Below are 121,896 nucleotides of genomic sequence, written 5' to 3'. Positions count from 1 at the left end.
AAAGATCAGATTGCATGTTTGTGGTGTCCACAAACAGAAAAGTAAATATTGGCCACTGCAGTCTGTACGTAGCACTCTCTCCATAAATAGCTGTGGGAAGTTTGATACATGTTCTCAAGGTTTAACAAAAGATGTTACTTGAGTCAGCGTTATTTAGGTCTGAAGTAAGAAAAGTCAAAAGATGTATGGTTGTGGAGGTAGAAAGACGACAGCTTTCAGATCTTTGTAGCCCACTACTCCTCTCTGCTGCAGGCTAACGACTCCAGCTAGCATAAGCAGCTACTACCCAAACCTACATGAAAGCTGTGTCTCAGTTGGTGCTCTTTTGTACTGAAATTTGCTGTTCTGTGCATGGGCGCGGGAAGGGGGGTGCTGAGGGCGCTGCAGCACCCCCTAGCGGCAGGCAGGGGGTGCGGAGCTCCCCTGTCTGAATTATTATTTGACGGTTATTGCTACTCCCGCTGTGCATAATCTGTGTAATATGTAGCCAATAAATTCCACATTGTTGGTAAAATGATATTTTGGCCTGCCCCGAATGTTTTTTCTGTAGCCCCGGACAATTCTACCTCAATAATATAATACATTAACCGTGCTTTACGTGAACCTCATCAAGACACTAGAAAGGACGGCAGGACTGTAATTTCCCGTGTTCAGTGAATGCAACAGAGGCAAGACACCAGACCAATCAGAGAGTTGGATGGAAATAAAAGTGTGCTTGTGTCATTCAAGCTCGCGGCTCTGTGTGTGTGCGGAAATAGCGCATTTAGTGTGTGTGAGAGAGGGGGAGAGAGAGAGGGACCGGTGCCAGCAGCAGGGACCGTGTTGTTAGCATCTGGTTAGCTAGCTGCACTAACGGACATACAGAGCTGTTTGTTCCACAACAAGCTGGAGGAGAGCTCTCCTCTCAGACTGAAAGGCTCAGGTGAGCTAAAGGACTCTCTGAGTGTTTAGATAGTTAACTTTCGTCTAAGTTATCTCAGTGGGTCTCAAACGGTTTGGTCAAAAATTATTCATAAGATTATTTCCGCGGCACACCTTCATATGATCATTATAGTTATAAAAAAAATAAGAGAATAAAGGAAAAACAATTATGAAATACTATATGGCAGTAAAACAAGAATACAGTTTGAAAGGGGAGTGATTTGTAAAATATCCATAAAGAAAAAGAACATCTGCTTACAGTTGTGTTTCATCTGGGTGTTCAGAGATGTATCCATAGATCTCTTAATGTTGCTCTCAAAGTGCATCAGATTGATGCTTTTAACTTCAATATTTAAAAAAAATCTTCCCGGGTGAGCATCCCCCCGGACCCCCCTAGAGGAGGTGAGGTCCGCTCCCCACTCGTAAAAAAATAGCACTTTACCCCTGCCTATATGCCGTGAGCTGATTATCGAGCCTTCATTGTAACAGTCGCGGGTTTACTGTGTGTTTGCGTGTGGGGAGTTTTTTTGTGCGTGCTCTATAGTGCCCGTAATAGTGTTCACTGGAGTCCAGCACCTCAGCACCCCCACTCAAAATACCTTCCCGCGCCTCTGGTTCTGTGTGTCCCAAGGGCAAAAAATGCTCTCAATACCCAGGTGTGCTGGACCCTTTTGGCACTCAACGACTGCCATATTGGCTACGTAACGGAAGCTACACTATTAGCCACGATAATGGTTGCTTTGGTAAACACAGCACCACATAAAATACATTTATAAGTTTGTTTTTGTCTCACTATTTAGTAGGGATGTAACGATACCAAAAACTCACGGTACGATAATATCGCGATAAAAAGTCCACGGTACGATATTTATCGCGATATTGAAAAATAAAGTGGAAAAAATGTGAATCTTTTTTTAACTTTTAATTTTTTTACTTGATTTTTTATTTATTTATTAAATAATAAATCAGATTTGTACAGCATTTTAGTTGGATAGTAGTATTTTAAAGTGTCAACAACATAATAATCAGACCCTGCAATAGAATAAATCAAGTTTCATTTTAGTTTTTCAAGTAACTCAACTCTAACTCACTACCTCACTCACTCAGCATCATCAAGGTTATCTTTTAGAAATATGAGCATATCCACATTTCCAGGTAAAAGCTGGGATGTTTGGGCATTTACAATATCCCCTGCTGTGGAAAAAACTATTTTGCTTGTTACTAATGTTGCTGGGACAGAGAGATATGCTTTGGCCATGGGTGACAGCCAGGGGCGGACTGGGGGGAAAAAGTGGCCCGGGGATTAATTGACAGACAGGCCCACTTAATGCGCGGCATGTATCGGCCGGCCGGCGACGAAAGTATGTCACTTAACAAAAAACCCTATGCATTTTATATTATTTTGGACCATTATTCATATAGTAATCACATTACCTGAGCCCTTGAGTTGCCTAGAGCAAAATAGTTACAGCATAGGCCTATATTTAGTGATTTTAATGTTAACAGATCATTGATGCAATAACATTTTGACCCAATTTGCCTGACTTGACACATGGAATAAAACATGGGCGTAGGAAGTATCCTCAATGTGGGTGAGACCATTAAACAGGGGGTGTGGGCAGGTGGTGGACCTCACCTCCTCTAGCGGGGGTCCGGGGGTAAGCTCCCCCGGGAAGATTTTTTTTTAAATGTTGAAGTTAAATGCATCAATCTGGTGCACTTTTAGAGCAAAATTAGGGACTAAATCTATGGCAGTCAGTAGGGGCTTGGACTGTGAGCCGTAGGGTCGCCGGTTCAAGTCCCCGACCAGACCTACATTTGGAGAGTGGACTTCCACTTGGATGTTCACCTCCTGCCCTGCCGTGGTGCCCTTGAGCAAGGCACCGGACATCCCCTTTCCCCCCTCACTCCCATTGCTCCCCGGGCGCTGTACAATAGCTGCCCACTGCTCCTAGTACTAGACTCCTGGTACTAGGATGGGTTAAAATTAGAGAACACATTTCACTGTGTGTGCTGTGTGCTCTGCATGTGTGACCATTAAAGAGGGTTTCATCCCTCCCAATTCTCCTTCTTCAACACCCATATAAAACAGAACTGTAAACAGATTTACTTTTTCTTTCAACATTTATTTGAACAGCAAGTGGAGGCAAAAGTGACTGCACCCAAAACAATAAACCTGCTAGCTAACTAGCCTAAACTCATTAACAGAATGTGGGCAACACGTTCCCGCCGTACAGCCACTCCCCCTGAACCCCGTTTCCCTGCCAACCCCCTCCTCTATGCAAGCCCCTCCCTCTGAACCCAGGGCTCGCTACAATACTGTATATACAAACTATACAAAAGCGCCTTTACGCTTTGGAGCTTGCTTATCCATCTGTAAGCAACTGCCAGCTAGGTTTCTCAGTCACTCACTCCGGATCGTTCACTGCGCAGTGACAGCTGCTACGGGCCTGATGTTTGAAATTGAAACTGATAGATAGAACAAAGGTAGCCTATCAAAACGAACCAGCCCAGCCCAGCGGGCCACACCCCACCGCGCTGGGCTGGGCTGGGCTGGGCTGGGCCGGAACACTTACTAATGTGGGCCGGTAGAATTTAGGTAAGCAAAAAAAAGAAAAAGGGAGTGGCCGGAACACTTACAAATGTGGGCCGGTAGTATTTAGGCCAAAAAAAAAAGATTTTTAATTTTTTTAATCTTTTTAATTTTTACTTTTCTTTTTGGCCCTCCGGCCCACACACAGCACCGGCCCACCGGGGAAACTCCCGGTATTCCCAATGGCCAGTCCACCCCTGGTGACAGCAGTGGGTAAAACTGTGCATTGTCTCTCCACCACTTCAAAAACAATACCGTTTGGCCAAGAGGGTGAGGCTTTTTGACAGGGCGAGATATAAATATACTGTTGGTACTTGTCAATCTCTACCTTGTCTCTAGGTATGTACATGTAGCCCTGTAAATATGATGTCCTTTTGTGTTATCTGTTGTTTTATGTTCATGTTGTAACCTACTTGCCGCCATGTTGGACAGGTCTCCCTTGAAAAAGAGATTGATGATCTCAATGGGACCATCTGGTTAAATAAAGGTTTAAAAAAGAAAAATTATTTAAAAAATATATATATATATTAAAACATTTTTTTTAAATCGCAGTATATTTTGTCAGTCTCACGAGGGTATTGAGACATTTATTTATCGCGATATTCGATATATCGTTACATCCAGGGCCGGCCCTGACTAATTTGCTGCCCTAGGCAAGATTTTAGCTGGCACCCCCCCCCCCCCAAAATGCAGACACTCACTATGACTCGTGCACGCATGCACGTGCACGGTTGTGGCATGACCACCAAAACAGAAAGATATGGACACAAGATGTGTGCAAACGTATTAAGTATCCTATCCATGTGGACATGATTTAAGTGGGGGGTGGACCTAACATACTCTAGGCTAGGGGGGTCCGGGGGCATGCTTAATATTGAAGTTAAAAGCATCAATCTGGTGCACTTTGAGAGCAACATGAAGAGATCTATGGATACATCTCTCAACACCCATATGAAACAGAACTGTAAGCAGATTTATTTTTCTTTATGGATATTTTACAAATCACTCCCCTTTTAAATTGTATTCTTGTTTATTAATAACAACTTTACTGTCATATAGTGTTTTATACTATAAGAGAATAGAAGAAAATCTATTATCTTATTTTTTTATAATTATAATGATCATATGGTGTGCCTTTATCTCACTGAGCTGAGGTTATCAGAGCCTCTCAGTCTTTCAGGAGAGAGCTCTCTAAAGCTCTCCCCCCCGCGACCGCTTACACAGTAAATTCCAATGATAATAAAAGCTGTATACGTTTTTTGGGAGTTTGATTTATTTTTTAATTAACACAAATACAAAATTAAAACCAATAATTGCACACTAAAACCATTATTTCAAAAAAAGAACTATTTCACATAAACCTCTGGTTTTTACCGGGGCTGGGGCAGTTCAACTTGATTTTTTTTGGGGGGGTGCACCATAGTTTATGGGCGCTGTATGCAATATAGGCGTAGTTCTGTTAGTATAAGATAATAATATGTACTTTGTTGATCCAAAATTGGGAAATTGTGTTATGAAATTCAAAATCCAAATGAATTTTTTTTTCTTTCTAACTTTTCTTTTTTTCTTTTTTAATTTCCGGCACCCCCCCGTAGATTGATGCTTCCTTAGCATTCGCCTATACTGCCTATGTCAAGGGCCGGCCCTGGTTACATCCCTATTTAGATAACTCAGCACTACACTGGTGTAGAAAAGCAGCCACCATTAATTTACGGGGTTATTTGAGAAGTCGGTAATTATTTGGTAAACCCACTGATTTTTGCGAGCTAAGGGAAATATCAATTTGAGACACAGCATCATACTCAGAGTTTCAAGGACAAAGTCCGCCTGTAAGCATAAGGTCTGGGGCTTGACAAGTCAAACAAACACATGACTTTCATCCAGGAGGGTGCTTATATCCTGTCTGATTCCAACAGTAAAAGTTGACTTTTTTTAATTGATGTAACCAATGTACTTATTTGTAGTCAAACCGTCATCTTTCACTAAACCTAACAAGGTACTTTTGTTGCGTTTTTGTTTTGTCTCAAATTACAATGATACCATGTTTTTAAAGCCGTGACCTTAATCCAGGGGTCTGCAACCTTTTTGATCAAAAGAGCCATTTTGCTCCTTTTTCCAAAACATTTTTTTGTCTGGAGCTGCAAAACATATTTCATAGCTTGGTAGCTAATACATTTGTATTTATTGTTATATCAGACAAAAACTACAGTTTTTTTGCATTTATTACGCTATTTATTACATTATATAAAACTGTTAACCTCTAATAAGAAACAAAGAACTCTATAAGGAGAATTAAAAATAATACACAGGCCTACTTTAAAATAAATTAAACACAGCACTTGGGGAGTCCTCTGCACATTTGGTAAAGGTAAAAGGTAAAAAAATATTATTAAAATGGGCCACTTTGAAATAAATAAAACCTATAGCTGCACCCTAAAAAGAGTTAAAGGTAGGGTAGGTAAGAATGGAGAAACCAGCTCGAGTGCGCTAGAATTTGAAAATACACAGCCGGAAAAAATCTGCCTCTTCCTTCAGATTTCCTTACAGAGCCCCTCCTCCAACACACACGAACGCGCATCATCAATGAGGGCACGAGATACATTTGTGCACAGATGGAAGGCTGACAGGCAGGTAGGCCATCCAGTTACTTTAGCCGGGCCGGTGTCGGTACCAGATGTGTTCGGGGTACCATATGTGTTCGGGGTCCGTCTCTTACCAGTGACGTCACGACGTCACGACGTAATGACGTCACGCATTGTGATTGGCTCTACGGTAATTTACCCACGCTGTCTAGAGTATAGAGGGTTTTTTTTATCATTACATTACATTGTATTTAGCTGATGCTTAAGTGCATTCGACCAACAAGATAAAAACTTGAAGAAATACAATAAAACTTGAAAAAAAACAAAGACGAATGAGGAGAAGAACAAGAGAAATCGAAGGTAAGAAGTATAAAACGTAATATGGTAGGTAATATGTAATATGTTCAGTGCCGTTGGTACGTTAGTTCAAACAGTAACAACGGACTATTTTTCTTAGCGTATGCATGTCAATTTAAATCAATACATACAACTATTTCACATGTACAATATTTTCTTAGCCCTAATACTTAATACTACTTATTTCGTTTTGATTGTTATATTTGATTATATTATATATTATCAATAAATTATATATTATATATCAATATGATATACTTTCTATAATAGATTATCAAAAAAAGTATTTATTAAGTAAGGGATAATGTGCAGCAATCACAATCAAGTCCACAATCGAATCCATAAAGACAAAGTAAATCTGTTTACAGTTGTTTCATATGTATGTTGAGAGGTATCCATATATCTCTTCATTTTGCTCTCAAAGTGCACCAGATTGATGCATTTAACTTCAATATTTAAAAAAAATCACTCCAAAGGGAGTGCTTGTTCTTCCTTCTGTCTGTCTGAATCTGTGTATTCTCATGTTCCGATTAACCCAGCCAAATTTTTCTTCTTTTGTGTCTTGATGTGATCTTGAGTCGAGGCTGATCCTCTTGCTGTGGTCCCGCATCCTGGATCCTCTATCCTGAGTTCTGGATTAAGTCGTGGACTTCGGGTCGTGGCTGAACCTGTCTCTGCGGTCCTGCCTGGGTCTCGTCGTGCTGCCTCCCTGAAGGCTCCCACAGGATTGTTGACATCTTCGTGGATTCATCCTATTATTATAGACGCATGCATTTCCTAACATTTGGTCTACCTATGTTGCAAATGTATTATCTCCTCGATTTACACACGGCATCTATTGCACGTCTGTCCGTCCTGGGAGAGGGATCCCTCTTCTGTTGCTCTCCCTGAGGTTTCTCCCATTTTTTCCTTTAAACTGTGGGTTTTCTCTTGAAGTTTTTCCTTGTACGATGTGAGGGTCTAAGGACAAAGGGTGTCGTTTTCTTCTCATTCTGATATTCTGAACAAACTGCTGTTGTATTAGCTGTAAAATGTCTTTACTGTAGGGTATTTTTTATTATTTGTAAGTGCCAGTGCCTAAAGAGTTTGGATACTGTGTACCATTGTGCATTATGTTTTATTACATATACATATACATATATATATATATATATATATATATTGTGAGATTGGAATAAATACTCACTTCATGAAAATTATTAGTTGGTTACTGTTAGTAAAAAAACAGTAAGGTTAATACTGGATGTTTGTTACACTTGAATATGTTTTCTGTAACACTTGTAACATAATTATTCTCCAGTTTATGCATTTGAGTGACTTGCAGTTAATGCTCGACATTCAATTCAAAACCTTTATTTATCCAGGTAAAATCCTATTGAGATCAATGATCTATTTTTCAAGGGAGACCTGCAGTAGTAGGTTCCACATGAAGACATAAAAACATAAACAACAGAACAACAAAAGGACATCATACAGCAAAAAATACAGGGATTACAATTTACATATCTATCCACATGTACAGGTACCAACAGCATCTGACTGTGAAGCATCCAACCGAGCTTTAAAAACATGTAGTGGTACCAGCTTGGTAATTTTACATTCTTTTTGCAGACTGTTACAAGTTAGTGGAGCTGCACATCTAAAAGCTTTCTTCCCTAAGACAGTCCTAGCACTTGGCACATTTAATAAAACCACAGCATGAGATCTCAGGCAATAAGTACTTTCAATTTGCCGAGAGATCAGGGAGCAGATATAAGATGGTACTTTATCCAACATGGCTTTTCTAAATGAAAATGTACCAGTGACTGAGCCTCAGTACAGTAAGTGATGGCAGAACCTCCTTGGTTTACAGTGTACAGTGATGCGTAGGTGCTTTACAGTTTGTCACAAATCTCAGTGCACTGTGATAGTAAAACCTTATTGTGGTGTAATTATATATCCAAAGCAGTCAGAAGTCAGAAAATCTTTAGTGATGTTTAACCACTCAGAAGACAGCCCATCAAAATGAACACATTGGGACCTTTCAGAAAGGTAGTTCATCTTCTACATATAATAACGGACAAAAGTAAAGAATGAAGTGTAGGCTATGTTTAAATGTTCGGAATTTGACCGTGTATGATGGTCCTCTTGAGTTGCCGTACAGCCAATGGCGTACAGCCATTGCTCCGTTTTCATGTTTTTTAACATGTTTTTCACAAACATTTTCACACGCTAGGAGCATAGGAGTAATTCAATTCGGTTCGTCATGATCTATAGATGGGATTTGCCCCCGAGCACCCCTGGGTAAATTACCGTACAGCCAATCACAATGCGTACAATGCGTGACGTCATTGGTAAGAGACGGCCCCCGAACACATATGGTACCCCGAACACATCTGGTACCGACACCGGCTCAGATGATTGGTCGTGCTTTTTACAGCGCTACGGCTTCCAGAGATTAATTTTTGTATGTATTTATTGTCAAAGCATTTAATATATTCATTGCTATCAGGATGTTAAGAGCATTCCATGGAATATAACAAAAAGTGTTTTCTGAAATAAATTACATACCCCATTGAATTATGACTGAAGATTGTCAGCTGTCTTCCTCTCCCTTGTTGTTCCTCGATACGTAAAGGCTGCAGCACCGTTGACAACTTCTCTCTACACATCAAACATACCGGTAAACCAGCATCGTTTGCTGTGAAAGCATATAACTCTGTCCACACAGAATTAAATCCTGTGTTCCTCCGGTACTTTTCTTTGATTTATCCATAGTTCGCTCATCGAGCCGGGGGTCAGGTTATTCACCTGCAGGAAAAGGCGCTCGCGCGGGATCGTAGCAGGATGTGACGCATATTTTAGTTGACCTAATTAAAACAGTTTTGTTTTTTATTTATGTGTCACAGTATCACCTTAAAATACAAGATACGAAACATTTTCAACCATGCAACAAAATATAAATAGTCCTACAAATACTTTTATTTTATTTCCTTCTTATTTTTGTCTAAGCTCAAGGGAGCCAGAGCGGAGGGCTTAAAGGGTCGCATGCGGCCCGTGGGCCGCGGGTTGCCGACCCCTGCCTTAATCCAAGAGAAAATACATTACCCTCGAAACGTAATTGACTATGCAGTTCATCTTTATAGAAATATAGTTTGTATGAGACAGAGCTGTTTTCACATGTAGGGTAGAAACTTAATTGTGGGAGTTCTTTTAACGATTTGTTAACAGAAAATGTAGATAATCTGTTTTTGCCAACCAGTGGGACTTCCTTGCTCGAGGAACACTTTCCAAGGCTATTTTCTCATAACATCATGCTGAAAACAACACAATGGTCTGCTGGAAGTTTTATGGTTGTTATAAACCAGAGGGAACAGTTTGTCTTTTCCTGAATAAAAAGTATTTTATAGAGGCCTGCGAGCTGGCCTCTACCTCACAGTTTTAGCATGTTAGTTTTTTTGTTTCTGACATCTTACTACCATATCCCAGCTTTCAGATGAAAAACACATCAACTGACGGAAGGACTATTCTGAGTATCCAAGTCCCTCTTCAGTTTTGTCCAAGAAGTAGTTATGTGAAGTTTGGGATGAAGCGATGAAAGATTAAACAGGTGATACACAAGAAAACAAAATATCTTATGAAACACAGCCCATGTAATATGCATTAAAACATAAAGATAATTATTCATATAATTGCTGTTTTTGCAGCTACTTAGTTGTTGTCATGGTTGATAGAAGGTCAAATTAGTGCATTACCTAATTTAAATTAAAATATTGTTAGAGTGAAATCAAATTATAATCCGTATAACAACAAATTAAGTAAATCTGTGTGGACATTTCCATCCGATAATGTGAGAAGAACAGAGGTTTCCAAAAACACTACGGTACATTTTTCTGAACATAACAAAAATAAATCTCATGTTATCTGGACAGTATGCCGCGAATGGATCTGGCCCTTCCTACATCCAGGACATGGTTAAATCATACACCGCACTCCGCTCTGCATCAGCCAAACGGCTCACTGCACCCGCTCTGCGAGGGGAACCCAAGTTCCCATCAGCAAAAAGACGTGGCTTTACTATCCTGGCTCCAAAATGGTGGAATGAGCTCCCCATTGAAATCAGGACAGCAGAAAGCCTACACACCTTACTAACAAAGCACTTATATACTAATAAAGGACTGGCTTATCTAAAGCCAGTTGAGTAGCACTTGAAATGTTTTAGCTCTATGAAACCTGATGTACTTATATGATTCTGTTTTCTTCAAGTTTGTATCTTCTTGGTCGAATGCACTTATTGTAAGTCGCTTTGGATAAAAGCGTCAGCTAAATGCAATGTAATGTAATGTAATGTAAAACTCACCTTGCCTAAATTAAAATAATATATTGGCCATACCGTCTATCAGTCAAGTCAGATTCCAACCTCAAGTGATGACAGCTGGCGGCTTTCCTTCTGCCAGCAGCAACAGTGGGATCAGTCAAAACAAATGAGAACTTCCCCATGTTGGCCGTATAATTTGTTCTCTCCCTTTATGGCTTTTTGCAGTTCATGTGTAGAAGGAGGGAAAATGATCTATCTCATCTGAGTACAGGAAACACCAGAAATGGCTTCTAATGCACCATCCAAAGGTTATGAATCACCGTTTTTTTCTCTCCTTCCTGACCGTGCATTTAGTCCATGTCCCAACATAGTTGCATGACAGCAGCCAACTGGAACTTGGATTTTGGATTTTTTAAAGGGCCCCGATATGCTTTTGGGGGTTTTCCCATTCCTGTAGGTTTTTGTGCATGTAAATGGTCTGCAAAGGCTAAAATCCCTGTGTTCCCTCCGGGGAAGTCTTTATTTACTTCCGTAAAATTGTGACATCGCTTGCACTCAAACACATTGTACGTGATAGCCTATTACCCCTTTCACACCAAGGCTCCCGTTCTAGCTCCGTGCTAGAGCTTTTCTGGCTCAGAACCGGTTCTTCGGTTCAGCTCCCGCTCTGTTCACACCGCTCAGAGCCCGACTGGTGCTGCCGCTGCTGCGTCATGACGTCACTGCTTACGTCGCTGATTTTCTCCCCAATGGCGCTGACTACAACAACAATGGGGGACTGCGTCGGGTCGATGATCATGTTGCTTTTAATCATACAAAGCCAGATTAAATAAAATAATGACTTCTCCAACCTTATACTTTTCTCCAGAGTGCCGTGGTTCATTGTTTATTAATGTGTTTCAGCGGCATTTACCAACCGCTGCAGTTCTGGCTGCTCTTCCACAGGAGTGTATTCTCCCATTAGCTCACAGCAGCGGCCGCTGTAAAGTATTCACTGTCTGACTGTCACACAAGCAGCTGACACATATCCCCAGTTCCCCTTAAGTGAATGTGTGTCAGTCTGAATTGACGCTGTTTGGCATCACAACGCTGTTATGAAATTTTCTCTGGTATAAAATGGGTGATGTTAGCATAGCAACCGAAGCTAAACTGACTATAACTTGACTACTTGTTGCTGTCCTATTGTGGCATAAGCCGTTTTCTACAGGGACATTTTACCGGCATATTTTTCATTATGATTCTACTTGTGATAGTTGGACATGGCAACCTGTGCAGCCCATGTATTGATTCCATCCGATAGCTGCTATAATACAAAACAAAACGTCTGCCTGCTCTCCACAATGATCAACAACAGTGGATGTCAAAGTAAGGCACAAATAAACAGAATCACAAGAAGCCTGGTTAGTGTTGCCTGACTTTATAAAGTGTGTTTTTTTTTTACAAGTGTGTGGTTGCGTTATAGTCACTTTGCTCAGCACTACTGCTTGTTACAACTTTTATTTGCCGTACTCGCCTTTAACTGTTAGCTCAGGTTAATCTTGCCCCCATCCGGCGTAAGAGTGACGTATGCGGTGCTTGCTTTCTAGACGGACAACTTTTGGTGCTCAAAATGAACCGGATTCCGGAGCTTAGAGGCGGCTCCGCTGCGGTGTGAACAGGAAAAACCGGTGCTTTTCAAGCTCCAGCTTCGAACCGGCCCTGGAACCACGTTGGTGTGAAAGGGGTATATGGGGCGGGGTATCTCTTAGTGGTTGACCAATCACAACAGAGCCAGCCACCAAACAATCAGAGCGGACTGTGCTCTGATTTCGGACAGAGGGTGAAAAGAGGTGCTGCAGCACAGGCAGTATGAGAAAAATAATGAGCTTTTTGAACCATAGGGGCAGATTTATGTTACTGCTGGTGGGTGCTCTAAAAGGTTGAATGTCCTACACTCGACTCCCAAGATAAACCTTACGCAAAAACCATAGCCTACATGACTTGTTGCTAGGGCTGTACCCGAATATTCGGCTATTCTACTATTCGTTTGTTGGCCAACTATTCGGGTTTCAATTTCATTATTCGGATATTCGTTTTTTTATTTATTTATTTATTTATTTATTTATTTTCCTAAATGTATGCTATCAATAAAGGCGAATTGCCATATTCTTATACTATATTTATACTACTGAATTGCACTGTTAAAATGCGGAAATATATACAATCTCAGCCTGTGCTCCTTCACCTCGTTTCACACACCTGAACACAAAATGCCGAAGACTTCAGCTGTGTGGGACCATTTTAAATTGGACGACGGTAAGAAGAAGGCAGAGTGGGTCCGTGTACGTTTGGTCAGTTTGATTTTTCGTTTAAATCAAAAGCCAAAAATCGGAAATACCAGCCTTTTTTCGTTTTTTCGTTTTTGATTTAAAACGGAAAAACGGAAAACCAAAGCCGTTTTTCCGTTTTTGTTGTCTGAACCCAAAGACGGATAACGAGAAAACATAATAAAAAAAATTCTGTACGTTTTGTTAGTTTGATTTTTCGTAACATAACAAAAAAACGAAAATACTAGCCTTTTTTCGTTTTAAATCAAAAACGAAAAAAGGCTGGTATTTTCGTTTTTTGGCTTTTGGTTTAAACGAAAAATCAAACTAACAAAACGTACACGGACCCTAATAAAAAAAACTGTCCGATTTTGGTTTTTGATAACAACTTCATTCAAGTTTCCGTTTTGTAATTAAGAATGAAGAAAAGCAGTCCGGTGGACCGGAAGTTAAAGAACATATTTAAAAATAAAAGACACAAGAATATGCTGTAAATGTTCAATCCTGGAACCCAGAAGTCTGAAGAGGATACATTTATTAACGATATATCATACAGTCGACCCCTAAAACAGTTCACACTGTAAATGGAACAGTTGTTAAGCATTATTTTGTCCAACTAGTCTACATTATGAATTTGATGTTTTTCTAAACTGCTAAGAAGCTGACAGCTGAGTTAGAACAGAAAGACATGCAGGCCATACTCACTGCTAGACGATCAAAAGAAGAATGTGTGTGTAAGGCTTACATGAACTGAATTGAATCACTGTCCATTAGTTGATTAATAAACAAGACATCCAAGTCAAAGTTGTAGGCATTTTCATTTGTAGCACGCTGTAAATATGGAATATGAATCAATGAACACATGCAATGTGGAAACACACAAATAGGTTTATTCTCAATACTCATAACAGTATCAGACAAAATTACTTTACTAAGAGTGAAGATGACATGAACATAGTTACTGTATGGTACTGAAGACAACATTCAGTATATTGCATTTACCTCTTCCTCCAACTCTCTCTCCAAAAGTGGCCTCCATTGTTGTGCACAACAAAGTGTTCAAGCTCAGTTTTCTAAGTGATTTAATTGGTTACATGGCTTTTAACATGTGCATTCTGGGGGCAGGAGTTTGATAATTGAGTGTGGTATTTCAATGGCAGTGTTTAGCAAACATGGAGGATAAAATAAATGTTGCTTCTGCCCACGTCCTCAGCAGTACATGGCTCTGCGGTGCCGGGGCTCCTGTATTTTTCTCTACACGACTACTGTAGGTAGTACACTGATTATGGATATATACCACATACTACCCCACTTCAAAAGACCAGAACTATCCCCTGAAGGGCAGCTGTTGATGTTCACAACAACAAAAACACATGCAGATGGTTGTAGCCTGTAGAAGCCAGTGGTAGATCTGGCCGTGGTGGGCAGCGGTGTGAATTCTAGCTGTCATGGTGATGTTCATATGACAATCGACTGCCAGCTTGAACTTTACAGAGAACAGAGTCCACTAGTAGCACCTCACAGGTGATACCTATGGTGCAGAAGCAGCGGTGAAGCCTTGTAGATCTCTGGCACTTTGAGGGCAGACAGATCCAGCAGCTCTCCACTGTGTGCTTCTCCTATTTGAAGCAAATTCAGAGACATCAAGACAAGCTATTCTGTGTGCATAGCTTACCTACACATAACTACTTATCTCTCACCTTACCTTCTCTGACATTGTTCTCTACTTTGGATTTGTGGACATCCCAGCCATGTTCTCTACCGGGCCTGGTTTTACACACTGTGGGTCTAAGCAAGATATAGAAATGATGAGATGATGAGTGTATGAGACATGATGAGTGTGTAGTTTTCGTATTTGAATTACTATGACATTATTCTCAGAATTGCCATAGTTCTTGGTTTGTACCGCTGCTCTGCTCTGCACAGCTGAGTACTGGGGACCCACTGGGAGTCATGTGGAGAGACACACATCACACCTGCAGCCATGATGCTCCAGGCTCCAGCTCAACAGGGGTCGAGTCTTTCAGCCCCACCTGTAAGAAGAGGAACCAAATAAATACGTATTCAGTTTGCTTTGTATTATTTATTTTAGGGTAAGATGTTGGTTTAATAACATTGTGCTATTTTAAGGAGTAAATACAAAGTCATATATTTTTTCCTTGATGTTTTCTATACTTACAACTTCTTATACAGACTAATATGAATTGATTCACTTTCATGCTATGAACGAAGAAAAATAACTCTTTAACAACAGAACAGGAACAAAACACAACTGTGACCTCTGTGCAGCACACACAGACCAGTCAGTCCATTTCTGGGGAGTATCTACTTTGTGCTAGTTATATTAAAGTTGATGTTTTACTACTGGCTGTGTCTAACATGTCTAAAATGAGCCAAATCCCCAGGAACATGTTTAACCAGACGGTAACTAAGACAGTAACAACTTCATCCTGAACTTACTGTGGGGCCTGTCTTCATGGACCTGTAGCATAACACCCTGACACATACACAAATACAAAGTATGTTCATTAAGAATGCACATACTGTATTTCAATGTAGCCAAACTTGTTGAAGAAAAACAATAAGCTGGACACTGGATTTACAGACACAGTACAAACCGGAAGTCAACGAAATAAAGTTATGCACAGTGCTTGCATACTATATTGATCTCTATAAACGCATATCTGCATGTGAATGCAGAGATAAACGTATTCTCATCAGAATTCTGGGTTCCAGGATTTAACTTTTACAGCATATCCTTGTGTCTTTTATTTTGAAATATGTTCTTTAACCTCCGGTCCACCGGACTGCTTTTCTTCATTCTTCAAGACAAAACGGAAAATTGAGTGAAGTTGTTATCAAAAAACTAAAATAATCTGTGTATCTACCGTCCAATTGTTTTTCTTTATTAAACACGTAAACGGAAGAGCGTCTGAGGGGCGTTTTTGCTTTTTGCTTTTTACCTTACTAAATGGTCTAATGGTCCTTGGAGCGAGGGGCTGGGCGAAACTCACGGAAGGGATTTTTTTTTAAAAGCACTCGTTTGTAAAAATCACACTTTGAATCACTACAATATCCTGCTGAAGGACCGGTGATTATTATAAACAAGGGGAATTTAGCGATCACAACGAAAACGGCCAAGACACTTATTGACAGTTATTAAGGGCTGTAGTGTACATATAATAAGCCTATGTCTAAAATGGACAACATTGTTAGGAGATTTAAACTATACAGCGATTCTGCACTGCGGTCAACTCCGCCATCTCTCGTGTTTTTTTCTTCAAATCAGCTGCTCTTCATTATTCCTGCTATATTTGACGTAGGTGTCATTTGACTTGGTAGTTTCACTTGTATTAAGTCCAACAGGATCAATCTCACGAAGAACTAATGGCAACAAAAAAGAATTCCCTCATCAAACTTAGCAGAAGTGGCTTGATTTTGTTCTCAGCAGGGGACTTTGACAGAGTATTTCTCAAAAGATACACAGTAAAAGTACTGAAATGTATTGTTAGTAGTAGGCTAACTAATACAAAGTCCAACAGTATCAATTTCATTAAGAACTAATGGTAAAATTATTTTTATCATTCATCAAAGATAGCAGAAAAACATGCATTATGTAGGCTACTATGGAGGGGACGTTGACAGAGGATTACTCACAAAGTAGCCTACATAGTAAAAGTACTTAAGTACTTCATTTTATTTCTGGTACAGATGTAGCACTTAATTTCAGACTCCAGTTTACAGCTTCCTGCCTACGACCTGCCTAAAACCAGTATAGAGGAATGTTAAGCCCTCCCACTATTTTCCAAGAGGGCGTTGCCAGATTTTCAATTTCAGGTTTTAACCAGGAGATGGCGCTTCATTCACAAATACAGAAAGACAAGTTTCATGGACTTTCAGTTGTGTTTTGAAGAGCATTTGAACACATCAATATTTTAGATCAACTAAAGTATATCTAGTCTTGTAATTCAATAATATATAGTCTTTATATATTAAATAATCATAATAATAATGTAAATGTTTACATTACACTTCTTTATTTGTTATGCTCATACTTTTACCTTTACAATCGTTTGCTATAATATGCAGTATATTTTTTGTATATTTTTGTGTTTGCTTCCTCCTGCTCCCTTTCGGACACATACTGTCTGATTTATTATTATTATTAATATGAAGGTATTATTAAGATAAGATAAGATGTTACTTTATTGATTGAACATTTTAGTGTAGAATGTGCTGTCCCACGGTAATTCAGAAGGCTCACAGGTCACATTCCGACCATTATTTAAAACAATAGGTGCTTTCACACCGTCTACAGCTCGATTTGTATAGAGGGAGCTCTGTGGCTGAATGGCCAGCGATTAGGTGTGGCGCATTTATCATAGGTGATCAGAGCTAACTGACTGCCGTCAGATTTCATTTAAAAAACAGATCTGATTTTAAGACTATTTCTGCGCTCATAAAGAATGATAACAATAAGAATAATGCGTATTGAACTGGTTTCATTAATTAGTGAGTTTATTTAACACTAGAACTGCCAATCGGGTCAATTTGTGTGATGTGTGTTGTGTGTGTGCAATGTAATTTTTTCTCAGTAAAATATTAAAGTCTCCCAGTCCGTGACTTTTCCTGAAAGTGTGTTATGTAGCACCCTATGTTGTTAAAAATTGCATTCTAATAGCGGGATTTAACGGGTTTAGGTAGGCCTATACAAAAACCTCTGGCGGTTCTAGTGTTAAGGTAATTAGGTACAGTAGAAGCCCTTTTTTTTATCAGTAACGAATTTAGCAGTTGAACATAAAAGTCAACTAACTGAGGGTCACTTGCAATGACAGTGTTGTGTCTAACTGTAAGCTTGTCACTCAGAGTAACCTACAGTTAATTTAGCTGCTGGAGAAGAAAGATCAGGGGGGAGGGGGAGAGAGCTGTGGTTGATGGGCCATTAGTTGTGTAAATACACAGCTGAGAGCTGCCGTTTCATTCAGACTGTTTAAAAAACGGTTACAACGGACTATTTTTCAAGATCAAGACCCCTCCGCTACGCTTTGGGATCCTGATCTGCCGACGAGGCTCCATTAAAATATAAATATTTTTAGTGAATTACTAATTTTAGGCACGTTAATAACGTTTTAATGAAGTTGAATACAGTATATTCATATTTGTCAGTGATTTCATGTCAATTGTGTGTGTGTGTGTGTGTGTGTGTGTGTGTGTGTGTGTGTGTGTGTGTGTGTGTGTGTGTGTGTGTGTGTGTGTGTGTGTGTGTGTGTGTGTGTGTGTGTGTGTGTGTGTGTGTGTGTGTGTGTGTGTGTGTGTGTGTGTGTGTGTGTGTGTGTGTGAAGTGAAGGAGGTTTTCCTTCTATAAAACAGCTGTGGGCAGCAGTGAGTATCACGGACATGAATTCATAGATCAAGGCAGACTGGTGCACACACTCTCCTGTCCTGCCAGGCGACACGCCCGTTCTAAGCCGTGTCCCTCACTCCTCACATCCTTAGCTGCATCCTCACAAAGTGTATTATGTTGTTACATCGTTTCAGATGTTATGTGCAAACTTGTCACCTTTCGGCGAAATTCGCCGTTTTGAATCCAAAATAGGTTGTTTGTGTGATTCATGTAGATCTGCAATACAAATATTTTTGGGGTATGGGGGGGTCTGGGACCCGGAGTAATCTGCGGCCGTGAGCTGTTATGTGCCATCATGACACGCATGGTGTTCTTTTTATATATATTATAATGAAGTGCGAGCTGTGTGCTCGAGTCTTCCTGCCTGTTGGCTCTGCTCTCATGGATGTATAATAAGGCTCTGCTGCTCCGAGATGATGGTCTAGCTTCAGCAGCTACATTACCTACGGGTGCGTTCGTTAATATTAACTGCGCGTCTGGAGTCACTGTGGCACAGACTGGACCGCTGGTGAACAGCTGTTAGATCGGGCCGTACAGAGCAGAGCTCCCTGTCGGAGCGGCAGAGCGTGATGTGAACGGAAAAGTTTTTCTGTGGCAATATTATTTAAGGAATCGTTGAGCTAGCTAGCTAGCATACATTGTCACTATCTGCTAACGTTAGCTTTAGCCTAGTTTTTTTCCTAGGCTATAAACAGAGGTGGTATAAGTATATATATATATATATATATATATATATATATATATATATATATATATATATATATATATAAGATAAGACCGGGGGAAACAGGAAGTCCGGTCAACTCACTAATGTCCGTGCGGAACAATACCCCAACCCATAGTTCCGTGGGTGAATAATGTCAATCACCACACAAGCCCCCCCAGAATTCACCCATAGTCAAAACCCTCGCGCCTGGGAGGAAGTACCGCCCGACCCCGGCGCGTACGGACCACAGGGGCTGAGGAGGGCGGGGCCGCAGGCGAGGGCAGGGGCAGGGGCGCCAACGAGGGCGAGGGCATCCCCACAAGGGGTGGGGGGCGGGACATGGGAGGGCGGCCCCGACGTGGGGGCAGAGCCAACTCCAACGGCCTGGAAACGTCCACGTGAGCAGGCTTAATCCGATCAACGGACACAGTCTCAGGCCTGCCACCAACGTCCACCACCAGGCTCTTGTCCCCGTGACGTATAACCCTGAACGGACCGTCGTAAGGGGGGCGCAGGGGACCGCGGTGAGCGTCGTGGCGAATAAAAACGAAATCCGCCGACCATAATCCGGGGGACACCCGGAAAGCTGGGTTGCTGTGCTGCGACGTGGGGACGGGCGTGAATGTCCCGGCGGTCTCCAGCAGGGAGGAGCGCTGCCCGGCTGCAGACCAGGGCACAGTGGCGGTGGGAATGAATTCCCCGGGGACCCGTAGCGTCTGGCCATAGACGAGCTCCGCCGACGAGGACTGCAGGTTTTCCTTGGGGGCACACCTGAGGCCGAGCATAACCCACGGGAGCTTATCCACCCAGTTGCCGTCTGTCAATCCGGCACGCAGTGACGCCTTCATGGATCGGTGAAACCGCTCACACAATCCGTTAGCCTGGGGGTGATATGCGGTGGTGCGGTGCAGCTTGACCCCCAAACCCACAGCAACAGCGTTCCACAGCTCCGAGGTGAACTGAGAACCGCGGTCAGAGGAGAGGTCAGACGGGGTCCCGAAGCGCGCCACCCACGTGCCGATGAAAGCGCGGGCGACGTCGGAAGCTGACGTCGAGGTGAGGGGAACGGCCTCGGGCCAGCGGGTCGTCCTGTCCACCATCGTAAACAGGTAGGTGAAACCGTGAGAGGGGGGAAGCGGACCTACGAGGTCGACATTGACATGGTCAAACCTCCTCTCAGGAACCGCAAACAGTTCAAAAGGGGCCCTAGTATGGCGGTGGACTTTAGCCCGTTGACAAGCCACGCATGCGTCGACCCAGGACTTCACGTCCTTCTTAAGCCCCTGCCACACCAACTTCTGCGACACCAACTTCACGGACGGTTTCCTACCGGGGTGGGAAAGATTGTGAACCGCCTCAAAAACGGGTCGGCGCCAGTCCGTAGGGACTAGCGGTCGAGGCTGGCCCGTGGAGATGTCACACCACAGCTTCGCGCCTGAGTCACCGACCGTGACCTCCTCCAGTCGCAATCCCGTGACCGAGGCCTTGAGGGTCTGGACCCCGTGGTCAGAGGCCTGGTCAGCGCCCATGCGGAGGTAATCGAGGCCCAGCTGCACAGCTCCGATGACCGCTCTGGAGAGGCAGTCCGCGACCACGTTAGCCTTGCCAGCGATGTGTCGTATGTCCGTGGTGTACTCGGAGATGTACGAAAGCTGGCGTTGCTGTCGGGCGGACCACGGCTCGGCCACCTTGGACATGCAGAAAGTAAGTGGCTTGTGATCCACGAACGCCGCAAACTCCCGGCCTTCCAGCAGGAAACGGAAGTGGCGAACAGCCAAATAGAGACCAAGGAGTTCCCTGTCGAAAGCGCTGTACTTGCGCTCCCTGGGAGTCAACTGGCGGCTGAAAATGGCAAGCGGTTGCCAGGCGCCGTCGACCCATTGTTCATGCACCGCGCCCACAGCGTAGTCAGACGCGTCGGTGGTGATAGCGATGGGGGCCCTGTGTGACGGGTGAGCCAACATGGCGGCTTCGCTCAGGGCGGCTTTGGTTGCATCGAAAGCGGCTTCCCTTTCAGCCGTCCAGTCTATGGCCTGGCCGGGGGACTTGTCCTTGAGGGCCTCGTACAGCGGGCGCATGGTGTGGGCCGCCCGGCGGATGAACCGGTGATAAAACGTCACCATCCCGAGGAACTCTCGGAGCGCCCGAGCTGTAGACGGTCGTGGAAAGGCGGACACGGCCTCCACTTTCGATGGGAGGGGGGCGGCTCCATCTTTGCTGATGAGATGCCCGAGGAAGTGGATGGAGGACAACCCGAACTGACACTTTGCCGGGTTGATACTCAGGCCGTGTTGGCTGAGCCTCGCAAAAAGGACACGGAGATGTGCCTGGTGCTCTTCAGAGGAGGAGCTGGCGACAAGGATGTCGTCTAAATAGACGAAAATGAATGGCATGTCTCTGAGCGCCGAATCCATCAGCCGCTGAAAGGACTGAGCTGCGTTCTTAAGTCCAAACGGCATACGCAGGAACTCGAAAAGCCTGAACGGCGTAATCACCGCAGTTTTGGGGACGTCTGAGGGGTGCACCGGAACCTGATGGTAGCCCCGCACCAGATCCACCTTGGAGAAAACCAGCTTGCCCGCCAGGTGTGAAGAGAAGTCCTGGATGTGAGGGACCGGGTAGCGGTCTGGCGTAGTGGCGTCGTTAAGGCGGCGGTAGTCACCACACGGTCGCCAGCCACCGGCTGATTTAGGGACCATGTGGAGTGGCGAAGCCCAAGGGCTGTCCGAGCGGCGGATGATGCCCAGACGCTCCATGCTGTCGAACTCCGACTTGGCGACCGACAGCATGTCAGGGTTGAGCCGCCGGGCCCTAGCATAGACTGGGGGGCCTTCAGTGTCAATGTGGTGCTCTACCCTGTGTTTGGTAGTGGCAGCGGAAAAGGTGGGCTGCGTCAAGTCGGGAAACTCACTGAGAAGGTGCTGGAACTTGTCACCCTGTGAGAGTGAGCTGGAGAGCCCGCTGAATGACGCCTCGCCGCGGGTACATGCGAACGAGGCAAACGTCAGTGCGTCCACGAGGCGGCTGTTCTTGACGTCCACCAGCAGTCCGTGAGCGCACAGGAAGTCTGCGCCAAGGAGGGCGAAGGAGATGTCAGCCGTGATGAAATCCCACTTAAACCGCTGACCCTCGAAACACAGGTCCACTGTCTTTGTGCCATAGGTGCGGATAGGGGTGTCGTTAGCGGACGTCAAAGGTGGGCCGTGGCCCCCACCGGCGGCGTCCTCCACCGTAGCCGGCAGGACGCTCCACTGGGCTCCTGTGTCACAAAGGAGTCTGCGACCAGAGAGGGTGTCCCTGATGAACAGGAGCCGGTTGGATGTGCCCACGCTCGCGGCCACTACCGAGCGCAGGCCTTGGCGTTTCCCGTTTCCTTGTAGGTGCAGGGGGGACGGCACATCCTCGCTTTCGCCCCATAGCGTGCATGGTACTGACACAGGCCAGGGCTGGAGTCGCTGACGTCGGCCCTGGAGCTTCTGCTAGGTGGCATGCCTCTACCAGGGAAGGAGCCGCTGCGTGTCGGGGCCAGCACCTCAGGGGTAAAACGCTGGGTGGCCAGGAAGAACCGGTCAGCTTCTTCGGCTAAAGCGCGTGGCTCAGTAATAGCCGTGTTAGCGAGCGCTGTCTGAACATGCGGCGGCATGTGCCGAAGAAACAGTTCTATGAACGAAAAATTGGGTTCTTCCGTACCTAGCAGGTTGAGCATCATTTCCATGTGGTCAGAAGGCTTGCTGTCTCCCAGGCTATGAATAGCGAGCAGGCGTCGGGCCCGTTCCGACCGAGACAGCTCGAAAGTCTTTAGCAGGAAAGCCTTGAACGCTGCATATTTATCCTGGGCAGGGGGAGATGTAATAAAGCCCACCGTCCGGGTCGCAGTGGAGCTTCCCAGTGCCGAAACGACGTGGAAATAGCGTGATGCATCATCAGTTACTCCGCGGAGGGCGAACTGAGCCTCCGCCTGTGCGAACCATGCAGCCGCAGATGTATCCCAAAACTCCGGCAGTTTGAAAAAAACGGCGTTATTTGCCATGCTCGGTTCAGTCTCGGATCCTTCTACGAGACTTATGTCGGGGTCACCAATGTAGTGCCGAGAGACGGGAGTCGGAGGCGGGGTATCGAAGGTACAAGCTAGACTTTTATTTAACATCAGAACAACATGTAAACAGCTTTCAGCCCGGGAAGATAAGACCGGGGGAAACAGGAAGTCCGGTCAACTCACTAATGTCCGTGCGGAACAATACCCCAACCCATAGTTCCGTGGGTGAATAATGTCAATCACCACAATATATATATATTGTATTTGATTAAAGGTAGAAGCACTCAGATCTTGTACTAGAATACAAGTAGAAGTACTCAGATCTTGTACTTGAGTAAGAGTAATAGTACCAGAGTGTAGGAATACTCTGTTACAGTAAAAGTCCTGCATTCAAAATGTTCCTCAAGTAAAAGTAGAAAAGTATTATCATCAAAATATAGTTAAAGTAGCGACAGTAAAAGTAGTCATTGTGCAGATTGGTCCATTTCAGAATAATAGATATGATATGTTTTATAATGATTGATCATGAAAGTGTTCTCAAAGCTGGTGAAGATGCAGCTAGTCTGAATGACTTTGTATACTGCAGGGTAGCTTGTGGATTTACTCCAGGTGGAACTAAAGTCTGATTTAACGCTTGATTATATTTCACATCATTCATTCACATCTGTAAAGTAACTAAAGGTATTAAATACATAGGGAGTAGAAGTACACCATGTACCTCTGAACTGTAGTGGAGTAGAAGAAGAAAGTAGCAAAACATTGAAATACTTAAATAAAGTACAAGTATCTCAAAATTGTGCCCAAGTAGAGTACTTGTTGAGTTTATGAACTTAGTTACTTAGTTTACACCATGTTGCTATAAAGATAGAAAGACTAAGCCTTGCACAGAGGCATGAAAATACATTTTCAAAATGCTCAACAGTGCTGCCAAAATTATAAACTGATTGTTACGTCACTAACTGTAAGCTTGTCACATACAGTCTATGGTCACTCAGAGTAACCTATAGTTAATTTAGCTGCTGGAGAAGAAAGATCAGGGGGGGAGGGGGGAGAGAGCTGCCGTTTCATTCACACTGTTTAAAAAACGGTAACAACGGACTATTTTTCTTAGCGGATGCATGTCAATTTAAATCAATACAACTATTTTTTAAATCAATAAAAACATTTTCTAAATCCATAAAAGCATTTAAATTAATATTGGGAGTCATGTCGTTACTTTGTTGAGAATGTGGCCATGTAATAAGCGAGATAATTTGCAGCGACTTGTTCCTTATGGGGAAAATAACACCCGTCATCCAGATCAGGATCCCTATGCTACGCTTTGGGATCCTGATCTGCCGACGAGGCTCCATTAAAATATAAATATTTTTAGTGAATTACTGAGTTTAGGCATGTTAATAACGTTTTAATGAATGAATACAGTATATTCATAAGTGTCAGTGATTTTATGTCAATTCGGCGAACATAAACATAAATGATCCTGGTGAAGATGATGATTAAATTAGGATTACAAATCGAGAGCGGGGCATTTCCTCCCGTTCGTTTTTTTCGACAAACCACATTATTTTGTTAAATAACAACATGGTGATGTTTTGTAAATGATTACATGTCTCTTATTTAGCACAGAGTATGATATCCGTGACATATGGATCTTAACAAAGTTCCGCTGTACATCCAGCGTACTGTATCTGACTTTATTTCACATGAGCTCCAGTGTGGAACCCCACTGCACCCCCTGGTGGATCAATGATCCAATACAGCTGGCTTCATTATAATTACATTTATCTATCACGGGGGCGGTCTCAAGTCAAGCTGGAGGTTTTCCCTTGAGCGAGGGCAGATCACGTACCAATCACGGCCCTCGCGTTTCAAACTGTCTGAAATGAATCGCTACATCTGTAGCAGTCAAACTAGAACCGAGTCCAACAGTGTCAGTTTCCTTATGAACTTGTGGTAACAAATATTTGTATCACTCGTCAAATATAGCAGCAATAATAAAAAGCAGCTGATTTGAAAAAACGAACTCGAGAGACGGCTGAGTGACCGCAGTGCAGAATCGCTGTATAGTTGAAATCTCCTAACAACAACCATTTTAGACATAGGCTTATTATATTTACAGCCCTTAATAACATTCGTTTTCTGGGCTCAATATGTGTCTTGGCCGTTTTCGCTGTGATCGCTAAATTCACCTTGTTTCCCCTTGTGTATAATATTATCACCGTTCCAAGCAAACGAGGGCTTTTGTTTTCAAATCACTTCCGTGAGTTTCTCCCCGCCCCTCGCTCCAATGACAATTAGACCATTTAGTAAGGTAAAAAGCAAAAACGCCTCTCAGACGCTCTTCCGTTTACGTGTTTAATAAAGAAAAACGATTGGACGGTAGATACACGGATTCAAAATCAGACCGTTTTTTGTATTAGGTCTTCTTGTTATCCGTTTTTTGATTTACACAACAACAACAACAACAACAACAACAACAACAACAACAACAACAACAACTGGGAAACGGCTTTGGTTTTTCGTTTTAAATCAAAAACAAAAAAACGAAAAAGGCTGGTATTTGCGTTTTTTGGCAGTTGGTTTAAACGAAAAATCAAACTGACAAAAGGTACACAGACCCAGTGTGCCAAATATCCGACAATAAACTGGCCTAGCACAGTGGCACAACAACTCTGAAAAGTAATCTGGATGCTGTAAATCAGGGGTCGGCAACCCCTGGCACGCGTGCCAGCATTGGCACGCGGCACCGTAACCAGTGGCACACTAGGAATAAGTGGAATAAGTGTGCAATAATATTTAAATTGTATTTTCGGATCCTGAACGAGACCGGCGCCAGAGCGCGTCTACCTGCAGAAGGAAGCCATGCACGCAACGCAGCCCCGCTCTCTTTAACTCCAGGTGACTTTCTGCCGCTTTCCTCCGTGGTGCAGTGCTGATCGTTTCACCACAGAGGAAAGCAATTCACAAATTGCAGTAGGCCTACCCATAAGGAGCTGTACAAATGCCGCAGTTTTTGCGTGGCTGTGTCTTTAGTTGAAAGCCCAGTGGCGATCTGCTCATCGAAATAATATGCTACAAAGGGGCGGACTGGCCATCTGTGTGTTGAACTTTCCTGTCGGCTCCCAGACCGTAGTCGAGGAGGGCAGCAGCAACAAGCTTCAGGTTCAATAACCCACTTTAGCTTAAATGACTGGAGAGAGGCGAGCTCTTCTTGGGAGGCCATTGCATTTATTTAGCTGTTCTTCTGTTTCACAAAATACATCAGAGACAGACCTCTGTTTTTCTGCTGCTTCGTTTCACTTCCAGAAACATACACACCCTCACTGTCGCTCTGCCATCCACACACACATGCACAAGCCACACCCCTCTCTCTCTCTCTTAAAAGGGACATTGATCTCATCTCACTCTGCATGACCCTTAAGTTATATCATAACATGTGTGTTCTGGAGAATCACAGAACGGACGATTGTCCTTATTATTATGCCGTTTAAACCAATTATTTAAATGTGGTAAATGTTTAAGTTTCGTTGACAGGTCCACACACTGCTTCCCCGCAGCGTGGCTCCCCCCGTCCTCCGGCTGATAGATCACGAGCGTCAAGCTCCTCAACCCCCCCCCCCCCCCCCCGTTGATAATTCTCGATCGTTGGCACGCTGATAACAATTTTATTTTTAAATGGCACTTATATCACACATATCAAAAAGGTTGCCGACCCCTGCTGTAAGTAGTAGCCTAGCTTAGCTTAGCTGTTGTCAAGTTGCCATGATGAAGATTCTTTATCCGCCGTTTAAACAGTAACGTCACACATGATAAAATCGTGCTCTTACTTTGCTTGGAAAATAGTTGCAAGCAAGCAACCAAATTGTTTTGTTATATTAGTTTTTCAATTTTATCTGAAAAGTGAAAATAATAGGAGCAATGTGGGAACATCTGGGGCTAAGGCAATTATTGGCATACAGTTCGTTCTTTTATTTTTCGTTCTTCATTTATTTAAATACTGTTTACTGTATCGGTAACAAGTATTACACTGTTAGGCTATGTTATTAAAAGTATTGTTGTTATAACAGAAATATGTGTTTTGTATCTTTGTTTGACTCTTCAGGTTGTAAAAAACATTATAGACTGAATTTGGAACCAGATTTGGTCCCCGGGCGCTGCACTGCGGCTGGGTTAAATGCAGAGGACACATTTAGTTTTAATGTATGCGAGTACTGAGACAATAAATAAATATAAATCGTAATAGTATGCTCTTTCTGCGCTTCTGCTTAACAGCGTGTTGTCAGGTGTCTCGGATTCGGAGCATGTTATGAAACACTTATTAAAAAAATCTAAAAATCTCTCCGCACCGAATATTCCCTGCTGATTACTACCGAATATCCGGAGCCCGAAAAATGGTATTCGGGACAGCCATACTTGTTGCCATGTGAATTTAGAAAAAGTAGTGAAACGCATGCATTTCAGCGCCATAGGAAATGAACAGCGAACACGACACACACACACACACACACACACACACACACACACACACACACACACACACACACACACACACACACACACACACACACACACACACACACACACACACACACACACACACACCCACACCCACACCCACACCCACACACCCACAGGCGCACCCGTGGCACTTAAAGCCAAGCAGTGGACAGTCCCGCTCATTCATTGATCATTACAAGGCCATTAGTAATACAAAAATATAATTGGAGATCAAAAGTTTAACTAACGAAACACACCATGAAATGCACGGAAAGTAATAATCAATGCCACCAAGATTATTTTGTGAAAAGGCTCACGTGAACATAGGCCAAGTGCACAATCCATTGCTGCAACAAACAGAAGCTCATTAGGCTAACTATTATGTAGGATAACAGTGAAGGCACCCTAACCCCAACCCACTAACCCTAACCCACTAACCCTAATATTCTTACCCTGACCAGTCCAACAACCCATCCTTTAACCTAGAAACCCAGCCAATCAGAGGCAGAGTGGGGCGGGACATGCCTCTGCCATAGTTGGGAAAAATAAGTTGCTGTCAATCTGCATTATTTGTATGCAGGTTGACCCCTGTGCTTGTGTTTATTGCAGGGAGGGTTCAGGCCTTCACAAGTTATGTTCTGGATAATGGGGCTTTCGCAGAAAAATGCTTTTGGTCATTAGGAAAACATTTTGGACAATTGGGATTTCGGAATAAGGCCTTTGGAAAAGGAACTGTCCTCATTTGTGTTATATGTGCTTTGGAAGGTTCATTTATTTGAATATTTCAATTAGGGAAACTAGGAGCTGACCGGGTGTATACACATGTTCACGTCCTCTGCATAAAAACACGTTTGCTTTGGTTTATTTGTGGTTTAATGACTGATTAGCAATATGCAATATTGTTTATTTGGCCAGGAGAGACACTTATTTATAAAGGTAATGAGTCCTACAATGAGTCAGAATTTTTCACTTATATTGAACATGTTTTTAGAATATTTTGTATTCATAAAGTAAGGTCTAATCAAATAATTTGAGCTAAAGATTTTTGTTTTTATTCTAAAACATAAAAATGTAAGTGAATACCCCTAATTCTGAAGTACTTACTTGACTCAAAATGCTACCAAGTGTCTAAAAAGAGGCTGTCAGGGACATCATACTTTAACACTACTGCAGTGTTGTGTTTGTATTGCAAACTATTTTAACACAAACTTTCCAACTTGTAGATGAATAATTTTATAGTATTTTCCAATTGTAGTATTCTTAAAATCTTGGCGCAAAATCAATTTACAAGTCGTATAACTCAGTGGTAGTAGCGTTAAAGTCATTCAACAGTGGTGTCGTTTTTTTTTATGGCCCAACGTTAGCTTTTTACTACCGGTAAATGCATTTATGCTTCCAAATGGAAAAATCTCATTAGCTTTAAGTCGAAGCAACCTGGGTGATGCTATCTTCCCAGTTTGGCCCACAAAAATAAGCCACCCTGCAGCAAAGGACAGTATATGCTATAATCATTTAATGCCTTAAGTCATACTGCAGAACCCAACCTGCCGATAAGTGAGTTTCCTCGCAGCGTGACACTAACAGGGACAGTTTGATCCTTGATCCTGGATCTGGATCTCGTCAAAGCTGCTGACGATGTGACCTTTCCTCTGACCTGGAAATAAACGCATGACACCAAATTCTAGCAGCAGTTAAAACATCATGCTGATTCATGGGGTGGAAACCTTTGTGACTCTATCCACAACAGGCAGGTGTCTGCTGCTGTATGAAAAAGATAAAGATTGTCGTCACAGCACTGAAAAAAAACTGAGGAAAATAAAGAATGGGGGGGAGAGAGTCAGAGGGAAAGAAAGCAGTGACTGTCTGGCAGCAAAAGCGTGTAAATCAGTGCTAATCGCTTCCTCAGGCTTTATAAAGGAAATTAAGTCAGATTTTTCCTGCCCTGTAGACAAAATAATCAAAGTGTATTGGACTTGGAGCCAACTCCAAACTACTCAGTAATTCTAAGCAGGTTTGAGTCTGTATCTTGCGCTAAGACACTTTTTTTTTTGTGGATTGTTGTGTTGCAACTGCCAAAACTAACTGGGGTGTTTCTCTAAAATTTAGATTCAATAAAAAAAACACAGTTTGGGTAGTAAAACATTCAAAAAAACTGTCTTTTACAACAACAACAACAACAACAGTGACATGCAATCAGGATGAAAACAGTTGCACCTGTTGTCGATTGCAAAGCTATGCACAGCCTCAGGAATATTTTTAAACTGCACATAGTGATGAAAAAACAAACACTTTATGCCTTGTTTTTCTGAGATTTTATCGGAAGTGAGTTGAAACGTGGTAAATTGTCTTTGGCTTCACCACAATCAACAAGAATTACAAATAAGACAATAATCCATATTTCATTGGTTCCTCATGGTAGAAAAACCAGTTCATTTTACATTTAGGTGTGTATAAAATGACAATTCTTGCTTGAACCACAAAATGTGCAATTTGTGTGAAAACCCATTTTGTTTTGTATGCCTAAGACTTTACATTGGTTTGATGTTTCTGTTAAAAATCTTGGCTGGATTAAGATAAGGTCTTCATTAATGTCTAAGAGCATTGTGTCAAACTAATTCACATGAAACTTCAAAAATATCAACTTTACATTTCTCTGTTGTGGTTTTGTGTTGCTGTAGCAGACTAGACAGTGAAACATATCTGTTGATAGTCATATTGGCATTATTCCAGCAACATAACATCTAATCTTAAAATCCTATGAATATATTGAAAAATGCTGTTATTGCCAGCCTGTTACTCTGTATTAAGGCTGTTGTGGCTGGTTGCCCCCGGCGACCAGATGAGCCCTCTGTGGTGACCTCATCTAACCCATTTCCTGGGTCAAAGACGTCCTCCAACTCCCACAATCCAACATTCCTCAAGCTGTTGTCAGGTCGCTGCGCAACTGAACTCTCACAGTTTAGTGAGGAAACTGCCTCACTGGGATTCTGACATGTGGAGGTTGACAAATGTGAAAAATATTTTCTTTATCTCAGTTGAATTGTTTAGAAAAAAACTATTTGTGTGTGAACACAAATAAGAATCAGAGAGTTCTTTTTATGAATGAACAAAAATTTACATTTAAATAGATTAAATTAAGACATTGCTATCAATATGTGAATTACAATCATAGAGCCTCTTGCCTTTCAGTCAGGTTGACAATGTTAGAGATGATAATGATAACCCATGATAGCCCGCAGACTGTATCCATATGAGTATAAATTCCATTAGAACACATTGTCCATAGCTAACGTTATGAGCTAAAGAAAATGTAAACTAGTAAGCAAGCTAAACACTTGTTTTTTCAAACTGAATAAAACAAATAAGATTCCCTTTTCTTAGCAAGCTTTTCATTGTGATTTAATTCAGAAAAATTGGTTCATTTTTATGTATTACAGTAAACTGTAATTTAGATTTTCTCCTATAGGTTTATTTAGTTGGTAGTAGTGGCGAAGTGCAATAAATCACATTTCCTGACTTTAAAGTGATTATAAGACCTTATTATCTCAGTTTGATCTTAAATAGGTCACAAAAATGCATAATGTCGGTGTATACTGTGTTAATTTTTAAAAAGGTGGTCTTACTAATAAATCTGTGGTGAGTTCAGACCAATTTGCGTAACAGCTTCTTTAAAGCTAAGGCATTTGCATCATTTTTGTTACCTTTTTGCTTTGACTTTACATTGAATTGCACCACGCACAAAGTTAGCTGTTTATCCCTGCTCGTCATTCAGGAAAAACGTACTGCTTAACATCAGCTTTAAAAAAGAAATAGTTTGGACGATTGAAGCGGTAGCCCTTTTTCTAATTCCTTCACGAGGGAACAATCCTCTTTATTTCATAACTAATGGATCCACCCCATTAAGATAAAGTTTAAAAGCTCATACCCTACATTTCAACTGCTTTTATCATGTCTATCTAGTCACCGGCAATCCTTCCAAATCTCATGCATCATTACTAGAATGAGGAGCACTTTTCCAAACTGTCTAACATACAGCTCTGCACATTACTGTCATCACATACAGATCCACACGTCCTTTATTTTCCACTGCAGCTCCAACTACCGTGACCCCTTCAATGTTCCCCTGAAAAAAACATTTATTGTCATCACAGAGCTGCTCCATTATATTTCATTGTTATCTGGAAACCACATCTGCTGTATTTTTATATTATGACATATAAACATTTGCTCATGTTACCTCAACATTGATTAAAAGTAATGATGCGAAGTGTTTCATATGTCAGAATGAAGCCTTCAAATGAAAATGTACCAGAGGTGATTTTTCTTTTTCAGAAATCTATAGAAAGACAGAATAACTTCCTTCACATGACAATGGATTGTAGTCAGACTTGGGATCTGAGAACCCCAGACCTATTTGCGGTTAACAGTAGCAGTACAAAGTGCAATACGTGCAAGTAGAACATGTGCAATTTAACCAAATGTAGACATGAAGGTTATAAATAAGTTCCAAAGAACACATGCCAACGAATCAAGACATTTAACAAGTTAACAGCAAATTGAATCAATTTAAACTAGTTTACCATTCAAAACAGTCAAGAAACAGGTTTATGGTGCGGTGCAGCGGTTTGGACTTAGGTCACATTTTGAACAGGGTGTCAAACTCAATTTCATCGCGGGCCACATCAGCATTATGGTTGAACTCAAAGGGCCGGTTGCAACTTTAAGACTATATAAATATATAAGATATATAAGATAATGTATTATATTACATAATTGCAAATAATTGCAAGTCTCCTCGGTGCGCATGTCAAAAAATGAGACGCATTGTGGAACATGTTGTTTATAGGCAACGTGCTTCTGTAAAGCAGCATGTAACCGTATAATAAACTTATTATCTTCTTTGCAAGCTCTGGCGGGCCACATAAAATGAACTTGTGGGCCTGATTTGGCCCCCGGGCCTTGAGTTTAACGCCACTGCATTATACTGTAAATGTGCTGTCCTGAAGTCTTGTCTGGTGTCAATAAAGACTAGGTGATATGTTTAAAGATTGAGCTGCCTGGGGGTGTGGGGGTGTGGCCAGCAGGCCAACAGAGCAGATCTCAGATCTCCTTTTCAGCTGCTCTGGCAAAAACAAACATCAGGTTGCAGTTGGATACCTTCCTGAGACGTTTCACTGGTTTTTCAACTCTGACGTTGATAGGTTGACTTCTGCCTGCTTTAAATAGCTATGTAATTTTAATCCGTCAAGAAAAAACATAGTCCCTGCTCACTTTTGTCCCCCTTTAAACTTCTAAATGTCTGTTTTGGTTGTGTTTTCTTCATGGCTGAATTGTATTTATATGTTGCATGTTGCCTTCCCTTCTTATTCCCCATGTATAAACCTCTTTACTGAATTCAGGAAAAAAGGTAAACAGAGAAACGGGGGAAACCTTTCCACCTTGGAGCCTTTAACCTGACAGATGTGTTTCAAGAGGGAGTGGTGGGGGGGGGGTGGGGGTGATGCATTCATGTGTCCCCAACAGATCCTCCCCCCTCACCCAGATGTTGAGGTTTGCACTTATAGTTTTAACAGCTGCTAGTGAAATATGCATCTCTAATGTAACACAGGAGCAGGGAACACCAACCTGATGGAGTCCAATCAGGACAAGACCAGGTCCAGTCGAGTCCATGTCCAATCCAAGACTAAAAGCAGCTGAGACCAGAGCAAAAGGAGTTTTGTTCTGGATATTGTGCGTCTCTTTGTGTCTATTTCAGTATATATTGTGTTTCTTTGTGGTCATTTTTGTTGGCGTAGTTATTTTGGTCACTTTGTAGTAATTTTTTTGTCACATTGTTCTTATTTTGTGTCTCTTTATGGAAATATGTGTCTCTTTATGGTCATGTTATGTCTCTGTAATTGTTTTGAGGACATTTGTCTCTTTTTGTAAAGGTTTTGTGTGTCTTTTTGGACATTTTGTTACCCTCTGTAGCCAGTTTGTCTCTCTTTGTTATCAAGTCTGTAATGTGTGCCTCTGTGGTCAGTTTGTAGATATTTGCTATCTCTATTTGTTCACTGTGTGTCACTGTAGTCCTTCATTTCATCTTTCTTTTGAGTCATTACGAGTCTAATGTAAGGAGGGTTACAGTCCGCTCATTGCTTCTCGTGTTTTCATCTCTTCACTTTAGTGACAGGGTTCATGTACTGTATGTCATCATTTATACAGTCCGGCTGTTTCCATTGCACTTTCTTTCACATTTTGTTTTCACCTATTCATTTGCCAAGTGTTAACCCTTTTTTGAAAATGAAAAAATTGAAAATGTGTAGCACAACAGTTGAACGGTTTTGGTTACCTGGCCTGATCCTCAGTCCGTCCTCACTGTGGAGTATTTTCTACTTTCTATCAAAATAATTTCCAGTGAAAATTACCCAAACCAAATATTACTAACAGGATTCTATTGGTGTGAATGCAACATCTAAGATCCACATAGCCAGCACATTAGTTGATCAACAAAACATGGTAACAACCATTTCATTGTAGTTGCTTTTATTTTTATTTTCTTGTTCTAAACTTGGGATTTTTCAGTTTTTATTATGGCATCATGAATGTAGAAATGTGGAAATCAAATGTCCTAAATCCCTCCACCTCAGCTACGTTTAAAATGCAACTTTCATTACAAGTACATGTGACATGGAGGTTTGGCTCCTTCTTTGAAAAATGATCTTCTTCCAGTCTTTTTGTGCAAAACTGATCACTGAATACTCTGCCCATCATTGACCGTTGACCTGAACCTTTGATAGAAAACAGCAGAATATCTTCCAGAGAGTAAAGGCCCTGGCTCTGAGGACAGAGTGTGTAGGCGTGTGTATCCCCCGAACAGCAACCTGATGATGAAGGTGATGAAGCCTCTGGAACGCCGCCTGCTGGACCTGCATGACATCACTGTTACTCTTAGTCCTTCCAGCAGCACTCAAAATCAAATCTTCAGTTACCGTTTCCCCCAACGATAAAATAAACTCACATTACAGATGTGACTTCAGGATCTGTTGATCTGTAGCGGCTCCTCAGTTAACTCCTGTGTTCTAATGGGTTCAGTCTCAGGTGACAGAGTGTGTTTCACCTTGGATCTCTGAATGGAAACATTCAGGAAGTCCAGATCCTGAATGTCACTCAGACTCGACAACGTTTCTCATTTGTATCCTTTTTTCCTACATTTCTATTTCTACTACATTTAAAAGAGTACATATTAAGCTAAATGTGGGATCATATTAGTATTTAGTGCCTCTATGGTAATCTAATGTTCAAAAAGCTCTTTATTGTTCTCATGCTGTCTGTGCTGCAGCACCTCTTTTCACCCTCTGTCTGAAACCAGAGCCCAGTCTGCTCTGATTGGTTAGCTGGCCGGCTCTGTTGTGATTGGTCAATCGCTTAGAGATGTCCCGCCGTTAGAATATCATGTACAATGTGTTGGAGCGCTAGCCAATAGAATCGCGATTGAAACATAGTGATGTCACTATGATACGGCGGTAAACAAAGGAGCCCAATGGAGGCTTTTAATCGAAACATTTCATAACCATTTGACCTGCCTCCTCTTTGGTTATGTATAGTGTTAGGTGCATAGAAGACTTGTTAAAGCTTTGACAAGGTACATGGTTGAAAAGAACCATTCATTTTTTGCCACAGCAACAGATATTTGTGCAACATCTTCCATTCCTCTGATTCCCACTCTTTTTGTCACTTCGCATAAATCACATTCTTCTGCTCCATTTATGAGTGAACAGATTGAATTCCACAGAGGAGAATCCTCCTCCTCCTCCTCACCACTGTCACAATGGCAGCTTTCAGCCAACCCCTCCTTTACTGGACCACTTCAAGACCTTCATGTTGCTGTCTCATTTCTCCTCTTTAACTTATACCAACTAAAAGGTCATTTAATTGTGTACAAAGCTGAGGGACACAAATACAATCCGCAAAAGAACAAAGGGTGTATTACATGTAGTTAAGCAAGACACTAAGATACAATTGGAGTTTTAAGAGGGACTCCTCTTCTTATTCTTCTGGTTCCTCTTCAGTGTGTTTCTTCTCCTTTCTGCTTGTACGTTGCCTTGTTTGAAGTAAAAGTACTTGCAGGTGTTCCGAGTTTGTATTTTCATAGTTGATTGTAGGTCGCTTTGGATAAAAGAGTCAGCTATATGTAGATGTAATGTAATGTAAACATGTTTTGACTCAGAAATGTAGTTTTATGTGTTCAGATGGTGGATAATTAGCCTTTACCGGTCACTACATTCATCTCAAAGCTTTAGATTAAGATCTGTGTTCAGAATAGTTTATTTAAAGTGTACACAGACAGGAACACCAGTATAAATACTATGTTCTTGCCTGCAGGCCGACTGCAAACCTGCAGAAATGCTGAAAATCACGCGGGGGCTGCAAAGCACTTCACACTGCTGACTTCCAACAAACGTCTGTGTCTCAGTGACAGATGAGGACATTTTACAAGCATCCCCCCCGACCCACAGGAAGCCCTCTCCCCGAGCGCGACTCAGCAGAAAGAAAGGCTGCCCCCGTAGCTGGCGTACGTCCAACGGTGACATCACTGAGAAACAATGATGCTTTATATGTCAGGGAAATAATTCATTTGCACTGTCAGACATCTGGGACAGTTGTTACTCTGCTAGGGTCATATCTTATCCTGTCGTCTGAGAAATACAAGGGATACTAAAATGTATTCTTTGCATCAATGCATTCATAATAACTGACGATAATCCAGTAATGTCAATCTTCTAAGGATCATTCATTTTGTTCAGCTTTAGAAATCTAAAATGTATTAAAAATGCCTCTAATTACGTATACAAATATTCATCCAAAACCAGAAGAATGCACACAAAAAATCCTATCTCTGTAGTGTGAGAACTTCCTATTTCCTACATATAACGTAATTCATTTTAAGTCTTTATTTAAACTGAGGAAAGTGTTGTCAGATAATTTATTATAAGCTGATAAAAACCAGTCCTTTGTGGTTTTTAAATGGCAGTTTACTGTGACTTTGGGAAGTTAGACTTGTGACGCTTCAGTGACATCGTGTTGGATGTATTGCTTTGAATTGGACGGATTAAAAACACGACTAAAGTCTGAACTAGCTTACAGGATGAAGACGTTTATCAGACTTTACAGCTGTAATCAGATCAGTCACTCATGTGAAACTAGCTATAGTGAGATTAAGGCAGAATTTGACACAATAATTCAGAATCAGAATACCTTTATTCAACATTTACAAAAGGCACTGCTGAGATTTGAACTCAGGATCTACCGTTTACTAGACAGGCGCTTTAACCAACTGAGCCACAGCACCTTATGACCAGATCTTAATTTACTTAAAAAACAAGCGCAGCCCAATGCTAGGAGCTCATTAGCTAGTAAGTTGTTCAATCATGAACTTGTATTCCAACTGTGTAGTAAATAAAACAACTGAACAATGAGCCTGTGTTTAAAATGGACGTATTCGCTCTGCTACATGAATACATGATTAAATCCGTTTTGTATCTTATTTTATGTTTCCGTATATTTCCTTCCTCAGGCTTCTCCCTCTCTCAGAGGTCATGTCTTCCACCTCTGATTGCTCCAGGGTTCTGTCCCCCAGCCTTTTATGAGATGAGGGGTAAGGAGCCCCATATGGGGAAGGAATAATAGTGAGGAGGAAGAAAATAAAAGGTAGGCAGCCATTATTTGTCCGACCTTGTAAAATCCGCCCCCACATCCCTCTCCTTACCTGCGCCCCTCTCAGAGGAGTGATATCTTTGTTTCTTGATGTTCTTCCAGTCTGAGTTGTCTCTCTCTGTGAGATGGATAATCCAGAGTATCAAGGACGCCTGTTGGCCACCGTGCGAGGTAACTACAAAAACAAAGAAGCCACAACAGCTCCAACAAAATGACTGTCGAATGCAGGTTGTCCCCACTGTGATTATGTTAAAGAAAGTTACTGTTTTTCACACAAAGCAGTAACAAATTCAGGAAAACGAATCACTGATGAACATGCTGTTAATGTGGAACACATGTCAACAGGCGTATGTGTATAACCGTTTTGGATGTTATACCATGTCTTACATCCAGAAATGGTTACACCATCCCCCCCAGCACCATAGACAACTGGATACAGTGTTGGAGGCGGGCCCCATTCATTCCTACTACACTCTAAAAACAAATGCCTTGGCTCAACAAAGAAAATCAACGCAACAGTTTGCATCGATGTTTATTGAGTTAAGACAACTTCTAATGAAATTGTCTTAAAGCAACAAACTTATTTGAGTTAGGGGAGAAGGCTTTTCCTCTACAATCAGAGGTGTTTTTAATTACCACTTACTTAATAATTGGTAGCATAAACATAAGTTTTGAAGTTGATTACTCAAAAGTTGTTCCGACTAGTTTTACCACATGATTTAAAAGGAATTTTAAGTTGTATGTACTTAATTACCATCATTGTGAACACACGTTTTTAAGTTGACAACCATTTATAAATTAAGTTTCTCCAAATATATTGTATTCAATCGTTTTTTTTCTTAGCTTTTTCATGTTGTTGCCTCTAAAGAAAGAAATTAATTGATTCCACAAGAAAAATATTAGGCAATTCACTTTTTATTTTGAACTGCAGTTGTTTATTTCAACACATGATGTTTCAATCAGGAGAGAATTCATTTAGTTTGAACATTTATTGACACATGCCATATGATAAGGTGCGTGAACACCTGAAATCACAGCTGACTGCAGGAGAGAGGAGAACCATTTTATAGTTTGGCTGCAGCACGTTGATTGGCTGCTGGAGAATGAGGTGAAATGTAATAGGTTAAAGTGAACGCCTGTGATGAGCTGATTATATGCAGCTGCGGAGTGAATGCACATACACCCAGTCTTCCTGAAAGAACTTGCGCTGAGCTTCATTTAAATCTTGAAAAAAAAGATAAATAACACAAATTTAAATTGCACCACAAATAATAAATAAACACATTAGCCATATTATCATGGGAAATGGGGACACAGCAAATAAATGCTGCCATCACATCGAAGTTAGAGGCCTTTGCATATTTAAAACCAGTACCAAATATGTAAAATCTGTAAAGTCTTTGTAAAACTACAAAAAAAGAACTCTCAATGGCCACCAACCTGCAGATCACACAAACACATTTTACAAAAGATGTGACAAAGATGTTTACATTGCCGACAGTCGTTATTTCAAACAGTATGAACACATTTAACGCAGAATGCTTGCTCATTCATTTGTTTCCCTAGTTGCCATCGTATGGACAGATCCTGGGGTGGACCGGTCACTGATGATGGCGATATTCATGTCCTTTTGAAGCACTTATTAAGCATTATTGATTGGGGTGTGGTCAAAAGTGCAATATGCTTCAAAATGTAACTGACAGAGAGCAGTGCTTTTGTCCTGTGTTTTTACACTCTGCCCATGGATTTTATTTTATTTCCAGATTTTTAATTACGTCGCTAAACTCCTTGAAAAGGTCCTCTTCCTTTTCTCCAAAGTACACGACAAGGCAGCGGATGGCTATAGTTCTCTGCGTACTTCACTTGTATTGTGCTATTTTTGAAAAAGGAAAAAAAGAGAAAAGCCGCTAAATTTGTTTCAACAGCAATTTGCCTATACAGTGCAACTACAAGGCTACTGTATTTGAATGACAAAACATGACACTCACCTTAAAATGTTTGCAACTTAAAATGTTTATCTAAATCAATTAACTCACATTTTTATCTTGCAACCATGCATTTAATTAAGTGGAGGTGAAAGGTCGCCTGAATTCGTTTTTAGAGTGTGAGATCAAACACGTCAGCTTTTAGAAACTACAATCCTACACATGAACATACCCCAGATTCACATTCTGCAGTGTGTGACTTTAATGCAGGCCATCACACACTCGGAGTGAGATGGGCACATGTTGGCCACACAGAGTGTCTGACCACTGACTCACAGTTTCCAATGACACACAACCAGCTTCCTCATTTTGCTCCTGCCGGCAGATGTGTACGTACAACACACGCACGCGCACACACACACACACACACACACACACACACACACACACACACACACACACACACACACACACACACACACACACACACACACACACACACACACACACACACACACACACACACACACACACACACACACACACACACACACACACACACACACACACACACACACACACACACACACACACACACACACAGAGACATATAAAACCCATGCAGAGCACTGCCTGCCAGACTGGGCAGATGTGGACACACAGGTCCCTTTCACATTCATTCCAGCATTAGGCAGCTAGACCTGTTTTTGAACCAAAAATATGGATTTATTAAAGCTATTTTAGTACAAAATGTACCTGTTTGGAACGGGCTGGTTGCATGGCCTCTGTATGACAGTTTTCAGCTTTCTCAAGAACCGCTGAGGACCGCTTCAACAATCAGATCATTTGTCAAGAAACTGACTAATACAGTGTGTCCAATAGATCAGCTATCTCAATCATCTTATCATTAGGTAGACTTACAAACAAATGTGTTTTACCACTGTTGGCTAACTTACCTCAGTTCTGGTGACATGAAATGGATCCGTTTTGTAAACGAAGAAGTGACATGGGAAACAATCCAACAAGACTAACCGCTCCAAAGCATGACTGACAAAATGAAAGGGAGTGTTGGTAGATTTGACCTTTTCTGTTACACACACAGCAAGCCCCAAGTAATGAGACGGGCCTTGAAGCACATTTACCTAGTGGCCAAACTGTGGTTCTACAACTTCTAAGTCGCCCCCTAAAGTTATTAAGCCGAATAACGCTTTTTCCCACTGACCGGAAGAGACATGTGTAAAACAGCATATATTTTTATTTGACATAAATCAACTTCCTAGGAGGGACATTGGAATAGCCCCTCTTTAGTTCAATAGGGTCCTAAGTTGTGAAATGCGGTTAAGGCCGAATCTAGGGTTATTTACCATCTCCATTCATTTGAGTCGAGACCGGATGTGACGTAGCAGCTGGGAGGCGGGGCTTAAGGAAACCGATGAAATCTCTACCCTGAGTAGGGACTAGGGAATGATTCCTTAGCCCAATTTAAGTAGTGCAAGTATCTCAGGCATGGGCATAAAGCATCCTCAATGTGGGTGGGACAATTTGACAGGGGGTGTGGGAGCGTCTGGTGGACCTCACCTCCTCTAGGGGGGGAAGATTTTTTTTTAAATATTGAAGTTAAAAGGATCAATCTGGTGCACTTTGAGAGCAACATTAAGAGATCTATGGATACATCTCTCAACACCCATATGAAACAGAACTGTAAACAGATTTTCTTTTTCTTTATGGATATTTTACAAATCACTCCCCTTTTAAACTGTATTCTTGTGTTACTGTCCTATAGTTTGAGTTGGAATGATATGATACCTGTTATTTTCTTATTTTTTATAACCATAATGATCATATAAAGGTGTGCCTTGGAAATACTTGTTTACATAAATGATTACCAAACCGTTTGAGACTCACTACTTAGACTAAAGTGAACTATCTAAACCCAGAGAGTCCTGAGCTGTAGTTATCAGCCTCTCAGTCTGACAGGAGAGGACTCTTTAATAGCAGCGCCTTATATCCGGGTGCTAGTGGAGCACGTGCATCATTTTACAACTAAAGACACAGCTACACAAAAAACGCAGCATGTGTACACTCTAAAAACGAATTCAGGCGACCTTTCACCTCCACTTAATTAAATGCATGGTTGCAAGATAAAATGTGAGTTAATTGATTTAGATAAACATTTTAAGTTGCAAACATTAATTTATAAGTTGTGTTGACGTAATAATGTTGGTAATTACATCAACTTAATATTGTGTGTAATTTGAACTCTGATTTCTGCGTTAATTGACTTAAAACTAAATTGAGTTGTAGTAAGTAATACAATTGGCTTGATAACTTCATTCTTCTATACCTTGAGTTAAGGATTTCAAGTCCACTCCTATTTAACATGCCTGGACAAGTTCTGACAGTAAAGACAAATAGAAATATACAAAGGACATTTTAAGGTGAGTGTCATCTTTTGTCATTCAAATACAGATAGCCTAGTTGCACTGTATAGGCAAATTGCTGTTTGACCAAAATTGGCAGCCTTTGAACTGTGAATAGTTCTGTGAGAGGGTACAAAGTAGTAGAGGCTACTGTGAGTGTAAAAATACTTTGGTTACTATTGTGATATCGATTTTTATTAAAAATGAATCTCGGTGAAGCAGATCAAGGACATGCTTCTTGAGGTAGGATCGTTATTTAGAGTTGTCATTGAAATGCAAGTTGTTGGCAGTCACCCATTCAGAATATATTAATTTAGGTAATTTCTCTTTTTTTCCTTTTTCAAAAATAGCACAATACAATTGAAGTATGCAGAGAACTATAGCCATCCGCTGCCTTGTCGTGTACCTTGGAGAAAAGGAAGAGGACCTTTTCAAGGAGTTTAGCGACGTAATTAAACATCTTGAAATAAAATTAAATCCATGGGCAGAGTGTAAAAACACAGGACAAAAGCACTGCTCTCTGTCAGTTACATTTTGAAGCATATTGCACTTTTGACCACACCCCAATCAATAATACTTAATAAGTGCTTCAAAAGGACATGAATATCGCCATCATCAGTGACCGATCCATACGATGGCAACCATCGTGGTCGAGGGAAACAAATGAATGAGCAAGCATTCTGCGTTAAATGTGTTCATACTGTTTGAAATAATGACTGTCGTTAGTGTAAACATCTTTGTTACATCTTTTGTAAAATTGATGTGTGTGATCTGCAGGTTGGTGGCCATTGAGAGTTTGTTTCTGTAGTTTTACAAAAACTTCACAGATTTTATATATTTGGCACTGGTTTTAAATATGCAAAGGCCTCTAACTTCGATGTGATGGCAGCATGTATTTGCTGTGTCCCCATTTCCCATGGTAGTATGGCTAATGTGTTTATTTATTATTTGTGGGGCAATTTAAATTTGTGTTATTTATCTTTTTTTTCAAGATTTAAATGAAGCTCAGCGCAAGTTCTTTCAGGAAGACTGGGTGTATGTGCATTCACTCCGCAGCTGCATATAATCAGCTCATCACAGGCGTTCTCTTTAACCTATTACATTTCACCTCATTCTCCAGCAGCCAATCAACGTGCTGCAGCCAAACTATAAAATGGTTCTCCTCTCTCCTGCAGTCAGCTGTGATTTCAGGTGTTCATACACCTTATAATATGGCATGTGTCAATAAATGTTCAAACAAAAATGAATTCTCTCCTGATTGAAACATCATGTGTTGAAATAAACAACTGCAGTTCAAAATAAAAAGTGAATTGCCTAATATTTTTCTTGTGGAATCAATTAATTTCTTTCTTTAGAGGCAGGCAACAACATGAAAAAGCTAAGAAAAAAACGATTGAATACAATATATTTGGAGCAACTTAATTTATAAATGGTTGTCAACTTAAAAACGTGTGTTCACAATGATGGTAATTAAGTACATACAACTTAAAATCCCTTTTAAATCATGTGGTAAAACTAATCGGAAAAACAACTTAATCTTTTGAGTAATCAACTTCAAAACTTGTGTTTATAATATCAATTATTAAGTAAGTAAACACCTCTGATTGTAGAGGAAAAGCCTTCTCCCCTAACTCAAATAACTTTGTTGCTTTAAGACAATTTCATTAGAAGTTGTCTTAACTCAATAAACATCGATGCAAACTGTTGCGTTGATTTTCTTTGTTGAGCCAAGGCATTTGTTTTTAGAGTGCAGGGTTCCCTCTACATTCCTGAGGCTTTCTTTCAAATAAAGTTGAGGAATATTTGGTTACAAGTAAAAGTCCTGGATTCAAAATGTTACTCAAGTATTATCATCAAAATATAGTTAAAGTACCAAAAGTCAAATTACAGATTGTGCAGATTGGTCCATTTCAGATTAATATATATTATATATTTTATAATTATTGATGCATTAATGTGTCCGGCAGTGGCTCGCTGATTCAAGCCCCCGAACCGACCTAAATATGAAGTCTGGACCCCACATCCTGGGCCCTGCTGTGGTGCCCTTGAGCAAGGCACTGGACAACCCCCATGGGCGCTGTGCAATGTGTGACCACTAAATAGGGTTTCACCACTCTAATTATATTCTATCAAAGCTGGTAAATATATTATATAAAGGCAATATTTGTTTTTCTAAATATTCTTAACTCACGGTGGACTTTTATTTAGTTTTTACAAAGTTTTCAAACATATCACACATTCTTTATCAGCATAATTGGATACATTTTCAAACAGGTCCATTGTCACTGATTTAAATGTATGTTATAACCTGCACCCGACTCTTCATATACCACAACATAACCAATGATGTCACATTTTAGACCGAATAAAGAAATTGGTCAAGCCACAGTTAGGATTTATTTTAAACATGCAAACTGTTTTGTGAAATGTATTTTCTGCAGCAGCTGTAGTTTTGGTTCAGTGTGTTTGTACGAATAGCTAAGCCTCCCTGTGTCTGTTGTGATAGCTTCTGCAACATGTTGGCTGTGTTTATTTTGGAAAGGTGTTAAAGTGCTACAGTGCATGTCCCATAAAGCCGACACATGACTCCTCGCATCGTTGTCAGACGGACAGGTTTACGGTCAGACGACAGTCGACCCGTTACAGCGCCACTAAAGCTTCACACCGCCAGCACCTGGAAGACCTTTCAGATCCAACCTGTTCACACAAAACATTACAATAATAATAATAATAATAATACATAATATTTATATAGCGCCTTTCACGAAACCCAAGGTCGCTTCACAAGTCGGGCAGGGGGGGGGGAGTAGGGGAAAAGAGGCAGACAGGTCAGGGGGGGGGGGGCAAGCAAGTAGCGGAAAAATAAACCTATCAAACTAACTATATAGTGGGGAAAGCCTTGGTGAAAAGGTGCGTTTTGAGGGCTTTTTTGAAAGTGTCCAAGGTTGGGGCGCTGCGGATTTCGGGGGGGAGAGAGTTCCAGAGGGTGGGGGATGCTACACTGAAAGCTCTGTCACCGAAAGTCCGCAACCTGGTGCGGGGGGTAGAGAGGAGATCCTGTCCAGACGATCTGAGCTTCCGGGATGGAGTGTGGTGGCGGAGAAGGTCAGACAGGTATTGGGGGGCGAGGGCATGGAGGGATTTGTAGGTCAGAAGAAGGAGTTTATATGTGATACGATGCTTGACTGGGAGCCAGTGGAGGTGGATGAGGGTGGGGGTGATGTGCTGCCAGGGCTTGGTGTGAGTGAGCACCCTGGCAGCCGAGTTCTGCACATACTGGAGCCTGTCCAGGGCTTTACTGGGAACCCCGAACAGGACTCCGTTGCAGTAGTCCAACCGAGAGGAGACGAATGCATGGATGAGGGTCTCGGCCGCGGAATCGGAGAGTGATGGTCGTAGACGGGAGATGTTCCTGAGGTGATAGAAGGCAGACTTGGTGATGGATTTGATATGTGACTGAAATGAGAGAGTTGAGTCAAGGATGACACCCAGGTTACGGACTTCGGGAGACGGGGAGATGGAACAGCCGTCAATGTGGAGGAGGAGATCCCCAACCTTCCGGAGCAGTGCCTTGGGGGCCACAACCATGAGCTCAGTGTTCTTACTGTTGAGTTTGAGTAGATTTGCTGTCATCCAGGTTTTTATGGCATGGAGACAATTGACCAGAGACTGTGGAGGGAGCTGGGCAGATGGTGAGGTGCTGAGATAGAGCTGAGTGTCATCAGTGGAAATTGAGACCGAAGTGACGTATGATTTGGCCAAGGGGGAGCATGTAAATGGTGAAAAGTAGGGGACCAAGCACGGAGCCTTGGGGGACACCATGGTTGACTGGGGCCGGGGAGGAGGATGAGCCGCTGATGCTGACAAACTGAGACCTGGTTGAGAGATAGGACTGAAACCATGACAGAGCTGTGCCAGTGATGCCAAGGTTGTCGGAGAGGCATTTCAGGAGGACTGTATGAGAAACGGTGTCAAAGGCCGCAGAGAGGTCGAGGAGGATGAGAATACTGATTTGTCCGGAGTCAGCAGCGAGAAGGAGGTCATTAGTGATCTTGAGGAGGGCGGTCTCTGTGCTGTGATGTGCTCTGTAGGCTGACTGTAGGGGTTCGTAGAGCTCATGGTTGGACAGATGTTGATGAAGCTGGGCGGCGACTGCTCTTTCCAAGGTTTTACTAAGGAAAGGAAGGTTGGAGATCGGTCGGTAGTTGTTCGGCTCCTCAGGGTCAAGACCAGGCTTCTTGAGGATGGGAGTGATGGAGGTGGTTTTGAAGCAGGAGGGAACTATTCCAGATGACAGAGAGGAGTTGATGATGTCTGTTATGATGGGGCAGAGGGTGGGAAGGCAGGCCTTGACCAGCACCGTGGGCATGGGGTCAAGGGAGCAGGTGGAGGCCTTAGCATTGGTCACCAGCTTCAAGACCAGTGGAACATCCACTGGGGAGAAGGAGGAGAGAGAGCATTGGGGATTGAGGGGTTGAGCTGGGAGTGTGCATTTCTGTGTCAGGGGCCAGTGCAGAGAGGGGGAGGGGGCAGGCACCAGGAGTTGTTGATGAATGGAGATCACCTTAGCCTGAAAAAAGTTGAGGAATTTGGAGCAGAGGTCAGGAGCTTCAGCAGTGTACGTGGCAGGGAGGGGGCGGAGCAGTCGGTTGATGGTGGAGAACAAGGATCTGGGGTGATTTTGTTGTGAGGTGATGAGGGAGGAGTAGTACGCGGTCTTGGTCTTGGAGAGAGCCTCCTTGTAGGACCTCACATGGTCCACCAAGGCCATACGATGGACGGTGAGGCCAGTTCGTCTGGAAAGCCGCTCCAGCCGACGACCAGTTTGCTTCATTGTGCGAAGATCAGAGGTGAACCATGGTGCCGGGCGGAGAAAAGACACCGTCCGGCTTCTGAGGGGAGCCAGAGAGTCCAGGCTGAGAGAGAGGGCAGTGTTATAGCGGGCCACCAACACGTCCGGCGAAGTGTCGGAGAGAGCCGGGGCCATGTGGGTTATGAGGAGGTCTGATAGGGCTGATGCACTCACTGATTTGGTGTCTCTGAAGGTGATTGTGCGCCTGGGGCGCTGCCTAGGCAGGGGGATGGGGATGGTGAAGATGATGGCATGGTGGTCTGATACTGCCAGGTCTAGGCGCTGCAGGTGAGAGGGGGGGGGCACCAGTGGAGCAGACTAGATCCAGCGTGTGACCTTTGGAGTGGGTGGGGCCCTGGACATGCTGTGTTATGTTGAGGCAGTCCAGAAGTGACAGAAATTCTGCGGCAAAGCTACAGCTGGTGGAGTCGACGTGGATGTTAAAATCTCCCAGCAGATAGGTGGAAGGTGATTTAGAGCAGAGAGAGGACAGAAGCTCACTCAGCTCGGACATGAAGGTGGTGGAAGCTTTGGGGGGGCGTTAAATCAGGGCAACCTGGAGTAGAGGTGATCCGGAGAGCGAGAATGTAATACACTCAAATGATGTGATATGTGGAGAGGGAATCTCCCTGACCCGGATACCTGCTCGGTGGATGACAGCCAGCCCGCCGCCGCGGCCCGTTTCATATGAAAGCACATCTGGGGACGGACTTAGCATATTCACTTCAGACCCATGATGACCATCTATACATACGTTTCTCACCCTGTGTTACCTTTAACCCTTGGAAGAAAACCTTTAATTTTTTTATTTCAGTAAGGTACATGAAAATAGTTCCCAATCCATTATATTGTTATTGGTCAAAGGAGAACAAACTACAAACTTTATGATAAATAAGTTTCAATATGCATTAAATGAAAATAAATCTAAGGATGAATTGAAGTAAATGGGGACATATATCAACAGCAGAACTTTATCAAATGAATGCATTCAATTCCAAGTTTCACTTTTTTACGCCTTCCCAAACTCAAGTATTGTTTCTAAAAAGCACACTACTAACTTCAATTCAACAAGAATGCTATCTATTTGGGATTCCTCACAACAAAGTTTTCCTTGTGGATCCAAGATGGGGCGAGGTATTTCTTTACTATGTTGATGTTTTGGTTATACAAGTGTTTCTCGGACCAGTGTTTTTGGCTCAACCACTACCTAAAGCCTGTAAATAAGGGTTAAATGAAGATATACTTGTAAATCAAAAGCCTTGCCAATTGGCTTAGCCACTTCTTCCACCATAACTTTCGGGTACAGCGGCCAAATTACTGCTGATACTGCACCTATCAGCCTGCAGACTTGCCCGTTTACACTAACTCGTAAGAGATACTAGCAAAGAACCATATCTTCAAATATATGGTGATGGGTTTTCCCCCGCTGTCCGTCATTTAGTACGGTAAGTTCGAGATCATAAGCGATTATCAGACGTAGGGTTTTTCAACACATTCTCACTCCCAACTCGGTTTATGTTGACGTTATGTCAGGGTCCCTGTCGTCACTTTCCAACGCAAGGGGGGCCCTTTAGCGTCGTAACTATCAGGGAGTCCCATTGACTTGCATAGAGCTCCCTGAACGTTGGTAATAGACGAGTTGGGATCGCGGCGAAATACTCTCCGAAGATCCATTCTCACAGCGTTTATCAACCTTTTTCTAACTCAATATCAAGCCACACTTATTGTGTTTACTTCTTTATTTCAATTGAATAATGTCTGACTTTTGTTGCCGTCAGTTATGGGGAGAGTAGGGGCTCAGAATACTGACATCTGTATTGTTTCATTGTTTTTTCCTTCTAATTTTGTATTATTTTCTAAACCACACACTGTTATTTACTCAACAATAAGACACAATTATCCTTGTGTTTATTTATTTGTTTGATTAATAAACACAAGTTGGATTCTGTCAGGACCGAGGGTCGGAGCAGCTCATAGTATTTGCTTTAGAAAATTGTACACCCGGAAGTAAGTATTCTCTCCGCTCTGCTTGACAAGTCCTCAAGCTCTGTGATTGGACTTTTGAGGGTGCGCCGAGGGTTACGCCGAGCGCCGAACAGCACTTTGAAATGGGATGGAACCACGGCAGACTATCCAAAACTGGATTTGAATGGGTCCACCACCCCTCTCGCCCTCCCCCACCCCGTCCCCAGAACTACACATGCTGGCTATTGTGTGTTTCGCAACATATTCTATGACACGTCTGTACTGGGAATTGTAGTTTTAAAAGACATTTTCGTATTTCCCATAATAAGAAGTTGCCAGTATTAAACTGTGTACACCCCCGGAGGTTTAGGGGATAGGAAACACTCACATTTAAAACATATAATTAATAAATGGGTGAAAATAGCTTGTGTCCATAAGGTCAGAAGAGCTTTATTTAACAGCTGGTCTTATGTCTGCGACCCCTCCTGTTGTTCATTGATAAGCCTGAAACATGCACTTGTCAAGGTTCAGAGGCAGATTTTGAAAATATGGCACCATCGATCATCTTAAGATACAATATACTTTATTGATCCAGAGGCGGAATTTTTTTCGTATAATCACACAAATTCTGTGTTTTATTTTGTATTTTGTATTTATTGAATGTTCAATACCTGACAAGGTCGGAGATGAAAAACTTGGGTCGCAGGTTCCTCAACAGTGCATTAGAAGACATCTATCAATATGTGTGTATACTCCACCATTAAACTGTCAAATTCTGCACATTTCTTATACTATCTACATACTTATAAGAGTATAATTCATATGTATAATATCAGTTCAAATAAGTGCTTCCACATAGTTAACATTGCAGGAAAGTTGACTGTGAAGTCCCAAAACAAACTATGCAATATATTAGACATTATACTTTGTCAGGCTTAATATTTATCTGTAGATACCCCCAAGGGTTTTTTTCTTATTCAAAAGAAGACCTTAACCTAAAGTATTCTTTAATGTTTCAATAAAGCCTAATTAGTTTGTCTGTTTTAATGATATTAATATCTTTGGACGTCCTGCACTAAACTGTTTTATTGTAGAGATCACTTACAGTATCTTCTTGATATTTGATATTCTATATTTCTATCATTGATCTTCTACTTTCCCCCTATGAAAGTATGTACTCTTAATATTTGTATGTTTTCATCAAATATAACGTATCAACAAAAACATTCAATAACGTGCTTTAACCACTAGGCGGTTAAAGCACTCCAGTTTCTAGTTTAGTTTATGATGGATGTATTTTTTTATCCACATATATATTGTTTTTATATTTGAAACACCAAACCGACAGAAAATATGGTCTTAACATGACCCAGTGGTCTAGTTAATAAAAAATATATGATCAAACATAATATTAAAATGAACTCTTATTTTGAAAATACAGCTTTCTGTGTTCGAATGACCCTCGATCCCATACTTGTCAACCCTCCCGATTTTTACGGAGACTCCCGATTTCATTGCCCTCTCCCGGTTTCCTCCCGGGTTCATATTTCTCCCGCATTTCTCCGGATTTCTGACAAAATCAGATTTACTCAGGACTGTTTCCACTCTGACTTTAATAAAGCTACACCATTGTTTGGTTTCCATGGTAACACGTCTCTTTCGTAGCGCGCGCAACCGAAAGTCTGAGAGGGTGAGGCAGATAGTCACAGAAAACAGAACAAAAATCGACAACTACTCTACTCTCTGCTCACTCCTTTCCTGCCCACACATATGCCTCCATCAAGGATGGTGCTACAGGCCGCAAGGCATTGCACTTAGAAAGTCCGACATTATACAATCAAACAAATAAATAAACACAAGGATAATTGTGTCTTATTGTTGAGTAAATAACAGTGTGTGGTTTAGGAAAGAATACAAAATTAGAAGGAAAAAACAATGAAACAAAACAGATTTCAGTTTTCTGAGCCCCTACCCTCCCCATAACTGACGGCAACAAAAGTCAGACGTTATACAATTAAAATAAAGAAGTAAAAACACTAAGTTTGGCTTGATATTGAGTTAGAAAAAGGTTGATAAACGCTGTGAGAATGGATCTGCGGAGAGCATTTCGCTGCAATCCCAACTCGTCTATTACCAACGTTCAGGGAACTCTATGCAATTCAATGGGACTCCCTGATAGTTGAAACTCGACGCTAAAGGGCCCCCCTTGCGTTGGAAAGTGACGACAGGGACCCTGACATAACGTCAACATAGGCCGAGTTGGGAGTGAGAATGTGTTGGGTTTTTCAACCTTTGCAAATTAATGCTGACTTATCTGAAATACATTCCGTTATATAAGTGTTTCTTGGAGAAGTCTTCTTCGGCCAGATCAATACCGAAAGGTAATAAATAAGGATCAAATTAAGATATACTTGTAAATCTTCTCACCTATCAGCCTGCAGATTTATCCTTTTACACTAACTCTTGAACAAGACCAAGTGTTACTAGCAGTGAATTATAGCTTCAAATATGTGGTGATGGGTTACTCTTAAGGCCAACTTTGTTGTACATTTGTCAAATACATTCAGTTTAGGGATGTTAACGGTTAATCGACTATCGATTAATTGTCGAAAAGAATTTACTCGATTAAATTAAATTAATTGTGACTAATTGAACATTGTAATCTAAGACCGTTTCCCACAGGACGTACTTGAACGTGACCCGAGATTCTCGCGAGCCGCTAGAGCTAGACCTGTCACAAACTTGAGGCGGCAAAAAAACTAAAACAAACAATGATGAGGCGGTCAAAACGGAGTGGAGTGTGGGAGCATTTTAGATTAATTAACGATGAAAAAGACGCACAATGCAAACTTTGCGGTGCTACATTTAAATACAACAGCTCTACAAGTTCGTTAAGATACCACCTGAACAACTTGCATGTAACGTTAGCCATTCCGTCGCCTTCACAACCTACAATTGCTGCTGTGCTGGGAAGGCGAGTATGCGACCAAAGAAAAGCAGACGGCATTACTCAGAGAATTTGCGGGATGATTGAAAGAGATATAATGCCAATTAGCACCACCGAGGCCGAGGGATTTCGGGAGCTGATACAATTCATGGAGCCAGGATATAACATCCCTTCGCGAGCGACCGTGACTTCCAACTTGGAAGCACGCTACGAAATTAAGAAGGCTAAGCTAAAAACATGTTTGTCCGCGGCTAATGTGGCTCTGACGACGGATTGTTGGACAGCACTGACTACAGAAAGCTACATCACGATTACTTGCCACTATATTGAAAACGACTGGCAGGTAAAGTCGGCAGTCCTTCTTACGGAGAGCTTATCCGAGAGACATACAGCTGATAATTTAGCTGCCAAACTGAACCAGGCTGTGGAGTCATGGGGACTCACCGGCCGTGTAGTAGCCTGTGTGCACGACAACGCTCGGAACATTGTTTCAGCAAACAACCCCGCACGAGTCAGTTGGAAATCAGTGTGTTGCTTTGCTCATACTTTAAATCTGGCCGTCAATGACGGATTCGCTGCTGCTGGTGTCAACCGAGTAATTGGAGCTGCTGGCAGGCTGGTCAAGCACTTCAATCACAGCACACCAGCAACGAAAGCGCTAGAAGCAAAACAAAGACAAATGCAGCTACCAGCTCATCGGCTCATTCAGTCCTGTAAGACCAGGTGGAACTCTGTACATGCGATGTTTGGCAGACTCGTAGAACAGCGATGGGCCGTGTGTGCTGTGCTAACAGACCGCTCAGAGACCAAGCTTTCAGATGCGAGGACGCTGGAATTGAGAGACGACTTCTGGCAGCTTATGGAGGACATAGCGCCAGCACTAGAGGCTCTCCAAAGTGCAACTACTGTAATGTCAGCAGAGACGGAGGTATCCATATCCAACACGTACCCCATCACATTTAGTCTGATTAACACGCATCTCAAGATGGCAAATGGAGACAGCAACAGAGTGGCGGAATTCAAATCTAAAGTGCGCACTTCGTTGGGGGAACGGATGAAGGTAAGCTATGGCCATTAATTAATTAAACTCTTCGATCACATTTGAGCTATATAACAGATTATGGGGTGAATCACTTATCACCAACACATTGTCACAGTGTAAACTGCGTTTTTATGCAGTTGTACCCTTGTCATGTCAAACCTTATTAAATAAAACTCTAATGCTAGCTTTCTCCTTTATTTAATTTTAACAGGTTGAGTCTGAAGACCTCACATCAACAACACCAATGATAGCAACGATGCTGGACCCACGGCATAAGCACCTGGGATTTCTAAGGCCAGCAAGCAGGATCTCAGCTAATACCAAACTGCTTGAACTGGCTATGGAAGAACATGTGGACTCCACATCAACAAATGAAGCCACCACTGGAGATGATGTGCCAGTCCAGGGAGCTACACTTCAGAGACACACTTCTGCTATGACTCTTCTACTGGGTGAAAACTATACCACCAGCAGCAACGATGACATTAAAGAGGAAGTGGACATGTTTCTGAAGGATGCCTCACCACTCCTTGATTCCAGTCCCACAGAATGGTGGAAAGTCAATGAAGGAAGATTTCCGAGGCTGGCAAATGTGGCACGACGATATCTGTGCATACCGGGCACGTCTGTCCCATCAGAACGTGTATTCTCAGCAGCTGGCCTGACTGTAAACAGGCTGCGCACACGACTTACTCCTGACCACGTTAATATGCTTATTTTCTTGAACAAAAATAGAGGGGTCTAGGTCAGGAGCCTATTCAAAACACATTGAGACAGGAATGTTTTTGTTTCAGGAGAGGTAGCCTATATCTTCATTTGACTGTTCTAAGGGTCGCCCTCTAATGTTACTGTCACCTTCCTCAGGGATGATTTAAGTTGTGTTCAGAATATATTTGAAGTTTCCAGGGCTAGTTATCTTACTGTTACCTTTCTCAGACCAAAGGGGATTATAAATGCTGCTGCTAATGTTTCAAGTTTTACATATGTAGTTAACCAGATTATAATGTGTAGGCTTAATATTGTGTAGGCTAGGCCTACCCATATTGTTTAGATTTCTATTTAAAATAAATTTTATTTTGCTTAATGTTTCACATGCGACAGGTGAGCCAGTGCACAATTATTTTTTTATGTATTTGAATTTTCTGTGCTTAATTTATTTTGTTAAACTACATAAATGCCATTATCTGCACATTATCCTAACTGGTACAATAAAACATCAATTGTGCAATATAGCATGCATTTTTATTCAGTAAATAAGCAATATTTAGCTTTTTATGTTAAAGACACTATCGATACAGTGAGAAATTTACATTCTCAGGAAAAAAGCCGTTTATATCAGTTAATCGTTAATCGATCGATAAGGTCAATCAACTAATGATTAATGAATTAATCGATAATTTGCATCCCTAATTCAGTTATAGAAGTGTTTCCTGGCTCAATTAGCCTGAAGCTAATAAATAAGGGTTGGCATGAAGATCAAGATGTAAATCAAACGTTTGGCCAATTAGCTCAGCTTCACCATTCATGTTGGGTACACTAATTTGTGAAGACCCAGAGACAGGGCCACCCTTCCCTACTGGCCGATCACGCAGACTGCGTGGGGCCTCACCTCGCGGAGGGGGCCTCATCTTTGCGGAGGGTTCTTCATTTTGCGGTGGGAGCCTCATCTGAAGCACAAATGCGGCGCACCTACAGTGTAAGCACGCCACAGTGTCGCCGCATCGACGCTCGCGACACTGTGGGGCCACAAATTGGCCAGGTGCGGCCCTGCCCAGAGATATTCCCACAGAACCATGGCTTCCGACATGGAGGTACAAACTTTCATGCCAACCTTTACATTTAACTAATATGCATCTCAACTGTTCTGAAGGACACGGTTTACAGTCGTATTTAACACAGTGTAGAAAAAGGCAGTATTCTTCACATATTCCTATACCGCAGTTTTCTTTCTGGAGCAGCATCAGCAGGATCAGTGTTTTCAGGAACAGCTAGGAAACTTGGCCATCTGATTCCACGCAATGGAGATTAACATATATCGTCTCGAGTCCTTTAAAATGACAGAGTGGGACGCCAGCAGTATCAGTCCACAGCGTAATGCACCATTAGGTCAAAGAGGCTTGGCAGGTAGGACCCATGAGTTATATGTGTTTCTGTGGGCTGAGTTTCCCTTTGCGTGTCTTATTTTGCGTTACGTTCGGCAGAGGAGAGCGCCGGCGTGAGGCCATCGCGGGTGTACTGTGTGTTTGCGTGTGGGGAGTTTTTTTGTGCGTGCTCTATAGTGCCCGTAATAGTGTTCACTGGAGTCCAGCACATCAGCACCCCCACTCAAAATACCTTCCCGCGCCTCTGGGCCAGACAGACAGACGGTCCGGACGGGCCTGTTGGACATGAGCTACTTGCACTAAAGAAAACTTGATCCCTCCTGAGGTAATGCTGCAGTCACTTTTTGTTGGAGTCGTACGGAGAACGGGGAGCGAGCTGGATCCCCTCGTTGCTAATAGATTCTCCGTCTGGACCGTAGTATTTCACAGCATCTGGCAGTTTGGGGAATACAACAAGCACCCTTGTATACACACACACACACTGACAGATGTATGTCTGTATAAGTGTGAACAGTTAATATTTATGTGTGTTACATGTGGGAGGTCTTTCAACATATTGCTGCATCAGCTCCGTTTACCTTAGAATTACGATCATATTGGATCATTTAGAACAATGCTCAGTTTACTTCAAGTGCAGGAAAACAGACTTTGCTTGTTTTTGTCCGTGTTGGGATTCCAGTACGAGCACGTACTGTTTATTTACATGTATTATCATAAATAATCAATTAAACTAATCATTAATAATTATGAAATCTAAATAGAGGTTCATATTAACAGCACTTCTGTAAAGTAGGGGCATTAGCATGAAAAAACATTAAAAATGTAAATCACGGCAATTTCTAATTATAAATGATTATGAAAGATATACACCAAGTCACCTATGGCGCAATATGTGTAAAATGCCAGTTAATTTAGTGTCATAAAGTTTATGGGGTTTATACAAAACCAACAACTGGCGAATAACCTCAAGTTAGCCGTTAGCTCAATACAACAGATCACACTATAAAGCTTAATTAATTAAACCAAACAACATGTTTAATTTTTTTTTACAACAGTTCAGCAGTTCTATACTTAGTTGTGTAAAGCTAGTGTACAAACTATGCTCAGGCTGTAAATTTAGTTTAACAGAAAGCTTGTTAGCTTAGCTGGTGTATCCTTTGTTAAAGTTGGAGAACAGAGGAGACCTGTCACTCTGTCTGTTAGCTTGCGTGCAGGTAGATCTTTGTTAACTTGTTGGAAGCTATAGTGAAGTTAGTCGTATGTAGCTCACTTTGTTCCTGTGGTAATCAGTGGCGGCACCAGATTATTTTTGTTGGGTAATCTATGGTAGGGCTAACCCATACAGTGGTGGGGCTCAAATCCGTATTTGTAATGTAATTACATACACACTATATCACAATTAATCCTAGAAGTTCTGCTGTATGTCTGCAATTTACTCGGCGCGAGTTTGGGGACTTTTCACTGTGAACGTGACGTATCAGTAATGCATGACGCAGCAAACCCAACGTCTCGTTGCTCTGATCGGCTGTAGGTCTATTCAAATTGCATTCGGAGGCATTTTGATCTGACCGCGGCCGCGCTGATATTATAACGCGAGAGAATTTCCACACCTTTAGTGTATAAAACTCCCTCACTATGTAGACTATTCCTTGCACCCCTCTAGCATAAGCCCGAATGGTATCAACCATATTGCGTCAGTAACGTACACTTGTTGTTACAGCAGGATCCGTTTGTGTGTTGTGGACACGACCGGTAGATTTTCGCAATCCGTGTTAACAACATGCTTACTTTAACATACTTTTTCATGGTCGGGCTAAGGTAGGGTTAAGCCATTTCTTGGTATGGCTGTAGCCTACCCCAGCCATACCCTGGCGCCGCCACTGTTGGTAAGCAGTGCTGGCAACTTACAGATGCCAGCAGGCCATGGAGCTGCTTTACAGGACTGCCAACAGGAAACAAAGAGAAGAGACTGCAACAGTAGTCTGCAACAGTTTTTAATTGGGGATTTTTGTACATCTCTGAGTGAAACTCTCAAGAACGCCTGTGTTGAATGCTCTGAAAATATTCTAGTTTCTTCATTAGGTGCATGTACTAGCTATCATTTGTAAGGGAGCTACGATTTTCAGATAAATCAGAAATTCAAACACTCTTGCATGTTTCATATTTGCATAATAATATCAATCTTGTATTCATTGCTGACAGAAACTTGGTCACGGAATAGGAAAAAAGACAGAGAAAGGAAAGAAGGTGTCACTACAGTCAGTGGAAAAGGACAGAATGAGGGGTTTCATTAATGAGTACCAGGAGATGGGTGAGAGAGTTTGTTCGCTTTTTAGAAAGGGCTGGGAACAATTCAAATACCACTTTGCAAAGATATATTAGCCCAACGTTGCTGGCTGTGCATCTGGGAGTAATACAAGCCAGAGAAATCAAAAAAAGAACAGGTCAGTCTTATCAAACGCCTCTCTAAAAAAAAGTTCCCCCATTATCAGAACAAATGTCCAGATAGTTGTCTTAAATGGAAAAGCCTATATCAAACATTTAAAGGGCCCCTAACGCTCATCTCCAGGTTCAAATGTATATGTTGTGTCTCTACTGTGATATTTTTCCATGCTTTAATGTTCCAAAAGCTCTTTATCTTTCTCATACTGCCTGTGCTGCAGCACCTCTTTTCACCCTGTCTCAAACCAGAGCCCAGTCGGCTCTGATTGGTTCAACACAGTCTCACTCCCTGATCATCCAAGAACGACGCTTGGTCAGGGTCCTTTGGCTTGCAGTTGTGACGCACTGAGTCTCCTTCAGCTTTGTCACTACCCGATCTGCAGCCCTGCCCTATCTGCAGTGCGCATGTGCGAGATGGTCCGCTATATTGGACAACTCCATACGGCAACACAAATAGGACATTTGACGTCTAGACGGCTGCCTGATTTGCATCGTGCATGCGCGAGTCATAAACGTCTGAAATATCTATACAAAAATATTTTATTATTTTGTTTGAAATAAAATGAAGGACTTTCACAGTTAATGTAATTAGATATAAATGATTAATGCCATACATTTTGCATACATTCACAGTCAATATTTCTTCAGTACGTATGATAGCTGTCTAACAGAAGTTAAATCCATTTCTCACTTATTCTGAAAATGTACTTAAAGGTGGGGTAGATACGTTTGAGAAACCGGCTCGAGATACACTTTTTTTTAATATTCCATGGAATGTTCTTAACATCCCGATAGCAATGAATATCTTAAGTGCTTTGAAAAAAAAATCTATTACAAAATGTCATCTGTGGAAGCCGTAGTACTGTAAAAAGCACGACCAATCATTTTAGCCGGCCCGGCTAAAATAACTGGATGGCCGACCTGCCTGTCAGCCTTCCATCTGTGCACAAACTTATTTCGTGCCCTCATTGGCCATGTGCGTTGGAGGAGGGGCTCTGTAAGGAAGTAGCAGATTTCTTCCGGCTGTTTATTTTCAAATTCTAGCGCACTCGAGCTGGTTTCTCCAAAATTACCTACCCCACCTTTAACCCAATAAAATGACCCAATAAAAGGAGTTGTTAAATAATAGTGAAGTCACGTTGTAATAACAATAACTCATCTCTCTCGTTCAGATTAATATTGTCCGGTTTTTTGTGTGTTCTTTTTCTGCTTTGCCAAACTCCACTGTGTGTCCTATTAGAGTTGCCGTATGTAGTTGTCAAATATGGCAGACCATCTCGCAAATGCGCAGTGCAGATCGGGCAGGGGTGCAGATCGGGTAGTGACAAGCTTCATAAACGAACGCAAAGAGCTTTCAACTGACTGCAATGTATTCCCATCGGCGGCGGTATTTGACGCTCAGGGAAGCACCGCATTGGTCCATGTCAGCGGCAGTTAAAGGCAATGTGAGCGTCCATTCCCATTGGATAACGGAGAATTTTACACCCGGAAGTAAGTATTGTCCTTACTGTCGATTGATTTTTACAGTGATATCTGCACTACTCATCAGCTAAAAAACACCAGCTTATCCTTGTTAATTACACAACATTGATTGGTTTAAATTGTGTACAGTGCTTTCGTGTATTCCCCTTCGATTCTGAGAAACAATTTTTTTTTCGGAGTTTAGGATTGCCGAAGACACTACACTACCCATAATCCTCAGCTATCGTTTGGGACAACGCCAGTCAGCTTTGCTCAACAAACCTTGTGATTAGTCCTCAAGCTCTGTGATTGGTTGACCAACAACTGTATTCCATATGAAAAAAAACGTTTCGTAAAATATAAAATCATACTTTATTCAGCAGTGCTTGCTTTACTCTTTGAAAGTCAGCACATAAATGCATTCTAATAAATGGTTTGGCTGCATTAAATATCTGTCGTAGTTCTTTATTTATCTACAGAGATTGGGCATCAGAATAGACCGGAAACTATTCTTTTACCGTTCTGTTTTAATTCCACAATAAAGTTAGTAGTAATATTTTGTTTTGATATTATTATCTTTTATCAACTTAACCCCCGGGTGTCGTGTTAAGACCATCTTTTCTGTGTTGCTGTGGGTTTTTCCATCGCTTTTGTATTACAAATATCAAAATAATATATGTGTGGATAACAAAATATATCTGTCGTAAACTAAACCGGAAACAGCAGTATATTTTACTGTGTTAACACTGTAAACTTGACCGTTTTTTTTTTACCCAAACCACCTACTGGTTAAAGCACGCTATTACACTTTTAGAGTAATTGCAGTGCAGGTAGATTGTGTTGCTTTTTAATGACTGTTTTTAAATGCCTTTTTCTTAACGTCTTTCATTTTGGTAAAGCACTTTCAATTGCCTTGTGTTGAAAGGTGCAATATAAATAAACTTGCCTTGCCTTGCCTAAGCTCTGCTGCATGTTTTGTTGAATGTGTTATATTTTATGAAAACATTTAAATATTAAGAGATACAAAATAGTGGGAAAGTAGAAGGTCTGATAGAAATATAGAATAGAAAATATCAAGAATATAATGTAAGTGATCTTCTCTAGAATAAAAAAGTGTAGTGCACGATGTACAAAGATATTAATAGGAGCATGTGCAAAACAGACAAAGTAATGAACCTTTATTAAAACATTAAATAATACTTTAGGTTTAGATATAAGTATTGTAATGCACTGTTGAGGAACCTGCGACCCAAGTATTTCAGTCATTGCATAACTGCACCATAGTTGTGTATATGATATGTCAATAAACCTTTGAAAATCTTGAAATCTTGAAAGGGATGTGCAAAATAGCCATTATAGCTTTTAATTAACGATTAGAGAATAACGAGCAATGAATATGCTTTATAGGGATCTGCAGATACATTTTTTGTCTTCTCAAGCATCAACTATCAAATATCTCTCCTGATTGTTGGCACTTGACAATCAGCTTCACTGAATTTTACTCAGGTGTAACTAAAGTCTGATTTAAGGGTTGTTTATATTTCACATCATTAATCCAAATATGTAAAGTAACTAAAATAAATGTATGATCACCTTTTTTTGCTCCCGATCCGATTCCGATCATTTGATTTGGACAATCTGCCGATACCGATTTTCCCGATCCGATCTTTGATTTTGACAATCTGCCGATACCGATTTTTCCCGATCCGATGCATTAAAAAATAAAAAGCATTCAAGTTGTCCCTTAAGGTATTTTTTTATTTAAATGAAGTACCCAACTACCCATTCTATCCAACATGGATATAGGATATTCTTTTTTCACAGCAGCATTGGATAAAGCTTATCAGTGGTCCACTACAAAATAACAATGTAAACAAATTGAGTGCAGATAGTGCAGTAACAAAATTAAAATAACTCTACTGGAAAGAGGTAGCTTGACTAGCTTCACAAGTTCACATTCAATCACAAATAAATAATAAAATAAAATAAAAATGTGGCTTAGTGCAGAATTCTAGCCTTAAGACTAACTAGTCTAGTATTAGTGCAATGAACAATAGCAGCTTAACATAACATGAATAAACAAAGTATTATATTTCCATCTTACTGGAGTAACACAGTAATTCAAATATAAAATGTAAACAAAAATGGATGTAAAATTGCAAGGCACCGTTTGTTTTTTTAAATCAAGGGACGGTCAGCTCTTGAATGTAAGCTGCACTCTTACTTCTTACTCACTCTCAGGCTTCACAATAAAGTGGAGGTTTTTCTTAAGGAAAATCAGCATCTCTACCCTGTCAGGTGAGAGCCGGTTCCTTTTCTCATCAAGGACGTTGGACACTGCACTAAAGAGTCTCTCACTGTCCACAGAGGTGCAGGGGGCACAGAGAAACCTGGTTGCAACAGTAGCCAGTGAGGGGAACCGTGAAGCATTATCTTTCCAGTAGTGTAGAGGATTGCTTTTCCTAGGGCTGGTTTGCTCTGAGAGATAGGTCTGTACCTGGACATCAGCTGATGTACTCACGGACCGGGCCTCTGGCTGATTCTCTTCCAAGATCTCGTCCAAGACGCTGCCCAGGCTGCTGCTTGCTTCTTGGCGTGGTGTCTTGCGCATAGGCTCTGCTGCCTCTGGCTCTTCACTGGCAGCCCTTTCTATCTTTGCCACCTCCAGGATGAGGTTATCCGTGGCAAGCCTCAGATTGTCTGACTTTGTGAAGAATCTAAAAATAGATAAATGTAACAATTACCCACAACAAAGAAAAACATAAGACAAGAAGACACCACACAGCACAACAGTTAAGTCAGGCAACTGCCTTACTTCTATACAAATCTAATCATTAACAGACCTACATTTAAAAAGGAAAGAAAAATTGAAATTGGCTTGAATAATGAATACTGGTTGGTTGTATATACATAATTCATAACGTAATAGATACGATTATAATAGCATTCAAATGGTACATTAATTTACTGTACTTGCCTGTCTTTGTATCTTGGATCCACTAGAGTGGCGATGCTGTACAATGGCTTCTCCTCTACCTCAGCAAAGCGGGTCTCCACTGCCTCTAGGAGCGTGCTCTTCATTGCTCTGACCCCCTGGTCAGTGGTCTTCTCCCGAGAGAGTACACGTTTGAGGGCTGTTATTGCAGGGATGACATCAGCTGCAGATGCAGTGGGATTGCTCACATCCCTGGTGAGTTCCTCAAATGGAGCTAACACCTCAGCTGTCTTCTCCATCAGGGTCCACTGGTTGGCTGTCAGTGTGGCTGGCAGGCTGTAGTCAGCTGCGTACACAGAGAGAGCCCGCTTTTGCTCCAGGATGCTCTGCATGTAGAGGCTGCTGTTCCATCTCACTTGCACGTCCTGCTGTAGACGCTTGACGTCCATCTTCAGATCCTTCTGGATATTTTCCAGCCGGGAATAGGCCAACGGGGAATGTTTGAAATGGCCAACAATTTTCCTCGTGGTGGCCAGTGCGTCTATGACGCTGCGCTGAGACAGCAGACCCTCATGCACAGCAAGTTGGAGCGTGTGTGCAACACAGCCCACACTCGTTATTTCCATATCATCCATGGCTTTCACCATATTTCGCGCGTTGTCCCGCAAAATGACATGGACCCGAGGCTTATCTATTCCCCAACTGTTAAGCATCCCCTCGATGGCCTCTCTCACACGATCTGCTGTGTGAGATCCGCGAAAGTTCTGAGCGTGCAAGGTCGCATGTCGTAAATTAAACTGCGAGTCGATCCACTGTGCAGTGAAGCTAAGGAGTGACATTGGACACACAGAAGAACTCCATATGTCTGTGGTAAACCCGAAAGCAGACACGTCTGTTAACAGGGCTTGCAGGTGGCCACGAAGCTTGTTATGAAGGGCAGGCAGAGCTTTCTCTGTAAAGAAATGACGAGAAGGCAACTCGTAACGTGGCTCCAAGTGCTCCATGAGACGGCGAAACCCCACGTTCTCCACCACAGATAACGGCTGGTCATCCAACGCGATGAATTCAGCTATCTTGGCTGTTATTTGTTTGGCCTTGTCACTGTTCTGGGACAGTTTCTCTTTCCTTTTCAAAGTCTCAGAAAGTGTCGGTTGTTTTAGTGCCTTTGCCCGAGTGGTCGATGTGTACTCCTCGTGTTCCTCTTGGTGTTTGTTTCTCAGGTGGCGAATAAGATTGGTCGTGTTGAACGAAGCTCTGTTCTTTCCACCACGCGGAACCTCCGCCTCGCAAACATTGCATTTGGCTGTTACACTGCCTTCGCTTTCAATTTTAAAATAGTTCCAAACTCCTGACATTTTCTGTGTCCCGAGTCACCAGCTGAACGTAGCCTCTCGTTAGCTTACTGCTACTATTAGACACTGCGCCCTGCCCACTCGGTTGCCAGATTTGAGACCAGGTATATGAAAACAAGCCCAAAAGAAGCAACACATACATGATGTTGTGTAATTTTAAACCAAAACTAAGGCCTCAGGATGACTTTAAGATGTGAACATGGTCATTTTTGTTTTGTAACATTAAATAAAATTATAAAAATATTTTATAAAAAAACATTTTTTTTTCCCGATCCCCGATCTCCTTGCTCTCGATTCCGATCGATTCCGATCTTTGGAAAATCACGTGATCGGCCCCGATCCCCGATCACGTGATCGGATCGGGACATCTCCAGTAATAGAGTAAAAATACCAGGTTAACCTTTGAATTGTGTTGGAGTAGAATTACAAATTAACAATAAATTGCATGTTTTACATGCTGCTGTAACAAAAACATTTCCCAACTTGAGATCAATAAAGTATATCTTATCTTAAGATGATCGATGGCTACTGCCATATTTGCAAAATTTGCCTCTGAACCTTGACAAGTGCATGTTTCAAGGCTTATTCAGTAACAACAGGAGGGGTCACAGACATAAGACCAGCTGTTAAATAAATATCTTCTGACCTGAGCTGTCATGTGGGTATATATTAATGCTGTCCATGTCAATTTTCACCCATTTATAAATGATATGAAAAATAAAATGTGATAACACCAATGTGTTTCCCATCCCCTAAACCTCCAGGTATGTACACAGTTTAATACTGGCAACTTGTAATTACGATAAAGTACGAAAACGTATTTTAAAACTACAATTCCCAGTAGAGACGTGCCATAGGGCATGTTACGAAACACACATATAGCCAGCATGTGTAGTTCTGGGTGGTGGTCTTGTTCGAATCATGTTTTGGATAGTGTGCCGTCGTTGGGCTTCATTCCCTTTCAAAGTGCTGTTTGACGCCCGGCGTAACCTTGGCGCACTGCCACTCCAACATCCAATCACAGAGCTTGAGGACTAATCACAGGGTTTGACAAACAAAGCGTACTGGTGTCGTCCCAAACGATATCTGAGGAGTATGGGTAGTGTAGTGTCTTCGGCCATCCTAAACTCCGGTAAAACTATTTGTTTCAGAATCGAAGGGGAAAAACACAAAAGCATTGTACTGTAGAGCCGATGAATGGGAGTCGGAGGCGGTGTGTTTAGTATGGAACTCCACACTTTATTTTCCATTAGGTTTACAGAGGAAAGAATAACTTGATAACAACAACCAGGTACACTCTCTAACAGGTCCGTGGTGCAACACACACTATATACAACGGTGAATTATGTCCCATAATGTTTCACCACTGTACACAATTCAAACCAATTACTGTTGTGTAATTAACAGGTATAATCTGGTGTTTTTGAGGTGATGAGTAATGCAGATATCACTGTAAAATCAATCGACAGTAAGGAGAATACTTACTTCCAGGTGTAAAATTCTCCGTTACCCAATGGGAATGGACGCTCGCTTTGCCTTTAGCTGCCGTCGACATGGACGGATGCGGTGCTTCCCTGAGCGTCAAATACCGCCGCCGATGGGAATACATTGCAATCAGTTGAAAGCTCTTTGCGTCCGTTTATGAAGCTGAAGGAGACTCGGTGCGTCACAACTGCACGATAAGGACCCTGACCAAGCGTCGCTCTGTTGTGATTGCGAGTGATCACAACAGAGTTACAGTTACATAGTAACTGTAAGGGAATACAATCTCGTTACATGTTATCCGTTACCCCCAGAGTCTGGTCAAATTAGAATCTTATTCAAAAAAATGCTGTTCACAAAAATGACTGAACATTGCATAAAAGAGGTACATTTAGACAATTCTGAATACCAATAAAGACCATGATTTGGATACTGACATAAAGTAAAGAGTTCTGGAACCTGGCCCATGTTGGTACATCTCAACAAAAATACTGTAGGACCATGCTTTAAACCCAAAGAACGTATATTTGTTGCACAAGAAGGAGAAAGAAAGAAACCTTAAATAAGTGATATTGCTTCTGCAGACCAGCTGCTCTCTGGTTGGACACTCATTGGAACTCTGTGCCAAAGAGCTAAGCACGTTAACCAGCTTCAGCCAAAAGCACAAAGACTTTACAAGCCTTTACTTTCCTCTTCTAATGGCTTTTTTCCCTCTCCTCTATTTTATTTTGGGTCCTCTCAGCTCTTCGATTAACTTCTCTCCTACAGGAATCTCTTTTATTCTTCTTCCTCTAATGACTTGGCTGTTGTAACGACCTCTCCTCACTCATAATGACCAATTCTCTCTGTTGCCGCATGACTTCACCTCTGTGGTTTCCACACTCATTCCTTCATCTTAACTTCAAATGAACTTCAGATTGGTGTGATGATTTTTTAGAGTACTGGAGCCAAGTTACATACGTAGCTGTAGTCTGTATTTAGTTTACATTTAGATAATTGAAATAAATTAAGGATTTAATCCAACAAGTTAATAGAAAGTAAGTTGTTAAAAACCACTAGTGATAATTGTATTTAAGTCATGTTGATGGGAGTTTCTGATTCAAAATGGTAACACATGTGTACAATATGTATCCTTATTAAATGAGGAAACTGTAATTGTAAGGTTTCATAGTCATATAAATAACCTTTCCTGGTTGTGTCATTACAACTATGATATTGTCTTATTAGTAGTGTGTAAAGTAACTAAATACATTTACTCAAGTACTGGACTTTAGTACAATTTGGAGGTATAAACAGTACTTGAGTATTTCCGTTTTATGCTACTTTGTAACTCTACTCCACAATTCAGAGGTAAATGGTGTACTTCTACTCCACTACATGTTTTTAATACCTTTAGTTGCCTTACAGAGGTGGATTAATGATGTGAAATGTAATCAACTCTTAAATCAGACTTTAGTTCCACCTGGAGTAAATTCACAAGCTACCCTGCAGTATACAAAGTCATTCAAACTAGCTGCACCTTTACCAGCTTTGAGAACGCTTTAATAATCAACAATTATAATCAAAACACAACTGACAGCAAAATTGCTACAAATAATTTAAATATACAAATAATATTGATAATGAAGAACGCTTATACCTAATTGACCAACTTATTAGCCTTAGCTACCACCATTTTTCTATCATAAAAGAGATAAAAGTCAAATATTTGACAGCTGTACACATTTCTGAAAAGTGGTCATGCAGATACCCTTCAAAAACTGAAGTTTCTTGGACGTTAATAGTCGTTTTAAACCTAAACCTATTTGTTTTAGCATATGGAGAGTAAACTTTACATATTCATAGCAACCCACTCTCTTCAGTCTGCGTACAAATTACACGACTTTACACATTGGAAATGCGTGCAATAGATACGCAGAAGTCCGATTTTGCGTGCATATGATACGCTAACCATTCCCATTGGGATCTGAGGCAGAGTTTTGCGTGCATATGATACGCCACGTTTCGTGCCTGCACCACTTATTTTTGTCCGGTCGGGTCTTGGTAGACTGGAAGCTGTGGGGTTCATAAAAACATGTTCTTTCTCAATACAAAGCCACGATTATTGTTTTTATTTTAAATCGTATAATGTCTGACTTTTTTTGCCATCTGTGAGGAAAAGAAATAGGGCTCAGAGCTTCAGAATAATGAAATCTGTATTTTTTTAAATCTTGTTTTACTTCTAATTTCTTATTCTTTCTAAATAACACACTGTTATTTACTCAACAATAACACACAATTATTCTTGTTTTTATTTATTCGTTTGATTCTATAATCTTGGGCTTTTTAGCATGCTTTTTAACCGTAATTAAAGTCACTGGAAACAGACGTAGGCCTATAAGGGACATTTCAAGCATCATTGCGATAAACACGACAACCACAACCCACTGAACTGATTACCCAAGATCCTCAGCTTGAAGGTCGATGATTTGGATATTTTAGCCGCAATGCACGTTGGGATATGGTGTTAATGCGATATGATATCCGAAAAACATTTCGGAGTTTAGGATGGCCGAAGACACTACACTATCCATAATTCTCAGCTATCGTTTGGGACTACAGTCCCGTTGCTTGACAAACCCTGTGATTAATCTTCAAGCTCTGGGATTTGGATGTTGGAGTGGCAGTGCGCCAAGGTTACGCCGAGCGTCAAGCTCTTTGAAATGGAACGAAACCACGGCAGACTATCCAAAACTGGACTCGAATGCCCCCCCAGAAATACACATGCTGGCTATTGTGTTTCGCACATGGGTTTCGCAACATGTTCAATGGCACGCCTCTACTGGGAATTGTAGTTTTAAAAGACGTTTTAGTTTTTCCCACAATTAGAAGTTGCCAGTATTAAACTGTGTACACCCCTGGAGGTTTAGGCGAGAGGAAACACATTGGTGTTATCAAATTTAAAACATGTAATTAATAAATGGGTGAAAATCGCTTGTATCCATAATGGGCAGCATTAATATATACCCACATGACAGCTCATTGTTACTTTGTAATTCTACTCCACTACAATTCAGAGGTTAACCTGGTATTTTTACTCCACTACATTTATTTTAGTTACTTTGCAGATTCTGATTAATGATATGAAATATAAACAACCCTAAAGCAGACTTTAGTTACACCTGAACTATGTTGAAGTTATGCAATGAATGATAAACTTGGGTCACAGGTTCCTCAACAGAGCATTACAAGACATCTATCAATATGTGTGTATACCTCCACCATTAAACTGTCAAATTCTGCACATTTCTTATACTATCTACATACATAAGAGTATAATTAATGTGTATAATATCAGTTAAAATAAGTGCTTCAACATAGGCAGGAAAGCAATATATTAGACGTTAAGTACTTTGTCAGGCTTAATATTTAGATACCCCAAAAGCTTTTTTCTTATTTAAAATAAGACCTCAACCTAAAGTATTCTTTAATGTGTTAATAAAGGTTAATTCGTTTGTTTGTTTTGCACATCCTCATATTAATATCTTTGTACATCTGGCACTAAACAGTTTTATTGTAGAGATCACTTACAGTATCTGTTGTGACTCGACAGATATGTTAGGTTTAGTTATGTTTTTACTCTAGTTTTGTGTTTTGATCTTGTCACTTCCTGTTTTTATTTTGAAAGTAATCTTTCCTCTCATTCCAGATCCCACATTTCCTGCCTTTGTGTGTTTCCCGCCCTTGAGATTGCTTGGCCCTGCCCTGATTGTTTTCACCTGTGCCCATCCCCCTCACCTATATATAGCCCTGGTGTTTCTTTGTTCCTTTGTCAGTTCGTTATGTTTCATGTCGTGAGAACCTGGGCCTTTTTTACTCCTGATACCCACCTTGAGATTTAGACCTTTTGCCAAGTAAGTTTTTGTGTTGCTGTACAACTTAGCTTTGGCTATTTAACTGCTTTCTATTTTTTGAAAGTCCGATTTAGTTTTTGTTATTATAGAACATTGTATTTTTGGACAACTGTCTTCGAGTGCTGCTTTTGGGTCCTGCGTCCTGTGTCTCGGTTCATAACTCCTCCTGAGAGAAGAGTGCTCCCTAGTGTCTCAGAGGAGACCATGCAGTTGGGTCGGGCAAAGTTGACTCCGGAGGAACGTCTTCGGCGCATTCAGGAGGGCAGGTGTTTTTACTGTGGGGAGCAGGGGCACCTCCTGGCTTCTTGTACAGTAAGAGGTCGAGCTCATCAGGGACGAGGAGGACTCTGGTGAGCCGACTGTCATCTGGATTCCCTCCTCGTACATTGACACAGGTACAAGTAAAAGTAGACAGACATGTTTTAACTCAGGGGGTTCTCATAGACTCTGGTGCAGATGAAAGTTTAAAAGACTGGGGGTTGGCCAAGAAGTGGAACTGTGTGGTAATTCCTTTGAAGCAACCGTTAAAGGCCTCTGCTCTGGATGGTCGGTTATTGTTTACCGTTACCCATTGTACTATGCCCATTGAAATAACCGTAAATGCAACACATACTGAACACATGACTTTCCATTTATTTGACTCTGCTCAGCATCCACTTATTCTTGGTTACCCATGGTTAGTAAAGCACAACCCACACATAGACTGGAGATCTGGGAGAGTTAAGGGATGGGGAGAGGACTGCAAACATTTCTGTTTGAGAGACAATAAGACTGGCGACAACACTCCCCATGCTAGAAGGATTGAGACCCAAGATGTTGTCCAGATTGCATGTACAGAAATGACTGAGGCTATCCAAGTACAGGAGCAAGATTTCCCTGACAAGTCCAAGGTGCCCAGTTGCTATTGGGACCTGAAGTAACTTTTTAGTAAAGCCACTGCCCTGCCACCACATAGGCCTAATGACTGTGCTATAAACTTAGTACCTGGCCCCCCCCATACCCAAGGGTCGCCTTTACTCTCTTTCCGGACCTGAAAGGGAGGCCATGAACAATTATATTGAGACCTCCTTGCAGACCGGACTCATTCGCCCTTCCTCGTCACCGGCGGGAGCGGGCTTCTTTTCCGTCGACAAAAAGGATGGATCACTCCGGTCCTTTATAGACTACAGCCCTCTGAACGAAATCACCATCAAAAACAGGTACCCTCTCCCACTCATCTCCTCCGCCTTTGAACTTTTGCAAGACGCCAACATTTTCACCAAACTGGATTTAAGGAATGCTTATCATTTGGTGAGAATCAGGGAGGGGGACGAATGGAAGACTGGATTTAACACACCTAGTGGACACTATGAGTACCTAGTGATGCCTTTTGGCTTGACAAACGCACCGGCAGTGTTTCAGTCCCTCATAAATGAGGTGTTGGGGAACTTCCTGAATAAGTTTGTGTTTGTATATCTTGATGAAATTTTGATTTTTTTCTCCTGACAACATAACCAACCAGCAGCATGTCCGTCAAGTCCTCGACCGCCTGCTACAGAACCAACTTTATGTCAAAGCAGAGAAGTGTGAGTTCCATGTCCAAACCACATCGTTCCTGGGTTTCATCATTGCCCCCGGTCAAATAAAGATGGACCCTGCCAAGATCAGTGCTGTGGCCGAGTGGCCAGTTCCTGTTAACAGGAAAAAACCACAGCAGTTCCTGGGGTTTGCACATTTTTATAGACGTTTCATCAGGAATTTCAGTTCTATTGCTTCCCTGCTACATGTACTTACCTCTCCTCATGTCCCTTTTGAATGGAACTCCAAAGCTGCTAATGCTTTTCAAGGCCTAAAGGAGATGTTCACCTCTGCTCCCATCCTCACCATCCCAGATCCACTTCGACAGTTCGTGGTAGAGGTGGATGCCTCTAACCTTGGTGTGGGGGCAGTTCTCTCTCAGCAGGCTGCAAAGGATAATAAGCTCCATCCCTGCGCTTATCTCTCCCGTAAGTTGTCCCCAGCGGAAAGGAAATACGACGTGTGCAATCGTGAACTACTGGCAGTGAAACAAGCCTTGGAGGAGTGGAGACATTGGCTAGAGGGGGCCGCTCAGCCGTTCCTGGTATGGACAGACCACAAAAACTTCGAATACATAAAAAAGGCTAAGAGACTGAATTCACGTCAGGCTAGATGGACGCTTTTTTTCAGTCGTTTTGATTTTACCTTCTCATTTAGACCTGGCTCCCAGAACACCAAGCCAGATGCCTTATCCCGTCTGTTTGACCCTGAGCCTGCTGCCAAGAAACCAGAACCCATCCTACCACTGAACCGTGTGGTAGGAGCGGTAACTTGGCAGATAGAAAAAGAGGTGCAGCAAGCAAATGTTGAGAGCCCAGCACCTAGTGAGTGTCCGTCTCATAGGCTAGGTTTGTTACAGTGCCCTTGCGCTCCAAGATCATTCACTGGGCTCACACGTCCTTGCTCACTTGTCATCCTGGGGTTAGAGGAACCATGTTCGCACTTAAGCAGCATTTCTGCTGGCCGTCCATGGCTAAATATGTTGTTAAATATGTGAATGCCTGTCCTGTTTGTGCTCGCAGCAAAACTTCTTCCAGGTCTCAGGCGGGGATGCTGCAGCCGTTACCCATTCCTCAACGGCCCTGGTCTGACATATCCATGGACTTTGTTACTGGACTCCCGATGTCTCAAGGTAATACCACTGTGCTAACAGTGTTAGATTGTTTTTCTAAAATGACTCATTTTATTCCTTTGACCAAGCTACCCTCGGCCAAGGAAACGGCAGAGATTATGATGATCAATGTGTTCCAGATACATGGATTTCCCAGGGATATTGTGTCAGACCGGGGCCCACAGTTTGTTTCCAAGTTCTGGAAAGAGTTCTGCAGTCTTATTGGAGCCACCGCTAGCCTCTCCTCTGGGTATCACCCCCAGTCCAACGGACAAACGGAGTGATTAAATCAAGTGTAGGAGACATGTCTGAGGTGCTTGGTGGCTCAGAATCCCTCATCGTGGAGCAAGCATCTAATCTGGGTGGAATATGCCCACAATTCTCTTCCTACCTCTGCCACAGGTCTGACTCCCTTCCAGTGCGTCTTTGGCTATCAACCACCCGTGTTTGCTGAGACTGAAAAGGAGGTCTTGGTCCCTTCTGCACATGCCCTGGTCAGACGTTGCCACCGCATCTGGGCGGCTGCCCGTCAAACCCTTCTAAGGAGTTCTTCTTCAATGAAAAGGGGGGCTGACCGACACCGCCGGCCAGCTCCAGTGTACCAGCCTGGGCAGAAGGTTTGGTTGTCCACGAAAGATCTACCTCTCCATGTTGCTTCAAGAAAATTAGCCCCCAGGTTTGTTGGTCCCTTTCCAATAATGAAGATTCTGAACCCTGTTTCTGTGCGCCTGCGACTCCCCAGGTCCCTGAGGGTCCACCTTACATTCCACGTTGGGAAGATCAAGCCTGTCAAGGAAAGCAGTTTGGTGCCCGCAACCAAACCTCCGCCATCCCCCAGAGTTGTTGATGGTGGCCTTGTTTATACGGTCAAGAAACTGCTGGCAGTCCGAAGAAGGGGACGTGGCAGGCAGTTCCTCGTTGACTGGAAAGGCTATGGAGGATAGGATGTGGATTCCTTCTTGCTACGTTGTGGATCAGGAGTTGATCAGGGATTTCTACAGGCAACATCCTAATCTGCCTGGGCCATCAGGAGACGTCCCTAGAGGGGGGGGGGGGGGGGGGGTAATGTTGTGACTCGACAGATATGTTAGGTTTAGTTATGTTTTTACTCTAGTTTTGTGTTTTGAACTTGTCACTTCCTGTTTTTATTTTGAAAGTAATCTTTCCTCTCATTCCAGATCCCACATTTCCTGCCTTTGTGTGTTTCCCGCCCTTGAGATTGCTTGGCCCTGCCATGATTGTTTTCACCTGTGCCCATCCCCCTCACCTATAAATAGCCCTGGTGTTTCTTTGTTCCTTTGTCAGTTCATTATGTTTCATGTCGTGAGAACCTGTGCCTTTTTTTACTCCTGATACCTACCTTGAGATTTAGACCTTTTGCCAAGTGAGTTTTTGTGTTGCTGTACAACTTAGCTTTGGCTATATAACTGCTTTCTATTTTTTTAAAGTACGATTTAGTTTTTGTTATTAAAGAACATTCTATTTTTTGACAACTATCTTCGAGTCCTGCTTTTGGGTCCTGCGTCCTTTGTCTCGGTTCATAACAGTATCTTCTTGATTTGTTATATTCTATATTTATATCATTGACCTTCTACTTTCCCCCTATTTTGTATGTACTCTTAATATATTTTTCATCAAATAACATTCAACAAAAATAACATTATTCAACAAAAATAATTAAATAACGTGCTTTAACGACTAAGCCAGGGGTCGGCAACCCCTGGTGGCACGCGGCACCGTAACCAGTGGCACACTAGGAATAACTGTGCAAAATATTAAAATTTTATTTTTGGATCCTGAACGAGACCGCCGCCAGAGCGCGTCTCCCTGTTACCTGCAGAAAGAAGCCATGCAAGCAACGCAGCCCCGCTCTCTTTAACTCCAGGCAACCTTCTGCCGCTTTCCTCCGTGGTGCAGTGCTGATCGTGTCACCATAGAGGAAAGCACTTCACAAATTGCAGTACCCATAAGGGGCTGTACAAATGCCGCAGTTTTTGCGTGGCTGTGTCTTTAGTTGAAAGCCCACTGGCTATCTGCTCATCTCTCATCGAAATAACATGCTACACAGGGGCGGACTGGCCATGTGTGTTCTGGAGAATCACAGAACAGACGATCGTCCTTATTATGCTGTTCAAACCAGTTATTTAAATGTGTTTGTTAAATTCGGCATCATGTAAGTTAGGGATGCTCCGATCAATCGGCCGCCGATCGATATCGGTCAATACGCACTCTCTGCCGATCGATTGGTGCTCTCTAAAAATGCAGATCGCGAGAGCCGACAGCATGACGCAAAATACATGACACTTTTCTCTGTGTGCGGCATAACAAGCTCTCCAAAAGGGCTTCACCAGTCTGGCAGTATTTTAAGGTGTCCGAAAATGACAAATAGCGGTATGCAACGTGTGTGAAGCAGAAATCCTGCAGCTCCGCCCGCTGTGACGTACCGGTGAGCGGAGCGAAACACACAAGAGTTAAACCTAACACACTTAGCTATTTTATCTACCTCTGGAACAAGCTAAACTAGTTATAAATATATTTATTCTTCACTGTTGGGTCATTACTGGATCAGTGAGCTGCAGGAGATACTGACAGGCTGTCGGAAGAGAGAGAGGGAGAGAGAGCGCTTCCGCTAATTTCTCCTGTTATTATCCAAAGTGAATGTAAACTTGAATAATGTACTTCATTTGAATGTAGTAATTTTGGTTGTTGTGGAAGCGCCAGTGAATGAGCCCCATTTACTGAGTTTTAAACATCACTTTAAATGGAAGATCCCCATAGGCCCCGCCCACTCGATCGGATCGGCGATCGGAGCATCCCTAATGTAAGTTGCGTTGACAGGTCCACACAGTGCTTCCCTGCAGCGAGGCTCCCCCCGCCCTCTTATGCTGCGTTCAGACCGGACGCGATGCGATGTTTGGGGGTTGTGCGATTACATGTAAAGTCAATGCAGAGACGCGGACAGACGCAAATTCGCTCCGACGGCGAGCATAAAGCGGTGGACGTGGCGCGAATCACGCGATTGAGGCGATTGAACTGTGCCGCGTCAAACGCGAGAGTTCGATTTTTTCAACTCGAGCTTCAAACTCACGTGACGCGTTCTCGCGGAAGCCAATCAGCGGTGAGGATCTCAGCCTGCCGTTACTGACGTTCAACCAGAAAACATCAGCCATTAGCTGTTAGCAGTTAGCACACAGAGATCAAGAGCAAGTCAAATTTCAGACTTGATCTGACAAATAAATAAATAAATATAATAAATGGTGGCTGGTGGAAAATATTTTAGGTGGGGTTGTGGAAATGGTGACCAAATAATACTAGGGGGGACCGGGGGGATGCTCCCCCGGTAAAAAATTTGAGAAAAGATCCCTTAAATTAGGACTTCTGGTGATGTTACAGGGGGGAAAGGACAAATTGAGGCTTAAAAATATGAGAAGACTGATCAATACCTCCATAATCTTCAGTGTGGTTAGCTATGAATCTTCCAAAACTTCCAAACACCTTGCCCTGGACATAGTTTCTACGGCATAAACTGTGCAACAGTACAGTAGGCCCACACAAACTTCAGAACACCGGGGTTTGGGAACACTCAAAATTACTTGAAATGATTTAATTCCCATTTAACCTGTTATGGGGCTTTTTTCCCCCTGTTTTTTTTCTCACGAAACTGTGTCTCAGGGCTTCTTAAACACTAATAAACTATTTGTGTGTCCTGCTCATTCAACAGGAAGAGACTCAGCTAACTGATGATATGAACCATGTTTACCGAAACAAAACACAAGTCTCACAAGAAGCGTCTAAATGAGCCCTGAGTGGCAAAAATGCTAACGCACTCTAGGTATAAATCAATCGATATACTTATCTGATATGCACAAACACGCTTATGCTAACAAGCTGAGATTCCACAGATTCTAGAAATATAAGTATCATCACTGAGCGATCAGAACTTGCGACAGGGGAATCAAATACAGACATCACACGACGTAGCTTTAGGTAGCAAAACACGGAGATATGCTCACCTTTTGCTGTTATTCTGATCAAAAACGAAAAAAACGCGGCTGAAGGTTAATCCATAGATTAATCCAATGTCTCTGTCACTTTGAAAAAGTATTGATAATCCATAATTCAATTTTTATGTCAAAAACGGAGTTTTCATTAGCTGCTAATGCTAGCTTCCAGAGTGAATGACAGCTTCCTGTTTTGTCTCCTTGGATACGAGTCCAAACAACTCACAGACTGCACCGGGCGCTGACGTAGGCGCCCTGTGACCATCAGATTTGACGACGCTGATTGGCTGAAATTATGTTTTGGCGGCATAGTTTAAAGATAGCAACAGTCAGTTGCTAGTGGCTGCTGCTGCACTGGTTGAGGGCTCCTCTCTTAGCGCCCAGACGACGAGAGAGAGAGAGGGTAATGATACACGGCAAGGCCAGGCAGGAAACATGTGACTTATCAGTCACTTTAGACATTGTAACACAATTTTAAACGATATTTTATTGTAGATTATACATTTTACTGATACCAATTATATAATATTTACCTTGTTCATTAAAGAAAAATATATAGATATATATATATGTTGAATAATGTTATTTTTGTTGAATGTTATTTGATGAAAAATATATTAAGAATACATACAAAATAGGGGGAAAGTAGAATATATATATATATATTATTTTTTTTCATGTGGGAAGAGGTGGGGCGGCCGCCACTGTATTATACGATATTACTTTATTTGAAATAAAGTAATATCGTATCGTATCGTAGATCACAGTTCCCCATATCTGTTCAGAAACTGTACAAAAGTTAAACAAGTACAAACCACAAGTCTGTGTCATGGTGAATACAGTCGCTGGTTTATTTATGTTTGTAGGCCGTTGTTATGAGTGTGGAGTGAGCATATACAACGTTAGTTTAGCCTGGTCGACCCAATCTCCATTCAGAAAACAAGGATTTTAAAAGGTTTTTCGCCTGCCATCTGTCTGCAGACTTGTCAAGCATTAATTCATGGTTTTTACTAACCGGTATCAGTATGTTGTTACGTCGGCATCATTTCGAAATGTATATTACAATTTAATCACGGTAAAATATGTACGAGCCAGCGCGTCTTGTTTGAATGATGCGAGTAAACACAGCTGGCAACCGTGGTGAAACTCGAGCGATTAGAGCAGGGGTCTGCAACCTTTTTGACCAAAAGAGCCATTTTGCTCCTTTTTCCCAAACATTTTTTTGTCTGTAGCCGCAAAACATATTTCATAGCTAATAAAGTTGTATTTATTGTTATGTCAGACAAAAACTACAGGTTTTGCATTTATTAGGCTATTTATAACATTATATAAAACTGTTAACCTCTAATAAGAAACAAAGAACTCCTATAACGATAATTAAAAAAAAATACACAGGCCTACTTTAAAATAAATTAAACACAGCACTTGGGGAGTCCTCTGCACATTTGAAGGAAAAAAAAATATTAAAATGGGCCCACTTTAGAATAAATAAAACTTATAGCTGCACCCTAAAAAAAGTTAAAGGTAGGGTAGGTAAGAATGGAGAAACCAGCTTGAGTGCGCTAGAATTTGAAAATACACAACCGGAAAAAATATGCCTCTTCCTTCAGACTTTCTTACAGAATCCCTCCTCCAACATACACGGACGTGCATCATCAATGAAGCCACGAGATACATTTGTGCACAGATCGAAGGCTGACAGGCAGTTAGGCCATCCAGTTATTTTAGCCGGGCTGGCTAAAATTATTGGTCGTGCTTATTACAGCGCTACGGCTTCCAGAGATTAATTTTAGTATGTATTTATTGTCAAAGCATTTAATATATTCATTGCTATCGGGACGTTAAGAGCATTTCATGGAATATAACAAAAAGTGTTTTCTGAAATAAATTACATACCCCATTGAATTATGACTGAAGATCGTCAGCTGTCTTCCTCTCCCGTGTTGTTCCTCGATGCGTAAAGGCTGCAGCACCTTTGACAACTTCTCTCTACATATCAAACATACCGGCATATAACTCTGTCCACACAGAATTAAATCCTGTGTTCCTCCGGTACTTTTCTTTGATTTATCCACAGTTCGCTCATCGAGCCGGGGGTCAGGTTATTCGCCTCCAAGAAAAGGCGCTCACGCGGGACCGTAGCAGGATGTGACGCATATTTTAGTTGATCTAATTTAAACCGTTTTGTTTTTTATTTATGTGTCACAGTATCACCTCAAAATACAAGATATGAAACATTTTCAACCATGCAACAAAATATAAATAGTCCTACAAATACTTTTATTTCCTTCTTATTTTTGTCTAAACTCAAGGGAGCCAGAGCAGAGGGCTTAAAGGGCCGCATGCGGCCCGTGGGCCGCGGGTTGCTGACCCCTGGATTAGAGTGAAGCGAATATTCGCATCGCGTCCGGTGTGAACGCAGCATTACAGTTCACGAGCGTCGAGCTCTTCTCCACAGCAGAGTAGGCTACACAGGTACACACAGCATACTAATAATAACTTTGCATTATTAGTTAAGGACACTTATAACACCTGAAGATGTGTAGTTTTATTCATGTTTTTACATAATTTTACAGGATATTGCTATATTATTTCACATGTTTTAATTTTACACATTAATATCTGATTTGTAAAACATCACAGACAGAAAGGTATATCCGTCATTTAATGGTAAGCTATTGGAATTGTGATTCCATAGATGTGTCTACCATCACCCAAAAACCCCTGACTATTCTCTCAACTCAGTATTTACATTCTTATATTCAAAGAAAATCATTAATATCTTTAACACTAGAACCGCCAACGGGCTCAATTTGACCCCGAGCTGTTTTTTTATTGCATTTAACTTTTTTTCAATAACATATTAAAGTCTCCCAGTCCGTGACTTTTCCTGAAAGTGTGTTATGTATCACCCTATGTTGTTAAAAATGGTCAATATGAAGTCAGATTGAAGAAATCGGCAAAAGAATTGCCATTTATACCTATTTCCGCCAAGCGGGTCATATTGACCCCACCCCTTTTTTGCGCTATAGAGAACCGCAGTGACGCGTCGTAAAACCCGGAAGTAAGTTAGCATTTTTAGCACTTCCGGTTCCTTCCTCAAAAAGCAATGCATTTTTTCCATAGGGTTTTGGAAAATAGCTCGAAATAAGGTCTGTGGTTGACACAAATTTAAGAGATGAATCACGTTTTGTTCTACGACATTAAATACATCAGCAGTGACCCCACTGGGGATTTTTGAAGAGTTTACGTGTCTGAAAAACGATGGTTGTTATCGAGTGGCTGAATAGGACTACAGAAATTGTCGAGGCCGTTGTACGTCATTACGCCGAACACGTAAACACTCCTCCTAAGTTTGTTTTCCCCTGTGTTCTGCTTGAAAGCAAGTACCTGCCTATCTGTAGTATCTGTATATCTATATCTGACCATTAGAATCTGTATTTTTGAAATTGTCGTTTTTAACACCGTAGTTTTACAAATTATAGAATAATTCATTACCAGTGTTTTCCAATTTTACTCTGCAGTTCGTCTCGTTAGCTAACGTTAGCTAAAGCTAGCGCTACTAGTTAGCTACGCAATGGTTTGTTGCTTTGCTCCGGGTGGCAGCCACAGGTCTTCGCATGAAACGTGCTTGTTCTATCGTTTCCCGGCCAATGTTTTCCAAAGGAGAGTCTGGATTCGTGCCATGAGGTAAGCTGGCGTTACATTTTTGTCCATGTCACGGTGAAATGTAAATGATGGGTAGTGACTGTATCGCCGTTTTAGAGATGGCGCTGCTGAAAAGACCGCAACATAAGTAAAGATAATGAATACATCCGATTAAAACCTATGTGGCTTATATGATAAGTCTAATTAGTACAAGCAGCATAACGTTTCACCATGCAACTAAAGATTGTAGTCAGGGAAATCAGTTTGACATATTGAACTAATAAAAAATCACCTCTGGCTGGCAGAGAACTCTCTGCTCCATAGCTTCTCTTGGACGTAAAATCACATATACATTTTACATTTATATTCAATTTAATATCCCATCCCTCACATACTTTTGTATATATAATAACTTATATTTTGTTTTTCTTGTTATGCTGCTGCAACACAAACATTTCCCAAATTGGGATCAATACAGTAATATCTTATCTTAATTAATTAAGAAATATAACTATTATAATTAGTGTAGCAGCTGACACCTATTTTCAATATGGATTAATCTACCATTTATTTCTTTAGTTCAATTTCCATCTATAAAAATCTCAAAATAGTGAAAATGTTCACGAGACTTATCAAGGTGCAAGGTTATATCTTTAGATGTTTTGTTTTAGCCTATGTACTGTATGTCTTAATGCTCTTACAGTATATGTGACGGTGTGACTTCCATGAAACTAATATTGTATATCTTCCCAACAGACGAGCTGACAGGAAACCTAACACTCTAACAACCACAACATTGCAAAGGCGAGTAAATGTAAATTAAAAACAATTCACAATTTTTGGTGAAGCTGACCTTGCACTTGGTGCCAGTAAGGATGTTCCTCACGCAGGCTGAATGTTTCTCCTTCCTTACTAACACAGAAGCCCTTGATTTGCAATGCTTCACTAATTGTCATTTCCCTGGCTCCGTAGGGACACTTTACCTCCAGCACAGCGGAAGACCCTACCAGACCATCTGGAGATGCCCCCAACAATCCTGATAGGGAGAGCCACAAATCTGACTCATGGACCTGCATCTGGGTTGCAGTGGTGAATGCCCTGACGCCCTCACATTCATTCATAGTCCCCCGCTGTACAGACAAAACACCATCAAGGACATGTTGTTGCCCTAGCACCCTGGCAATAAAGGAAGCAGTCACACGCTTTGACCTCAGGACAGCTCCAAAGTTGGCAGTCAACCTTCCTTTCCTTCCAGTTTGGGTTGGTTCGCTGACCAGTGGCAGCCACCTGAATTGCCCTCTGTTGCTCTTCAGACTTTGCCATGCTTGCCACAATTGCCTCAGGTCCCTGATGCCCAACAGATTTGATAATTTCAGGAACAGTAAGTGTTTCCAAGCTGTAGTGTTCCTCTTCTGGCTCGGGGGAGAGAAGCCAAGAAATTCCTGAAAACCTGCCCCCGAGTCTGTCCCTCAGCCAGTCACGATCTTCGGAGGTGGGCTCTCCCATGTCAGCGGGTTAAATTAGTTATTGGTTTCAACAGTCACTTTAAAACAGTTACTGCATCAGCTTACTATCACCTAAAGAACATTAAAAGACTAATGTCACAGCAGGATTTGGAAAAACGTGTCCATGCTTTTATCTTCAGTAGACTGGGCTACTGCAATGGTGTCTTCACAGGTCTCACTAAAAAATCAATTAGAAAGTTGCAGCTGATTCAGAACACCGTTGCTCGAGTCCTTACCAACACTAAGAAAGTGGATCACATCGCTCCAGTTCTGAAGTCTTTACACTGGCTTCCTGTGTGTCAAACAATAGATTTCAAAATACTGCTGCTGTTTATAAAGCACTGAATGGTTTAGGACCAAAATGCATTTCTGACCTCCTGCTAAATTATGAACCATCCAGATCTCTCAGGTCTTCAGGGACTGGTCAGCTTTCTGTCCCCAGAGTTAGAACTAAACATGGTAAAGCAGCGTTCAGTTATTATGCTCCAAATATCTGGAACAAACTCCCAGAAACCTGCAGGTCCGCTGCAACTCTTACTACTTTTAAATCCAGGCTGAAGACTTTTCTTTTTGTCGCTGCTTTTAATTGAACTACTCATATCTTAGACTGCACTGTAACTTTTATCCATGTATTTTTTCTTTTAATGTTTATTTTATTAGCTTTTCTTTTTAATGACTGATTTTAAATGCCATTTTCTTAATGTCTTTCATTTTTTGTAAAGCACTTCGAATTGCCTTGTGTTGAAAAGTGCTATATAAATAAACTTGCCTTGCCTTGCCTAATAAAGATTTCATGTGACATATACAATTGATTTGTTGATGGGAATTAATGTGAATAAATTAACTCTAGGTTAACGGTACTCTTGCTATCGGTGTAGTGGTCCCTGGAGAAGTGGGTATACTCTTAGTTTTGCAATTTTTTTTAAGCAGCCCATAGTGCAAAGGATTATCGCCCTGTTTTATAGTGACATACTCTATTTAGTTCACCCCAAAAATATTAAACCAGTATAGTTACTCAGTATTACTTACACACAGTGGTGGACAGTAACGAAGTAAATGTAATTCGTTACTGTACTTAAGTACTTTTTTGAAGTATCTGTACTTTACTTAAGTATTTCCATTTTGGGGGACTTTTTACTTTTACTCCACTACATTTCAAAGTAAAATATCTTACTTTTACTCCACTACATTACGGGACATCTGTCGTTCCTTCTCATGAGTGAATTATTTGTTATATAAATAAGCAGAGCGTTCCACAAGGTTTAGGAGTGTGTTTATTGGAATATTTGACCATTCTTCCAGAAGCGCATTTGTGAGGTAATTTAACCAAGAGATTTTGGACAATTCCATACTCCCAACTTTGAAAACAGTTTGGGAATGGCCCCTTCATGTTCCAACATGACCGTGCACCAGTGCACAAAGCAAGGTCCATAAAGACATGGATTACAGAGATTGGTGTGGATGAACTTGACTGGCCTGCACAGAGTCCTGACCTCAAACCAATAGAACACCCTTGGGATGAATTAGGAGCACAGCCTGAGAGCCAGTCTCTTCATCCAACTTCAGTTGCCGCTTCTGGAAGAATGGTCAAATATTTCCATAAACACACTCCTAAACCTGGTGGAAAGCCTTCCCATAAGAGTTGAAGCTGTTATAGATGCAAAAGGTGGACCGACGTCATATGAAACCCTATGGATTAAGAATGGGATGTCACTTAAGTTCATATGCACATCAAGGCAGGTGACCCAATACTTTTGGCAATATAGTGTATATATATATATATATATATATATATAAATAAATATCACCACAAATATTGAATATCATCATTCAAATAATTCAACAATAAATTCAAAACGATATGTTACAAAACAACAATATATAGTTAACAATGAACAAAAATATATACATTTTACAACATATCCATGAAAACCAAAGTGACTCTCTCAACCCAGTGCTGGGTTTCTAAGTAAGTGCTCATATTACAGTATTTTCCAGACAGACTTGCTTTCTGCAGGAGTTTTCACACCGCATTGCCTTGAACGCATAGAAGTGGCAGCACGGTGTCTCTTCAACCAGGTCCTCATATACTTTTGAGGATCAAACATAGAAGTAGGGGGGCCGTTGATATTAATCATCATCAAGTTTGATATGTTTGAGATCAGTAGTACAGCCCTTTTTCTGAGCTTATATTGTTCATAAGGCTAAAGTTCCTCTCACACTCTGCTGTGCTGACAGGGAATGTCTTCATACAGTTCATGAGTGGTTTTAGGTCCTTGGGCTCACTATTGGGCTCTTCCAGTAGGTCTCGCATCCCATTCAGTGCTTGGTCTGTGCACAAGTGAAATCGCTTGCACAGTCGCTTAACCTGGTCTTCACCATGGCGAATGCTGGGGTTTGATGGCCATTTACTCTGATCAAGGATGCTGAAGTCCTTGATGACCGCATCTTCGAAAGACAAGCGTTGCTCAAGATTGTTCACAAGGCTTTGTAAGAACTGGCCTGGATTGATTGACTTCAGCTTTGCATTTCCTACTAGAGCTATAGAGCGATACTCCCCAGCCTCTTTTGCCTCTAAAGCCTCACAGTATTTTTCACCTGGACTCTCTTTGAAAGACTGTATCACTCTGATTGAGCGTTTCAGCAGATGCTCTGCTCTGAGGAGAGTTATAGAATGAGCTTGAAGCTCCAGTGACAGGACACTTAGTTCATGGAGAGTGTCATACATGAGCCCAAGGTCACAGATAGATTCAGGACTTTGAAGACGGTATAATAAACCTCTGTACATTTGTTTCTCTTTGGTGGACCTCATCTCATCGGAAGACGCATTCTTAAAGTGCTGCACAAGACCTCCCAGGGATGTCCACACAGCACGAACAGTACGAAAGCTACTGTCCACCCAGCGTACATCTAAAACTCTGCCAATGCGAAGAAGTTGTGAGCCTACTTCAGCTGCTGCATCTTTGAGTTCACGCTCATTTTTGTTCGACATACTATAAAGTGAATATAGCTTCTGCATAAATATTTTAAAGTGGTTGACACCCGTCACCTCATCAACAGCATTTGACACAGCTAGTTCCAGCCTATGGTTCATACAGTGCAACACAAAGAGCCTTGGGAATCTCGAGGTCAACCTGGTTGCTACTCCTGACTTCTTTCCTAGCATGACACTGGCTCCATCAGACACAAATGTTACCCAGTTTTCAAGAAGCCACTCTTCTGTAAAGCCAGCCTTCATTAAACAGGTGAGTAAAGCCTGTTCTATGCCATCTGCTCTCTGATTGTCTAATTCAACTAGATCAAGGAATATGAACTCAGGGCTTGCTCCTTCAATTGACGCTTTTACAGAAACTGTCATGACAGGTTTGTGACTTAAAGAAGAGGCCTCGTCAATAAGGACAGCTAACTTCGTGGATGATGCTATTATGTTACTCACAATTTTGCTCTGCATCTCACTGGCAACATGTTGTATGATTTGTGTTGCACTGTAACGTGAATGAAGTATTGAGCCCATCTTAACACCATTCAGTTCCTGCAGCTCAATGAGGCTCTCATGGTCAGAAAAGGGTCTGTTCTTTTTGGCCAAATGGTAGGCTGTTCGGAACACAGCATCAGTTTCCTTCTTGTAGGACTCAGTCATAACCTCCACTGCATTCTCAATGGCCGATTCTTTTTGTTGTTCTGCCACCTTCACAGCCTGAGAGTGTGCCTTGGACAAAGCATGTTTCCTGATCTTATTTCTCAAGACTGACAGACTTGTTTCTCTACTTCCCTAAGAAGACACTTGAATTTCAAAGTTCATCCATTCTCTTGAGAGTGATACACCTTGCTCCTTGTTGATCCCAATGGAGTTCACACTGCTACAAACCAGACATCCTGTGAAGCATAAACATACAATGTAACTACTGTATCCACAGCTGTATGTGTGCATGGTCTATTTTTCCCATATACATAAAAGGACACACACACACACACACGCACACAATATTAATGTGTGTCCACTGTTTCTGAAGCTACCTAAACTAACAAGATACCTACACTTACCAAGTTTTTTGTTTTTGGATCCCAACCAGGGGTTCTTGGATTTAAAATCCTCTTTTTGATTGACAGTCCACAGGTCAGGCCAGTCATTATTGATGTCTAAGGGAAGAACAACAAAAGTGATTGAATTATAGGCTATAAAAGGGGAACAATGACCATAACCTATTCAAAAGTGTAAAGTTGTCACCTTCATAATCTGCATTATTAGATTTTTTCATTTTAGCCCCCAAATAGTCAAATAGTCAATTACACAGGGCCTAGCTGTAGCTTTATCCATGGCTGTGTCAATACAAAGTGTGAAAACTCTTCTAAGAAAAGGCGTTATGACGTGACTCAATGTTGCACACAAATTAGACCTAAACACAGACAAACCTTGTGCCCTTTTCAACCAGGTCCTTGGTAAACAACAGCACGTTTCCTTTCGTGAGGAAGACGCACTTTTAAACTTTTACCGTCATATACGTCTTTTACTTCCTACCGCATCCTGCCTTCAAAATAAAAGTACCCGTTTTCATAATGTATCCAAATTTGTGGATTCCACGTAGCGTCACTATGCCCGAATCTGGCTGTGCGTCGCACAAGGTCAAAATGCCCTTGCTATTTTTAAGCTGTTGGCTGAAACAACAGTCGCCAAAGTAACACAGATATAAGACTTTATTCAATCCTAAAAGAGGTAGATCGGCGGGATAAATGGCTGTCTTTAATTAGAAGAGACCACTGGCAGCCAACATCTACCCTCAGATTGTGCAGTCTCCTATAAATTAGCACTAGCTACATTTGACCTCAAATTATGTAGCTGCTAGTGCTAGCTAGCTAATTTTTTATCTCCATTTGACAGGAAAACGCTGACAATCCAAAACACTAATCTTCAGTTGCCACAGCTAATGTTACAATTAAGCAGATAGCTGTGTCACGTCACCAAACACACGATGATCTTAGCATTATGTTAGCTAACGTTAGCTAAACGCTAACGTTCTTCAGATTGCGTGGTACCTAGCTATGCTCTTGAAAAGCCTTCAGGCTATCTCTGGTGTATGGGGATGGATTTTGTGTACAAGATAAATGTAAATGTCGGGAAAATAAACTTGGGGCAGACACTTAGCATAAGGGACACAATAAAGTTCAGAGTAATAAATATGGATTGCAGCAAATAATGGATGTATTTTCCAAATGTCTTTCTGTCTCACTAAGGCAGTGGTTCTCAAAGTGGGGGGCGCGCCCCCCCTGGTGGGCGCAGAGGCATGCCAGGGGGGGCGCGAGAGACTAGGAGGAAAAATGGTTATAAAAAAAATAAAAAAAAGATAAAAAAAATAAATAAAATAAAAATCATAATTTGAAAAATTATTGATTCGAAAATAATATGATGCAGTACAGTACTATTACGTCTGGGTCTCTGTTTCATTAAAGCTCGGCTCTGTGTGTGTGTGTGGAACGAGCCATTTTGTGTGCGCGTGAGAGAGAGAGAGCGCACCGGTACTGGAGATCGTTGTTGTTAGCTTCTGGTGCTAGCGAGCTACGCTAACGGATATAAGGAGTTTTTTCAACAACAAAGTGGAGGAGAGTCCTCTCCTGTCAGACTGAGAGCTAAAGGACTCTCTCAGTGTTATCTCAGTGGGTCTCAAATGTTTTGGTCACCATTAATGTAAATAATTATTTCCGAGGCACACGTTTATATGATCATTATAGTTATAAAAAAATAAGAGAATAAATGAAAAACAGGTATGAAATACTATATGACAGTAAAACAAGAATAAAGTTTAAAAGGGTGATTTGTAAAATATCCATCGAGAAAAAGTAAATCTGTTTACATTTCTGTTTCATATGGGTGTTGAGAGATGTATCCATAGATCTCTTCCTTTCGCTCTCAAAGTGCACCAGATTTATGCTTTTAACTTCAATATTTAAAAATAAATCTTCCCGGGGAAGCTTGCCCCCGGACCCCCCTATGTGACGTCCACACATCACCTATAAAAATAGCACTTTATCCCTGCTTACACCTATATGCCGTGAGCTGAATATCGAGCCTTCATTGTAACAGTCGCGGGTACGTTGTGTATTTGCGTGGGGATTGTTGCAGTAGAAAATTCCACTGTAGCGACCGGTACATTAATGGGAAACCCTAAATGTTTGAGCACCCTCTATGAAACGTCAAGCTACCCCACAGCACCCCCAAAATAAATCTCTGGCGCCGCCACTGAGCCTGATTATTCGTTTTGGGGGGGCCCGACTTTTTTTTTTCTCCAAAGGGGGGGCCTGACAGAAAAAGTTTGAGAACCACTGCACTAAGGTGTGCTGTGCTCATTGCCATGAAGCTATAATAGCTAACTAGCGCCACTAGAATCAGAAATACAAAATTTAAAAGTTGAAACCAACTATTAACGAAAATAATGCTATTACTACTTTTATGTTAGTATATATGACTACCTAGCTACGATTTGTTACAAAAATCTTAAAATATAGAAGTGAGACCGACCGTTATTGTCGTCTTCATCTCCTTCCCTGTCAGCATCCTCTTCAACGGATGAGGGGGACGGAGGGAGCGCAGGTGTTGGGCTGATGTCAGGGCTGATGATAACAGGGCTATCAGCTAACAGCTCCGGTGTTCTAGCCTCACTATCTGTAGCTGAGCTGCTGGCCGATGTAGTTCCACAAGGACGTTTATTGTAAAAGGAAATTTTAGTCTGAATGGCTCGCTTCATTTTAACAGTTCATACAATTTTTGTAATGGCAAATAGTTGAAAGTAAATTAACATTTGTCTATATGCAGTTTTTTTCCCTTATTAAGACCCGCCCTACTCTGCCTCTGATTGGTTTTTCATCAGTTCTCGCTCTGAAAACCTGACCAATCTAACCAGCGAAGGCATAGAGTGAGCCAATATGAGGCAGAGTAGGTTTGTGTCATGAGTCTTCACAGTACTATGAAATGACATTGAGCCACTACTAAATAATGCGCACCAGCGGTGATTGAGAAGTGGGTATACGCCATGCTGTCTGAAAAATAAGTGGGTATACGCCGTATACCTGCGTATACCCTGGACTACACCACTGTCAACGACACTATAAACCTTGTCCATCATGCTAGCCCTGACAACACCGGTAAGCATGCCTTCATCTAGGTTGCACTGTTAAGTGTCCTGACTTGCAGTGGTTCTCTCCTCTACTGTATCTACACTCTTCTTGTCATCTTTGTAAAACGATATCAGACTGGTAATTGACACAGCCATGACTTCTAGTTAAATTCAGTGTGGCTAAAATGAAAAGCTTTGTTAAAATATGCAAGCACGCGAAAGTCAAATTCAGCTTTATTGTCAAAAACTCTACATGTGTTATACATCCAGAAATATCAAAATATCGTTTCCCACAGTGTGACATGTATACATAAAACAAAACAAAAAGGGCCTAGATACACGTGGTATACATTAAACAAAACAAAAAGGGCCTAGATAACCGTGGTATTGTGGTGATTGACATTATTCACCCACGGAACTATGGGTTGGGGTATTGTTCCGCACGGACATTAGTGAGTTGACCGGACTTCCTGTTTCCCCCGGTCTTATCTTCCCGGGCTGAAAGCTGTTTACATGTTGTTCTGATGTTAAATAAAAGTCTAGCTTGTACCTTCGATACCCCGCCTCCGACTCCCGTCTCTCGGCACTACATTGGTGACCCCGACATAAGTCTCGTAGAAGGATCCGAGACTGAACCGAGCATGGCAAATAACGCCGTTTTTTTCAAACTGCCGGAGTTTTGGGATACATCTGCAGCTGCATGGTTCGCACAGGCGGAGGCTCAGTTCGCCCTCCGCGGAGTAACTGATGACGCATCACGCTATTTCCACGTCGTTTCGGCACTGGGAAGCTCCACTGCGACCCGGACGGTGGGCTTTATTACATCTCCCCCTGCCCAGGATAAATATGCAGCGTTCAAGGCTTTCCTGCTAAAGACTTTCGAGCTGTCTCGGTCGGAACGGGCCCGACGCCTGCTCGCTATTCATAGCCTGGGAGACAGCAAGCCTTCTGACCACATGGAAATGATGCTCAACCTGCTAGGTACGGAAGAACCCAATTTTTTGTTCATAGAACTGTTTCTTCGGCACATGCCGCCGCATGTTCAGACAGCGCTCGCTAACACGGCTATTACTGAGCCACGCGCTTTAGCCGAAGAAGCTGACCGGTTCTTCCTGGCCACCCAGCGTTTTACCCCTGAGGTGCTGGCCCCGACACGCAGCGGCTCCTTCCCTGGTAGAGGCATGCCACCTAGCAGAAGCTCCAGGGCCGACGTCAGCGACTCCAGCCCTGGCCTGTGTCAGTACCATGCACGCTATGGGGCGAAAGCGAGGATGTGCCGTCCCCCCTGCACCTACAAGGAAACGGGAAACGCCAAGGCCTGCGCTCGGTAGTGGCCGCGAGCGTGGGCACATCCAACCGGCTCCTGTTCATCAGGGACACCCTCTCTGGTCGCAGACTCCTTTGTGACACAGGAGCCCAGCGGAGCGTCCTGCCGGCTACGGTGGAGGACGCCGCCGGTGGGGGCCACGGCCCACCTTTGACGTCCGCTAACGACACCCCTATCCGCACCTATGGCACAAAGACAGTGGACCTGTGTTTCGAGGGTCAGCGGTTTAAGTGGGATTTCATCACGGCTGACATCTCCTTCGCCCTCCTTGGCGCAGACTTCCTGTGCGCTCACGGACTGCTGGTGGACGTCAAGAACAGCCGCCTGGTGGACGCACTGACGTTTGCCTCGTTCGCATGTACCCGCGGCGAGGCGTCATTCAGCGGGCTCTCCAGCTCACTCTCACAGGGTGACAAGTTCCAGCACCTTCTCAGTGAGTTTCCCGACTTGACGCAGCCCACCTTTTCCGCTGCCACTACCAAACACAGGGTAGAGCACCACATTGACACTGAAGGCCCCCCAGTCTATGCTAGGGCCCGGCGGCTCAACCCTGACATGCTGTCGGTCGCCAAGTCGGAGTTCGACAGCATGGAGCGTCTGGGCATCATCCGCCGCTCGGACAGCCCTTGGGCTTCGCCGCTCCACATGGTCCCTAAATCAGCCGGTGGCTGGCGACCGTGTGGTGACTACCGCCGCCTTAACGACGCCACTACGCCAGACCGCTACCCGGTCCCTCACATCCAGGACTTCTCTTCACACCTGGCGGGCAAGCTGGTTTTCTCCAAGGTGGATCTGGTGCGGGGCTACCATCAGGTTCCGGTGCACCCCTCAGACGTCCCCAAAACTGCGGTGATTACGCCGTTCGGGCTTTTCGAGTTCCTGCGTATGCCGTTTGGACTTAAGAACGCAGCTCAGTCCTTTCAGCGGCTGATGGATTCGGCGCTCAGAGACATGCCATTCATTTTCGTCTATTTAGACGACATCCTTGTCGCCAGCTCCTCCTCTGAAGAGCACCAGGCACATCTCCGTGTCCTTTTTGCGAGGCTCAGCCAACACGGCCTGATTATCAACCCGGCAAAGTGTCAGTTCGGGTTGTCCTCCATCCACTTCCTCGGGCATCTCATCAGCAAAGATGGAGCCGCCCCCCTCCCATCGAAAGTGGAGGCCATGTCCGCCTTTCCACGACCGTCTACAGCTCGGGCGCTCCGAGAGTTCCTCGGGATGGTGACGTTTTATCACCGGTTCATCCGCCGGGCGGCCCACACCATGCGCCCGCTGTACGAGGCCCTCAAGGACAAGTCCCCCGGCCAGGCCATAGACTGGACGGCTGAAAGGGAAGCCGCTTTCGATGCCACCAAAGCCGCCCTGAGCGAAGCCGCCATGTTGGCTCACCCGTCACACAGGGCCCCCATCGCTATCACCACCGACGCGTCTGACTACGCTGTGGGCGCGGTGCATGAACAATGGGTCGACGGCGCCTGGCAACCGCTTGCCTTTTTCAGCCGCCAGTTGACTCCCAGGGAGCGCAAGTACAGCGCTTTCGACAGGGAACTCCTTGGTCTCTATTTGGCTGTTCGCCACTTCCGTTTCCTGCTGGAAGGCCGGGAGTTTGCGGCGTTCGTGGATCACAAGCCACTTACTTTCTGCATGTCCAAGGTGGCCGAGCCGTGGTCCGCCCGACAGCAACGCCAGCTTTCGTACATCTCCGAGTACACCACGGACATACGACACATCGCTGGCAAGGCTAACGTGGTCGCGGACTGCCTCTCCAGAGCGGTCATCGGAGCTGTGCAGCTGGGCCTCGATTACCTCCGCATGGGCGCTGACCAGGCCTCTGACCACGGGGTCCAGACCCTCAAGGCCTCGGTCACGGGATTGCGACTGGAGGAGGTCACGGTCGGTGACTCGGGCGCGAAGCTGTGGTGTGACATCTCCACGGGCCAGCCTCGACCGCTAGTCCCTACGGACTGGCGCCGACCCGTTTTTGAGGCGGTTCACAATCTTTCCCACCCCGGTAGGAAACCGTCCGTGAAGTTGGTGTCGCAGAAGTTGGTGTGGCAGGGGCTTAAGAAGGACGTGAAGTCCTGGGTCGACGCATGCGTGGCTTGTCAACGGGCTAAAGTCCACCGCCATACTAGGGCCCCTTTTGAACTGTTTGCGGTTCCTGAGAGGAGGTTTGACCATGTCAATGTCGACCTCGTAGGTCCGCTTACCACCTCTCACGGTTTCACCTACCTGTTTACGATGGTGGACAGGACGACCCGCTGGCCCGAGGCCGTTCCCCTCACCTCGACGTCAGCTTCCGACGTTGCCCGCGCTTTCATCGGCACGTGGGTGGCGCGCTTCGGGACCCCGTCTGACCTCTCCTCTGACCGCGGTTCTCAGTTCACCTCGGAGCTGTGGAACGCTGTTGCTGTGGGTTTGGGGGTCAAGCTGCACCGCACCACCGCATATCACCCCCAGGCTAACGGATTGTGTGAGCGGTTTCACCGATCCATGAAGGCGTCACTGCGTGCCGGATTGACAGACGGCAACTGGGTGGATAAGCTCCCGTGGGTTATGCTCGGCCTCAGGTGTGCCCCCAAGGAAGACCTGCAGTCCTCGTCGGCGGAGCTCGTCTATGGCCAGACGCTACGGGTCCCCGGGGAATTCATTCCCACCGCCACTGTGCCCTGGTCTGCAGCCGGGCATCGCTCCTCCCTGCTGGAGACCGCCGGGACATTCACGCCCATCCCCACGTCGCAGCACAGCAACCCAGCTTTCCGGGTGTCCCCCGGATTACGGTCGGCGGATTTCGTTTTTATTCGCCACGACGCTCACCGCGGTCCCCTGCGCCCCCCTTACGACGGTCCGTTCAGGGTCATACGTCACGGGGACAAGAGCCTGGTGGTGGACGTTGGTGGCAGGCCTGAAACTGTGTCCGTTGATCGGATTAAGCCTGCTCACGTGGACGTTTCCAGGCCGTTGGAGTTGGCTCTGCCCCCACGTCGGGGCCGCCCTCCCATGTCCCGCCCCCCACCCCCTGTGGGGATGCCCTCGCCCTCGTTGGCGCCCCTGCCCCTGCCCTCGCCTGCGGCCCCGCCCTCCTCAGCCCCTATGGTCCGTACGCGCCGGGGTCGGGCGGTACTTCCTCCCAGGCGCGAGGGTTTTGACTATGGGTGAATTCTGGGGGGGCTTGTGTGGTGATTGACATTATTCACCCACGGAACTATGGGTTGGGGTATTGTTCCGCACGGACATTAGTGAGTTGACCGGACTTCCTGTTTCCCCCGGTCTTATCTTCCCGGGCTGAAAGCTGTTTACATGTTGTTCTGATGTTAAATAAAAGTCTAGCTTGTACCTTCGATACCCCGCCTCCGACTCCCGTCTCTCGGCACTACAGTATACAGTTTAAAATGTTAATATATTTAAAGTGTTCAAAGTGCAGTTTCAGTGCAAGTCAGTTGAAACGATCTTAAGTTGGCGTGACGTTGAAGTCGTGCGACCCTGCTGCTGTACTGGCTTGTAGTTCGTTAGCATAACGTTAGCATTTCGCTTTTGGCGACTAGATTTATGATTCAAAAATTATAAAAGTAGGGTTGACATGTGGAGATTATCCGGCTGAACAAAACATGATCCCTCTCTTAAATGTGTGTCAACCAAAGACCTTATTTCGAGCTATTTTCCAAAATCCTACGGAGAATTTGCATTGGTTTTTCACGAAGGAAACGGAAGAAGTTTACTTCCGGGTTGTACGACACGTCACTGCGGTTCTCTTCGCGTGTAAACAAACATGACGTGTTGCCTTTTGTCTACTGCAGTTCCTTATAGATTGAGAGAGAGAGAGAGAGAGAGATAGATTGATAGCGACAGTCTGTAGTGAAGGAGCGCGCTCCCGCTCACGGGAGACTGCTTGCGCTGCGCTCAGCAGCAAACAGCTGTTTGCTTTTCACCCAACAACGACAACACCCTCACGAAACCCTATGTTGTACCGTTAATAAACGAAACAATTTAACAAAATTGCTTGTCAAAATCCGATACCACAGCACCATTTTTCTTTTTAAAGCAATACTTTTGCTTTGAAAATCAATGCATTCTAATGCTGGGTCAATTTGACCCCGGTGGCGGTTTTAGGTATAAAAAATCTCTGGCCGTTCTAGTGTTAAAAACTACAAGTCCTTTTATATCAGCTGTGCACCGTTATGGTGTAAATACTATTATTTAACAATTCTTTTTATTGGGTTCTTTTATTTGGGGTTAAGTTCATTGTTAGAATAAGTGAGAAATGAATTTAACTTCTGTTAGACAGCTATCATACTGAATAAATATTTACTGTGAATGTATGGAAAAATGTATGGCATATGGCTGTCTAACAGAAGTGAAATCCATTTCTCACTTATTCTGACAATGTACTTAACCCCAAATAAAAGAACCCAATAAAAAGAGTTGTTAAATAATAGTGAAGTCACGTTGTAATAACAATAAATCATCTCTCTCGAGTTTTATTTTTCAGCTTTGCCAAAAGCCACTGTGTCAAGTGTCCCTCTTGAATTGCCGTCCGGAGTTCTCCAGTATGGCGGACCATCTCGCACATGCGCAGTACAGATCGGGCAGGGGGACGGATGGGACGGATCGGGTAGGTGACAGCATAGATATATATAAACACTATGACTCACCCGCGCTGCTGGCCAATGGAGACCGATGTTGCCACATGGCCGCCATCTTGCTACAGGCAGTGCTCTCATTCATAACATTATGGTTTACTATTTAAATAACCATAGCTTGCTCAATTTTCAACCAATTTTCCAACGGTTTGGTTTTTTATAAACATCAAATATGTAGTTATGATACTGCATACTTATAATCATGGACTTTCTTATGAAAATAACATTAAGCAGATAAAGCAATAGCTATACACACAGAGAGGGAACAACAAGGTATTTATATTAAAAATTTGCCGGTGTATATATTTCCATGTATGTTATTATATTGTTAATATTTAAAATAAATTATAAAATAAAAATATATTTATATTTTATTTATAAAAATCGGTCTCATGTTACCACTCTGTAAGCCAAGAGTTGTTAATTTAGCAATGCCTTAGCTTGAAGAACAGGGAAACAACTAATGACAATAGGGTGGTATATTATTTAGATATTCACACCTTTATCAGAAGAACCAAACCAACATAAAATGAGCTCACAGACAGGCCAGTTCTAACAATTATTTTTGACATCAGATCTTCATATCGTCCTAGTTTTGTATTTAGTTCTAGATTTGTAAACAAATCCAGAACCTTTGAAATACGTTACCACTTCACAGCACGGTGCGCTGAGTTCTTGTAGTCGAAACAAGCCCAAGAATAATATCAACTGTACCCTGTGTCCTTTTGTGTCCTTCTGTAGTCCATTTTCTGTTGTTTGTCTTGTCTTACCCCGGCTGATATCTCACTAAATCCACTGTTTTAATTGTTCCCTATATTGCCCCTATGCCCTGTAAGGTGTCCTTGGGTGTTATGAAAGGTGGCCCCCCAAAATAAATGTATTATTATTAAGAAGAACAACTTGGTGTGGAGGGGATGTAGGAAGCAGGGGGAGGTGGGGAGAGATGGGGCTTCAAGGTTCAAGGTTATTTTGTTTTAAATGTGTCTTGGAGATAAGGACCAGCTGCACACAATAAAATACAGTATAACACAAAACCAATAAGACACACGGTGACACATGGCACACCAACAATCAATCGTCGTCTAGCCTCAGATTTGGTATTCTTTCACAACCATTGTATGGGTTTATTAGACACATATTAGATGCGTACTTTTAAGAAATTGATCTTAATAGGCTTGTCCCCTTATAAGGCAAAAATATGTTTTGAGGCTCTGGACAAAAATGGCTATTTTGATTGTAAAGGTTGCCAACCCCTGGGTGTAGTTTCAATGTTTGCACATTTGTATTCAAGTGTATGAGTGACATAGAGCAAGTGAGATGGCCAGTGGTTCTAAAACTTTTTACACATAGTACCACCTCAAATTATATTGGGCTCTCCTAGTAACACCATCATAGACCTTCCTGGGTACCACCGAGATAAAGGATTTAATATGACAAGCCAAATGATGCTCTCATTTGTGAGTGACATTCCACATGCAAATAAGATAAGATGGTACTTTATTGATCCCAATTTGGGAAAACATTTTTAGTTACAGCAGCATAAGGGACAAGGCATTTTACAATAAATTAGAAAAAGCAAGAAAAATAAAGAGGAAAATATACATGTTGAGTTTGGCAGGATATTATATATATAATATACAGATTATATATGTTTAAAATGTACAACGTGGTTATATTCAAGAGAAACTATGGAGCAGAGAGTTATCTTCCAGCCAGAAGTGATTTGTTGTACAGAGTTATGGCACTGCGGAGCTCCGCTGACTGTCCAGCTGCAGGTGGAGAGGACGGGTGGGGTTATCCATGATGGACAACAGCCTGTTCAGTGTCCTCCTCTCCACCACAGCTTCAAAGGGGTCCAGCTTGATGCCCATGACAGACCCAGCTTTCCTGATCAGTTTATTGATCCTGCTGGTGTCACCGGCTCTGATGCGGCCCCCCCCCCCCCCCCCCAGCAGACCGCAGCAAAGAAGAGTGCACTGGCTAAAACAGACCGGTAGAAGATCTCCAGCATCTTGCTGCACACGTGGAAGGATCTCAGCTTCCTCAGAAAATAGAGTCTGCTCATCCCCTTCTTGTGCACAGCGTCAGTGTTGATCCTCCAGTTCAGTCATTGTCTAAGTGCACTTCCAGGTATTTGTAGTCCTCCACAACAGCCACATCCTCTCCCAGAATGCACAGGGGTAGAGGAGACGTCCTCACCCTCCTGAAATCAATGACCATCTCTCTGGTCTTGGCCACATTCAGAATACTCACAACATTAGGCTGAGGATCATCTTCCGCTCTTCTTGAAGCGGTTGTGCTTCTTGTTGCTTCCGGCTAAAATAAACATAATTAAAGACATTTTGAGTGTTTAAAATGTGCTGTAATACACAACACATTATTTATTCCTAAACTTGCAGAAAGAAAAACTAAAGTGTGACATTTAATCACATATTTATATATCAATCTTATACACCTTGAATTCTTGTTGGCCAATGATACACATACCCTTTGAAGATGAGCTGGGAAGTTGAATATTGTTGGCACAACACCATCTTTAAGCCGGACAGTCTGCCCCATCCTGTCAAAGTCCTCACAACTGAAGTGATCACTGCAGAGCAGTGTCCTGCCACAGGAAACAAAACCGTCCCTTCTTAGGGCAACTTCCCACTGCCTCCTCCTCTTTTGGGAAACCTTAAAAACATGAGAAAGGTAGCCGGATATATAAATTATTGTCAACATTGTCCTCCCTTCTTTCCTTTAATATTAAGGGTAAGGACAAAAATACACAACGAAATTATCATATGTTTGGGGTAATTGTATGTATGTAATGTATACTTTAAGAATAAGACAACCACACTAAGAGTTATAAAAAAGGTGTCCAAAAGAAACATTAAATAATTGTGTAAAGAAATGGTAGCAACATATTCTAAAGAGGCTGTGTCAACATCAATCTTGCAATACTATTATCTCACATAGCCCCACTGATCCTGTGTAGCAGGACTTGTAATATACATCCACTAAGTAATTAACGATTATCCTAATTATAGCGTTAATATTGTCATATCTTACACGTGAAAGGTGATTCCTCGGGTTCTTGTTTGCAGACTGCGGCAATTAGAGCATCCATAGGCTGCACAAAAGTCCGGCATAGTCAGGTACTTCTGTAAACACAAAGCCAGCAATTTCCTGTATCATAATGTACCTAAAATGTAAGATGTTTTTAACAAGCCAAACCACTTCGAAGAAATCATGTGTAACTTAAGTTATGTTGAAAAGAAAGAGCAGTTATGCCTCTCCCACTGGTGTAAAGTTGCTGGGTCAACTTTGTAATACTAGGTCTCACTCACAGCCTCTTGTTATTAGCCAGCTAATAAATACAACCACATACACAAAGAAAAGCTGCAATTTCAACATGTCCAAGCATCCTGTATCATAGCCATGCTAATAATGTTTATAATAAACTAAACCGTTTGTAAATCAGTCAATATTTCAGCGATTTAAGAGTATTTTCGTGCAGATCACTCACCTTACAACAGCTACCATAGCGTGTACCAGAGTAGCTGTTAACTGTAGCAAGATGGCGGCCGGTGAGCTACGCTGGAAAATCTCCCAGGATCCATCTAGTGTTTATATATATCTATGGTGTGTATCATGTGTATCGCTCGAAATGTCCCTTATAGGCCTACGTCTGTTGCCGATGACTTTATTTTGAAATTCAGTTCCTGAGGAACGGCTAAAAAGCCAGAGATTATAGAATCAAACGAATAAATTAAAACAAGGATAATTGTGTGTTATTGTTGAGTAAATAACAGTGTGTTATTCAGAAAAGAATAACAAATTAGAAGGAAAAAAAGATTTTAAAAATACAGATTTCATTATTCTGAGGCTCCGAGCCCCATTTCTTTTACTCACAGACGGCGAAAAAAGTCTGACATTATACGATTTAAATTAAAAACAATAATCGTGGCTTGATATTGAGTAAGAACCGGTAAGAACATGTTTTTATGAACCACACAGCTTCCGGTCTACCAAGACCCGACCGGACAAAATGTGCGAATGATCTTAGCTACAGAACATTTCTAGTCACTAAATGTTTTGAGGATTTATAAATATATATTTTAACTAGAAATACTGATTTATTTACACTTTGTGGAACTTCCTTCTCTTTCCATTAAGTTTCAGTCAATTGCAAACACAATGGAGGGTGGCCTGTGCAGTTTCTGTGAGAGTAAAGGAGCTTGACAAATGCTAGAGCCTTCCACCTGCGCATACTGCATTCAGAATGACAAATCATGTGATAGTCCACTTTTATGACCCGTAGGACAAAGAAAGGAGCTGTTTATTATGTGTGTGTGTGTGTGTGTGTGTGTGTGTGTGTGTGTGTGTGTGTGTGTGTGTGTGTGTGTGTGTGTGTGTGTGTGTGTGTGTGTGTGTGTGTGTGTGTGTGTGTGTGAAGGGCACACAGACTTGATTGCTACCTTTGTGTGACTGCTCTCACTCACACAGCATTTATTAGAAGCAATGTTTGCGATTTATAAAAAATAAATTTGACGGTAAAATATGCGGTCCTCCACGCAAACTCTGACCCATGCGTACGCACTAAGCACAAAAACGGGAGAGACGAGAAACTGCGACACCGTTAGCAGAAGGAAGAGTGGAGAGACATATATGAAGAATTCATTTTCAAACATTGATTAAAGCCAATCTTAAAATGATTAAACTAACGCCTGTTTGAGACTCCTCAGTGCACACAAAAACATAACTTGGATAAATAAATATATACGGATATGTTATTTTAAACCACCTCGAATATGTTGTGTTGATGTTATGAAATGTTTTCTCATAAATTATGCGGTAAGCAGGAGGACATAATTACGTCTAAACTGACGCCGTTTTGCATTTCTATAGGTTGTAAATACGAGCATGGTTTTATACACTATCATGTTTAATCATGTTTTATGCCGTTTGCTAAGACTTGATAAGTCGCTCACAAAAAACAGGAGGCATGGAAACTACACTGAACAAAAATATAAATGCAACACTTTTGTTTTTGCTCCCATTTTTCATGAGATGAACTCAAAGATCTAAAACATTTTCTATATACACAACCATTTCTCTCAAATATTGTTCACAAATCTGAAAAAATCTGTGATAGTGAGCACTTCTCCTTTGGATAATCCAGGTTTGACTTTTCCTCTAATAGGACTCTGGGGATCGGGTCTAGGGTTTGAACAAGCTGCAGAAAAAGAAAAGCACCTAATAATTTATTGATGAAGAGGAGAAAGTAAAAAATATTATTATTATTTTCCCAAAAATACTTAACCAACAGGTTTAACATCTGTGTGTTGGACAGGAAGCAAAATAGAGTCTAAGGAATGTCATGATTACATATGAAATATGACAGATAGATAATTAGCTTTGAGTTTGAAATGTTTCACATGCGATAAAAATGTCATTGTTTCTCTGCTTTGCACCTGTTTGTAAGACATTGACTTGCCAATTATGTTCCTGTGGTGTGACGTCCTGCATAACCTCAAATATTTTAAAATGCAGAATAAACTCACAATGTGTCTAGATTTCCAGAAGTAAAAGTCCTGTTTTTGAACGACAATGTGTGATATACTCCTAGCTTGGATTAGATTAAACTGTTTAGTCATAACACAGAGTACTGAAACGAAAGAAAAATGCAGTTTATCATCCATCTAACCAGAAGTGCAAACATCAGTAAGATCAACAGCTAATACACAGAGTAATATAGAAAATAGCACAATGTAAAATAAGCAGTAAGGAATACATGTTTAATGCTACGATTCTACAGTTGTAATTATTAAGTAAAATGATAACTAGGCTAACACAAACAAGGTTGCATGACTTTGAAGTCACCGCCATGTAACTAAAAGCATAAGTTTGGGCAAGTAAAGCCACTTGTTAGCAATTGACTTTTTGAAGACACATACAAGCTTTAAAATGAGCAAGTGGGGTATTTACTGGCATCATTTATGTTCTATAACAAGATCAAAACAACACTTCTTCCAGGCATCTAACTAAATACCCATTTAAAAAACCCAATGACTTTGAGACGAGGAAGTGGAAGTTCAAAATGCTAATGCTAACGGTAACACATTTCAGTTCCTCCTGTATACGTTGCGTTAATTGGTAACATACAGTTAGAAAAGTTGAGTACAGGATACAGTATATTTACGTAGCTGATCTAAGGCAAGGGTTTATTTAAAAAAGGAGTTGGTAAACTCGTATTTTTAGGCTGTGGAAATGGAAAGGTAATAGAGCGTAGTTTTGACAACTCAATTTGCTTTTTTCATCGTCTTTATCGGGGTTTTAGAGGAGCAAATAGTCAAGGTTTTTGACTGTAAATAGTAGTGAATAGATCTTCAGCCACAACTTGATTATCTTTGCGTTATTATCTGTGCTTACAACATACACAGATCAGGTAGATGTCATTTATTGTAACGATAGATATAAAAAAATATTATTTCAATATAGCTTAAAGTTTGAGTGAAACCAGAGAGGTTTGTTGTCCCACACTTGTGTTATTTGTGGCCCGGACTACAACTACATCCGTCAGCCAGTCACTGACATGCCAATCAAAATGTTGGTGTCAACCTCAATTAGCTCTGTTTAACGCTCTCACAGATTGTTCAAAACACATATGGTGCAATTAGCCTCCGCTCCGTGTTGCATGTGGCCCTGGTTTCTGAGGCATTTCAGTCACCTCAGGGTTCCCAGAGGCCATAAAAGTCCTGTTGATGGAGCTGCAGTGGGGGGGGGGGGGGGGCTGAAGGCTTTGGAGCCTGGTGGGTAAAGTGAGAGAGATAGGGCTCTGTTCTGAAGGGAGAAAACATGAAGGCAAGGCGTGTTTATTTATATAGCACCTTTCAAACCAAGGCAATTCAAAGTGCTTTACAAAAATGAAAGACATAAAAGGGGACCTATCATGCAAAATGTACTTTTTGATGTCTTTTATACATAAATATGTGTCCCCGTGGATCCTTTTTTGGACGGACACTATAATTTACAGCGGCAAAAAGAAAAGTCTTGAGCCTGGATTTAAAAGTAGTAAGAGTTGCATCGGTCCTGCAGGATTCTGGGAGTTTGTAACAAATCAAGGCCTTGGAAGATCATGATGCTCAACCGGTGTTCCGTACAAGCGTCCAACAGTAATCCATACAGAGCTCATAACATGATTCCAACGGCAAAGAATGAACAATTTAAAATGGTAAATAATCAATTTTTGTGATGAATGTTTACTTTTTTGATCGTTTATTTGACTGCTTAAACATCATCTTTGCAGAATTACGTGCAAACAGCATCTGTGTTTACGTCCTACTGCTGCAGCCAAGAGTGGCGTCAAGTGGTAATAGCCTGGCATAATTAAAAAAGCTTTAGGGTACATATTTAATAACGTAATAACACAATAATCATTGCACAGACTACAGTACAGTAATCTCCTCCCTCCATTGGGTGGCGCAGGAATGAGTCCTAAATCCTGAAATTCGTACTCCCTCGTCTCGAAGTCAATGGGTTTTTTAATAACTATTTGGTTATGTTTTAATGTGCTAGTGTAAAACTTGAACATCTTGTAAGCTGTATGTATTATGTATTAACACGGGAATGTTTTTCATTTTGTTTTATGACTTAGTATTAATATGTAAATTGCCCCCTGGTCAGGCTTTAGCTTAGCATTGGTGACGTGAAGCCATGTGACCTTGATGTAGCATAGATCCCGTTGCTCTGTCAAGGGAGCCCTTGTGATGCTAATTTCTTGGTGGAATTATTAATGTAGCGATCAGTTCATCTGTACGGAACCTCTTCTACTTAACTGACCCTCCATGAGAAAGAGTTTTCCTGTTGTCATGAGGACATTTCTTTAGAAAATCCTCAAACACCTCAATAGTAAAGGGAATCTACTTCACATCTTCAGATTATGCACATTGCGTTTTTCTGTTTGCTAAAATAAACTTCCTATGCTTATGTCAATAGCTTTATTTGTATTTTATCTTCTCTAATTTCTTGTGTTTTTCTAAATATTTGTATTGATTTTTCTTTAACTTTTTGTTTTGTTTTCATTCTAAAATGGAGTTAGCGTCACAAAACTCCAGGTGTTTCAGCTGTAAAAGCAGCAACCACAATAAGATTGAAACACAGTTTAGCACAGAAACAGATATATGTATTTTGGTAGCGGACTGACCCAGCAGTAGATCTCGTAATTCCTGTGAGTATAAATCTTTCTCCTCTTGCTGACCCATCCTGTCCTGCTTATCCCATGTGTTCTCTTTGAAGGAGCAATATATTCTTCACTCCTAAACTATGCTTTCAATCAACACACAACTTGACTTCCCTTTGACAAAACATATAAAAAGGCTTTAACTGCTGAAGAGAAAAGAGTAATTTACAGTCATCCATCAACACAAATGATATGTATGTCAATATTTGTTATGTTTTACTGTATCTTAAATCTGTAAACCTACCAAGTAATGACAATCAGATTTATGGCCAAGTAGGTTTTTACATTAGAGTTATGTACTCCTTTATGCAAAATGGTAACAATATAAACAGTAAAAGGTCAAAAGGTAGAACAATTTTAAAACCACAAACTCTATTCAACATATTCATTTAAAATTAAAAAGAGCTATAGTGTTCAAAATAAAGAGAATGCAATGTCAAGCCAAAGCACCATTTGGCATTTTCTTCTCTGGCAGTGTCAGAATCCAGAAGCAGTCCACACTTGTGAACATGTATCTGTAGACCTGGAAACTACATCAACAAAATGATGTGAGATCACTGTTTGTGTCTTTCTTCATTAAAGAGACAGATGAAATGATAGAATGCATGTTTGGTGTTTGAGCACACATTACATCGTCCTCCAACTTCACTCTCTGGTGCCAGAGGAACCCCCCCACCCCCCACACCAGTGAACATACAGGGAGTGGACCACCACACACACACACACACACACACACACACACACACACACACACACACACACACACACACACACAAACACACACACACACACACACACACACACACACACACATAAATACAATATAATATGTAGGTTACTATTTTTACTTCAATCTGCACTGTACTTTGCTGGTATGATGCTGTACAAAAAAGGGCCTGGCTCTCTGAAATCCGTGCAATTCAATCTTGCTTCCTGAGTTTAATAGCAACATGAGCACAGCTAAAAAGTAGTCCACCATTGTTGTTATTATAAGAGAAATTCTTACTGTCGTGACGTAAACGGTGACGTCCTGACGTGCCTCCTATAAGGTCTGGTCAGTGGGAAAGCAAACTGGTTCTTAAGTGGTTCCTAAATTGAACCAACTGCAAACCAAACAACTCGGGACGCAAAATTGGCAGTGACTATTGATTAAATATCTATGTTGAACCTGGGAATGATGGGCATTGTGTACATCAAGCAGTTCATGCCAAAATATGAATCATATTTTATATTTGAAATGTATAAAAGGAAATCTGGGTGAGCCAGTACCTTGGGCCTGATGTAACTGATGACTAATTATCAGACAGATGCAGCAGACTGTTCTGAGGGATGGGGTGATGTAGTGGGAGCCGGGGGTGTCAGCCATGACAGCAAATGGTTTTTGTGGCTCATGGGTCAGGTAGGAGGGCCCCTTACCAGATATTTGGGCCCCAGGGAGGTCAAGGCTAGCCCTGTGCACAATGCACCTTCATCATCTGTTTGAGATGCACCAGGGAGCGGAAGTTCATAAATAGTGAGAAACTCAGAAGCTCATGTTGTCTGTGAGCCCACAGGGCTGTGATCTTTGTGCATTTATAAATACAGATGGGACGGGACAGAGACGTCTGAACACCACTTCTCCTCCTGCTGGTGTTTCTGACTCCTCTTGAGGTTGTGTGTACCATGCAGAAGGTCCATGGCTTGTGAGTGTAGGACACAGATTGTGCAGACTCATGCAAACATGATGATACATGTTCATGTGACCCCTAATGCTGACAGGAGTGTTCTGCTTGATGCGATTAAATGACTAAATGTCTTTTATTGAGCACTTACCATAGAACAGATCAGATGTACAGTTACAGTCAAAGGGTTTGTAAATGCCCCAATAAAGGAAAACACAGCTGTACACACATCTTATGTTGCAGATTTATGGTAAAATTGTTTAAATGTATTATGTATTATCTTAACTCAATATCCAATCATTAAAGTATAAAATAGATATATTTAACATAAATAAACGTGTTAAATTATCAGTAAATCACTTATGTTAGGAAAACCTTGTATCTTTGCAAACTTTATTTTTCGTTAATTCGAATAATAATAAGGGCTACACATTTATTAAACATCCCCTTCTGAACAAAACAAGCAATATTTCAGCCAAATGTGTGTGTGTGTGTGTGTGTGTGTGTGTGTGTGTGTGTGTGTGTGTGTGTGTGTGTGTGTGTGTGTGTGTGTGTGTGTGTGGCGTGTGTGTGTGTGTGTGTGATGCCAGGTCCTGAGCTGCTCCACTGACAGGGAATGGAGAGCAGGTTTATCACAGCCTCACGATGTGTCCGAGGAAACAACAACAGGAACACAATCTATCGCCATGGAGAGTCCAGCCGAGGAGACTCACGCTACAAAACACATCAGAGATCGTCGGGCCCCAACGTTCCCTTAAAAACATTCAAAAATTCAGATGTTTTCCATCGCAAATCTTCCGCCCAACAGGGACTTGTAAAGCACATAGAATTACATCAGAGAGAAAGGGAGGAGGAGGAGGAGGAGGAGGAGGAGGAGGAGGAGAGGGAGGAAAATTCTTCAAGTATGAGAAAACTTTACAGCTCTCCTCCCCTCGACTTCTCTTTTTTCCCTGCTCTCTCCTCTGTCCATCCCCCGTCCTTCCTCTCCTGCTGGTCAGTCAGTCACACACACTCAGAGGAAGTCTGCAGACCACAGCAGGTAAGATGCTCCTCCACTCTCAGGGCGCTTAGATACGCATATTTGATTCATAATCATTCAGGACATTTTGGAATAGGTTGATGTATATTATAGATATTGTATTATATGCAGGGATAATAATTACATGTGTTAATTGTTCATTAGAGATGAGATAAGGGGAAAAAAGCAATATGCATTATTAAAACTCACTCTCAGATGGTCTTATGTGATACTAATGCTAATGTTTTGGAAACAAAACTGTATGGCTCACTTTAGAGAATCAGTCTTCACAAAAATAATGATAATATGCAACCATATTCTCATTTTTTATTTGTTTTATTGTTTTATGTCCTATATAACCAGTTTGCATTGTTGGAGGAGCTTGGGACTTAAGATTTGCAATGCCATTTCTACACTGTAGCTACTGTGCATTTGACAATAAAGAATTTAAATCTTGAATATTCAGAAAACATTTTTTTGTTTGCATTCTTTTCAGCACACCGGCTGTTGAAAAATAGAAACTTCTGTGGCACTCAAAAAGTGAATTTTCTTAACCAAGGAAATATATACATTTTCTGAGTATCTCTTATTTCCAGTCTGCAATTAGGATAATATTATTTCACCCTGATTCATGTTAATTACAAAACAGAGATAAGACAGATGTTTGCTGGAACATTTTAAAGATTGCCTTAAACAAGTGAATTCATGTTGGAAACAAGTGGAATCACCATGTTTGCATAGTGGTTTATCCAGATAAAAAAAATATTTAAGATGACGATGTTAAATGCACTTCACTAACATCAAGGCATTATGGGGGATTCAACCGCATCCACTCCATCTTAAAGCTCCTGCATGCAAGTAGGCAATAGTTGAAATGTGCTGCAGTGTTATAGTGGTGACAGATGAAAATGGAAACACATTCATGTGAAAATTACAAACCTTGAGAGTGAAGTCGTTTTGTTTTGTTGTGCACTCGTGACATCATCCTGTCTGACTGTTCAGACTTTAGAGAGTTCACTTGACTGATATTTGGGAAAGAAGGCTTGTACCGTAATGGCTGTCCATCATTACATCACCAACAACCAAAAATCAAAACACGCCATTGACCTGTGTAGTCCACAAACTATTTTTCGCATCTTTTACATGTCATTAGCCTTTACTGAGTTAAAAATGTACAGGGGGGCAGTTTTCCACATGATGGGTTGTTTAGGAGTTCTGCTACATGTTTTTAAAACCAGTCTGCAAAAAGGGTTTTGTGAATCCAGAGGAAGCTGTATGAAGTCTGATAAATGTCCCGAAGTGATGTCACTGGACTCAGTGTTGGTTGAGTTTACAAATTTGAGAAGGAAAAAAAGAGGGGGGGGGGGGGGGGTGGAGTTTGAAAGAAATGATGTCACACCCCTCTGCAGCTCCTCATACCTGCTGCAGGTTGGAGGCTCCAGGCTACATTAGCACCAAACTAGCCAAACACACCTGGCTCTCACACCCAGCTGTATGTGATTAAGTTGAATTATGGGTAATGTAGGCGCCAGTTTTTAAGGAAGGTGGAAGAATTTGTGGAATAAAAAAGACTACATCTCTGGTTCTGCTGCATAGAAAAATATGAGTACTAATTTGACCAAGTTATCAAAAGCAGAACATCTTTACTGATTTGGAGGTACTGTACAGGGTGAATTTAACAAGTTGCAGTTTTCTATAGTATTTGATCAGAGGTCTGTTTTTGGTTCATATGTTGAACAGAAATACAGTTCTGAAATGAGAATAGAGGTACAGTAGCAGGTTATAAATTAATTGTATTGTTAAACTGCTATCACATTTATTCACTTCACCTTCATGCACCTCACATCCGAACGCCTCCAGGTATCTCTCGTTTACACGTCATTAAACACAGCCAAGTTTGGATATCAAGTTATGGAGGAGTTTTCTTTTTGGCTTCAGAGCTAGGTGTGAACAGGAGGAATAAAATCAGCAGCAGTGCGAGAAGGTAAAGGTGAAGAGCAAGTGTGCAGTCTTTATGGTGCGTTCAGGGACTTTCTATTGCCCTGTCTTTCCGAGAAGGTGCAACCGGAGCAGCTGCAGCAGCTGTCAGCGGCAGGTATTTACAAGCTGGTGAATGGGGTGGCTAACGGCGGGGTGCAGACTGACTGCAGATGCTGAACTCTGAGTCAAGTCAATTTAGCACCAGGGAGAACATGTGGGTTCCCATATGAATTGCATCAGTTTGAGACTTCTGATACCATTTGCCTTCTGCATGTTGTAATGAGACATGCAGTTCATGTCATTGTATGCAGTTCGAACAAGGGAAAAAGAGCACCACCAACTTATTATTCAGAGAGTGTTTTTAGGTCATACATAATGCCGGAGGGGATTTTACACATCGCTTTAACAATTAGACCACCAGGGGAACATATACATTTATGTTCTGTAGCAAACCTTATGATTTGGTGTCTCTGCCGTAGAAGAGGTCATAATCCTTGTTTTTTTTGGCTTTTGTTGTTATTTTATATTTATCTAAATCTTGATATTTAAATGTTTTAATTGCCTCTTTTTTTGCTTTATCCTTTTTTTAGAATTGTCCGATTGTCTCTCACAAACATCTCAAAATATACTGAATGTATTATTGGCACAGAATAGTGCAGACATCAGTAGTTCCCAGAATCATGGGACATTTCCTCACCACCATGGAGTTCATATTTATCTCTATGTTTTTTATGGCATGTCATCCAACTGGCAGGTTTATCATTACTTTGAGAAAAAAGATTATTAATTTAACCCTTTTAGAAGGGAAGATATGGTCATTTGTTCTGGGAATGTCATTTTCGAGCTTGAAACCTGAAAAACAGGCTCGGGGTTTAACAGGTTTTAAGGGCAGCCGACACAAATGAATGCCGTGCTTCCATAAGCATCAAATCCCGCCGCAGATGGGAATACATTGCAATCAGTTGAAAGCTATGTGCGTCCCTTTATGAAGCTGAAGGAGCCTAGGAGCGTCCCAACTGCACACCTCGGGACCCTGACCAAGCGTCGCTCCTGGACGTTTATGGAGTGAGAGTGTGTTGATTGGGGATCTCCCACAGCCTCAAGTGGTCATTTGAGGGACTGCAGTTGTTGGCAATCCCCTGTTTGCTTAATTTGTTTGCACCTGTTAGCTGCTTTGGTTTATCTGAAATATTCTTATGTTTTCCAATGGAATATCTTTTCAAAAAAGTTTAAGTTAAAAAAATAAAAATCAGATTTGTGTATTAACATTGCATTGAATAGTATTAGTGTGGGTAAGGATTAGGGTTAGGGTTAGATTAACATGAGCAGTACACATGGTGTAATAAATTAAGCCTTTTCATATAAAATAGCTCCATTATTTCTTACTGACCTCAAAGTTTTGACAATAAAAGATAAACAAATGTTGACTATAAGGGAATTCAGATGTATTAATGAACTTATCTTAACTATTTGGGATTCAGAAATCACAGTCAACAAGTAAAGTAACTAAAAACAGTGAGACATTAGCATCCATTTTGTGGAAATACTTAATCCATTAAATAAATTAACATATAACAGTGTGACTAATAGTCTGCTGCGTGATCCATCAGCAACTGGCTGCATTCTAACAGATTATTCTTTCAGAACAAGTTACTTTTTCCGTTGTGGTTTTACTGGCCGACACACTACAGTGACAGTGAAGCCTGTGAACAGCTAATGGCCCCATTTGTGCTAATTGTGACCAAAAGGGATTGAAAATGTACGGTGGATTAAATGTGTGTTTCTGTCTTTTTCCCAGAGGGGAAAGTGTCCGCTGAATGTCCTCAGCTCTCTGGATCTGACTGAAGTGACAGCAGCTGACAAAGATCTCTTTCACCTCCACTCCAAGAGCTACAGATTAACAAACTGCTTCAGAACAGTCCGGAACCGTTCCTCTAATTCACCCTGAGGGAGGTTTTCCTGACCCCAGCCATGTTTTCCTTCATCCCCTCCCTCCTCCTCCTCCTCCTCCTCCTCCTCCTCCTCCCCCCGGCTGCTCCCACCCTCCTGACCCCATCGCCCCCCCGTGAGCTAGAGGTCAGAGGTCAATGGATTCCGAGGGACGCCAAGCAGGACTCCTTCAAGGTCAGTTGATTGACATGTTTTTGGATTGATTGACACATTCAACAGATAATATCCATCTTTATGTTGTGACCGTTTATATCCACATTAGTCCAGGCTTTACAGAACCTGCTTCTCATGGCAAGAGATGCATTTAGAGAAGTTTCTTGAACTTCAATTATATCATCATCCAAAGACAAAGAAAGACATATTCAGATCTTTGACATCAAAATATATACAGTATTATGTTGAAATTTGAAACTTTTTGTGTTCATACATGTATTTTTATTTTTATTTAATTTAATTTGATCGGTTTGGGAATTTAACTTCTTCTGTTTATTTAAATGTATAATCATTTTATTTTCTCTTTTCCGTGCTTGTGATTTTATTTCTTAATTGGAACTAAAAATGAATTCCCTTGACATGAATTATTCTGATTCTCAATCATGTTTCATGACTCTATGTAGTGCTTTAACGCTTCGGATCACATGCAAAATATTTATTAGTGATGGTAAACACAACTCTGACATATAGCCCCACGGGCCCTTTGGCCTCCTGGGCCCAGGAGTTCAAAACTTTTAATCCCTATCTGATCAGATCAGATTTGGATTTTGGGGAGTTCAAAACCCAAAAACAGGATTAGGATCACTTTCATATCTGATCAGATCAGGAAATCCAATCAAAGCTTTAATCTGGATCAAATCTTCAAAACGGGTAGTTCAAACCGACAACACAGGATTGGGATCAGTTTGATCCCAAAAAACTGGATTATCCTGATCCCACCAAAGGGGTGGATTTCCAGTGGATTACCAGAGCAAAATGTACTTTACAATTTATTTTAAAAATATGTTTCAATTTAAATAAGATGGCAAAGTTTGTTAACTCAAATAATACACCATTTTTAGCCTTAATGGGAAATACATTTTATTTTTTCCATTTTTGCTCACGTTTGTGGTGGCCTATTTTGTTTTCAACCAAATGTTGATGACATAAATGTTTATGCTCATAAAAGTATCACAGCAAAGATCGTCAATCACAAATGTAATTTAGATTAAAGTAAAAATATCTTCAACAAAAAATATAATTAGACATTATAGATGTCTCTGCAATGTGGTCTCTTGTCTTCCTTGTATTAATTTTCATCTCCACTAGATGGCGATCGGTAGGATTAAAGCACTGATATTCAGGATCTAGTCATCTTGAAAAATCGTAATCTGAATCAGGCTGATCCTATCCTGAATTGCTTTGAACTCCAGGGACAAAATCTGGCCGACTTGTCTGATCCTGGATCACAAAAAATGGGATTTCAAAATCGGATCGGATCTGATCGAGATTAAAAGTTTTGAACTCCTGGGCCCTGGGCATGTCCCTGATTTTTGGTATATAATCCATGGAAAAATATACCTGAGTTTACAGAACGAGGATGGTTGTTTGTGTCACAACTTTATCCAGTTCCTATAATTCTCTGTTCATCCTGCGGGTTGCAAAGGTTTAAAAAAAAAAAAGTAGAACAGAACAATTTTTAATTATTTTATTGAACAATTATTTGTTTCATTGAAGAGCGAAAACAGGAATGTTGAGTTAAATATTACTCATCTGTACATGTGATGGAGGAATGCACAGTGCCTGTGGGGGTGTGGTCTCAATAGCCATGCAGTAAGCAGTGTGCTATGGCATGGATATTCAAGTGTACTTGAATGGCATCTGTTTGTTTTAGTCAAGATTATGCTAAAATATACTTTTCCCAACTATATTTAAGTTCCCTATGAAGAGCCAACCTTCAATTTTGAAAATTCCCAGTTTATTCCCATAAATTCCCGTTTATTCCCCTTAATTCAATTTAGAAAATTTCCAGTTTATTTCCATAAATTCCCGTTTATTGACCTTAATTCCAGTTGATTACCGTTAATTCCCGTTAATTCCCATAGAAAGTTTCCATCTTTCAAATTTCCCGGAATTTTGCAATCCTAATCCTGATGCATACTGGCTCGACTAACTAACGTCATTGACCTCACTTCATAATTAAATGGATTGTCAAATATTGGTCCGTTTTGTTGTAAATGGGAAATGGACTGCATTTATATTGCATTTTTCCAGTCTTTCACCCATTCACACACATACACAGAGGGCTGCCAATCCTGCCATTTAAGGTGTCACTTACTCAGGGAGACTAACATTCACGCACATCGTGAGTTTTTTGGGGTCAAGTATCTTGCCCAAGGAAACATTGAAAAGTTGACTGCTGGAGCTGGGCTTGAACCCAACCTTTGATATTTAATTTAGCCCCATAAGTAGGATGTTGCAAAACACAAAGAAACAGCTGATCGTTCATGTAATCTTTGTTACAGGTGGTGATCTCCGAGGGCTGCGTCACTCAGGGAGATTCATCTGATGCCAGCAAGGGAGGTAAAACCCTGCAGAGCAGTATTGTTTATCTAATGAAAAATATCCTCAACCAATGTCACTTTCTTACGACTTCATCATTGCTAATCTCAAAGTTCAGTTTCAACCTTCTCCCAGTTTTAATCCAACCTGTTCCTCTCTCAGGTAAAGAAATAGACCTGACTGCCGGTTCCTCTCTGGTTCTGACCCATAAGATCAAACTGGTTCCGTCAGGCTTTGGGTCGGGATCCGGGTCTTGTGGTTGTGAGGCGGACTTTGCTGCCCTGCGAGAGCGTCTGGAGAGGCTGGAGAGGGAGGTGTCGTCCCTCAGGGAGAAGTGTGGAGGACCTGAGGGGGGCTGCTGCACCTCCAAAGAGAGCAAAGGTATGACCAGGTGGCTGTTACTTTGACCTACAGAGTGGTGCAGGAATACGTCCCAAAACCGGAAATGAGCTAGCATTTCACCACTTCAGGTTCCCTTGTCTTGAAGTAAAACAAATGTTTAACTTGTTTTTGGGTAGATGCCTGAAATAAGGTCTGTGGTTAACACTAGTTGAAGATATTTTAATATTGTGTACAACGGTACAACCACATAAATACATCAGTAAATACCCCACTGGTGAATGTCTGAAGCTACTATGTGTCGCAACAGCGGTTGCTAACAAGTGGCTTAATGAGACTACAAAACCCACGCTGAACATTAGCCGCACTTAGCTTAGCAGTGGTGAAGTCATGTGACCGCGATGCAGTTTGTTTATGGCCTAACGTTACCTTTTTGATTCTGGCGATTGCATTTACGCTTCAAAATTATAAATCAGTGTTAATATGTGGATATTATCCTGCTGAACAAAACGTGTAAGCATGAACTTGTGTTTTTCCCGAAATCCAATCCAAGTACTCTATTTATTTTTACTTCTTGGTTGGCCACCAAAACATACGTAATTACTGCACTGCTCTATTTCTATTTAACTTTACGTATTATATATATATATATATATATATATATATACGTATATACTGTATGTATATTCATGACTTAATAAGCAACAAAAGTGGCTATAATCAGTTTAAAAACAAAAGGCCTCATTCACCATTAGATCCCTAAATTTGTTCTTAACTATTTTTGATGAAAAAGCACCAAAGAAAACTCTACGTCAGATGCTTCACGGTTCCTAACCCGCAGGGTTGTTTCAACCAGTGTTCCTATAATAATTCATATCATTGTCTTTGTTAATTGAAATTGCATTCCAAGAAGAGTTGGTCAGTTTAGACTTCATAAAGATATTCTGCTACGTTTGATTTATTTTGTGCAAGTTACAAGTTTGGCCTTAAGGTGGCGCTAAAATAAAAGTGAAATGTTACAAAACCATAATCAAGTAGCTGGTAATGTGATGAAATGCACTAAGGATTTGTATACAGGAAGGTTATTAATGAAATGAACAAAAAGTTCAAATGATTCAAATGACTGCCCCTTTCAAATGTATTGAATCATTATACTTTAAAGTGTTTCCTCAGAATAACAACTGTTAAAGCATAAATCAGCAGATGTAGGGTCTGACTCATACTGAACATATAAAAGTCTGACTCAGAGTTCACAGTCTATATATTTCCCAGCTTTCATCTCTCCGTGCTCCAACTCCTCGTCACATTCAGTCACAATTTGCCCTGCACATGTCTTTGTTTCGGCCAATCGCATGGGTTCATATTACTTCACTGTTTCTGCCTGTAGCTGCTCCTCCTGTTCCACTGACTCGTTATGCAACACACACAGGCAAACACACACGGTTGACTATTTATCGTGCATTAAAATAGTTTTAAAGATGTTAACTTTTCTGAGCATATAGAGCAGAGTTACACATTCATACTGTTTGTTCCATCTTTTTTCTTTATGTTATGGTGAGCACAAACCTTACCAGAATAGGTTAACACATAACAACAAGCCTAAAAAGAAGAAAAAAGATGAAACAGCTTCCATCCTGACGTGATTCCTGATTCATACCAGATATTATTGCACTAGACAAATACATGAAACCTAATTTAATAATGAGTTGAACTCAACTCGACCCTACTTGCACAAAATAAATTGAAACCATCATTGAATCCAACAACAAAATATTTAATGATCAACTAAAAAATCTAAATATCCCTTCTCAAATGTTGACAAAGTTTAATCATTTGTGTATCTGCCCTGTAATGGTCTCAAAATGTAAGAGGTTCTGCCCTGGCCCGCAGGCTACACTCTTCCAACAGGTTTTATGAAAATCCATAAACACAAACATAACTTCCTTGGAGGTAAATATGAAAAACAGCTCAGTGGGATCAATATCAACAAATGTCAAAATAACTAATTTTCTAATATTTGTGGGGTGGAAATATAAAGTACCTTTACCTCCATATTTAGTGACAGCAAGAACAGCACGTGAGTATTTGTACTTATTAGATCCGTCACAGTTTAACCATCTTTGACCATTTTATATTCAGTTTGTCCAAGTTCCTTGGTAAAGTGGAGCTGACCTCAAGACTGGGCCCATTAGAAACTGGCAAAGCTCAAAGCATGAGCTAATTGTGTGTGTGTCGGTGTTTGTGTGTGTCGGTGCGTGTGTGTGTGTGTGTGTGTCCTCTGCTCTCTGCCCAGTGTGATCTCAGTCTCCGTCTCCTCCCAGTCCAGAGCAGCTCCCCTCCTCTAATTAGTCAAAGCCAGGCCACGTTACGCTCTAATCACGGAGGATTAGGCCTCCACCTCCCACCATCAAATACTGAGAAGGAAGAGGACTCTGTTCTGAATAATTCAAGACATGTTTGACAGTGTGTTGCAGATGTAATAGATATGTTATTTCATGCAAAAAAACACAAAAAAAAAAAGACTTGCACAATGGAAGAAGTCTCAACAATTTGTGTAACATATATGAGAAGTGGACACAGATGCACAGTATAGGTCTCCTGATTAGACAATAGTCTTGGCCACAAATGACAACATTTCACACACAAAAAAATTAACATATTTGGCATTTACTCTTCCATCTACATCTGACTGAACAATACACAGCCACATCTTTTTGCTGCTGAAACAAAAGATAAGTATCTATGGCGGTAAAATGTTAAACTGTAGCTTTAGTGTTGTAAGACATAATGTTTTTTTACATTATAATAGGACTTACTTACTTTTTGCACCTCTGCCTGAGAAAGACTTATCTCATTGTAATTTAAAACAGTTTTTGTCATAACAAATCTGATCTGCTTTAGGTGCAGGCTGCTCCATTAAAACGGAGACGGACGAGTGCCCCAACGAGTGCAGTGATCAGGGTCGCTGTGTGGACGGGAAGTGTGTCTGCTTCCCTGGCTTCAGCGGACCGGACTGCAGCGAGTCCGACTGTCCCGGAAACTGCAACGACAAAGGCCGGTGCATCAACGGACAGTGTGTGTGCGACCCTGGCTTCACCGGCCCCGACTGCTCTGAGAACTCCTGTCCGGGCAACTGCAACAACCAGGGCCAGTGTGTGAACGGCAAGTGTGTGTGCAGTGAAGGCTTCTCCGGTCCCAGCTGCTCGGACCAATCCTGTCCCGGAAACTGCAACAACAAGGGCCGCTGCATCAACGGACAGTGTCTGTGCAACCCTGGGTTTACCGGACCAGATTGTTCCAAAAGATCATGTCCTGATAACTGCAACAACCGCGGGAGGTGTGTGAACGGTCAATGTGAGTGCGAAAGCGGATTCACCGGTCCCAGCTGCTCGGACGAGTCCTGTCCTGGAAACTGCAACAGTAGGGGGCGCTGTGTCAACGGAGAGTGCGTCTGCGATGAAGGATTTGGCGGCCCGGACTGCCTCGAAATAACTTGCCCGAATGACTGCACCGATCGCGGAAAGTGCGTGGACGGAAGGTGTGAGTGCGAAAGTGGTTTCACCGGAGAAGACTGCTCGCAGGTGTCCTGCCCGGGAAACTGCAACAGTAGGGGGCGCTGCGTTAACGGACAGTGTGTCTGCGATGACGGTTTCAGCGGATCGGACTGCTCTGAAAAAGCTTGTCCCAATAACTGCAGCAACCGCGGGAAGTGCGTCAACGGGAAGTGTGTCTGCGAGGTGGGCTTCGCTGGGCAGGACTGCAGTGCCAAAGGTTGCCCTGGTAACTGCAACAGCAAGGGGCGCTGCGTCAAAGGGAGATGTGTCTGCCGCCGAGGGTTCAAAGGGCCGGACTGCAGCCAGTGTGAAGACGGCATGACTGGACCCAACTGTGATACCGGTGAGTCAGAGCCAACGCATTTTTGAATCACTAATTGAGACTAAAGAACTGTGTCATTTACACCCCTTTTCCACTGGAGTGAGTTCCGTTCTAGTTCTAGGCTGGTGCTAGTTTGCTTCGCAGTTGGTTGGCAGGTTGAACCAACTGCGAAACCAGTTTGCTGAGCGTTACATAATTTACTTTTGAACAATGGTAGACTGCGTAGGAGCTGTGCTCATGTTTGTCTACCAAACTTTGTGGTAAATTGATGAAAGACTTCTCCAACTTAAACCTCTTATCCGGATCTGAGTGTGTGGCTCTGGATTCCAGCCCAGCAGATTTCTGGTTCCAAATGTGAGAAAAGAATTTGAGACAGAGAGCAGGTTCCGAACTAGCCCTGGCACTGCTTCAATGGAAAAGGGGTATTAGAGGGAGTCTCCATTTACACCTGGAATTAATGTTTTGTTTGTATAACCATTGTTTCCCGTATTTGGATCAAATATAAATATGCATTTTACTGTTTAAGCCCTCTTTATACGCCTTATATATTGTAAATGCATCTAGTATCAAGACTGTATAATTACATGTAGCTATGATTTGAACTGGTTACGTTAACACCTGACACACACACACACACACACACACACACACACACACACACACACACACACACACACACACACACACACACACACACACACACACACACACACACACACGCAAGTGGCAAGGAAATTAATCCATATTGGGCCTGTCTGTCATGAGCAACATTCTGGCAATAAAATGCTTAAAATCATTTGTTTTATAATCAGGGGAATATGGCGTAATTTTGATAGATGTTCTCTGGAAACAATTTGTCTTCAATCCAGAGTTAATGATTCAATCTAAAGGCAGAAGAGACATGTGGTTATTCCTGAGAGGATGATGTAGTTCAGCAGTTCCAAACCCTGTTTTTTAACCTCCCCAAACTTCATGCATCCATATTAAATAGGCCATAATGCTTTCCTTTAGTGTGTTCTATAGGTTTGTGTGCATGTCGATGGTCAGCAGAGGCTAAAATGCCTGTGTTCCCAGTCTTTTCTCTGTTTATCAGTTTAAAAGCAGCTAGTCAAGGTTGAGCTGATACCAATGGAATTTTATAATGCTGGATAAATATAATATATGATAATTAAGAGTTGATTTAAATGTCTGAATTTGCAAAGCAACTTAATATTTGAGTAATTAATTCAGTAAAAGTAGAGGAGAAAAAATGTACGATACAGTCAAAGAAGCACTTTTTCCCCATTTTGGAAACATGCTTTGAACTGTTGTAAAATCGTCATGGTGATTGTTTTAATTTTGTTTCCATCAATGATCTCATTATTTCTGCAAATTCCAGTCCAAGCCCTCGTAAAGTCTTTATTGTGTTGTACAAATTTCCTTTTACTTCGATTATTTGATGCATCATAATGTGAGTGGTGTGAGTGAGGCCTGTTGCTGTTTTGTTGTTGTTTGTGTCTCGGTCCTTGTTGTTGCCAAGGCTACGGGAGTGCAGTAGTTTGTCTCTCTGGAGCTGGCTGCAGTGGCTCCAGTGACGGAACTCTTTCATTAAGAGCAGGTTCCAGATCTGCTGCCCACAGAGTGTTAAGTGTTTTCCCAAATGTAACCGCGACCTCTGATTGGATCAAAGGGAGGGAAGTCCCAAAATCTCAGCCCCACAAGAGGGACATTTTATATTTCCATCCACCTGTTTTTAAGGCACATTTTTGCAAAAATAACGGAATTCAAGCAAACTGCACAGAAGTGTTTCATGCCTTGAGAAAGTGTTGGTTTAAAGATCAGGGTTGAAATGTGAGTTACATAACCTGTACTTTCCTGAGCATTCCCACTCTAAACTTCTACACTTCTACTCCACTACATAGGACAGTGGTTCCCAACCTGGGGGGCGCCAAAGATCGCAGGGGGGGCGCCAGGCCTCAGATGATTTGGGGTCAAATATCATATTTAGACTTTTTTTTTTTTTTTTTAAATATAATTATAAGGCAATACATGATTGTCACTAAAAGCCTTGTCTCTACATTACAATAAAATATAAAAAACAATTTGCTAATTAATTGTAATAAAAATTCAAGTTAGTATTAAAGGCATAAAAAGACAGAAATGTAATTCTTTCTTTAATATAAATGTTTCTTCAGCGCGTTAAGTGTCCAAACCAGGCTTGTCTGGAAAAGTGCATTTTTAAAACATAGTCATTGTCCATGCCGGTTTCAGTTGGATTATTAGCCACAGTTGATCCGATCAGATTGGTATCCTCCATTTTGTTGATTATTTACGACTTTTGAATCCACATAAACACATCGGCAAAATCCGGCTTACTTTGAGAATGTGTTTTAAACCATTGAATCCCTTTGTGAATTGTTTCCACTTACGCGCCGTCCTTTAATTTCTTCATACAGCGGGAATCCAAATGAATTAATTCTGAGTCCAATAACCATCAAAGTCACTCCAATAGTGCTCCCTAATTATGCTTTCATCCTCCTTTAACAAAATACTTCACATTCATCCAGTTTGTGACAGTAGTTGTAGCATTTTTGCTACAACTACCCCCCCCTTGTGGGGCGCAACTTCCAACAGGAGTCATTTGGGGGGGCTCTTGGGAAAAAGGTTGGGAACCCCTGACATAGGAGATGTCTACATTTGTCTGGCAGCTTTACTTACAGTTCAAATTACAATTTAAAATCTCTTAATGTGTTTTTTTTATTAGAATGTTGAATCTTTAAAGGATAAAGTGTTCCTTTGTTTGTTAAAATAATCCTACTTCTCAAGCTAAATGAACATTTCAACAAGACTCTTGAATCAGTTAAAAAAAGACATTGCAAAGCTACAAACAAATGATTTTATTGGATATGATGCATTGCTCTAAATATACCCAACAATAAATAAAGGAGTTAAAATAAGCATCTACAGCAGTACAATGCAACATCAACTTTAATGCAGCAGTAATGAAAATCCAAATACATCTTATTTTGTCATCTTATATAATCAAAACACTGGCAGTGATCCCTTTACGGAACAAGCAAAACACTTTTTTATTACATTTTGCTGATGAAACTTGCATTTACAGTTTTTTTACTGATACTTTTAAAGTAAACGATCTCAGTCCTTCTTCCACTGCTGCTTAAAAGTATAGATAGGAAGGAAGTGATGCAACAGTATTTTTACCACACAATAAATACTTTTACTTGCGTTCATTTTTCTGATAATATTTGCATACTTTTACTTTTAGTCTTTCCACAATGTGCTTGCACTGAAGTAAATGATATGATTACCCCCCACATACACTCAGCCCCTCCCATTGCTGTGCACGTTTCTTTTCTTTTTTACTGTAGAGCATCCACAGGTAGTTTAAACACAGGGTATGACCTCAGCAAGACCAAATGCTAAACATACATACTTTTTCAGGTGCAGCAATGAAATGCCCCGACAGGATTCAGCATCTCCAAATCTTCCTATAAAAGTAGTTGAAGTAAAAAAACTTGTATTTAGAAACTTTTGCAGGAATTGAATGCAAAGAAGATGCAATGAAACGCATGTGTGAATGTGGTAGGTGTCCTCATGACTCTGTATATGAAGCGCATGTTGGGTCTGGGTAACTGGTTACAGGAAACATGACGTCAGGCTCTCACTGAGCAGTGCATTTTTCAGCACCAACTTTATGAGAAACTGGTGCAGTAAAGCAAACCTGTGAATTATTATCAAGTGTGCTTTACTGTGTGAAGTCATGCATCAGCTGCACATGTTCCCGTCTGGGCTTTGTGTTCTGAAGCATGAGAATCCATAGAGCATAACATAGCATAACATTCTATCAATCTATAATAATACATCATCATTCATGTATTTGCCTTTTCCCCAGCCAATGACAGAGCTGGGATGTATCAGCTATAGCCAATGAAAGACAAGGGGTTACTGTGAGACTGACAGGGTGACTGCATTGAAAGTATTTAGCCACATGTTGGTGAAATGATCAGAACCTGGACCAAACTGGTCACAAGTGGAAATTGTACAACTTTTATAAAGCACAGATACAGTACTTGATTGAACACAGATATTAAGTGGAGTATTTGCCGGCTGTACTAACATTATATTTGTATTTATTTTCTGCAGCCATGTCGGGGGTCTCTCAGCTGAGCACCAGGGACATCACAGAGACGGATGTCACTCTGTTCTGGACCCCCCCCCGCGTCCAGTATGACACCTACCACCTGACCTTCAGCAGCCAGGTACACACACGTGATCCAATCACACTCTGGATCAATGCTTCTGCCTCAGTCACTGCGCCTATTTATTTGCATTATGACTTTGTTTGCATACATTCCATGTCACTTGTTAGACGCTTTTATCCAAAGCGACTTACATACTCAATACTGAGGGCAATCCCCACAGGAGCACTTTGGGGTGAAGTGTCTCAGGGACACAACGACATGCTGACTGCAGTAGGGTTTGAACCTGTGCTCCCTTGATCCCAACACAAACGCACTAGGCCACTGTGCCTCCCCATACACATTCCTTCTAAAACTGTTCTCTACTATACTCTAATATACTACACTACAATATGTATACTACACCATATCATAATGTACTGTAAACTAACGATACTATACTACAATGCTAAACTACACTCAACAACTACAAGACTAAACTGCACTATACTTCACTATACTATACTATTTTATACTCTACAAGACTATACTATAAAACATTATACTATACTATATGTTACTAGGCCTGTCACGATAATGAATTGTGTTGGACGATAAATGTTTCTGGGAATTATTGCGATAAACGATAATATTGTCGGCACCGTTTTAAGACCATTTTAGACATAATGATAATATATAATAATAATTCTAGTACATCCTTTCAAACATAACTTTTTTTGAACATTCAACATTGCAAATGAAATGTGAAATAATATTAAAATATATAAATTCATAAATAAAACAAATTAATTAAATTATAAAAAATTAATTAAATCACACACAACCAAAACAATAAATTAAATAGTCAGGCTGGAAAACAGAGCTCTCTCTCTCATATATATATATATATGAGAGAGAGAGCTTTATAAATAAATAAATAAATATGAGCACACATTATCTCACAAGCAAAAAAAACCTCCTTAAAACAACAGTCAAGTGTACAGTCCACTGTCAAAGACCCAGATGCCTCAACAGGCCATATCCAAATCTGTTTTTCTAAGTTTTCGAGCAAGGAACACCAACATGTTTGCATTGTCGGGCGGGGGCTCTCCATCTCCAGCTGCCGTGTTTGCTCCCAGCTGGGAAAACGGAATGGGGTGGTTGTGTTTTAGGTAGTTTAAAATGCGTGGTATTGCCTGCTTTTGTCGCTACCTTTTTTAAACCAATGCGACACACCGCCCGGCTCATTCAAGTCCGTAGGTTCGCCTCGTTGATTTGGTTTGAATCCAAAATACTGCCACACCGGAGAATCGAGATGTGTAGTAAGGTTTTGTAACCAATTCCATTTCACTTTAAATTCCCCGCGAGTAAGTCACACGTTGTCTCCCGCTTGTCGCTATATTATTAATTTGGCTGCTACGCTGCTGCACGTGCACGCGGAGTGTCCTGACCTAGCTGTGTGTCAGCCCCGCCCCTCACAGCGTGCCTGGCAGCCACAGCGCTCCAGGCTAAAATGCTGGTCACATCTTTATGTAAACGGCAATTTATCGAGCTCAGAAAAGTTATCGAGTCCATTTTTATTTATCGCACGATAAGTCAATTTATCGATTATCGCGACAGGCCTATATGTTACTACCCTATGCAACGCTCTACTATACAATACTTTATTTTACTACACTCGACTATACTCTGCTATACTATACAATGTGATGCTATACTTTCTATACCCCACAAGACTAAACTACATTTAACTTTACTATACTTTACTATACTAGGCTAAATTATACTCTACTATACTATATGATACTACAGTACACTACACTATAATTCACTACACTCTACCATACCATAATATACTTCACTAGACTACACTCATTTCTACTCTACTCTACTCTACTATACAATACTTAACATTACTATACCATACTATACTAAAGTATACTGTACAGTATCCTGAAGTTTGACCCGCACATTTTAGAACATGCAACTAGTTTTTCCTCGACCATCGCAGGATTTTTGTGCACTCACAATCTTTAGTTTGATTGTCTCCATCTGGCACTCAGGAACACGACATTAGTTCTTCATGGTTTTCTTCCACAACTCTAATCAGGTGTGGTTGGTTCAAACAAAGTGGATTCTGGGAAATCAAATGTGGACCTCCTTGGAATGACTAGCATTACGTTTATTCATTCAATAAAGCAGGGACAATGGTGCACTTAAATAACACATGTTTCAGTTGTCGGCATTGGCAGAAGCTATTAAGTGTTTTGAAGTCAAAACACTTAAGTGCAAGTGTTGTCACAACTCATTGGTTTCCAGTTGCGAGTAAGTCTAAATACTGCTTATGCTCAAAATCTGTCAAACGAGACATAGAAACACACACACACACACACACACACACACACACACACACACACACACACACACACACACACACACACACACACACACACACACACACACACACACACACACACACACACACACACAACATTCACACACAAATAACTCAGACAGCAGATGTTTGCCGGATGTCCCAACATTCAGAGCTGCTCAAAATCTTTATACTGCCTCTCGTTTTGAGGGAAAAAAACTTTGGCGGAAGTTTACATAAGATCCTTAGGGAGCTCTAAAATATGAGGATGAGGTCTGCAGACAGAACCTTAAAACTCAAAAGCATTACCTCAAACAACCTCTGCTGTCTGACAACATAAATAACCAGAAAACATGATTATATACAGTACCTGTAGCCAATAGGACCACAGCTCTGTCTCTGAAGCATTTGTTTTTTGTAAATGTAATGCCAGGTCAGATGTCATACATTTTGTGTGTAGGCTTGGATAATGATGTTGTTTAATCATGTAGCATTTCCATGACAACAAGGGTAACTACCGCATTCCCCCAAAACTCTGAAAAAGACAACAAGCACGTTAATCCTGCTACACTGGGTAATAGTTTAAGAGAAAAGTGACTTCACATTTCAAGGTGACTTAAGACATCAGACAAGGCCTCAAAAACACT

At 41.8% G+C, this 121,896-nt stretch overlaps 3 protein-coding genes and 1 long non-coding RNA gene across 4 annotated transcripts in view; 3 read left to right on the top strand and 1 right to left on the bottom strand.

Moving 5' to 3' along the window:
- Positions 1–782: 782 nt before the first annotated feature.
- LOC307021462 (uncharacterized protein) lies at positions 783–72,375 on the top strand. Its single transcript, XM_079653588.1, has 3 exons — positions 783–922; positions 70,793–70,902; positions 71,284–72,375. The coding sequence occupies exons 2-3, from the start codon at positions 70,821–70,823 to the stop codon at positions 71,823–71,825; spliced, it is 624 nt and encodes a 207-aa protein (XP_079509714.1). The 5' UTR covers positions 783–922; positions 70,793–70,820; the 3' UTR covers positions 71,826–72,375.
- Positions 51,126–53,968, top strand: LOC307022472 (E3 SUMO-protein ligase ZBED1-like). Its single transcript, XM_079655279.1, has 2 exons — positions 51,126–52,564; positions 52,758–53,968. Exons 1-2 carry the CDS (start codon positions 51,329–51,331, stop codon positions 53,289–53,291), a joined length of 1,770 nt encoding a protein of 589 aa, XP_079511405.1. The 5' UTR covers positions 51,126–51,328; the 3' UTR covers positions 53,292–53,968.
- A 22,235-nt stretch (positions 72,376–94,610) lies between the features above and the next one.
- LOC307022452 lies at positions 94,611–96,636 on the bottom strand. The gene is made up of 3 exons (XR_013803398.1): positions 96,166–96,636; positions 95,602–95,787; positions 94,611–95,430 (listed from the first exon to the last, which is right to left on the bottom strand). It is a non-coding gene; the product is annotated as an uncharacterized lncRNA (long non-coding RNA).
- Positions 96,637–103,907: 7,271 nt separating this feature from the next.
- The window catches only part of tnxbb (tenascin XBb), a 51,194-nt gene continuing 33,205 nt past the window's right edge, over positions 103,908–121,896 (top strand). The window contains exons 1-6 of the mRNA XM_079655635.1: positions 103,908–104,038; positions 107,796–108,121; positions 110,446–110,503; positions 110,645–110,863; positions 113,723–114,718; positions 118,841–118,956. Of these exons, the coding sequence (XP_079511761.1) occupies positions 107,969–108,121; positions 110,446–110,503; positions 110,645–110,863; positions 113,723–114,718; positions 118,841–118,956 (1,542 nt within the window). The 5' untranslated portion in view covers positions 103,908–104,038; positions 107,796–107,968. The remainder of the gene's footprint in view (positions 104,039–107,795; positions 108,122–110,445; positions 110,504–110,644; positions 110,864–113,722; positions 114,719–118,840; positions 118,957–121,896) is intronic.

Source organism: Notothenia rossii (assembly GCF_949606895.1).
Source record: "Notothenia rossii genome assembly, chromosome: 10".
Lineage (NCBI taxonomy): Eukaryota > Metazoa > Chordata > Actinopteri > Perciformes > Nototheniidae > Notothenia > Notothenia rossii.
The sequence above is the reverse complement of the archived record's forward strand: the minus strand, read 5'-3'. Positions and strand labels throughout refer to the sequence as shown.

What these genes read in the sequence shown, in the direction of transcription:
- LOC307022472 (XM_079655279.1), top strand. Translation starts at nt 51,329, where the DNA reads ATGATGAGGCGGTCAAAACGGAGTGGAGTGTGGGAGCATTTTAGATTA. An exon ending in CGTTGGGGGAACGGATGAAG is followed by an intron (nt 52,565 to 52,757) that starts GTAAGCTATGGC and finishes TAATTTTAACAG; the next exon opens with GTTGAGTCTGAAGACCTCAC.
- LOC307021462 (XM_079653588.1), top strand. Translation starts at nt 70,821, where the DNA reads ATGCTGCAGCCGTTACCCATTCCTCAACGGCCCTGGTCTGACATATCC. An exon ending in TGGACTCCCGATGTCTCAAG is followed by an intron (nt 70,903 to 71,283) that starts GTAATACCACTG and finishes CCTCTGCCACAG; the next exon opens with GTCTGACTCCCTTCCAGTGC.